The 134,453-nt window shown below is 40.3% G+C and overlaps 4 protein-coding genes and 1 long non-coding RNA gene across 10 annotated transcripts; all 5 read right to left on the bottom strand.

Moving 5' to 3' along the window:
- Positions 1-6,706: 6,706 nt before the first annotated feature.
- LOC128522556 (E3 ubiquitin-protein ligase TRIM17-like) lies at positions 6,707-33,272 on the bottom strand. Its single transcript, XM_053495615.1, has 9 exons — positions 32,661-33,272; positions 26,860-26,955; positions 26,538-26,771; positions 14,249-14,408; positions 13,667-13,759; positions 13,160-13,275; positions 9,709-9,979; positions 9,509-9,599; positions 6,707-7,329 (listed from the first exon to the last, which is right to left on the bottom strand). Exons 1-9 carry the CDS (start codon positions 33,135-33,137, stop codon positions 7,317-7,319), a joined length of 1,551 nt encoding a protein of 516 aa, XP_053351590.1. The 5' UTR covers positions 33,138-33,272; the 3' UTR covers positions 6,707-7,316.
- Positions 33,273-47,266: 13,994 nt separating this feature from the next.
- On the bottom strand, positions 47,267-63,386 carry LOC128515292 (peptidyl-prolyl cis-trans isomerase A-like). 6 transcript variants are annotated; one of them, XM_053489452.1, is made up of 11 exons: positions 62,608-63,386; positions 58,245-58,340; positions 57,865-58,098; positions 57,611-57,770; positions 57,141-57,337; positions 53,662-53,797; positions 52,941-53,033; positions 52,092-52,192; positions 48,674-48,947; positions 48,233-48,564; positions 47,267-47,922 (listed from the first exon to the last, which is right to left on the bottom strand). In XM_053489452.1, exons 1-11 carry the CDS (start codon positions 63,196-63,198, stop codon positions 47,617-47,619), a joined length of 2,520 nt encoding a protein of 839 aa, XP_053345427.1. In that variant the 5' UTR covers positions 63,199-63,386; the 3' UTR covers positions 47,267-47,616. The 6 variants fall into 6 exon arrangements, with proteins under 6 accessions (XP_053345427.1, XP_053345510.1, XP_053345549.1 ...); XM_053489535.1 differs by having other exon boundaries at positions 53,662-53,704; XM_053489574.1 differs by having other exon boundaries at positions 63,319-63,371.
- Positions 63,387-65,961: 2,575 nt separating this feature from the next.
- LOC128515707 (uncharacterized) lies at positions 65,962-81,728 on the bottom strand. The gene is made up of 4 exons (XR_008356698.1): positions 81,638-81,728; positions 81,214-81,329; positions 66,606-67,092; positions 65,962-66,036 (listed from the first exon to the last, which is right to left on the bottom strand). It is a non-coding gene; the product is annotated as an uncharacterized LOC128515707 (long non-coding RNA).
- Positions 81,729-87,692: 5,964 nt separating this feature from the next.
- On the bottom strand, positions 87,693-117,125 carry LOC128520151 (tripartite motif-containing protein 29-like). The gene is made up of 5 exons (XM_053494238.1): positions 116,519-117,125; positions 108,365-108,460; positions 108,018-108,251; positions 107,673-107,832; positions 87,693-87,884 (listed from the first exon to the last, which is right to left on the bottom strand). Exons 1-5 carry the CDS (start codon positions 117,014-117,016, stop codon positions 87,754-87,756), a joined length of 1,119 nt encoding a protein of 372 aa, XP_053350213.1. The 5' UTR covers positions 117,017-117,125; the 3' UTR covers positions 87,693-87,753.
- A 616-nt stretch (positions 117,126-117,741) lies between these two features.
- Positions 117,742-127,712, bottom strand: LOC128520146 (E3 ubiquitin/ISG15 ligase TRIM25-like). Its single transcript, XM_053494224.1, has 9 exons — positions 127,122-127,712; positions 126,257-126,349; positions 125,942-126,142; positions 125,604-125,763; positions 123,620-123,783; positions 122,515-122,647; positions 121,453-121,545; positions 120,128-120,178; positions 117,742-119,008 (listed from the first exon to the last, which is right to left on the bottom strand). Exons 1-9 carry the CDS (start codon positions 127,710-127,712, stop codon positions 119,004-119,006), a joined length of 1,491 nt encoding a protein of 496 aa, XP_053350199.1. The 3' UTR covers positions 117,742-119,003.
- Between the last annotated feature and the right edge of the window lie 6,741 nt (positions 127,713-134,453).

Here is a 134,453-nt window from a genome sequence, read left to right as displayed (position 1 = left end):
TGTGATAAAATACATTGTGGTGCAATGTAGATTTGTTTGTGAGTGACTTTTTTATTAATTATTTGAGTTACTTGGAAACCTGTAGATAAATTTTTAGCCAAGGCCATTCACATAACTAATTTGTTTACATTACAATAAATATACAGATGTCGCCATTAAGACTGCGTGTGTTTTCCTGCGAGATGCCGCAGTTTGGTGTGTGGCGTGCCGCGACTTGCTGCAAGCAACATTCGGGAATTTAAATAAAGGTGTTGTGCTTCACTAAATATTCGCCCGATGGCGCATGAAAAGACTTTATCCAAAAGCCAGACCAAGTACGAAGAATTGTGTATAAAGTTAGCCTAAAACAATATTGTTTCCAATGCTGAAGCAAACATGGATTTTATTTTGTTTTACAATAGATCTTTTTATGATGCATATGTGTATATGTGCTTTATATTATTTTCATATTGATGAAATTAGATGCCCGAAATACGTGCTTTGAAATTCATAGTAAGTTTCTTATATAGTTTTTGTAATGTCTTAACAGGGACAAAACAATGAAAGACATGGCAATGCCTTGGAGACAATATTGTTTTAGGCTAACTTTTACAGTAATGTGATAGTGTTAACTATGTGAATGTCCTGATTCGTGAATATGAAACACAACTGCCCCCTACAGGTAATGAAGTGCATTTTCACAGCATGCCACGCGCAGCCGTGGCAGGTTGCAGCATCCCTTTTCTCAAAACGTGCGTTTTTAATTGCGACATCTGTAAGTAAAGAAATGCAATATCTGCAGAACCTATTAGAACCTATTAGAACATTTTAGATGTACTAACTTATCTTTTAAGCAAAACTAAACTGTATTTACTCATAGGCTAAGCATGATGTGCTAACTGTAATCTGGGACAATCACTGAATGTTAAGAGACAATTGAGAGGAACAGAATACCTTGATTTAAGATCTTTTGTAACTCATTGTTGACGAATGTTTCTAGTTGCTCTCTCAGTTGAGACAGGGTCTTCAGTAAATCCTCAAAAGTTAATGAAGAGCTATATTTGATTGTGCGAAAATCTGCAAATCCATGAGCAACTGAGACAGACTGAAAAATCTATATACAGGTAGGAAACCAAAGTAATGAATGGAAAGGTAATGAACTAGAAGTCACATGGCACAGGACAATCACTAGATCTTATGAAAACTAGCAACAAACATTTTTTTAAACAAACGTTATAATCACTTTATGCTAAATGATGATGATTTTATTTATGTAATTATGTCTCAGTACTACTGTATTACCTGGAAAAAATGTGAAGAATTCTCTTTGTGTAAAGGCTGACTCATCTGAGTGTCTCTCCTCCTTAACTCTGCAATCTCCTGCTCCAGTTCCTTCATGATTTCGTCAGCTCGATTTATTGAAGCGTTTGCCTGAGCTTTTATTAGCCATGTCAGCTCATTACATTTTCTCTCCATGGATTTGATCAGCTCAGTAAAGATATTGTCACATTCCTGGATAGCTATGTGTACATCCTCCTGTTAAGAGATGAAGAGAGATGGGGTCTTCCGCATTCAGACCATTTCTGTTGAGACTGTTGTTTGTGGCTGTTCCAGAAACCACTCATTTATATACAAAACTTGCCTTGTAAGACTCCACAGAAGTTTTTAGCTTCTGAAGCTCATTTTCTCTGTTCTGGATACTTTCTTTGCATTTTTCCTGCACCTGCAAAAACTTCATCAGCACAGAAACACAACTTTATTCACCTTCAATCTATTAACGGTAGGATACAGAGCGATACGTTCCAGAACATTATTGTGTAGTTGTTTTTGTCTGTTGCCCTTTTTCTTTTATTTCAGGTCTCTCAGTGGTTCCATCCCGTGCTTGCTGTTCCTGATTGGCTGCTTTACATCTCAGTACTTCGACCAATCCCCATCTTCCAGCTGGCTTTTAGAAAGCCATTTCAGGAATAAGAGGCAGTCTTGAGACTCACTTTGTCCTGGCCACGCTTTGTTTGTTTCCATAGTCAATATGCTGGTGATCTTTGTGGTTGAGGGTGGGTGCCAACCTATGTATCCCTTTTAGATAGCGTAGCCAGTTAGGGTGTTTTTGCTCATCAGATTTTCTTGCCTCTTTTTATTTTTTAGTTAGACTGGGTTTTTGGTTTATTTTCAGCCGCACCCATTGCCAGTCTTTCGACTAGTGCCTGACATTAAACAATTCGTTTGATTTGTAAATATTTCACTTGGTACCGTTTCTCTTGTACCTTATGTAAATAAACACCATTTGCTAATAAAGTATTGAGCATGTCATCAATTTGGTTCCAACCCGTGCTGGGAATTCAACTTGCCAATGTCTAACAAATTTAAGTGTGCGACCCGTATACCCCTAGACCACCAAGGGTTGTAACACAGAGTTTGACGTTTTCACAGCTGACTTTCTGTGATTGGCCCTTTAACCATGGTGTAACCCTACACTCTTCTTGGAAAACATTTACTAGATTCTGGAGTGTGGGGATTTATGCCCATTCAGGCACAAGAGCATTAGTTATGCTGGTTTCCGATGTAGGTTGCAGTGCAGTTGGCATTTGAGTTTATCTTAAATTGTTAAGTGGCTGATCAAAAAAAAAAGTCAGAAATTTTTCGGTAACCTTCCCCAGATTTGGTCTACAGACAATTCCTTTGACTTCATGCTTGTTTTGTGCTCTGACATGAACTGTCACCTGTGGGACCTTACAAAGACAGGTGTGTGCCTTTCCAGATCATGTCCAATCAATTGAATTTACCACAGGTGAACTCCAAGTAAGCTACAGAAACATCTCAATATGATCAGGGGAAACAGGATGCGCCTAAACCCAATTTTTAGCTTCCTGGCAAAGGCTATGAATACTTATGTACAGTACATTTTTTTTATATAAATTTGCAAAAATCTTATTTCTTCTTAATCTATTATTATCATTATGGGGTGTTATGTGTAGAATTCTGAGGAAAAAAAAAAGAATTTAATCAATTTTAGAATAAGACTGTGACATAACAAAATGTGGAAAAAGTGATGCGCTGCGAATACTTTCCAGATGCACTGTACGGCACCTCATGTAAACCTACTCAAGTAATTTACAGATATATGAAATATGTAATTGAGTACAGTAACAGTGTCGTGAGTTACCTTCCACCACTGGTTACCTGTTTCTCAGCTTGTCTTGCAGCAGTTGATACTGTATCTTGTCCTTTATGTTGATTCATAGCTCGAGCTTCAGATAAAGCTGAAGGTGCAGCTTGGATTGTTGTTTTCATCAACGTCTCTACTACTTCATCCAGAGCAGTGCTACTCATAGCATGCCTTGGAGAGACAGCTTGGAGTTTACACTGAAAACAGCGATAGACTCTCTTCTGATCCTCCTGATGACAGCAGCACATTTTACAGATCTGGTGTCCACAGAGAAGAGCAACTGGATCTTTGAGTAGATCCAGGCAAAATGAACAGCTGAACTGATCTTTAGACACTGAATTATATACTGCTGCCATTTTACTTAGAAAGAAAATCTCTGGCACAAATCTCTGACTGCAGATCACACTTCCTGATTCAGTTTGTAAAAGCCGAGAGGAAAGCAGGTGTGTCTAAAAGAATAGCTCCCCTGTTTTAACTTGCAAAAATTAGGCAAACACATGACTGTTCTCAAAAATAAAAAACATAGAAACTGATCCACCCCCAGAAGGAACAGGAACAAATTTTAACTTTCATTTCTGTTAAAGTGAAATTTAAATCGTCAGGTGTGTGACAGAATTGACTTTAAATTTAAAATTCATTTAAAACTGATTGATATTGACTGCACTACTCAGAGACCACATGAGAGAAACCCAACAAAAAAAAAAAAGAGAGAAAATGAAAGAAAGATGTAACAGTAGGCAGTGTCACCCTATTGAATATATCATACTGTGAGAGTGTCACAGCAATGTGCATCGAGAATTCGTTCACAGGGGCCAGACTGTTGATAGTAACCCATAGCTAAGAAACTCTAAGATAAGATCTCACGTTAATCTCGTATTTGTCTCCTAGACAGAAAAGAGTTGAATTTGAGACTTAAATGAGATTTTGATATTTTTTTTTTCTTAAAGGTGTCTCAAATGTGGCTTTTTACCTCTTAATTAGAAACATAGTTTACATTTATTTTGTGTGCGACTCACATATGCAGAATTGAGCTGTCTTTGAGCCTTGAATGACATTTTTATTCTCAAATGTGCCTTAAATATGGCTCTAAATCTCAGAGATAGTTCTTATTTGTCTCACATATTTTTTGTTTTCCCAAAGCAATATTTCTCACACAAAGTTTACAGTACTTTTAAACTGTGCAGTTGGGTTTTCTTATATGTTCTGATATGATCTTTTTATTTTTATTTTTTGCTTAGTCATGTAGGTTGGATTTCTGAAATGAAGATATGTAGATATGTAGTGTAGGTTGGTAACTAAAGCCAATTACAAAATGTATTAATTTTTTTTTAAAAAAAGCTTCTTTTTTAAAAAACAAACAAACAGTTATTTTATTATACAGTACACCCAGGTCTCCCTAGTTGATTGGCTAACCTTTTACAAAGTACATTGTGTACAGTAGATGAAAATGCAAAGATGATAAAGAAAATTGTGATTCAGAGTAAACAAAACTTGTGCAGCTCTAGTATCACATTAGTGTTTCATGTTTCTATGCACAAAGAATATAATCAATATATCGATTAACCAGGTGGCAAGAAACTTAACCAGGCATGGGCAGGTAGTCACGCTAAGACCAGATGCCTCGAAGTAAACCTAAAAGCAAGGGTGGGGGATGGACCAAGTCACACTTTGACACTCTTGTTGACCACCAGGGCACATGCCTTTCAATGTAGAAATAAGCATATGAAATGGGTACACGCCACGCCCATTTTTATGTAACCAAAAAGAAAGTCACTCATACCTCATTTCCACTACACTGGTGCTGGTGCCAGGTGCCGCATTTACACTAGACAGGAGCTCAGCGGGAGCTGCATGATAATACGTCACAGTCCACGCCCATTAAACAGAAACGAACATGGAAGTTTCTGAAGTCAGTTTACTGGTTATTCTCCAAACTATGAAAATGTATTTTAGTATCCAAAGGCAGCTTATTCGACGTGTTATAATCGCTGAAAGAAAAAGAAAAGAAAAAAAATCAACATAGACAACTAGATCATTCACTATTTGGTCGGTTGTTCGTGTGAAGCCTGCGACTATTAGTTCTTCTCTTATTTCCTCATACACTTTTTATTTTCTTAAAGCAATTTCCAATTTCTGCTGAATCTCGGCGGATGTCCAAATAGCTAAAAGCGTTTTGTTTCGTCCGCGCTCCACATTAACGGACTTTGGGTCTCCGCCATTTTTTTTAACGCTCCTTATAACTCCACCCACCGCTCGTGACGTCACGGGTTCTCACGACTAGACCAGCAGAGTTTAGGGGCCGATCCGGTGCTTATTTTAGGGCACTGGCACCATTTTTTTTCTGTGGAAAAGCGCGGCACTGGTTCCAAAATTGGGATCCGGCATGGGACCGGCACGGGAACCAGAGCAGTGGAAAAGGGGTATCACTCTTACTCATCGTCTATACTGCTTTATCCTATATTTAGGGTCACGGGGGGCCTGGAGCCTATCCCAGGAGGCTTAGGGAACGAGGGCAGGGTAGACCCTAGACAGGTTGACAATCCATCGCAGTGCACTAGACAGTCATAATATTTAAATTAAATAATCATAAATATTGAGAATTTATTTATCACTTGTATACAGAATCACTAATCCACACTGTCCTACAGGTGACTCAGTGTGAGTACGTCTTACTCATCCCTTTAACACAACTTCGGCACCACTTCCAGGTAACTTCCTGTCCTGGAACTAATTGCCAGACTTTCATGCTCAGCTTTTATGGGATATAGTTCTGAAAGCTCCTGGCTATAGCATGTATGCAGTCATTGTACAGGATTAAAGTAGGATTAAACTATTTATGTAGTGAAATAGAAATTTTGGCGTGGGGATAACTGTATATACTTTATTGACTGAGTGTGTGACCCTTTTTAGTCTATTAGATTATAAACACTTCTTCAGTGGGCACTCTGCAAGACTGTACTAAGCCCTAGCACAATGTTACGGGCTGCTGGTTGTCAGAGTGGCTGTTCTTGAAGAAAATGGAAACAGTCGTGTTAGACTACCTCTGATGGTATATTATTGACTGCAACGTGTATTCGGCAGGTAACATTCTGGAATACTTTAAAAAAAATCTTCCTCAATGTCAAATGTCAAAGGCTTTGCAAATCTCATCATCACATCATAAACATCATCAAATCGAGAGTGTGTGTGAACCGTGCTGGTTCACACACACACTCTCTCTCTGTCCCTCTTTCTTTCTCCCTCTCGTTTTGTGTGTGTGTGTGTGTGGGGGGGGGGGGGGGGGGGGGGGGTTGTTTGCTGCTGCAGAAGCACATGGTAACTCAGGCCAATGCTCAGCTATATATAAAGCATTCACTGTCCATAAACTGTTCAAGTCTCATCGCCAAGGGCAATAACAGTTATAAAGTTTTCCAGGGTTTTAATGTATTGTGATTCGGATGTATCTACCTGGCTTTTAAAAAAAAAATACAATCAGACATTAAAGATTCTTTTTTTTTTACTTTTATTTTACCTTCATTGTAAAGTAAAGATAACAATGTCAATAAGCTTACAATGGCAGCATTCCATATGAGGTTTACCAGGATTTTACTCTCTCCCTATATGACAAATTGATGAAGGTATATTTTTTTTTTACATTTTTTTTTATTTATTTACAGAATTTGAATCTTTAAAAAGCTGTTTGCAACAACGCATATTGTTACATTACTAATATAATTAAATTAAATTGAATGGTAGAGTCTATTGTATAGTGGATATTATTAAAACAGGGTAAACATCACTTGTCTTGTTTGTTTTCTTAGGATAAAAAGATTAAACAAAATCATAAATGACATTTTAATGGCGTAACATCACTTGTATCGTCTTTAAAATAACTTAAATTTATTACACTTTTATACATTCATAATTTGTAATATACTTTTATACATTTCAAACATTTATATAGAGAAAACATCTGTATTTATCAGATCCCAGCCCTTTAATTTCCTTCACCATATTTTTGACTAACCCAAAGGTAACATATTAAATGTCCGAATGATGGGACTTCTTCAAGGTGTTTGTGTGTCTTCCACAAATGGCCATGAACAGTAGAGGTCCTGTTAGGCACACTTCAAAATTCTCATCCTACAACTTGTCCTTGTAGATACTCTTCCAACCAAGATATTCTTCTTAGTTACATCATCATCCTAAAATAAATGATTAAATAAATTGATTAAATGGAATGATATGAGAGCTTATTTAATTTATTTTAAATGACCATCAACTTAAATGAAAATGATTGAAACTGTTTCTCTTTTTATTACCTGATATTATTCATCAGAATATTTTGAATAAAGTCTTAAATAAGAGTTAAAACTAAATAATGTAAAGCAGATTTTTTATTATAAGAAATGGAACACAAATACTTGTTACCCTTGTTCAACATCACACAAACACACCAAAACTTAATGAACCAGCTCTATTAAGTTTGTAATCTGGCAACATGATGATGTTTAATGATGCCTTGCCAATGAATAATAAATGAGTTATTGTTGCAACAGTAAATTGTTAGCAAAGATAGAAACACAGTTGAAGGCAAAGCTGTCATTTTGAAATGGGGTGTTTTAAAATGGATGATGTGTGTAACCTGCCATTTGGAGATTTAAAAAGAAATAATCAGTTAGCAGCTTACAGAGGTATAAAATAAACAACTGTACTAGTCATTAATGGCAGTAAAAGTAAAGGGCAGGTTTACCCTCCTCACAAAGATTTTGATATAAAGCCATTAAGAAAACACTTCTTACGCAGAGCCCGGAAATCTGCCATAAAGCCACCTTAATGTGTCCTTTTATGATTCACATCAGTGTTGCAGTTTAGCATGGCATATATGCATGGCAAATAGTGTTCAAAATAAAACAAAGCAAAAAAAACACTTTTATGTTTGTGGCAAAATCTTTATGATTTTTTTTAGCAAACTACTTGGGGTCATCCTCAGCAGAAATGAGCTATAAGAGGGCTCCAAGGGTACACTCTAACATGAAGTAGGGCAAAACGATGGATCAGGCAGTTCCAGAGGGCACAAGTGGCCACCAACCTCATAGAGGATTGAATTATGCCTCCTATGTGCACTGTAAACTCTAATGCTCAAAGTAATTAAACATATTGAGTACTGTTAACTTAAATAATTAAAATTGGTATAAATTAATAGACCTTGATGAGTATTTAGAACCTTTTGGTATATATGAGTTTGTAGAAATTACACTTTTTAAGTTAGCCGAACAAATTTGATATTTTAAGTATCTTTTAAGTACTTAAGTAACAGTAACTGTCACCTTAAAGTTTTACCAACTTAAAATCTTTCAGACTAGCGATTTTGTATCTGACGTCATCAGGGCAATGGGGCACTGGTGGCTCAGTGGTAGGTATTTCGCCTGCCATGCGAAAGACCTGGGTTCGATTCCTAACAACTGGTTAAAGTGCCTGTCTCAAGCCCCTATACAATGGGAGGGTTGTGTCAGGAAGGGCATCTGGCGTAAAACCTTCGCCAAGCTTTTGTGCGCACTGGGTTGTCTGTTGTAGCGACCCATTTCCAAGAGCAGCCGAAAGACCAACAACAACTTATATGATTTGCAACAACTAAAAAAAATGTATAATTACTGTTAAATAGGATGAGTTAGGCTACTCAATAATGAAAGTAAAGAATGATTAATATGAATGAGTACAACAAACTCAAAAACTCATTGTTTCATTTACTTAAAACTGAAAAGATCATTACTTAAAAATTCGATGTAACGGATTACATCAAATTTTTTGAGTTTTGCCAACTAATTCGGGTTTACAGTGTGGTTGTGTGCAGCAATCCATATAGACTGCCTGAATACACACACACACACACACACACACACACACACACACACCAAAATGTGTGGTTTGTGATGACCTACTGTAAAGGCAATGTATGACATCAAGATACGAGCACATCATCAAATCTTATCCACACTGCATTGACTCCCTGTGAAATTTCGTGTTGATTTTAAAATACTACTTTTGACGCATTTTTGGAAATAGATTTTTCTTTCTTTCTTCCTATTATCATCGTATCATTTCAATTCATACACATTAACATTTCAAACAAAAAAGTTATTGTAATTGTGTAAAGCTGCTTTGAGACAATGTCAATTGTTTAAAGTGTTATACAAATAAAATTGAGTTGAACTGAATTTTATTTATTAATTCCAGTAAAACAGAAATATGTGTTGATGCGTATACTGTAGGTCTAATAAGTGATTTTTCTGGACATTAGATTTGTATAATGTATCACCATTATGAGTTAATACCCCTGACCTTATTGAATACCAGAACACTAAATTAAAGTGAGACATGCACCTCTGACAATCTGTAAAGATTTTCCTAAAGGATTCAGCAGATTCAGGTGTTGTGAATTTGGCAGCAAGCTGTTCCACCTTAGCGATGCTCTCTGTTTGGTTAAAAAGAACAAGGCAGATTTTTTTTTCAATTCTTGACAACAGAGTAAAGAACAATACTGGCTATTCAAATAATAATCTAATATCTTTTAATATTCTTACCTGCATAGTTGATAGCTGTCCAAAAAAGTGTGTGTGCCGATATGTTTAAAAACTTTATCTCAATGTCCTTGGTGATAAAGTGGTTAACATACATATTTAAGATCCTGTCACACATCATCAGGACCTGGTAGTGCTTTTTCACTGAAAGGATCTTTAGATCACCATCTCCATGATGCTTCCACTGGCCATCATCCTGATTCTGTTTGAACAGTGTTACCTTCTGATTGAAAAGAACCTTCTCCATATCTTCTTCATCAGACTTAAATGTCAACTGAGAAGGAAAAATCAGAAGGAAGTTATTGGTCTTAAGTGAACACCTCCACTGACTGGTTCATCACACGTAGTTGCTATTTCACATGAACTAAGATGAGATTTAAAAAGTTGTAATAAGCCACTTGGAATAGAATTAATAACTGATTTGTATTCTCTAAATGGAAGAGGAAAATCTAATTTGCTCATAAACTGTTCATATGCAAAAACAAAACCTGAATCGTCTGCAGATTTTCCAGGCTAACAGCGCTTGCTGGTGGAATTAAGACAGTTTAATAGGAAATCTGCATGGTGAAAAATCACAAGAGAGCAAAAGTTTTAACCCACTAATTTTACTAAAAATGTGAGATGGTATAAAAAAAAACATAAAGATGTTTAAAGGTTTATTAGACATTTTTTAACCAATTTATCTTAAACACATGGTTGAGATTATGTCTAATACTTCAAGTCATTCCCCTGTTTTCTTATTTGCAAGAATTGACTGTTTTATTTTTGTGATCTATTTTTCCAAATGAAATTAAAGATCATTTTATTTATCTCCCTGCAATTATTAATGTTAACATATAAAGATAGGGCCAGGTACACAAGGTGGGATGATCCTTCTGCTATAGAAAGGAGTATTCTTCGAAAAAATAGACAAATCTTCTTGTAACCAATTATAACATACAGTAGATATTATTTTCAGCCTGTGTGAAAAATTTAGTTGTTGTCTCTCAGCCACATCTTTTGAAAATTAAATGCCCAAATATTTAACAGTATTTTGAACAGGTATATTTGCAATTGTGGTGTCATTGCAAGAGTGAAGGGGCATAATTTCACGTTTACCAACATTAAGAGATAATCCAAAGGCTATAGAGAATTGGTTAATCACAGATAAGTCATATGATACTTGAGATTTATCCTTCAACAAATTGTTGTCATCTGCTAACTGTGAGATTTTCTCTATCTGTGAGATCTAGCTATCAAAAATCCTGATGCCTTAAAAAAATATGCTTTAAAAATAGTATTATTCTGAATATCACGAGACAGCATCACCACTAATGGAAAAAGGAAGGGAGATATTGTACAGCCCTGTCTGACTCCTCATTCTAAACTGAACCTCTTTAGGTACTAGACTGTACAGTAGTATAACAGAGCTGTTTGTCATTATAGAATAGGCTGACTATGTTAATAAATGCATCACCAAAACCAAAAAGTTTAAGAGACTGCAATGAAAAAAACAAAACAAAAAAAAAACTGTTCGATTGTGTTAAATGCTTTGAAAAAATCTAAAAAAGCAATAATGGAGTCAACATCAAATAAGTGTGCATAGTCCAGTAGATCTAAAACGAGCCTAATGTTATTACTGATGTTATTTCCTTTCATAAAGCCTGTCTGAGGTTCTCCAATCACAGAGTTAAGTATTTTTTAAGTCTTATGGTGAAAACTAAAGCTAGAATTTTATAGTCAATATTTAAAAGTGTCATTGGATGTCAATTTTCAATAAGTAAGAGATCCTTAGTAGTTTGGCTTAGGTATTAAACAAATGACTACCTGCTTCATAAATGCAATTATATATTTCTTATTTATACACTAATTAATCATTAAAAATTAGAAATAAGCAATTTAATCACATCCCAAAAGTGCTGATAGAATTCTAAAGATAGACCGCCATTACCAGGTGACTTAAGCTTTTTAATTGATAAGACAGCATCAGTTATTTCGAAAAGTGATAAGTCTGCCTTACAGTCTGATTTCTCCTTCTCAGTGATGACCAGGACGAACTTATTACCTTTTTTAAAAAATTCAGAACACCCATTTTGATTAAAATGAGACTTGTATAAATTCTCATCAAAGGCGGAGATGGAACATGAGATTTATACTGGGTCTGTGCAAGGTGCACCATTTATTAGGAGAGAGGGCAACAGTTTTCTTTTATAATTTTTCTTTTCTAGAGCAAAAAAAAATAGCTAATAGTTCTTCTCACCACTCACAAGTCATTTAACATAACCCTTAATAAAGGCACCTTTTGCCAATTCCAAATATCTTGAATCAAGTTCAATTCGTATACTAGTTAATTCTGTCTCTTCCTCAGGCATTAGAGTTTCTAAACTCATCAACAATTTCAGTTTGTTCAGTAAATTGGTTTCCTTTAAATTCTTAGAGTAATTCTTTAGATCATTTTATATCTTCCATTTAATTTTTATAATTTTTTGTCTCAATGACAAAACGTTCTTTAGCTATTTCCCGTATGGTAGTATTGAAAGTTTCATCTTCAAGAAGCTAATTGTTAAATTTCCAATATCCCCTTTCATCCTTAAAGTCCTGGAAAGATTTTACCTTTAACACAATGACTTTATGATCAGATAAAGGGGCATAGATGTGAGATAGTTTCGTGGCAAACTGTAAAACCATAAAAGAAATTAACAAAAAAAAAATGATTCTAGATCTAAGAGATTGTCCTTTATTTTGCCAAGTATAGTCTTTAATGTCTGGATTAAAGAAATGCCATGTGTCAGTCAATGATACATCAGAATCGAAATAATTTTGTGAGACTGTGAACTTGGTAGAAAACGATCTATAGATTCATCCAGACATACGTTGAAGTCACCACATAATGCAATATAAGCACTCTGGTATTTTGATTGTAAAATTTGGAACTTACTAGTAATGTCCATATTTATGTCTTTATTTAAAGGGTTAGAATTAAAGCCATACACATTGCATAATAAAAACAGAACTATCCAATTTAACCAGTAGAATTAACTACCTACCAATATAATAAGTTAGATTCTCTAGAATTATACCATTAAATGTATGCAGAAAGATGTGTGTACCGTATGTACCGTACTATGATGCCTTCTTGCCTTCTTCCCTCGCCTTTTTGAGAAAAGGCCACAGTTTGTCCCTAGCACCTTTGTCCTTTGGAGACAGAGCTTCAGTAAGGCGCAGATTATTGTCTATAAAGCACTTGGTATCTCTCCCCCTTAATCAAATCTCTGTAGTAACCCATGGAAAAGATCACTATGACTGACCGAGCATATGCGCCCTTTCTTCGTGGGCTGCAGAACATTTCTCAAAATGGAAACAAAAACAGGATTTGTGCTCCCATATGCCTATGTTTGTACCTTTTTTTTTACATGACCCTGGATACACACAAGTTGGGGGTTTAATTAATATAGTTATATAAATGTGAACATACATTAGATAGGGACATTTGTTGAACACTGCCATTATGGTCTTCCTTCTCATTTTGGAAAGCTGTTGATTTGGCACCAAAGACTGTTGTCCTATCATTAGCCCAGGAAAAAGATGAGTCTTGACAGACAGACAAAAACAAACAAACAATAAGAAAGAGTTTTTGGGGTTTTAATATGCTTTATCTATTCTAAATACTGTTGATTTCTTCTTTCTTTGTGTTAATTCAAATATTACAAACCCAGAACCAGCTAAATAAAAATTTGACTTTAAAAGGTAAATATGATTACAACAAATCTATGATGTTTTTTTTTTTTTAATACTTTAGGTTCAGTACTAAAATAACATCTCCAAAGTTATCAGTTAACATCTCCAGAGTTATTTTTAATATTTCTTGTTTTGTGTTGGCGGTAATTTTTAAGGCTATTGTCAAATAGTCAGAAAGATCAAAATTACTTGTGAAGTAGTTGTTTTTTTATTTAGAAAGATCAAAATTATTTGTAAAACTTACCATTCTTTTTGAATGCAAATCCACTAGAACTCCTTGCCAAGTCTGCAAATGTAAATGACCTTAGAGAATCAGATGCAAAAGAAAAAGGCGCATCTGTGGGATGTAGACATATATATGTATAAGTAGAAAGTAACTGTTTAATGAATATAGAACTTAATATCACCAAATTCATGAGGAAAACAGTATTTATATAGATGGTAGTAAATAGGATTTCATATGTCGCACATGGAAAGTACAGGCAGCAGCCTCGAAAGGCAGCACACAAAATAGCCTCCAAGATGATTCATATGATTTTTTTCCTGTGCATTGTATCCCCAGCCATTTAAACTGGTTGACGCCAACAGTGCCGACACTGAAAAATTTGTATTTGTTATATATATATTATAAGTGCCACTAACAAGATTAACGTGTTTACATGGCCCTAAATGTGAGTACCCGAGAACTTCTTTATCTTGTAAACAACACTACACTGTATTTACATTATACCTTATTTTGCTTAGTAACAGCCTTATTGCGCTAAATGTAATTTGCGACAATCACAGATAGTCCGAAGATAAAAGACAGTTGAGAAGTACAGGTTACCTTGATTTGCTACCTTCCCAAACTCAGTTGTGATGTATGTTTCTAGTTGCTCTTTCACTAAAGACAGGGTCTTCAGTAGTTGATCAAAAGCAGTGGGAGCACTGTATGTGATGGTGCGCAAACCTGCAAATCCAAGGGCAGCTGAGACAGACTGAAAATTCTATATAGAGGTAAGAAACCAAAACTTTGGATGAGCATGGATGACATGCACATGGAAGACACATGGAACAGGATAATTACTGGCCTTAAAAAAAAATAAAAAATAAAAATCAACAAACATATCTTATAAATTTTAATTCATTTCTGCTATTTTGATTAAATACACATTATTTGCTATTGCATTACAAATATAACTAATCTGTGGTTTGCTCTTTTTTTGGCAAAACATTAAAAAAATATATATATATATATAATTATAAACATATAAACATATTTTATTCATTATGTATAAGTCAGTTAAATATGAGTAGACCTGAATAGCTAGTAACTATTACAACAACATAAAATTGAGTAAATGTAATAAAAATCACAAGTTAATAGGATGGTAACCCTAAGTGAAAATGTATATGAACTATACTATTATTTAACAAACAAATGTGCTGCATTTAATTAAATCAGTGGAAACTTGGATTGCTACATTAGTAAAGTACAGTACATGCACGCATGGATGTTGACTATACGAGTGATGAGCAACAATGTTTAAATTAAATTTTAACTTGATAAATGAGCGAGGCCTTGACATATGAGTAGAACGCATGTGCTTTGTCTGATAAGCGTCATGAGATCGCAACTGCGCCAATGGTACTTCTTTCTGTGTGGGATTGTGGGTAAACTTCCTTTATGCTCAGTCTCAGTGTGAGTGCATCACTTGTATAGTCAACATGTCAACGATGTGTATGAGCGCGTATAAAGCATTTTTTTCTTTATTTCATTTTGTGTCCAAGTGTAGTGACTGTACTGCAACAATGGAACACATGAAGAAAAACTCTTAAAAATGCTGTAAAAAATTTGCTTTAATATAGAAAGGCACTAGATTAAAGGTGCACTTTCAGAACGACTTATGCTTGCAATCCAAGTTTTAACTGTATTTTAACAGAATTTAAATTATCTGGTCTATCACATAATTTATGTTACACTTAATTTTTTACCTGCATTTACCCTTTACTTAAGAAGTATTTTAATTGATGTAAGCCTAATGACACCAAATTATAGTCAAAGCAACAGCACACACACAAACATTAAAATTTGTATTATATATTTATTTACCAAATTTGACAGGACATGACATCTAATCCCAACCTGTTTTACTTTGCAAATGACAAACAAGATCATAAAAACAGTGAGCTAAATTGATCCTATGAGTAAACAGTCTCTTAAACAATACTTCTGCCACAGACATTATACAGTTAATATGTGAAAAGTAGACATTTGTATTAGAATCTAATAAGTCACACATTTTACATTTAAAAAGATTGCACACCTTCACACTCCTCAGTGTTCTGCATACAAATGTGTGCACAGACCTTCTGAGGTTTTAAAGAAGCAATGACAGTCTAAATATAGACAGGACCCTGAATATCCATGACCAAAGGTACCATGCTTCACTTAATAATGATTGTAATTTCTTGATGAGGCAAGAAATCCGCAGGGCTTACACTGCCATCCCATAAGCTGGCACCTAAAAATGGAATAATAGTATACAAGTAAGTACAAGTGTGACTTTTACTACTGTATAAAGGCTGCCAGCCTGGTAAAATAGTACTTCTGTTTGCATACTTTTTGGACTAATATATACAGGGCTTGATTTGGGGGAGTGGGAGGGGGGTGGCACCCCCTTGATGAAAAAAAAAGTACAAAAACCATCCCCTTTGTAAAATTACCATCCCTGTATCATCCCCTTCAGATTAATAAAGCTGTTTATTATGTAATATTTGTCATGAAAATAAAATATTAAAACTCTATGTATGATCACTTATAAAATAATAAAAGTATTTAGCCAATCAGCATTCAACATTGTAACATGCTGCTTATAAGCTAACGCAAGTTTCCGTAATTTTTTGTGCTCTTCGCATTTTCGCAATGGCTAAAAGAACAGTTCAAGCACAGCTTTTAAGGTTTTATTTTTTTTATTTCATTTGATGTCTTCACCTACATGCTACAGTCATACAAAACTACAGTACTATTAAATGAAATTATTTAATTATGAATAATTAATATTTATGTAGATTATTATTTTTATAATCCTCTTCAGTTGAAAGTCATGGAGAGGATCAAATTATAGTTTTGACAGTAGTATGTTTAAGTGCTTGTGTTTATGACTTTGAGTTGATTCAATTAAGTTGTTAATAAAACTGTTCTTAAAAAATTGACATATTTCACAATAATTTTGCATGGTTAGTCCGAGTTTGACTTAAACACCCCTTGTATAAAAATAATCACCCTATTTTATTGACATAGTAATGACAACTATAATTACTTTTAATGTCAGTTAATTGAAAATCTAGGAAAATATTTTGAAAAAGATAATTTTCTAAATTAATTACAGTATATGTAAAGAGAAATATTACAAGCCTTTTTTGTTTTAACTTTTATGATTACAGTTTACAGCAAAAATCTTAAAATATTAGAATATAAAATTTTGTATTTAAATAAATTAATATACATCAATTATAAATACTGCATAGCTCTTGGTCTGTACATGCATGGGGAAGACTTCCGACATGACACTTGCCCAGAGGATGATTAACACCACCCTTCACAAGGAAAGTAAAGCCACAGGTCTATGGACCTCTATAGAAGTATATTCACTTAAAGTTGACTGGAAGGGAAAAGTATGGTAGAAAAAGGTACACAGGGAACAGGGATGACCACAGGGTGAGAAAATTGTTAAGCAACACTGATTTAAGAACTTGGAAAATTTTCACAAGGAGTGGAGTGAACCTGGAGTCAGAGATCATCAAGATCCACCATGCACAGACATCTTCAAGAACTGGGATATATGTATTGCATCCCTAGTAGCAATTTAAGGATAAAAAAAAGGACTGGACCATTTCTCAGTGGTCCAAAATACATTTTTATTTCATTCGGAAATCAAGCTCCCTGAGTCTGGAGTAAGAATGGAGAAGCACATAAGTCCAGCGTGAAGTTTCCACAGTCTGTGATGTTTTGGGGTGCCATGATATCTGCTGATGTTGGTCCAATGTGTTTAATCCAAAACAAACATGTGTTTTAAGTATAAAGTCAACATAGGTGTACAAAGAGTACAGCAGGGGGCTCAGAACACAACCCTGGGGGGCTATAGTGCTGAGAGTGGTGGAGGCTGAGACATGTCCACCCATCCTTACTGCCTGTGGTCTGCCAGTCAGGAAATTAAAGATCCACTGGCACAGAAATGAGCTAAGTCCCAGGTGCTCCAGCTTGGTGGTGAGTGTGAAGGGAATTATGGTATTGAATGCTGAGCTGTAGTCGATGAAGAGCATTTTAACATAATTCCCCCTTCTAGTGTCCAAGTGAGTAAGTGATGTCAAGTCAAGTCAAGTCGCTTTTATTGTCACATCACGTTACTGGTACACTGGTACAGTACACGTGAGTGAAATTCTTATGTGCAAGCTACACAAGCAATAGTGGTGTACAATTATAAGAATAAATATACATATGGATAATACAGAAGTAAAATATTGTGCAAGTGTTATTAAAAAAAATATATATATATAATTTATAAAAAAAAAAAAAAGTGAGCATAAGTATACACATCTACACATACAGAATATACACACATATACACGTCTATGTATATATATATACACATACATATATATACATATATCTACATATGCACATACACACATATGCATACATGTATATACCCATACACACACGATTGTGGGAGTGTTTACCTGTGTATAATGTATAAGGAATGACCGCAATGATTGTTGTGCAAAAGGCAATTATGTGCAGTGTGGAGTGCATAAAGTGGCTTAGTGACTGTAAAATGACATTGTGAAAGTGACAAGTGGAGACCTATTGGTCAGTGTTCAGTAGTCTGATGGCCTGATGATAGAAGCTGTCCCTCAGCCTGCTGGTTCGGGACCGGATGCTTCCATACCTCCTGCCTGACGGGAGCAGTTTAAATAGGTGGTTACTGGGGTGACTGGAGTCTTTGATGATCCTCCTCGCTTTCCTTAGGCACCGCTTCCTGTAGATGTCCTGGAGGGAGGGAAGCTCACCTCCAATTATCCTTTCGGAACACCGCACCACTCTCTGCAGAGCTTTGCGGTTGTAGGCGGTGCTGTTGCCGTACCAGGTCGTGATGGATCCAGCGAGGATGCTCTCGATGGCACAGCGGTAGAAGGACCTAAGTATGCGGGGGCTCATGCCAAATCTTTTTAGTCTTTTTAGTCTAGAAAGAAGAGTCGCTGCTGCGCCTTCTTCACTGTTTTGTCAGTATGAACTGACCATGTGAGAGCCTCTTTGGACACCCAGGAAGCGGAAGCTGCTCACTCTCTCCACAGCAGCGCCGTTGATGATGATGGGGGAATGTGCGCCCCTACACCTCCGGAAGTCCACTATCAACTCTTTGGTCTTACCGACATTGAGGCAGAGATGATTCTCCTGGCACCAATGTGTCAGGGCACTGACCTCATCCCTGTATGCTGTCTCATCACCGTTGGTGATAAGACCCACCACTGTTGTGTCGTCTGCAAACTTCACAACGATGTTGGAGCTGCTAGTGGCCGTGCAGTCGTAAGTGTAGAGTGAGTACAGTAGAGGACTCAGTACACACCCTTGTGGAGCACCCGTGTTCATTGTGACGGGGGATGAGGTGATACTGCCCAGTCTGACCATCTGGCGTCTGTCGGACAGGAAGTTGAGAACCCAGCTGCAGAGAGAGCTGCTCAATCCTAGATCTTGTAGTTTCCTGTCCAGCTTTGAGGGAACGATGGTGTTGAATGCAGAGCTATAATCTACTAGCAGCATTCTCACATACGTATCTTTCTTCTCCAGGTGGATGAGGGCAGTATGTAGAGTCAGGGCTATGGCGTCATCAGTGGACCTGTTGTGGCGGTATGCAAATTGTAGAGGGTCCAGTGAGTCCGGCAGCGCAGAGCAGATGAAGTTCCTGACCAGCCTTTTGAAGCATTTGCTCACGATGGGGGTCAGGGCTACTGGTCGCCAGTCGTTCAGGGATGTGATGGTGGAGGATTTGGGTACAGGGACGATGGTGGCCATCTTGAAGCAGGCTGGGACTACAGACAGAGAGAGGGAGAGGTTGAAGATGTTCATGAACACTCCAGCCAGCTGAGCTGCGCATGATTTAAGGACACGGCCGGGGATTCCGTCAGGACCAGCGGCTTTGCGTGCGTTTACCTGTCTGAAGCACTTCCTTACATCCTCTTCAGACACCGTGTGCGCACTTACGTCATCCATGATGCGTTCGCTGGGCAGTCTCGTATTGTTTCCTGTGTCGAATCTAGCGTAAAATACGTTTAGATCCTCACACATAGAGGCCGTGGTCTGCGGTGTGCTGGTTTTCTCTCTGAAGTCCATAATTGTATTCAGTCCCTGCCACATTCTTCTAGGATCATCAAATTGTTGTTTCACTTTGTCCCTGTACTCACGTTTCGCAGACTTAATAGTCTTCTGAAGTTGATAGGTGGCGTGTTTATATTCCAATGTGTTAGCAGAGGCAAAGGCAGAGTTCCGTGCTGCCAGTGCCATGCGAACATCACTGTTTATCCATGGTTTCTGGTTTGGATAAATTTTTACTGTTTTGGATGGGACAACGTCATCTACACATTTCCTGATAAATCCACAGACTGAGTCTGCGTATTCATCAATGCTGTCTGCAGCCATTCGAAACATTTCCCAGTCCACGTTATCAAAACAGTCCTGTAACATCGAATCTGATTGGTCCGACCAACAGTGCACCGCCCTTAGGGTTGGAGCTTCCTGTTTCAGCTTCTGCCTATAGGCAGGCAGAAGCAGAATAGAGCGATGATCTGATTGGCCGAAAGGGGCGCGGGGGAGGGCTTTGTACGCATTCCGGAAGGAAGTGTAACAGTGGTCGAGCAGCCGCTCTCCTCGTGTGTTGAACTGAATGTGTTGATGGAGTTTTGGTAAAACTTTCCTTAAGTTGGCTTTGTTAAAGTCTCCAGTCGTAATAAACACTGCCTCTGGGTGTGCGGTTTCCTGACTGCTGATCGCGCTGTACAGTTCCCCGTGTGCTCGGTCAGTGTCGGCTTGTGGGGGAATATAAACAGCCGTAATAATGACTGCTGAAAATTCCCTCGGTAGCCAGAATGGACGGCACATAAGCATCAGAAACTTCAGGTCCGGTGAGCAAAAAGACTTTATCGGGTGCACGTTTGCATAATCACACCAGGAGTTGTTGATCATGAAGCACACGCCGCCGCCTTTGCTTTTCCCAGTTAGCTCCCGCGACCTGTCTGCGCGGTGCACGAAGAATCCTGGTAGCTGAATCGCGGAGACCGGTATCTTGTCCGACAACCAGGTTTCTGTAAGGCAGATCACGCAGCAGTCCCGTGTCTCCCGCTGGAAGGAGATTCGTGCCCGAAGTTCACAAAGCTTGTTCTCCAGAGACTGTACGTTTGCTAGTAATAAGCTGGGGAGCGGTGGTCTGTTACTGCGCCGTCTCAGTCGAACCAAAACGCCGGATCTTCTACCTCTATGCCGGCGTTTGCAGGTTCCAGGGATCCAGGACAAAGGCGTCTCGGACGAGATGAATGGGGGATTTGTGAATGGAGGATCTGTGTTCCAAAACTTGAACTCCGGAAAACGGTAAGAAAGTCCTGCTCTTATATCCAGTAATGTTTGGCGGTCGTAAACAAAAAGACATAACGTGTTACTAGTAATAAAATAAAATAAAAATAGAATTAGATACCAAAAACCACTATTGCTTGAGGGAGCTCGCGACGAGGCAGCCATACTCGGCGCCATCTTGAACTCAAATAGGAGAAGAGGAGGAGATGAAAGATAGCATCATCAGTAGAACAGTTTGGACGGTGAGTGAACTGTAGTGGGTCCAGTGTGTCTGGTAATAAAGAAACGATGAAGTCTCTGACCAGGCGTTCAAAGCACTTCACTACTGAGGTGAGGGCTACAGGGCGATAGTCATTGAGAGAAGCAGGATGAGGTCTCTTTGGGACAGGAACAATAATGGATTCTTTGAAGCATGTGGGGATCACCAACTGAGATAAAGAGAGGTTGAATATCTCAGTGAAAACAGGTGTTAGCTGGTCTGCACAGGCTCTGAGGATATGACCTGGAATGCCGTCTGGTCCTGCTGCTTTCCTGGGATTAACTCTCTTGAAGGCTCTCCTCACGTCATGCTCGGTGATGATGAACGCGCTTCCGGTGCTGGCAATGTCTTCCTGCCTGCAGCTGTTAGCGCTGCTAGCATTACCATCGCTAGCGTCTTTAGCTGCAGCCTTGAATTGAGCACTGAAAGTGTTCAGCTTGTCTGCCAGAGTCACGTTCGCGTTCGTCATACCGGATGTTGATGCTTTATAATCCGTTATTGTCTTCAGTCCCTGCCACAGGCTCCTAGAGTCACTCTGTTGGAGTTGTGACTCTAGTTTCCTCCCATAGCGCTGCTTCGCCTCCTTCACCGCCTTCCGGACGCTGTATGACGCAGCCTTGTATGGTTCCATGTCACCCAATGTAAGTCCCGTGTCGTAGGCAGCAGTGCGAGATCTCATCGAGGATGTTTTTATCCACCCACGGCTTCTGGTTAGGAAACGTTCAGATATTCTTTTTCTCCACAGTATCATCCACTAGTTTGCCAATGAATCCCACAACCGTTTCCAAAAACACACTGACGTCATCATCGGAGCTGTTACTGAACATGTCCCAGTCTGCGTCATCAAGTGCGTCCTGTAACGCAGCCACCGATTGGTCCATCCAGCGCGCGACCTCCCTCTGAACCGAAACTTCATGTTTCAGCCTTTGTTTGTATTTAGGCATGAGGAAGATGGCGGCATGGTCGGATTTACCAAACAGTGGACGAGATTGTGCCTTGTAGCCGTCCATGACTGTAGTGTAACGGTAGTCCAGTGTCCTTTCACCCCTGGTGGGGCAGGTTATATGTTGATAAAAGGTCGGCGCTGCGCGTTTGAGGTTGGCACTGTTAAGGTCCCCCGCTACTATTAGCGCAGCATCCCGGTGTTGTGTCTGGTGCTGTGTGAGTGCCTCATGCAGCTCGCATAAGGCAGTGTTTGTGTCCGCTTGTAGTGGAATATAGGCGGCACTGATTCTGACTGATGTAAACTCCCGAGGTAGATAAAAAAGGTGGCACATGATGGACAGTAGTTCCAGGTTGGGTGTGCAGGAGTGTCTAAGAGGAACAACGCTCGCGCTGTTGCACCAGCTGTTGTTCACCATTAAACACACGCCACCTCCCCTTGACTTCCCCGTGTCCTGTCCATGCGGTGAACCGAGAAGAACATGGCCGGCTGGATGGCGTGGTCCGGCATTGCTGGGTTCAGCCATGTCTCGGTGAAGCAAAGGAGATTGCAGTCCCGAATGTCTCTCTGAAACTTTATCCTGGCCCTGAGGTCATTGAGTTTGTTTTCCAGTGACTGGACGTTGGCGAGCAGGATGCTAGGCAGAAGTGTGCGGTGTGCACGGGCTCTCAGCCTGTTCCTGACGCCGGCTCGTTTCCCCTCATGGCCGCCGCTTCGCGTCGCGTCCTTTGTTCTCCCTCAGGATCTCGCTCGGCCAGCTCAGATCCGGAGTTAAAAGCGTTGAATTGTGAGAACATTGTATACCAATAGAAACAAGAGTGTCTTTATCATACCTAATGTACTCAATGATGATGAATTAGCCGGTTTAAAGTTAAGAAAGATAAGCTGAAAGATAGCTTAAAAGACGAAAACAAAGCAAGATAGGTCGGAGCAGTCGTGACGGCAGCTGACCTTACCGGCGCTATCTTGAAAACTACCACTACCTGTTTGCTGACCATGATGGTACTGTACTTGACTGGCCACACAACTCACCACACCTGGACCCTATGGAGAATCTATGGGATAATGTCAATAGAAAGATGAGGAACACCCGACCTCAACAATACAGACGAGCTGAGGGCAACTATCAATGAAACTTGGTCTTCAGTAATGCCTCAGCAGTGCCACAGACTGATTGCCTCCATGTCAAGCTTCACTGATTCAATATTTTGTGCTAAAGGTCCAGAACAAATATTGAGAGCATAAATTTAGATAATAGTTCAGATTTTCTGTATTGTAAATTATTCTTTAATTAATCTTATAAAATATTATAATATTTTAATATACCAGATTACTATTTTTTTATTTTTATGAGCTGTAACCTTCAAAAACAACAAAGGAAAAGCTTGAAGTATGTAATTTTACACTTAATCTAGAATATATGCAAACTTTACTTTTTAAACTAAATTCCGAAATAAAATGTACTTTTTCAACTATATTTTGTTTTGCACTGTACATAGCCCGTTTAAAAAAGATTTGCATCAGGATTATTGGTTTTGCTAAATTTACAAGTTCAGTAAGTGCTCCCTGGCCAATGCACTCAAACAGTCAAAATCAAGGTGCAACAAGGTGAAACTTGCGTTAGCCAAACTAATATGTTGGCATCTTTGATTTAATAGTTACACATTTAATACACTCCCGTAACATATAAAAAATGACTGATATTTACCTCCTCTGGTTTATCATCATTCAACTTCTTAATTGTGTCGGTGCTGTGAAAGACGTATTAAAATTTATAACATGTTTCACACACACGCAGAAAAAAATCTGTTTTAGTCTAATAAAGTCTGATGTATTAGTATAAATAAAGCAGGTATCCGTACACAAACTTGTTATACTCAGCTCCACCTTTTCACTTCACTAGCTATTGTTTCTATAATATAGCGTCTATAATAGCACTGACCTTTGTCCTTATTTTTTAAGCCTTCACATTTGAAGGTTTGTCAGGCAAACATGGACTAGCACATTTTATAAATAGCAAATTAAATTACTTAAAAATAATTTAAAAATTCAATAACTTTTGTACCTTAAATAAAATGTAAAGCATGTCCTTAAGACTTTAACTTGAGTAAAAAGCAGTGTTGGGTTCCTATTTTTTTAACAAAGCTACCATATGCAGCATTATCCTGGTAATTTAACATAGACTAGCTACTGTATATTGTCTTCTGCCTGTCTTTTATGCTGTAAAACATGACTGGAACAGTACTGGACTCAGAGCGAACTCTGAGCTCTGAACTCATGAACTAACTTGTGCTCACTTACCAGAATATGTAAGGAGTGTACTAGATGCTTCTTGTCCATTCTCACAGCAGTGTGTCCTTGCTTCTTTTCTCTGATGTTACAGATTTCCCATGAGCACTCCTACTTTGCACTGGACAGTTTACTCGATTTTTAAGTTATTGTTGTTAATCATAAAAAATACTATCTTGGAATGAGTGATGATTATAGTTCTTGACACTAATAAGTGTAATTACTTCATTCTCAAAACTTTTGATTGAAATGTATCAGAAATATTAAAGGGGTCATACAGCACTACATGCACTATTTTAAGCTGTTTGGACTAAACTGTGTGTTAGGAGAGTGCGTACACAACCACTCTACGATGATAAAGAGCCGCCCAGTGGTTTTCTTTTCGTTTATTACAGTAACATCCCCCTTCTGAAATCAGGCCAATCGCAAAAGCCTGTCGATGTGACGCCAAACTGACAGAGGACGCTCCTACACAAGTTGATTGACACTGGTGTTTTAGCAAAGACCCGCCCCGAGTGAGAAGACGCTGTCGGCCATTGTTTTTCGCCGCTGGAGCAAAATGACGCCTAAGCGAGTGTTGTGTACAGTTGTTGGGTGTAATAGCGAACACAGCAGTCGTCATTCGCTACCTAGGGTTAGTGACCTAGGGTACCTACCTAGGGTTAGGTATCTGAGCCACTGAGGACGCAGTGGCTGAATTTAGTTTTTAAAGCTAACGTCCCCGCCGATCTACCTAAATGCGTTCATGTTTGCACTACTCATTTTTCACCAGACTGCTTTATAAACGAGGGTCAATATAAAGCAGGTTTTACTAGGAAGCAGCTCCTAAAAATCGGATCTGTACTAACGCTTCGTGTTCCTGCTTCATCTTCACCAGGCTCGGTGAGTGTGATTTATTTTACTATGACTCTTTGCAGATCGCCTTTTCTAATAATCACGATGAATGCGCAGTGTAAGTTAACTTATACTCTCATAGAACATGGTTATGGCTTCTTCTCTGTGTACATCCGTCTCTATATAATTCCTAATCGCCCGTTTATAATAAACAATGCATTAAGGTGATTGTCTAGTTGCAAACTGTGTACGTAGTCGGAAAACTATATTATGCTTACCTTTGTAACGTTATATGGTTTATAATGATGTCTGTCGAAGATTAAGAAGTCATGTAAACACATCAGTAAACACATCGCGTCCGTATCTCTCTCAGTAAGTTTCTCCGCTTTTGTTGTTGTTGCTCGCGGCAGCGCAACAGCCCGTTAATTCATGCACATGCAGTGATGAGAAAGACAAACGGGTCGATGCATGTCCATTCTTTTAATTTCTGCGTTGTCAGGCGATATTACAATCTTCCGCGTAGGTTCCGTACTTAAATCAAACCAAAAACGACTGAAGAAAACAGGCTCGGGCTCTATAATCCATAGTTTTCCAGTTTGGCCTGCATTACCCACAAAGCACTGCGTTGTGGCAATGCTTTGTGGGTAATGCAGTCCAAAGCATTGCCCGCACTGGACTACACTTCCGTCGCTATACCCGACGTGTCACGCCCCACAGAACGGGGGGGGGGGGATGCGGGCTCAGCAGAGGCCATGAGCATTTAAATTAGCATGTACTGAAACAGGTTGCTGAGAACAGAGCTAGTTTTTACCAGGTAAAAGTAGTGTTTTTTTTACACAATCCTTTTGAATTTTTAATTAACGTATAATACAAACTTTTCATTAGGACCCTAAAGATCATATTAAAATTTAATGAAAAATATAATGTGTAGGACCTTTAAGAGTATATTAAACTTATAATCCATTAGTCCATATAATTCCTAGTTGTAAAATAAACTTCAATTATAGTGCAAATTTAAGACAATTTTAGACATTTAAGACCTTTTTAGGCATTTATTAGAGATATTTAAATTTCTCATTCTTTAGAGATCTTATTAAAGTACTGTAGCATAACCATTTTATTATTGTGATATTTACAAGGCTGTGAGTGATTGTATTTATGTAATCATAACACATTACAGTTACCTGAAGGAAATGCACAGGAGTCTCTGTGTGTAAGAGCTCCAGCATCTGAGCGTCTCTCCTCCTCAACTCTGCAATCTCCTGCTCCAGTTCCTTCATGATTTCCTCAGCCTGACTTACTGCAGCAGACTCTTGAGATTTTATCAGGCATGTCAGCTCATAGTGTCTTCTCTCCATGGATTTGATCAGCTCAGCAAAGAATCTGTCACCTTCCTGTATAGCTGCTTGTGAAGATTGCTGTTAGGAGACACAAAGACTTTCTCATTTGTTTCATTTTTTTTTTATGTGACTGATTCTAAAACCACCATTTCATATACAAACTAACCTTGTAAGACTCCACGGCACTTTTTACTTTCTGAAGCTCATTCTCTCTGTTCTGGATACACTGCTTGGATTTATCCTGCATCTGCAACAACTGCACCTACACAAAATGCAGAACGTTAATCACCCTCAGCCATCTCATTTGTCCATTAATGTTAAAGATGAGATACAGATATGATGTTTTTCAGTTCAGACCTTGTGGGACTGTGACAATGGCATAACCTCTATTCTACCAGAAAACATTCCACAAGATTTTGGAGCATGGGGAATTCATTAATGAGGTCAGGTACTGATGCACAGTAGGGTATGGAGGCCTGGATTCAGCTGCCCTTTAAGTTTATACCTAAAGTGTTTAGTGGAAACACTGGACTCGATTTCTTCTTATTTCTTAACACACCATGATCTTCATCAAATACTTCATGGAGCTCCCTTTCTGTAAAGCATTCCACTAAATAATACTGGAAAAGGTTTGGGCCTCCTACTTCCATTAAAAGGAAATTGTAATGCTACAGCATGCAACGACATACTATACAATAATGTGCATCAAACTTCATTATAACAATTTGGGAAGAAAACAATACAGCTGTGGTCAGATGTTTACATTTACTCATCATCAACATGTATGTTGTGGATTGTGATTAATTTTTAACAGTTTTATTTACTTATTTATTTTTTAATACCAGAATGATTTTACAACATACATCTTCCAAAATGCCTCTGGTGATTTTTGCTGCCTTCCAATGTGCTAAGAACAATTTATTCCTGATGGAAAACAATACAACCTGGTTTGGGAACAGCATCGTGCAGAACAAATAACCTCTACAGAGAGTTGTGCAAATGCAAGTGCATCATCCACACTGAGCTCCCTGACCTGCACATGTGAAGGACCTTAGTAAATTTTGGTAAAATTTGCATTTCTCAGCTTTAATGTAAGAATTATTTTCCAAGATGTCAGACATTGCAGAGGTCTAATTTAGCTTCTTGTCAACATTCAAAAGCAGTAGACAAGAGTGATAATGGATAACGCTGTTTAATTGTATTTTAAATGAGATCTTGATAATTGAGGGCATAAATATTTGTCTGTTTGTTGCACAAGACAATGGAAAGGGAGAAGACAATGGATAAATTATACCGGGTGCCAAAAACTCTGTAATATGTTAGTTCTCGGTTTCTCTTTCATGTAGTGCCGGGTAGTAATGGAACTGAACAATTATGGGATGAGTAAGGGGAAAGTCTTGCTATAAACAGTTTAAGGTCCACATTGTTGCTGGAAATTTTTTACAGTGGTGGAATGGATAAGGCTCTGGTCTGCTCCAGAGTCACTCAAGAGTTACATAATACACAAGGATAACCGGTATAGTTGTAAGCTGACTAAAGAATATGTCTTGTTTTTGAACCTTTAGAGCACCTAACTTCCATGTGACATGGGGCACTGGAAGTGTTAGGAGAAAATGGAGGGTTAATTTGCCTGTGAACTTTGTTGCTTTCTTTTTTCCTAGATCAGAACCAAGCATCAACTTGACTGGTCAAATCCATGAGGTCATGTAGGTCCGATGGTAGTTACAATACTGAGCAGTGAGCTCAATTCTTTGACAAGTTCTTGCAATCCATTTATGGAGGCACATATCCAGGGTACAGAATTCAGTAGCAAAACCATAATTTAATGACAAAATCATAAGTTATTTAATAACATTGGTGTAGCTAGCACAGTAAGGATTGTTGGCCTCATACAAATTCATGGTCTCAATAAGAAAGTAGAGTAATGACATGCGCTTCTTAGAGCATCTGGTGGGAATGTTACAAGGAAGTCAGAAAACATACCAGCGAACCAGGAAGTATAAAAGAGGTAAACAAACCATAGCACCTCGCTCAGTCATTGAGTCGCCGATGCCATGTCGGAATTCTCCAAACCGTGAGTACTCACCTTCTTGGTTTAATTTCCTAATCGAGTGTGTATTTATAGGACGCGGGTTAGATTGTGTCTTTCCCTTACTCCCCATTCGTGAGAGTCCTTAGACTAAATAGCGTGATTATCCTGCCTACTCGTGTTGTTCCGCGTTTGGGTTTACCATTCACGCAACAAAGGGCTAACCGCTAAAGCTACGTCTTCTGGTCACTCCAGGTTAGTTCTTGACAGAATGACTGAGCCTTCCGCGGTGAACCCAGCAGATTACGCGCACCTCTGCGATGTGGTAGATCAGCACGCCAAGCTCATCAACACGCTAACCGGGGAGATCGCTAATCTGCGCCGGGACCTCCAAGACGTCGCGGCCTTGCGCACCAACCCCCCCCCCCCCCCTTCTGATGTATTTCTGGCACTTCCGGATAAATGGGATGGCACGGACGGAAAGTGTAATGTGTTTTTAACAGCGAGTTTAATGCCACCAGGTACTCCACCGATTGGCTACGCATCGCGCTTCTGGTCTCGTTGCTATCCGGGCAGGCAGCTGAGTGGGCCACGGCAGTTCTCCGGGCGGATACAGACACCGCGCACTCATATAATGAGTTTACCCGCCAACTCAGACTCACTTTCGAACACCCAGCGGGCGAGGTGGAGACGGACACCAAACTCTACCATCTGCGGCAGGGAGGATCGTCCGTGAGCCGCTACGCAGCTGAATTCCAGACCCTCGCTGTGCAGACCGACTGGGGAGATGCCGCGCTCCGGACATCCGTCTACAAGGGACTGGCTCCACGCATAAAAGACGAGCTCGCCGGGCGAGAGCTTCCTGCCACCCTGGAGGGGATGATCCAGCTCGCCCTCCGTATCGATCAGATGAAGGGGATGAAGATCGAGGCGTTATCCCAGCCAGTTCAAATCACTTCAGTAGATGGTCGGCCCCTCTCATTCAGCCCTTATCACTCACCAGACCCAACCAATCACATTCATAATCGACCAACACCAGGAACAGCTCCAACTTCACCTCACCTCCATCTCATCGCCTCCCATCATCCTCGGCTACCCGTGGCTGCTGCAGTTCCTGGGTTTTGTCATCTCGCCCCAGGGTGTGGCCATGGACTCGCAGAAACTAGATGCTGTGCGTCATTGGCCTCTAACCAGGACGCTCAAACAGCTTTAACGGTTTCTCGGGTTTGCGAACTTCTACCGCCGCTTTATCCGGGGCTACAGGACAGTTGCAGCACCATTGACCAATCTGACCAGGCCCGCATCTCACCCCTTCCAACTCACTCCTGCTGCCATCACGGCCTTCAGAGAACTCTGCCACCGATTCACCACCGCCGCCCTATTCTCTATCATCCTAATGCCAACCAACCATTCGTTGTGGAGTTGGACGCGTCGGATGTGGGCGCTGGCGCTCTTCTCTCCCAACGAGGTCCAGACCAGAAGCTACACCCATGTGGCTTCTTCTCCAAAAAATTTTATCCCACTCAGCAGCGATACGAGGTAGGGGACCGCGAGCTGTTGGGCATAAAGTGGGCCTTGGAGAAATGGCGTCACTGGCTCCAGGGCGCCGGTGAGACATTCGTCGTCTGGACGGATCATCAGAACCTCATCACCTCCGGAACCTCAAACAGCTGAATCCACGACAGGCACGGTGGGCATTATTCTTCGAACAGTTTAACTTCCATCTGTCATACCGCCCGGGGTCCAAGAACACCAAGGCTGACGCCCTATCACGACAACAGGAGGAAGACGTCCCCCGGGCGGACCCCGTGCCTGTCCTGCCAACCTCACGTATCGTCGCACCCCTCCAGTGGGATCTTGAAACAAGGGTTCGCCAGGCTCAGGCTGCGGAGGCCGGGCCGGCAGGTGCGCCGCCTGAACGACTCTTCGTCCCCCAACCACCACGAGCTGAGGTCCTCCCATGGGGTCACTCTTCGCCCGTCGACGGACACCCGGGAAACAGAAGAACTTTACAGTTCGTGAGACGACCGTTCTGGTGGCCCTCCATGAAGAGAGACATTGAGGAGTTCGTTCAGGCGTGCCCGGTGTGCGCCAGGGCTAAGGACACCAATCGACCAACCCCCGGAGAGCTCCAACCTCTTTCCGTTCCTCGCCGGCCCTGGACGCACATCGCCTTGGATTTCATCACGGGCCTGCTGGTTTCCGAAGTGAAGAATACTATCCTCACGATGGTCGACCGATTCTCCAAAGCAGCTAACCTGGTGGCCCTCGCCGGACTCCCATCAGCTAAGGACACCGCTGAGCTGATACTGGAACACGTAGTCCGCCTGCATGGGTTCCCCAAAGACATCGTCTCGGACAGAGGGCCCCAGTTCACCGCCCGGTTCTGGAAGGCCTTCTGCCGTCTGATCAACTCCACCACTAGTCTGTCCTCCGGTTACCACCCCCAGACTAATGGTCAGACGGAACGGACCAACCAACAACTGGAGCATTATCTGCGATGCTTTGTGTCCGACCACCAGCGCTCCGCCGGGACCGCCGTCAATGCTACCTCACCTGGGCAGAACTGTCCCACAACCTTCACGTCTCCTCAGCTACCAACTTAAGCCCATTTGAGGTATGCTATGGTTTCCAGCCTCCGATGTTCGCCCATCAGGAACCGGAGGTTGACGTACCCTAGGCCCAACAGTTGGTCCGTAGGTGTCGACGGCTATGGGAGCAAGCCAACCGGAACATCCAGCGCACCAACGCCAGTTACATCACCCAACACCGCCGTCGACACCCTCCGGCACGGTTGTTTAAAGTAGGTGACAAGGTCTGGCTTTCAACCAAGAATCTCCATCTCCACACAGAATCCCGGAAACTTTCACCACGATTCATCGGACCATACCGCATTAATCTGCAGATCAACCCTGTCACCTACCGGCTCCAGCTGCCTGCGGCGCTCCAGATCCACCCGGTCTTCCAAATCTCGCAACTAAAACCCTTCACCACTTCACCTATGGTTCCACCCACCCCCCCTGCTCCTCCTCCCCGAATCATTGACGGCGGTCCCGCCTACACCGTGCGACGGATCCTTGATTCGCAGCCTCGGGGCAGAGGCACCCAGTACCTGGTCGATTGGAAAGGCTACGGCCCCGAGGAGCGATCTTGGGTTCCAGCACGGTTCATCCTCGACCCCAAGCTCATCCGGGACTACCGTCACAGGGTATCCTCCACCTCAGGACCGTCTGGAGCCGGTCCTGGACAGGGGGGTACTGTCATGCACATTCGGAACGCGACCAGCACTAGGACCCGGAAGGTAAGCGGTCGCGAACCAGGAAGTATAAAAGAGGTAAACAAACCATAGCACCTCGCTCAGTCATTGAGTCGCCGATGCCACGTCGGAATTCTCCAAACCGTGAGTACTCACCTTCTTGGATTAATTTCCTGATTGAGTGTGTATTTATAGGACGCGGGTTAGATTGTGTCTTTCCCTTACTCCCGATTCGTGAGAGTCCTTAGACTAAATAGCGTGATTATCCTGCCTACTCGTGTTCTTCCGCGTTTGGGTTTACCATTCACGCAACAAAGGGCTAACCGCTAAAGCTACGTCTTCTGGTCACTCCAGGTTAGTTCTTGACAGAATGAAAACAGGTGTGCGACAGCTAACATAAAAAAAAAGGAAAAGAGAAAATGTAAATCTGCATGACATGACAGAAGTGAGAATGGAGACAGGAGAATAACAAGGTCCTAGGCTGTCTTTCTCTCTCGCTGATAATGCGTTTCACAAAGGAAAGACAAATGACACAATTACACATACAGTAATAGACAGCAGGTGGAAATATTACCATTGCAAAAACATCCACTAATAAAACTGCTTAAGTAAACTACAGATATGTAAAATATGCATTTAAGTACTGTAACAATGAAATTAATTACTTTCCAGCACTGGTTACCTGTATCTCAGCTTGTGCTTCTGCAGCTGATACTGTATCGTGTCCTTTATGTTGATCCATGGTACACGACATGCAGATACTCTGCTGGTCAGTGCGACAGTAAACATCCAGCAGTTTGTTATGCTGAAAGCAGATCTGCTCTTGTTGTCGTCTGGAGACTCCGAATGGATTGTGCTTGTTAAACAAATTGTGAGTTTTACAGAAAACAGGAGAAGAAAATTGAAAAGTTGTTTTAAGTAGATTCTCTGTTACTTCATCCAGAGCAGTGTTACTCATAACGTTCCTTGGAGTGAAAGCTTGGAGTTTACATTGAGGGCAGCTATAGACTCCCTTCTGATTCTCCTGATCTAAACAGCGAATACTACAGATCCTACAGACCCTGTGTCCACAGGGAAGAGTAACTGGATCTTTGAGTAGATGCAGACAGACCGAACAACTGACCTGAAGCGGTGCCACTGGAATATTTGCTTCTGCCATTTTACTGAGAAAGAAACGCACACACAGCTTACATACTGTAGAAGGCTTACACTTCTTTGTTCAGTCCACAAAGGCTGTGTGAAAAACAGGTGTGTCTGAAAAAGTGACTCACCTGTTTTAACTTGCAAACCAGAAAGAAACACATGACTGTTCTCAAAACTAAAACCAGAAATGAAACTAATCCACACAGAGTGAACAGGAACAGAGTTTAACTTTCGTTTCTGTTATAGTAAGATTTAAATTGATAGGTATGTGACAGAATTGACTTTACCCCCCCCCCCCCCACAATAAAAAAACTGCAATCTGCATGTTCACAAAGAGAACACATGATAAATGCTAAAGTATATTTTAAATGCATTTTAATGTCAGTGAGTTGTACATTAACACATTAACATGACATGACAGGTCCTGTGTGACGTGAATACAGAGGTTTTAGAAGCTGACCACTCTCTGGGGTCTGGTATTTCCTTTGCTGCTTTGTACTAAAGTCCACTATAAACTCCTTTGTCTTGCTGCTGTTTAGAAGGAGATTTTTCCTCTGGCACGAGTTTTCCAGATTCCTAATCACCTCCAGGTAGGCTGGCTTATTGTTGTAAGAGATTAGAGAGAAAAAAAAGTTGTACTGTAAGTTTCTAGAATACCTGTAAAATATTAAACTTACAAAAACACAATCTAGTCATCTGTACATCATGGAAGAAGCAGCCAGTTCAACATTACAATGTCACCTGTTTGCGATTGAGCAGTCTGAGGTTTCAGGCGTGTAACATATTCAGATGCCTGTGACATGCTGGTCAGATTTACTGATTAAAGTTTTTGAAGACAGACTTAATAGAGATAATCCAAGGTAAGAGTTTCTAATTTTAATAATGAACCACCTAAAAGGTTAGATTAGATTAGATTCAACTTTATTGCCATTGCACATAGTTACAAGGCAACTAAATGCAGTTAGCATCTAACCAGAAATATAAGTTAGCAGTGGGGTATAAACATATATACAGATCTATATATACTATACATAAATAAATAAAAATAAAGGCTATGTATGAATTGGATTTACAGAAGAATATTCAGGATGTATATATTTAAATGAATATACAGTGTAAAGTGAGCGGAGATGGATGAATTAATTGACTGAATAAGTGTAGATATACAGATATGTCTAAATATAAGTATATGGGATGAAGATATACAGAAACTATATATGGTTGAATTTACAGGATGTGCAATAGTATGAAAATATATACAAATAAATATGAATAACTTAACTTAACATCTGGAAGGGAATGCAGAGAGTACATCTATACACACATATATACATATATCAATATACATATATTAGTGTACTGTCTATGTGCAGATTATACAAGTGAATGTACAGGGAATATTTACAGAAATATTATACAGGGATGTTGGGTTATCCGTGATGATGATGCCGTGCTTGTAAAGGGGTTAGGTGGTTGGTGAAGTGTTCAATAAGGTAACCACTGTGGGGTAAAAACTGTTTCTCATCCTGCTGCTCTTGGCTTTTAGGCATCTGAACCTTTTTCCAGAGGGAAGGAGAGAAGGTGAGAGGTGTCCTTCACGATGCTACGGGCCCTACGCAGATGCCTTTTCTTGTACACCTCCTCAATGCCATGAAGAGGGGTACCAATGATGCGCTGGGCGGTTTTCACCACCCTTTGGATGGATTTACGGTCCGAACAGAGCAGTTACCGTACCAGACTGTGATGCAGCTGGTTAGGATGCTCTCTACTGCACAACGATAGAAATTGTTTATTATGTCCTTAGAAAGGTGATTTTTCCTCAGCAAGGACTTCTGCGGTGGAAAGTGAGAGGAAGAAGAGACGCTGGGAAGCTTTCTTGAGGAGACTGGAGGTATTAGTGAACCAGGTTAAGTCCTCAGAAATGTGTATCCCCAGGAACTTGAAGGTAGTAACACGTTCGACCATTGTCCCATTGATGTAGACAGGGGTGTGTGTATTACCTCTTCTCCTTCTTAAGTCCACAATGAGCTCCTTGGTCTTACTGGTGTTCAGGAGCGGGTGATTGTCAGCACACCACTCGGCCAAGTGCATTTTCACGGTAGGCGAACTGATGAGGGTCCAGTGTGGGTGGAAGGCTTTTCTTGAGGTGAACTAGAACTAATCGCTCGAAGCACTTCATGAGTATGGGTGTGAGTGCAATTGGTCTGTAATCATTAAGGCGCATGGGTTTGGAGTGTTTAGGCACAGGCACAATGGAGGTGGATTTAAGGCAAGTCGGCACTGTTGCTTGGGATAAGGACAGATTAAAGATGTCCGTCATGACCTCAGACAGCTGTTCAGCACACGTTCTGAGCACACGTCCAGGTATTCCATCAGGGCCAGCAGCTTTACGTTTATTTATCCTGCTGAAGGCAGCAAAGACTTCTGCGATGGAAAGTGAGAGAGGCTGAAAGTTCACAGGTGGTATCAACATAGTGATTGTCTCTTAGTGACTCCGATCAAAACGAGCATAGAAATTATTAAGTTCGATAAGGAAGGAGACTTCAGTGGATATGAGTGCAGAGTGGGTGGGTTTGTAGTCACTGATGGACTGTATGCCCTGCCACATACGCCGAAGATCATAGTTTTTAAAATGATCTTCGATCCTCAACTTGTAGCTCCACTTGGCCTTATCAATACCCCTTTTCAGGTCAGCTTTAGATGCACTATAGGCTTGAGCATCTCCTGATCTAAAGGCAGCATTCCGGGCCTTGAGCAGGTGCCGAACTTTCCTGTTTATCCATGGCTTCTGATTAGGGTATGTTGTAATCTGCTTCACAGTTGTTACACTGTCAATGGTGGCTTTGATGTGATTCAAAACAGAAGAAGTGTACAGATTAATGTCCGTGTGAGAGTCAGAAGTAGCTTGAAAGGCAAACCTACTCCAGTCTGTGTGATGGAATCGGTCCTGAAGTATAGTGTCAGTCTCTTCAGTCCACACTCTGATGGATGTAACTGAGGGCTTCACACGTTTAATGAGCGAAGTGTATTTGGGGAGCAAGAACAATGAAAGGTCATCAGACTGTCCCAGGTGGGGGAGGGTTAAAGCTTTGTATGCCTCAGCTATGTTTGTATTGACATGATCTAGAGTTTTGCTTCCTCTTGTATGACAGTCTACATTTTGAAAAAATTTGGGGAGTACTGTTCTCAAGTTAGAGTGATTAAAATCCCCCGCAACAATGAAAGCAGCCTCAGGATAAGCAGTCAATTGTTTGCTAATAGCATCATGCAGTTCTTTCATAGCAGTCTTAGCATTAGCATCCGGTGGTATGTATGCAGCAGTTATAACTGTAGTTGTAAACTCCCTCGGTAGATAGAAGGGTCTGCATTTAATCGTTAAAAATTCCACATCAGCAGAACAGTGACTTCCAATGACCGTGCAGGTAGTACACCAGGCTTTGTTTACATAAATACATAAACCTCCACCTTTGGTTTTCCTGGAGCCCTCAGTTGTCCTGTCCGCTCGTAGGATGAAGCGTCCAGTTAGTTCGGTTGCGCTGTCGGGAATGTCGCTGCTTAGCCATGTTTCCGTAAATATTAGAATGTTGCAGTCCGTTAATTTTTTGCTGTTGGCAATACGGAGTCGCAGTTCGTCCATTTTATTTACCAGAGACCTCACATTACCAAGGGAAATGCTGGGTAAGGAAAGCCGGTGTGGTGTTAGCCTTAGCTTAGCACGTAGCCCTCCGCGCCTCCCCCACCTTTGTTTACAGTCTCTTCGTCGCCTGCGAGCACTTCCGCCTGGCCCGGGGATAGCCCGTAACCTCTGATGGCTTGTAGATCTCAAGAGGAATGAGACGAAAGTCTACTATGCCACTGTTTGTTTCTTGTAACTGATGTCTAAAAGTTCCTGTCTACTATATGAGGTTAGACAGAAAGCATTTTGCATAAATAAACTGAATATGATCAAGTAAATAACTACTAAACTGCAGTTTCTGGAGAGACGCCGAGCCTCGCGTTGCGCACGCGCCGCCATCTTGGTCTTTTTTGGTTAATAAATGTTTATAGAACCAGCAAGACGGCGTTTCTTGCTTTACAATGCAAATGGTGTGAACAGTGTCAGAGGTGTAACTTGGCCAGATATTTATCAACAATTTGCAATGGAGGAAAAACGTTATTTAATATTTTCTGCAATACTTTGTGAAAACATTCCTCCATCAATTACATAGAGATCAATAGCAGCAATTGTACATCATACTCACAGTCAGGTTGAGTCTAATATTTTGACAGAGACGTTTTTTATGACTGTACACCACACAATGAATTTGAAATTAAGCAATCAATATTTAAATACATTTTACAATGTCTACTTTAACTCACATTTTCATGGCACCAAAATAATTGGACAGTCACAATATTCAAATAAATAATCATTAATATTTGGAATTTGTTCATCACACATATGCAGAATCACTGATCATATCCACACTGTCCTTAGTGTGAGTACCCTTGCTCGTCCCACTAACACCACTTCAGCACCACTTCCAGGTGACTTCCTATCCAGGTACTAGTTGCCAGACTTTCATGCTCAGCTTTCATGGATTATTATTCTGACTATTACTTCTCGCTATAGCTTGTATGTAGTCATTGTACAGGATTAGGGTCAGGGGTAGCTCAGTGGTTAAGGCATTGGACTACGGTTCGAAAGATCCCAGGTTCAAACCCCACAACCACCAAGTTGCCACTGTTGGGTCCTTGAGCAAGGCCCTTAACCCTCAACTGCTCAGATGTGTAATGAGATAAAAATGTAAGTCGCTCTGGATAAGAGCGTCTGCCAAATGACTAAATGTAAATGTAAAGTGGAAATAGACTGTTTATGTAGTGAAATAGAAATTTAGGCCTGAGGATAACCGTATATACTTTATTGACTGAGTGTGTGACCCTTTTTTTGTCTATTAGATTGTAAGCACTTATTCAGTGGGCGCTCTGCAAGACTGTACTAAGATCTAGCACAATGTTACAGACTGCTGGTTGTCAGAGTGGCTGCTCTTGAAAAAAATCGAAACAGTTGTGTTAGACTACCTCTGATGGTAATATTGACTGCACCTTGTGTAATCGGCAGGTAACATATCTTAAAGTGGTTTTATTTATTTTTTTGTTCATTAAATTGCCATGTTCGAAGCAAACATAATGTCTCATTTCAACAGCAGTACCTGGTGCCCATGGCCTTCAGATTATTCAAACTAAGTGGAACAAAACCAAAAAAGGCTCGAAGAGCATTACCCATAGACTCCTGTAAACAGTTAAAACAAAAACGTTTCCCGATGATTTCATTTATTAAGGAAAAAAAAGCTACCCAAACCTACCTGGCACTATGTGACAAAGTTATTTGTCCCAAAATCTACCTCCCAGAACACAATGACGACTCATTCATGAGATGGTAAAAAAACTTGAGACAACATCTAAAAAACTGCAGTTTACGACCTCAGTTAAACAGGCAGTTCATGCTTGAAAACCCTTTATTGTGGCTGAATTAAAACTAGTGTGCGTCTCTCTCTCCTGTCACTAGTGTGCGTCTCCCTCTCTAGTGTGCGTCTCTCTCTCTAGTGTGCGTCTCACGTCTCTCTCTCTAGTGTGCGTCTCACGTCTCTCTCTCTAGTGTGCGTCTCACGTCTCTCTCTCTAGTGTGCGTATCACGTCTAGTTGTGTCCAGTCTCAGCTCCACTCATAGTTTGTGTTCTTTCCCGTGTTTTGTCCTCCTGCCTGTGTTACGTCACAGGACGTGTGGTATTTGTCCTTCTGCCTGTGTCCTGCCAGAGAGCCCCTGTTAGCACAAAGTTATTTAGTATTGTTTGAGTTTGGTTGTTCCTTTTGTTTGTTGAGTCTTTATTTGTACTTTTGTGTTTACTGTCATTAAAAGTTTTTTTTTTTGGTTACACAACCCCTCTGCCTCTATGCCTCCTCTTTTCGCCCACGGCAATCAACACCAGCCATTACACCCCGTTCGTGACATCAATGTAGAAATGCTTATTATAAATGTTGTCTACAGGCTCTCCAATCTGTGAAAGAGTGTGTGAAATAATTATAGAATACTTTAAAAACAATGTTCCTCAATGTCACATATCAAACACTTTGCAAATCTCATTTCATCATAACATCAAAAGTTTCAGAGAAACTGGAGAAATCTGTGTACAAGGGACATGGCAGAAAACCTCTGTTTGATGCCCTCAGATGACACTCATTGACGTGATTGTGTCATTGACATCATTAAATAGGCCCGGCAATAATTCCAGAAATCACTGTCGGCAAACAAAATCCGCCATGCCATCTGCAGATACAAACTACACCTCTATCATGCAAATGGGAAGCCATATGTAAACATGAGCCAGAATTGTCATTGTGTCGTGTGGGATAAAGCTCATTTAAAATGAACTCTTTCAAAATGGGTACATGTTCAGATGATTCAAAATCTTGTTATATTTTTATCAGGCAAGAATGGAACCAAATTCCAACACCAAAACTCATAAGCTCGATGCCCAGATGTCTTTAAACTGTGTTGAAAAGAAGAGCAAATGCTACACCATGGGAAACATGCCCCCGTCTCAACTTTTTTGAGACGTGTAGCGGGCATTAAATTAAAAAAAAAATCGCATTTAGTGGATAAAAGTCTTAAATTTCTCAGTTGAAACATTCCTGTTCTATTGTGAATAAAATATTGGCTCATGTAATTTAAAAGTCTTTTAGTTTAAAAGATCTGAGACACAGGTCTATTCTATATACCTTCTTTTAAAAAAGTGATTATACTGAATGACCAGGTTTTTCCATGAATTAATTTTTTTCTTCCCTGATGGCATGCACATATTCCAACATTTATCTGTCTCATTCTCCCATCATCAACACAAGACCTTGGAGAGAGATTGATCCGAGTCTGAACAGAAATAAGTGTTGGGACATTGCATAAGCTTATCAAAACGATGCCATGGTAAATGTGTAGCATAATCAAAGCAAAAGACTGCCAATGAAATGTCAGAGGGTGTGACTTGTCCTATTGTCTTATCAGTCCTTATAATTTTTATAAAACAATGTGTTTTCGATGATGATTTAAGGAAATTAACATCTGTAAAAGCCATATGTAAAGTGACTTCCACTTACAGTAAAAGCCAACGCTCACATATATAGTCCACCCTTGCCCTGAATAACACACGCCATTTCTTAGGAAGTGTGTTGTAAAGATTAACCCCACCCATTTTAACTATTATAAATAAGCATGTCTAGCTTCTGTCCTTACACCGGCATCTTCCAGAAGACTTGTTTTAAAGGCACTTCTACTTCTAGCTACCTGCTTCTGACGACTTCCTTGTAAGTGTTCCTGCTATTCTTGATCCGATGATTGTCATGATGTCTGTTATTCAACGTCTATGTAGATTATTTCAATTTACATGAATCTTGCTGTTACTGTATGTAGTAATGCTTCATTTTAAGGTTCCCTTAAGTAAAATTATTTTACTACACACTACTTCTGAATGTTAAATTTTGAAAAAATTTTGTAGCATTTTCTATAACCATGCATCCATATTTAATTGAGTAAATAAATAAATAATGGCACCAGTAATGTAAATTGTTGCAGCATAAGTGAAATAAAACGCTGCTCCATTTAACCATAGTGAGTGAGTTACTTCTGAGGTCTGAATATGGACATGATAAATGCTAAATTTCAGTATTAAATATTTGCTAGGCATGAATAGTTAATCTCTAAACACAGCCCTATTACAGTAACTTAAGCAACATAACATAGATTGACTGTTTTATATATTCATTTATTTTGTTGTCTTATTGTGTCATTGAAATTTAAAATTGTTTTGTCACTTGTAATCACTAATGTTAATTTTATACATGACCTAAAATAAACCTAAACTAGTGGGAAAAAGTCCCTGAAAGACGAGTGTAATCACATGTCAAGAAAACCCAGGTTATCAAAGCCAATCAAGGTGAAAAATCACAGGACTAGCTAGTTAGGCTAAGGGTTCTGTCACTCGCTCAGATCAGTTCAAGTAAAAAGGTTCTTTGGCGTAACCATAGCAAGAAACAGTATTGCCAAAGCATGTTGGCCAATTTTGACAATTAAAGAAGAAAAGTAACAGTTAAGTTAAGAATGTAGGGATGAAAAAGAGAAAGGCAAGATTCAGATGTTAGCCATGCTCATATTGAAGTGCATAAACTGTCATCTTGTATAAGCAGGGATAGTGCAATCTCTCTCTCTCTTTCTGTCATTTTTCTGTACATTTGGATGTAGTAGTGTATGTAAATGCTAATAAATGTACCGTTGCTAATACTTTTTCACCCCCCAGGGCCAACAAGAGTCATAAGCAGACAGAGACTGAGGTAAACTGCAAGAATTCTAAAAAGACAAAAGGTGAGCAGTGGATAAACCATTAATAAAGATAAGAAGCATAGTAATTGTTGTGTGTGTGAGAGAGACAGAGGGAGAGAGAGTATGATCTACCTTTTTTATTTAATTTTGTGAAGGCCTTTCTGTGGCCCTTATTCTTTACAAGTAAAAAATATTTAGCTAGAAATAAAGTGACCGCGAGTTCACATAACATAATGGTCTTTAATCATTGGTCCATTAATGACATAATGGAATTGTATTTGACAGGACACCAGAGGTAGACAGTCAGTCACTCACTAACACACTCACTCACTCTGCACGGACATGTTATTCCACAAGTTCTGATGCGTATCTTTCTTATTGAATTGATTTACTCACGACTCGGACGTCCATGAATTCTTTGTCTCTTCGTTTATTTTTTAACGTCAAACGTTCAACACTTCTTACAGTTTCCTTGCATGAATCCACTATGGTTACAACAACTTATTTGCTGTATCTTATTACGGTTTTTTGATTACGGTCAAAAGCTTGTGTTCTCCACAACTTCCGTATCTTAACAACTTCTACCGTGCGTAATAGACATGTAACTATGCTATTATGGAATGACGTCACAAAACAACTTACGATTAACACAAATGAATGCTTAACTAATAAACTTTAAATAAACACAACAACAAAATCGTAAAAATGAAATATGGCTCTTACAACTTACATATTAGAACATACATAACATTTTACTTCAATATGTTAATTTCATATTTCTTTCTCCCAATTCTAATTCTAAGAGAAATGTTGTATTTTCACTAAATCTTTATATTTCATAGCTTTAGTTACTAGTACAGTACTTAGCACGTTTATTTTATAACATCTGCTGCTGCGTGGTCAGTTTTTAATCAAGTTTAATCAAGTTTAAAAGAATAAGTTAAAAATACTCATATACAGACACTGCACCTCATTTCTGCTGTTTAAACCTGCTTTGGTCTGTGTTTCCTCCTTCAAGTGTCGGAGTGACCGAGCAGACTCGCGGTTCAGTGTGTGAGGTGGACCGTTACAAATGCGGGAATTACTGTATTTGAACATGCTAGTTTTATATCCTCGCCACAGTGGCGGTAGGCTGCGCAAAATCACCGCATTTGGCGGGAGAAATTCAAATATTGCGGCACAACCGCCGCCGTTTACACCGAGAAACCCGGAGGAAACCGGGACATGCACGCGCTGCTGCTCGGTGTTAAATCTCTCCTTTTACACCAGAGTTTAAGTGTCTGTATTAAACGCGCTTTAGCAGAGCAGTTTGGTGGTTGGAACAAACAAGCTAAATCGCAATGAACCCCAGGACTAGCCTGTTGCTAGCTATCGTTAGCTCTGCAGCTCGGCTGTGACAGGATTCAGAACAGTAACTCACACCCTATAAAGTTGTGTGTGCAGGCAGACAGAGTCATTATTACAGTAACTTGTGTTAGCGGTTTACTCACCAGGATTTGTAAGGAATGTTCCAGAATGTTCCAGATGCTTCATGTCCATTCTCACATCTTCACAGCCTTCTTGTCTCTGATGTTACACCAGACTTCCCATGAGCACTTGCACAGGGCAATTTACTCAATTATTTAAGTTTTTGATGTTAAACATAAAAAATATTGAGTTGGAATAATTTATAAGTGTTGTTCTTGAAACTAATCAGTACAATTACTTCATTAACAGATATTTTGATTGGAATGTATAAAAAAATATTAAGTGCATGTTAAAAATATAATTCAGTTAGTCAAATGCTGATTTTTACTAGTGAAGTAAACTTAAATTATAGTGTAAATTTAAGACAAAATGAATAATTGTTTTTTTAGGCATTTATTTTGATTTGTCTAACTCAAACAATCATGTATGTGACTTTTAGAGATTTTATTAAGGTAACATAACCTTTTTATAACTGTGAAATTTACAAGGCCACAGAATAATTTTTTAGAGTGTACGTTTTGACCTCACTCCCATAATCCTTTGCGCATTAGCATTTAGCTCGCAAAATACAGGAGAAAGAGAGTTCTTACAGGGAAAAAAGTAGTTGCGCACAAACGGGAAAAAGCACACATTTACAAAAAAAAAAAGCACACATTTTCAAGGGGAAAAAAACGGGAAAGATTTGCCCTTTTGGGCCACCGTAAGTGCTCGATGTTGGTTTACTTAAAGTTTGTTTTTAAGCATCTGTACTTTTGGTGAAAGTCTGGTAGCATCCATCTGGAGGAAAATCTTCTGCAGGACCTCAAAGAATGTTTTCATTTAGTGAGGATAACTGAAGTTCATTGCATATAGTACACCCATTAAGACCTCACATGGAGTAACAAATGTTAGTGATTAAATAAATAGCCAAATCAATTATAAAGACCTTTCTCCCCAAACCTTTCGACACGCCCATTACTCCGATCTGCAGCTACCCCTGTCTCAATTATTTAAGGTTTTGTTGTTAAACATAAAGAATATTGAGTTGGAATGAGTGATGATTGTAGTTTTGGAAATTATAATTACTCCATTGCCAAATATTTAGATTGAAATGCATAAAAAATATTAAGTGCATGTTAAAAATATAATTCAGTTTGTCAAATGCTAATTTCTACTAGTGAAGTAAGCTTAAATCATAGTGTAAATTTTTAAGACAAAATTAATAGTTGTTTTTTAGGCATTTTTTTGTCTAACTCAAAAAATCATGAATGTGATTTTTAAAGATTGTATTAAGGTGACATAAAAGGCCACAGAGTGTAGTCTGACTGCCTATGAAGCTCTATATTACCTGCGGGTGTTATCTAAATCCTGCAGCTCCAGGGCATGCGCCTTTGATATGCTTTGCAACGAATTCTTTTTGTGAAATTTTATAGAAGTGTCAAAGCCAGTTAGAAGGTGCATTACTGCCACCTAGTAGAATGGAGTGTAGCCTGGTGGATTTGTTGGTTTGATTCCCACCCAAAGCCCAAACTCCACCCATTGTGCCGGTGATGCAGTGCCGGTTCCAAGCCTGGATAAAATGGAAGAGTTGCATCAGGAAGGGCATGTGGGATGAAACCTGTGTAAGGTGTGTGGATTGGATGGTCTATTGTGGCGGCCCCTGGATGGGAGCAGGTAAAAGACTAAAAAAAATCAATCTGGTCTATTTTTCATTATATAATAATCCAAGAAATCTTACTGTCTCTGCATGTTCTATGTTTTTAATATATACTTACTTATTCACTCACTCATTCAATAACTACAGTATACCACTTTATCCTGTATACAGAGTCATGAGGGACTGGAGCATATCCTAGAAGACTTAGAGCATGAGACAGGGTACACCCTGGACAGGTGCTAATCCATTGCAGTGCTTTCACTATACAGTTTTAAGGATATGCGCATTTGTGTACTGTATGTTTTTTTTTTGTTTTGCTTACTAAAATTTTACATTCAGACACGTTTAAAGCATATCTGATCATTTGTATTGCAGAAGTTTATTAATGCCATATATTTTTGTTTAGCAAATTTAGAAATTCATGCAATCAACAACTACCTTCAGTTTTATCAAAAAGGGGATTACTTACCTCATTTCAGCACCAGAATGAATGTGGACATTGACCCAGAAGTGTTACAGGCTGCAGAAAGCTGGCTGCAGGCTGTTCATCCTCTCAAACAGATGAAGTGATCATTAGATGTCCAGCTTACTTTTCACTCCTCTACATTAATATATTAATAGGACGTTCCTTCACAGTACAGATAGGCAATGGACTAAAAGGTATCACAAAAGAAATCCAAGAGATTCTTAAGGCAAAGAAAGTTGTATGTTCTTAAGGTTTTCTGTATGTGTAAAACTCTCTCACTCTCACTTATTGTCTTTACTGTTATATCCTGTATACAAAAAAAAAAAAAGAAAAAAAAGCTTTATTCTTACAATTAATTTCCCAACTATAAGCATTACCAAGGTATAATATTTGTGCAAAACAGCAGTGTTCAAAGCTGATTCAGTGTTTGGCAGTTCTGCCATACATTTGCCTGTTTTACACAATTGTGTCATTTATTATTCACAGCCTTCTTGTTGTTTTTTAACATTTACACTAGATGGAGCTATTTGGTTGCAATGCGAGAATGCATTTTGTCCAATATAATAAATTTGGCTAAATACATACATATTGCAAATAAAGCTAGTTGTTTGTATTATAGCAAAGATGATTTAGTTATTCTGTAACATTTTATCAGTTTAACCTTAACACCTGCTGCATAATGTTATTCCCTAGTCCTCTAAACTCCTCGCATAAACTAGCAGCAGTAGAACATTGAGCTGGCTCTTGTTTTTACCAGGTTGTGAAGTCCATATTGTTGGTTCAAGTCAAAAGAAACACAAACTCAATTCTAGAAAATATGTTATTGCATCTCCCAGCAAGGGATTCACTTTTTTTAATGTAAACCTAGGATATTAATAATAATAATAATATTAATAATAATAATAATAATAATAATAATACATCAAAATGTTATAATAAAGCCATCTTCAACTATTGAGGCTTGTCCTCAATAGTTGAAGATGAAAGGGAGAGAGAGAGAGAGAGAGAGAGAGAGAGAGAGAAGCAAGCTTCACTTTTCAACAGCAATTTATAGTACAGTGGAACCTCAGATTACGAGCATGATTCGTTCCGGAAGCAGGCTCGTATTCCAAAAGACTCGTAAACCAAATTTAATTTTCCCATAAGAAATAATGGAAACTCAAATTATTCGTTCTACAGCCTAAAAAAATAAATACACAAAAATAATTAACACAAAATATAAAGTAAAAATAAAACAAATTAACCTGCACTTTAACTTAAAAAATAAATAAAAATCCCAACAGGTAAGTGTTTCCGTTTGTGTGTACAGGCGCTGTGTGTGTGTCATGTGCGTGCACACACACACACACACACACACACACACCACATTAACGGAGAGACTAACGGAATCCCTCTGTAAAGTAAAAAAACAACAAATGAACCTGCACACTTTACATTTAAAAAGAATTGCGACAGAGCAGAGTTTGTGTTTAAGGCAGAGAGTGTGCGTTTGTATCGGCCTCCCACACAAACACACACGCATACTCTCTGCCTTTCACAGAAACCCTGCAAGCACTAAGACCCAGCAGGGGAGATGATGACCTATCAGAATTTCTGTTTAACACAGTGTTCGTATGTGTTTGTGTGCATGAGTGTGTGTGTGTGTGTGTGTGTGTATTCGCCCAGCAGAGAAGACGACACAACAAATTTACCCTGGCATTAATATTAACAACAAATATGGTTCTTGTAAAAATGTGTACATTTAATGTAAATTATTATTTATTATTATTAATAATATTATTATATTTTAAAAATAAACACTCAAAATATATTAATCGGAATGTAACTAATTTATATAATTTAAGTTTTATTTTTTTAAATTAATACTAAAAAAAACAAATTTTCCATTATATTCTAATTTACTGAGATGCACCTGTAAGGGAAGTGCTGAACCGGCAGTCGAAAGAAATTATGAAGGGAAATCACTTAAACACAAGAAGGTAAATAATAATAAAAATAAATAAAAAAAACAGTAAAAACAGGGGCCAATATTCTGTAAACAAGACCACATCATGACAAACACATGTTTGCATGATATATATCATGCAAACATGTGTTTGTCATGATGTGGTCTTGTTTACGGAATAATGCCTAATATTAGCCTGGATCTTAAACACTGTTACTAGCAAGGTAACTAAGTACATTTGTACTTAAGTAAAGTTTTCACTTATCTTTACTCAAGTGATTTTTATTACTGGTTACAGTTTACAGTTGCTCTACTACAAACAAATCCTAAACAAATATCTGTACTTTTTACTTTACTGCATGTGTTACATTATGATAAAACAACCACTTTATGCTTGTATATCCAAGCTTGTTTGGTTAGGAAAGAAATCTATTTTTCTTGACATCACCTCAGTGAACAGGTACAGTAATTATTTCTGTATGTCCATGTCTGACCGCAATTTACACAGTTTTAAGAAGGTTTATTAGTGGCACTGTGGGAAACAAAATAATAATAATAATAAGGAAAACAGCAGAGCATAAACACACACTTACTTATTGTAAAAAAATAAAAATAAATAAATAAATAAATACTACAGCTGTCCACAGTCTACAACTGTTATCTTTTTGCTCGGTTTGCCCTTCCTAGAGCCCAGGTTTCCCATTTCTTTCACCACATCCATGCCATGTTTGACAGTGCCAAAAGCCACATGTTTGAAGTCCAAATGCTCAGTTTTGTTCAATGTGATGAAAAACTGAGAGTTGTTTGTATCTCTTCCACGATTGGCCATGGACACTATACCTGGTCCTGTGTGGCGCACTTCAAAGTTTTCGTCCTCAAACTGGTCCCCGTAGATACTCTTTCCACCTGAGCCATCATAGTTAGTTATATCACCACCCTTAATATATAAATAAAATAATTTATTTAATAAATAAATAAGACACTTAAATGACTTAAAAGCTTAAATGACGAACTGCAATGCTATTTAATGTCATATAAAGTTTACTTTACTTATAAGAAACTTAACAATAATTAAACTGTCCATATTTTCACTTTCCAGTTATTATTCATCTGAATATAGGAAATGTATTTTACATTTATCATTTATATGCATTTAATTTCTGCTGCACTACTAGAAAGATCTTTTACTTTTTTTTTTCTTTTTGACACTAGACTTGTAAAATGTGAAATACCAAATAAAAGTTTACCTGACACATGAATTTAGGTATGATCCTGTGAAAAATGGAATTCCTGAAACCAAAGCCTTTCTCTCCAGTGCACAGGGCTCTGAAGTTTTCTGCAGTTTTAGGTACAATGTTGACAAAAAGCTCTATCGTGAACATGCCAATTGGCTCATGGGCAGCAGCTATAGTGAAAAAAACCACTGGATTGCTTGCTTTAGAAAAGTTCATGACTTTAGACAGGGCTGAGTCTACTTGAGTGTTGTACTTCTGACAATCCGTAAAGGTCTTTGTAAAGGACTCAGTGAGTTCTGGTGTCTTAAACCTGACAGCAAGCTGCTCCACCTTGAGGTCACCATCTGTTTGATAAATAGAGTTTTTGTACAACCAAGGTAAAGAAATTAACCTTTACACCCGACAATTACACATCAAACTAAAATATAATGTAACAATAGTACAGCATCCAACCTGCATAGTCGTTAGCTGTCCAGGCCAGTGCAGTCACAGGATTGTTCATGGGTGTCAGCTTGATGTGCTTGGTGATGAGGTGGTTGGTACACACAATTAAGACACTGTAACGTCTCATTATGACACGAAAGAACTTTTTCACTGGGTGGAAGAGGATCTTCAAATCACCCATTCCACGCTCTTTCCACTGGCACATGTCACAGTCCCATCTAAACAGTTTTGCCCTCTGCTTGAAAAGAATCTCTTCGTCTTCTTCACCGGACTTGATTTTGACCTAAGAATGGGGAACCAGGAGAAAGTTACTGATACACACACACACACACACACACACACACACACACACACACAAAGACATGCAAACATGCATAAATACACTACTTCTTTTAATTTTGATGATCATGGCTTACAGCTAAGGAAAACCCAGAATTGAGTATCTCAGACAATGTAAATATTGTGACAGAGTTGACTATTGGAGACACACTTTAATGGTGTAACACACTAATCAGCTAATTAACTCAAAACACCTGCAAAGGTTTTCTGAGTCTTTAAATGTTCTCTAAGTTTGGTTTAGTAGGCTGAACAATTATGGGAAGGATTGCTGACTTGACAGTTGTCCAGAAGATGATCATTGACATCCTGCACCTGTAAGGTAAACACAAAAGGTCATTGCTAACCACAGCCTTAAGAGGATTGTGAAACAAAGCCCATTCAAGAATTTGGGAAAGATTCACAAGGAGTGGACTGCAGCTGGAGTCAGTGCTTCAAGAGATGGAATCAGTGTCAGAGCCACCACACATAGACATACAGTATCTGGGTATGCAACTGTCACATTCTTTGTGTCAATCCACTCTTGAACCAGAGACAATGTCAGCGTTGTCATTCAGATTGGACTGTTGCTCAGTGGGCCAAAGTCCTCTTTTTAGATGAAAGTAAATTTTGCATTTCATTTGAAAATCAAGGTTCCAGAGTCTGGAGGAAGAGAGGCGGGGCACAGCATCCAAGTTGCTTGAGGTCCAGTGTACTGTTTGCACAGTTAGTGGTGGTTTTGGAAACTATGTAATCTGCTGGTGTTTTATCAGGTCCAAGGTCTACCAGGAAGTTTTACAGCACTTCATGCTTCCCGCTGCTGACCAGCTCAATGGAGTTGTTGATTTAATTTTTTCAGCAGAACTTGGCACCTGTCCACACTACCAAAAGTACTCATACCTGGTTTAAGCACCATGGTGCTTGATTGGCCAGAAAACTTGCCCGACATAAACCCCACAGAGAATCTGTGGGAATTGCAAAGAGAAAGAAGTGACACACTAGACCCAACATAGCAGAAGAGCTAAAGGCCACTATCAGAGCAATCTGGCCTTCCATAACATCTCAGCAGTGCCACGGACTGATCGTCTCCATGCCACGCCTTATTCCTGCAGTAATGCATGCAAAGGGATCTCTGACCAAGTACTGAGTGCTGTACATGTTCATACTTTTTAGTAGCCCAACATTTCTTTGTTAAAAATCTCTTTTTTTTTAATTGGTCTTAGGTAATATTTTCATTTTCTGAGATATAAATTTTTGGGTTTTTATCAGCTATGAGCCATAATAATCAAAAAATAAATAAATAAACACTCAAAATATATCAATCTGAATGTAACTAATTTATATAATTTGAGTTTTATTATTTTAAATTCAATTACTGTAATAAATCAACTTTTCCATTATATTCTAATTTACTGAGATGCACCTGTAAGGGTAGTGCTGAACCGGCAGTTGAAAAAAAAAATCATGAAGGGAAATCTCTTAAACACATAAAATTTTATAATAAATAAATAAATAAATAAATAAACAAACAGTAAAAACCCGGGGCCAATATTTAGTAAGCATCTCGGAATAGCTGCTAAGAGTGATGCAACTTTGGTAATACGTATAGTAGAAGGAGTAAGAGCAATTTATCAATATCCTTAAAATAGGTAATCCCTCCTACAGTATCTTCACCAAAACTAGTAAACAAACGAATAATGTTTAAGCAAAAATGCACATGGAGGATAATAAAAAAAAAAAAAAAAAAAAAAAAAAAACTTGAACAAAAACGGATTACATTTTGTGACAGGTCTTGTGCAGTACGCAACTGGTCCATCAATGAAACATGGACAGAAACTAAGGTCATTACATTTAATTACAGTAACACTGATTAGAATACTAAGGTTAAATTTAAATTTAAAGCAACAGTGAACATGCATGTTTGAAACAGTGATGATTTATAATAAGTCAATAATAAATAACATAAATAAATAAATAAAACTTTCAAATTAATTTTTTGTATAAAATAATTGTACAGTGTATTTCAAAATACACTTTTTCCAAAAGTTATTTTTAAGATTCTCTGGTAAAACTGGAATTTTCTTGTCCACTGTTTTTCACACTCCTTAGGGGTACGTGCGAAAAAAAAAAAAATACTGTCCACTCACTCTTCCCTATGTTTAGAGGCAAGAGTAGGGCAGAATTTTCTTAACATTTTACTACCTCCTCCGCAGGCAAAACAGTCTTATCCTTTCAGTTTCACTTTCTTTTCTTTCCTACACAGCTCTATGGAAGGAGACTGAAACAGTTGTAACTGAAGCAGTCTGAGTAGGATAACTTTATGCGGCAATTCAGACATGTATAGGTTTGTCTATGGTCATAAAGCTTTTACAGAACTGCTGCTGGTTTTACCATTTTGCTTTGCCATCATTTAAACTACAAAAATCTGTAAGAAACTACAACACCCACTGTAATGTGAAGCCTACTTTGCAGCTCTGTTTGGCACAGTTTAAAAAAAAAAAAAAAAAAAAAAAGAGTAGGAACTTTCATAAATAACTTTTATGTCCTACTCTAAAAAAAAGGAGTATTTTTACTGTGCTTAATTATATAATATATGTTCTTAATGAACTTTAAGCTTGATTCCTAAGAGTGATTCTGAGATGCCTATTTAATATGGGCCCAGAGCTACTGTTTGTTGAATACTGGAAGTGAAAGTATTTCCACACACAAAATGTGATGTGACAGGTTTGGAACTAAACAGCTCCATTGACATAGGAAAACCACTTGTTAGTGAAACTCATAAAAAAAAATGGCATCAATTGCTATAGAGAAAAAAAACATTGGACTTTGGAGCAATGTCACTTGTTCTGATAAGTCCCTATTCCAAAGCTGTGGGCTTTGGATGAAATTTTAAGTGTGTGTCACTTGTATTAGAACATCTAGTGCAACACAGCCTGCCAGGCACTTGGTCTATCAGGCAAACAGCCCATGGATGACTACCCCTCCAAACTCCCCAGATCCCAATCCAATTTATAGTCACACCCATAGAGAATCTGTTTAAATTTAATTTCAGCTAATCCACACTATAAATAATTTTGAAACAATGGGATTTAATGATGGAATAAAAGTAAACCTCATCTTTGCAGAACTCCCCATCTTCATTCTCCTTTAGGGAAGCTCTTGAATTGGTGCTAAAGACTGCTGCCCCAGCATTGGGCCAGGAGAAGTTTTTGACTAAAAGTAAGTAAGGGAATGAAGTAAAGTAAATAAACAAATCAATAAACAAAACAAGAACAAATAGACAGATTAACAAATGAATAAGATATAAATGTCTTTGATTTTCTCTTGCTAAATGTGGATTTCCTAGTTATTTAAATGTATCAAAATGTTTCAATCACCAGGACCAGCAAATGAAAATTTCACTAAAGTTAAAAAGGACATGAGTCAAGTCAAAATTGTGCCTCACTTAAATCTGTATATAGAAGATGACTTAGAGTGTTGTCTAATCTTGTTCCACAAAAATCCTCTCTACCTTCTTTCAACTTCTGTTTAACTTATTTGTGTACATTATTTGTGTACCTTGTGTCTTAAAATTAATAAATTAATGAAGAGATGAGTACTTTTCACGTAGAGGGCATGCTTATGAATAATTTACCTTATAGGAAATAAAAATAATAATAATCAGTGTTTCAACAAATATATGCATGTGTCTATGTGTCTCAGTCAGGTGTCTGATGTGTATGCACGCACAACCTAATGAATTATTTTGGGTTCTGCCAGTCTGGACTTTATAAGGTTGACTGTGACTACATTCTCATTTGTGTGCCTCTTGTAATTTAAACCACACAAACAATTTCAATAATTGTATTGTAATACGTTATATTGTTTTATTTTACCATTTAAAAAACAAATGGTAAATTGGGCAAATCTCTGAACACATCTAATCATTTCATGCTAAATTAAGAAAACCAAAAAAGCTTACCTTTTTTTCCAAAGCAAAATTCCCCAGACTTCTTTGCCAAGTCTTCAAAGGTTGACATACCTCGAGAATCAAATACGAAAGCAAAAGGGTCATCTGTGGAAGAAGGATAAGAGAGATTTCTTTTGTCCAAGTTACTTTTCCTGCCCTCTCTCTTCGCCAGATGACAAATGCATTATTTGCTTAAAAAAATGTGTGTGTTTAATGGTACTAAACATTACTTAAATAAAAATAATTACTATACAAATACAAAAAAAATGAAGCTGTGGAGCAATATAACTGGCCACAAAACTAAAAATTTACATTTTGATTTAATGTGGCACAGGCAAGGAAGGCAGATGGGACAAATATGTATATTCATGATAAAAAAAGCCTGGATGGTTTCAACAACATATACCATATTTTATAATGGTATAATAATGATTTTGTTTTTAAATGCAGATAGCTTTACTGGTTCTATCGAAAAATATACTGGGATTTCACAAAACTGACAACATTTTCTGGTGAGATTATTTTAACTAATGGTGGTTGATTTGGATTTGAAAATGAACTTGAACAAAGGGTAGATGGAAAAGAAATAAGAAGTAAATGGTACTTCATGAATTGGTTGCTTTGAAGTTTATGTTATAGAAATAAATTCCTAATAAAGCATGATGTGGTAATGAAAAAGAAATCTCTTTTTAAACTTAATGAACATAATTGCTCAGTGCATAGTATACAGTACCTTGAGTAGTATTTGTCTTAGTTGGTGTTTCAGCTTCATGGATCTTTAAAAGGAGGTCAATAGGACAGTCATTATCAGCTGTAGCAGGATGTAAAGAGCAGCTCTTGCTTGTTACTTCTTGCCTGTTTACTTTACTCTGAAACAGAAGACTTTTATAAAGCCTACTCAGAAAATATAATGCTGTAACAATAAAGAGCAATTACAGTACTGGCATAGAAACACAGCAAATGCAACTGTTGATTGTAATACTTTTTAGGATAGATTATTGTGGGATAAATTAAAAAAAGCATACTTTAACAATATAATATAAACACCTAACCCATATATGGCTCTTCCCCAAACTGTTACCAAAGGTTGGCAGCACAGAATTATCTAGAGTTAGGTAAAGCTGTTGCTTTACAATTTTGCTGGAAGTAAAAGGTCTAAACCTGTTTTAGCATGACAGTGACCTTCTGTACAATGTGAGCTCTGAACCATGTGACATGGTTTACCAAAATTATATTAAAAGGATTCAAAATCCCGGCACAGAACTCTGGCCTTAAGCCCACTAAACTCATTTGGAATTAACTGGAACACTGACTGCACCTTATTCCTTTTCATTAAATCATAGGTGTAATGGTCAAGTGTCCACAAATTACACAAAAAGTGCATCTTTTAATATGTAGTTTTTCAAATATTATTAATAAACAAACAGTACAGATATGCACTAACCAGGGATAACATTAAAAGAACTGTTAAGGGGTGGGATATATTAGGCAACAAGTGAGCAGTCATTTCTCAACATTGATGTGCTAAAACCAAGAAAATAGTCAAATATAAAAATCTGAGAGACTTTAACAGGGGTATGCAGCACCTAACAAAAGTAGTCCAACAAGGACACCCATGACTCCAATCCACTGGTTGTCCAAGACTCATTCATTTGTATGGGAAGCAAAGGTTAGCCTACAGTAGCTCTCATGTGGGGCCAATCCCACATGAGAGCTACTGTAGCACAATTTGTAGAAAAAAAGGTATTTCTGGATATGATAAGAAGATCCCAAAACCCACAGTGCATTGCTGATTGTTGTGTATGGAACTGCATAGCCACAGAATGGTCATCCTGTTTCCTCACTCAGCATTGGGTATGTTCCAAAATCTTTTAAATTAGCAGTTATTAAACCGATTATTAAGAAACCTGACCTCGACCCCTGTCAGCTGTCCAATTACAGGCCAATATCAAACCTCCCGTTCATCTCCAAGATTCTCAAAAAGATAGTAGTGGAGCAGCTATGCTCATATCTACATAGAAATAGCATACATGAACTGTATCAGTCAGGATTTAGGCCTCATCACAGCACAGAAAAAGCACTCGTTAAAGTGGTAAATGACCTCCTATTGGCCTCTGATCAGGGTTGTGTAACTATGCTTGTTTTACTCGACCTTAGTGCAGCGTTTGACACCATTGATCATGAGATTGTTCTTCACAGATTAGAAAATGTAGTAGGAATTAAGGGTACAGCCCTCTCCTGGCTCAGATCCTATTTGATCGATCGTTATCAGTATGTAAACTTACATGGTAATTATTTTGCATGCTCTCTAGTTGAGTTTGGTGTTCCACAAGGTTCAGTTTTAGGCCCACTGCTTTTTTCCCTATACATGCTTCCTCTAGACAACATAATCCGTAAACATGGTATTAGTTTTCATTGTTATGCTGACGAGACACAGTTATATGTCTCAGCAAAACCAGATGAGAAAAAACAGCTTACTAAAGTTGAGCAATGTGTGCAGGACATAAGAGATTGGATGCTAACTAACTTCCTTCTGCTTAATCCTGATAAGACAGAAGTTCTAGTCATAGGACCGCATTCAGCTAGAAGTAAGATTTTAGATCACACTGTAACTTTAGATGGCCTTTCAGTTCCATCAAGTGCAACAGTAAAAGATCTCGGTGTGATTATAGATTTCAGCCTTTCATTTGAAGCATGTGTATATAATATTACCAGGATAGCATTCTTTTACCTCAGAAATATTGCCAAGATAAGAAATATACTGTCGCTAAACGATGCAGAAAAACTAGTTCATGGTTTTATCACCTCTAGGTTGGACTATTGTAATGCCTTACTGTCTGGTTGTTCAACTAGATGCATAAACAAGCTTCAGCTAGTACAGCATTCAGCAGCAAGAGTCCTTACTACTGTAGAACCAGAAGACATGAACACATCACACCAACCTTATCTTCACTTCATTGGCTTCTTGTGAAATATCGCATTGATTTTAAAATACTACTTTTGACATATTAAGCATTAAATGGTCTCGTGCCGCGGTATCTGAGATAGCAGATTGCAGGCTGTTTGTCAGTACCGCATATTATGAAAACTACAGCTGGGGGCAGAGCTTTTTCTTACAAAGCCCCAAAATTATGGAATAGTCTTCCAAATAATGTTCGGGACTTAGACACAGTCTTAGTGTTTAAGTTCAGGCTAAAAACCTATTTATTAAATCAAGCATTTTTATAAATACATTTGTCTTGGGCAAAGGGGCAGATCTAGGGGACTCATGGATCTACAGTATTATGGTGCTGGTGTGTTTAGATGTTTAGATGCTGTCTTCCCCACTCTCATTGATCACTCATTGATCACTGACGGTGAGGTGACTGCTTTACATCTCAGGGAGCCCTCATGTCTGTGTTTTCTTCTGGCTCTCCCCTTTTAGTTATGCTGTTATAGTTAGTCCTGCCGGAGTCTCTGCTTGCACTCTATACTAAATATACATTCACATTATACATTATGTGACTGCGACCATACCTAACTATTAACTCTCCTCTTCTGTTCTTTCTCCCCCTCTCTCTCTTCCCTCTCTCAGTCGAGCTACACATGTCATTCCTGAGCTGCCAATGATCCAGACTCCCTCTGCCCTCCGGACCTGTCTGACCCATCCTGGTGCCCCGCTTCTGGTTGGAGATCTCGTCGCATGGATGCCCCGTGTGTCTCTTTGGAATGCGTCTGGTGTCTGGGGATGGTTTCACTTTACCATAAAGACGGTTCTGGCCTCAACTGTTGTTGACAGCTGTTTCTCTGAGGACTTGACTTGGCTGCGGTTGCTTGATAGTTCAAGATTGCAATTGTCTCCAATAACTACCTGGACTCCATATTTACATCAATTAACATCAACTGTTATAGCTGAACTGCCTGCCATCTAACACACTGTATGAATGCAAATCAATTCCTGCTTTCTGTTTCACCCAAATGAGAATGGGTTCCCTGTTGAGTTTGGTTCCTCTCAAGGTTTCTTCCTTTTACCATCTCAGGGAGGTTTTCCTTGCCACTGTCGCATGCGGCTTGCTCACTAGGAACAATCTGCTCATCTTGATTCACGCACATTTACATTCCATACAGACTTAAATAATTCTTTTGATTGTGTAAAGCTGCTTTGCGACAATGACAACTGTTAAAAGCGCTATACAAATAAAATTGAATTAAATTTAATTTTAGAATACTCACCAGAACTTGCTGGACATTTTGTAGCTCTGTTTCAAAGTCTTCTGGTCTGCCAGGCTCAGTGTCTAAATCACTATTAGTACTACAGAAGAAGTTAATTGGCAGCTGCAGGCTCTTGGCCTTTCTCTCCTCTTCCAATGTTGGCTTTTTCTCCAAGAAAATTATACACTCAGATTCCTCTGCATCTCCGCTGGTTTGAACTGTAAGACATTAGATATTCCATTTAGTATTAAATGTACTTATTTTTAAATATTCAGAATGCTCATTAATCACTTGAAAGGCAGGAAAATCATTTTATAAATCATAAACATGATGCATGAAACAGTCTGTCAAATGTAGTTAATTAAATAAAATTCTTTTGATACTTTAAAATACTTTTAAAATAAGAGTTTACCACAAGCAAACAGATAGTCGTCTAGTCAACAACTTAATCATTTAAAAACAGGATTTGGCAATTGACAAGTGCAGTTCACCTCCAGTTGATATCTTCTTGAACTCATGATTGAAAAATGTTTCTATTTTCTCATTAAGTTGAGACACAGACTTTAGTAGTTTCTCAAAAGTTAAAGAAGAGCTGTATTTGATGGTGGGGGAATCTGCATATGAAGGAGCAGCTGGAACAGACTGAAAACTCTGCATAGAGATAGAATACAAAGACTGTTAATTAATTTGGATAAAATAAAATGCATATGATACAGAATCATTACTGGCCTCTCAAGGCTGTTACCTGGAGGAACTGGATGGGATCCCCCGTGTGTGAAAGCTCCACCAGCACAGAATCTCTCTTCTTCAGCTCTCCAATCTCATGTTGCAATTGCTTAATGATGTCTTCAACTCGACTCACAGCTGCTTTCTCTTGATCTTTGATCAGCTGTGTCACCTCAAGTTGTCTTTTTTCAATTGCTTTGATCAGCCCATTATACATTTTTACACTTTCCTGCATAGCTGTTTCTGCAGAATGCTGTTAGGGCACAATATATATGGGATAATAATAGGGCACAGATATATGGGATCTTCCTCATTCCACTTTTTAAGTGTCCATGACACAGTGACTAGATGACAATAGACTGTGTGATCCTCAAACAGCTCTTCCAGATATAAACTTACCTTGTGAGTCTCCATAGCCTTCCTCAACTTCTGAAGCTCCTTCTCTCTGTCCTGGATAGCCTGCTTAGATTTTTCCTGCATCTCCAACAACTGCTTCTGAACAGAAACATACAGTAGCAAATAATTTACTTTTAGTGGGTCAAAAAAAAAAAAAAAAAAGGCTGCCATTCTGGATGGGTCAAAGTATTAGACGGGTCAAAGTATTAGACTGCATTAATTAAACAAAGAAAACAACTAAGAACATTTGAAATTACTAGAACTGGGTGAAGAACTCTTTAAAACATTATGAAAATATTTCAACATATTCTAATTTTCTGAGATTACTGAATTTTGGGTTTCCATTAGCATTAAGCCATAATCATCAAAATTAAAATAAATAAACACTCTCCCCCTAACTTGCGCCAACACCTCCTGACTTGTCTCTGGATGGAAACCTATCTAACTTCCACTCTTTTGTTCTTCAGGTTCTTACCAGGACATTTTACAATAGTTTATGGTTTTTTGTAGTAACAGATGTCGATGGTACAGGCATTTGGTTAAACATATCTAACCCACTGAAAAATGAAGGGGTAAAAATTCGATTTGAGTACAACAGTGTAATGTAAATGTCATGTATTTATAAATACTGTCTGACATGTAAGTGTTGTTTGTAAAGTTTGTTATTCTGTTATACAGGTTATGTTATTTTTGTTTAAAATGTATGATCATATCTAGCAGTGAAATTAAGAGAGTGTTGTGCATGTGCTTGGAATTGGCCAGTCAGAGCAGAGCAACGGAAAAGACTGAGTAAGACAGCACACAAACCGGAAGCGGCTGACTTCTCTCTCTCTCTCGCTGGAAGAGAGAGAGACTTCTTCCGGCGCTAATGGAGTGACAAAGAACTTTGCTGAGAAGAAAGCTTAACGCGTGTTTTCTGTAAGATTGATAGTGACTGGTCGTCAGAACGATACCCAAAAGTTTACTGTGTAAAAGCGCTGATATCCAGAAATGGAGTCGCGGGTTTTTTTTCCTTTTCACCCCACAAACTAAATTAGTTGGCGGCGTGTTTGACTACATCACGGCGAGTGCCACGCTAATCCGAACAGATTGTCCCAGAAAGATGTACATTTAGGCATTTGGCAGACGCCCTTTTTTTCCAGAGCAACTTACAAAAAGTGCTTTAATGTTTACATCATTGGATACATACTTACACTGGGTTAACTAGGTTAATAACTAAGTGCCATTAGTCCAACACAACTGGGAATAGGTTGTGGGTTTTTTTTTTTCTTTTTTTTTTTTGGGGGGGGGGGGGGGGTTAGTCCAAGTACTGTAGAAACGTCTTGCGTCTTGAGTCGTCGTTTAAAGATAGTCCAAGTCTCTGCTGTACGGACATCTAGAGGAAGTTCATTCCACCACCTAGGTGCCAGAACAGAAAAGAGCCTGGATGAATGCCGCCCTCGATCCTGAGAGATAGTGGGATGAGGCGAGCAGTGCTGGAGGATCGGAGGGAACGTGGTGCAGTGCGTGGTGTGATTAGCGCAGAGAGGTAAGTGGGTGCTGGGCCATTTTTAGCTTTGTAGGCAAGCATCAGTGTTTTGAATTTGATGCGGGCAGCTACGGGAAGCCAGTGTCCGATAAGCGGAGGAGTGGCGTGGTGTGGGAGAACTTGGGGCGGTTAAAAACGAGACGTGCTGCTACATTCTGGATCAGTTGCAGAGGACGAATCGTGGACAGAGGCAGGCCTGCCAGGAGTAAGTTGCAGTAGTCCAGTCTTAAAATAACAAGGGACTGAACAAGCACCTGAGTAGCCTGTGAAGAAAGAAATGGGCGAATTCTTCTGATATTGTAAAGAAGAAATCGACAAGAGCGAGATTGAGCTTCAGCTGATGAGTAGTCATCCAGAATGAGATGTCTGCCAGACATGCTGAGATCCGGGTGGAAACCTGAGTGTCAGAGGGAGGAAAGGAGAGAACAAGTTGGGTGTCATCTGCATAACAATGGTATGAAAATCCATGCGATGATATGACCTTACCAAGAGACCGGGTATAGAGGGAATATTACCATATATTATTATAATATATTTTAGTTAAGAAGGCCTCACCGCTCACGAGCAACGATTCAGGTCTGCAACTAGAACTTTCTTTAAGTTCAAGTAAAATGGAATGCCGTCTTAGTTTAAGCTTAAAGAAGAGCCCATAAGTTTGACAGAGAAACTATTGGGTGTTTTTTTTTTATTTATATTGAATTAAGTTGAATTGAATTGAATTGGGTAATATTAAAAAATAAGCCAAATTGACATTTCTTTTCTGTGGAGATAAGAAATGGGAATGCTTCTATATATACATTTTATTTGTTTTCATTGAATTAATTTATGTTTCATAAGCACTTATCTGACTGTTTATATTTTTGTTTAGAATACAATTATTCAGAAGATCACTACTGAGTGGCAAACGTTTGTGATGTGTGTGTTTGATATTTTGTGAGTGTTACATTGAAGGTTAATTGTATGTTGAAGTAGCTAGATAGCAGTCACCCAAGAACGCAAAAGTAGTGTAACTTTTTACGTTGGTATTTTGGGTAAGAGAACCTAGGATGCCCATTTATAGGGTCGAATACTAGGTTAAGGGGGCGTTACACATATAAAAACTCTTTTGCTTTTAATAAACAGAGACCTTTCTGACAGACAATGTATTTTTGCTTTTGACTGAGTCTCTCCTGGTGCCAGAAAAGCTTATTGAAGCACAGCGGACAGACCGAGCAACTCGCTACTTTTACTACGCAACATTAAAACTTAATATACACGTATAGAAAAAAACTAATTTTCAAACTCTAGCAGAAAAACTGTTAAAATGGAGAATAAACAAACCTCACAGATTGTTTTGAACACAGAACTGAGTTAATGAAAGTGTTGTATGTGTACCCAAAGCAAACAACTAAATTATAACACTCAAAAACCTTTTATTAGGGGTAAAGTGACTGAAATGCCTAACTTTTTTTCAGCAGAACCTCTGTTTCACTAAACAATCCATGACTTTTCATAAATATGTAAGACCTATTGACACATGGCTCAGGTGACATCAGGTTTCCCCAGGATTTGATGTCTCAGCTGTTCACATCTATACACTCAGATTCCTCACACAAAACAAAGTTCATTGAGGTCAGAGAGAGAAACAAAAATAAAACATGGTTTATTAAACATTTTTTGAAATGCAATGCTCACACACAAAAAAAACCTTAAAAAAAAACAACACAGCAAAAATGTTATAGTATTATGACTGGAATGAAGCTGCGCACATCGTGCACCCTTCCCCCAAACAGTGCAGCAATGAGCATTTACTTACATCTGAACAGATTTGTTTACATAAATCAATGATCAATAGCTTATGATACATTTAAACAATTTATTCATATAGATGAACCTGTTTTACATGGAAATTTACAGGGTTGTCACTGAACGATTTGTCCTGACAAAGAGCCGTATAAGAACAGTGGCAGCTGGCACACCTAAAAATAGATGCAGGATTACTTTTTACAGTTTAAATAAAAATGTTTTTCTAAACTTTAATTAATCTTTTTCTAAACTGTAATTTAAATAAGGTTTGGGCTCCTGGATGTTAAGCCGACATTGTGATCTTCTTTTTTAATTCTCTACGTAGTCTAATCAGTGCTCAACCGCACGCATAAAGTTTTTCAGCGCGCACCGGCAGAAGTAGACTGGCTATGAATGCATCAGGAGGGAAAAAAAAAACAAGGAGACTGACGCTGACTATTTTAATAATTCATTGATAAATTAATGATTTCTTTGTTTTTGGCTGTAGTTATGAAGGTGATCATGTCATCTCATCATGACTGTAGCAGTGGATGCGCATTATATTTAAATTTGTACTGTAATTGAAGTAGTTATTATGAATTCGTTTAATGTTTTACTTGAATGTATTTGCTACCATGTGAGCTGTGGCTCATTAATCTTCAAGAGAACCAACAAAGTCTATAGTTATAGACTTATAGCTATAGCGCCACTTAGCAGTAAAGCTGGGAGATACTATATTGAGGGACACTGCATTAAAACTATTATTCTGGTTGAGTATCATCTGTATGTTATTCATGTTTATTTCATACCATGTACTAAATTGTATGTCCTGACATTTAAATTGAAAATCATGAGGGAAATATAATCAAATCAAATAAATCATCTACATCTGAAAATTGTACATATACGTAAATAAACATATACAAATAAATAAAATATTAAACAAAATGTGCATTAATAAAAACACGTGCTACGGTACATGTCATGTAAAGATTGTGTTATGTTTTGTATGGGTAAACTAATTAATTTATTCAACTTGTGTAGTCGTAGACAAAAGCTGTAAAATATTTTTACCTGTTTCTCAGCTCGTCCTGCTGCAGCTGATACTGTATCATGTCCTTTATGCTCATCTAACATACACAACATGCAAATACACTTCTGGTCAGTGCGACAGTAAACCTCCAGCAGTTTGTCATGCTGAGAGCAGATCTGCTCCTGGAGTCGTCTGGAGGCTTCCACCAGCTTGTACTTCTTAAAGGCAGGAGATTTATAGTGAGGCTGGAGGTGAGTCTCACAGAAAGAGGCCAGACACACCAGACAGGACTTGATGGCTTTGTTTTTTCTTTCAGTGCAGGAATCACACTCTACATCTTCAGGTCCAGCTAAACACTGAGCAGGAGGTGTAGATTGTAGTCCTGTCTTCTTCAGAGTCTCCACTACTTCAGCCAGCATGGTGTTTTTACTCACAGCAGGTCTTGAAGTGAAGGTTTCTTTACACTGAGGACAGCTGTAGACTCCCTTCTGATCCTCCTGATCCCAGCAGGCATTAATACACTTCATACAGAAACTGTGTCCACAGAGAAGAGCTACTGGATCCTTTAGTAGATCCAGGCAGATTTGACAGCTGAACTGATCCTGAAATCCTGAAATATTTGCTTCTGCCATTTTTACTGATAAACACAGTCACTGACAGCTGATCACACTTCCTGATTCCATGATTGCACTTCCTGTTTGGTGGTTATAAAAGCTGTGTGGAAAACAGATGTGTGTGAAAGAATGACTTACCTGATTTAAAAAGCAAATAATCGTATGCTTATACATGGAGACCTGTATTACCAGCAAAACCTCAAACACAGAAATGAAACTGATCCACATGGAGACTGAACAGGAACACAAGTGTATTACTTTCATTTTTGCTGAAAATAAGAGTAACCCAGTAAGAGCTGGGTTGCCATGTGTGTAACAAAAGTGACTTTACCTACATTTAAATGCTATACCATAAAAACCGGTCCAATAATAAACCTTAAGACATTTAATTCTAAAACCTTAGACAGCAATATTAATGCATATTTGGCTAGTAACATCTGTCAAAATCATCTCAGTGACTTTGGGAAATTACATGGCACTGGGGGCGAGGGGGAGAGAGAGAGAGAGGTTATCATAATTATATTTAAATAGCATGATTTTTTTTTGCATTTAGAGGTAATTTTATTAATGTAATGTGATAATGTAGAGTCTCTGACATTTTCATTAGAACAAATGAATACATTTTACAAAATAAGCAACTTATTAAAATATTATAATATAATAATATAAACTTAAAAATATATACTGAACATTTTATTTAATGTAATTTTAGTATCATGATTCCTGGTAACCAAATTTTCCCTATTAATTTTCATAATTTATATCACAGTAAATATCAATACTCCTGTAGCGTCAAAGTGGTGAGATGTGGTATTGTATTACAATATGCTGCCTTCCGCTGGACACTGACATATATTTAAGTCAACTCATTCTCAAAGCAAAGTTTTATTCTAGAAAATCTTTTAAGTATCAATATGAGATCCTATATGAGTCAAGGATAATGTAGCTGGTTTGGAGGTAGGTGTATCCTGCCTTGTTCTCAATGTCTCCTGGGATAGGCTCCAGGTCCCTTGCCACCTTGTACAGAATAAGTGGTATAAAAAACGAATTAATAAATAATGTTGTTTAATGCGGCACGATGGATTAGTGGTTAGCCAAGTACTGGTTGTATGTGTATGTGTGTGTGAAGCCAAGAGGAGGAGGGGGTGGGAGGGGGCTGTAAAGGTGAGAAAGTGTGTGTGTGTGTGTGTGTGTGTGTGTGTGTGGTGTGACTAAAGGAGCATGGTGTCAAATACACACACACACACACACACACACACATTACCTAGAAGCCAATTACCTACAATTCTGTAAAGTGAGAGAAAAACCTGTTGGCTCAGTTGTGGATCATGTGATGCTCAGTGTCAAAACAATAAGCCCATGTGTGATACATGATAAAAACCAAGACAATGCTCATTTTTTCAAGTCAAAATTTATTTAAAATCTTTGCTTGTCTTGCAAACCACTCATAAACTACATTACTCGTAATCCAAGGTTCCACTGTATAACTTTTTTTCAGTGACATTATTAACAAAAAGAAAAAAAGGCAAAAAGAAAAACATAAGGGCCTACTAGGTATGGGCATACTACAGTAAGTATTCCCATGAATTGATAGCTTGTAGATCCACCTTTAGCAACAATAACTTGAGGTAATAATTTTCTGTATGATTTTTATCCTCTTACATCATTTTGGTCCATTCTTCTTGACAACATTGCTCTTTGAAGCACTTAAAAGGTCCTGCTACAGAATTTCAATTGGACTGAGGTCTGGACTTTGACTATACCATGCCACAACCTTGATTCTTTTATTTTTCAGCAATAGTGTTTGGTTTTTATTAAAAAATGTGCTGGGCATTTAGGCCAAACAACTCCACTTTGGTCTCATCTGTCCATAAATTCAAGATTCAGATTCAAGCCTTGTGGTTTGTTCTGATGCAGTTTTGTAGACATTTCTCCTGACAACCCTTCCAAACAAGCTTAATTATTAATACTTACTATCAAACATAACAAACATACTTGTTAAATCCTCTTCTAATTGTGCTGTCATGGACTTTGATACTTAAAATGCTCAGTAAGGTCTGTAGGGTCTGAGATGTAGCTCTTGTCTTTTTTATTTTATTTTATTTTTGTATTTCTCAGTGCATGCCACAGTCTGAACTGTGGTGAAGGTCTGCACACTTGTTGATGATCAGCTGCAACTTATTCTCTTAAATCCCGTGGAAACAGTAAGGGGGTACTTAGTATTGCCTGCAGGGGTAAAGCATCATGGCTGACCCTACAGACTGACTCCAGCTCCCTAATTGGAATATATGAAAAAATCTATCCATTGTGCTGTAAGGTACATGTGACAAATAAATTACGGTAATCTTAATATTAATAGAGAATATTTATTTTTTAAAAACTTTCTTTATTGTAAATATGTGCTTGTCATGATGGTGAATGTTCCAAAGTTACATTCTTTACTGATCAATAGCTGATATTGCAAAAATCTGTTGCTGTTTAATTCAGCTGTGTATACCTAAAACATTAAATTTTAACCATACAGCCAAATAAACTCCTTGCAATTGTATTGGGAAAGAAAGTTATTTTGTGTCATTGTCACAATAGCTTGTTTAAACAAATACATAGATGTTTTGACAGATATCTCCATTTTGGCAGTTTTAAGAAAAAAAAAAGAAACAAATTTGTCTGTTAAATAAGCACGAATTATGATTTTACATTCAAAAATATTTTGGTTATATCAGTTTGAATTGTGTATTATTTTAGTATTTTATGTTTATAAAAAAAAATATATATATATAACTCCACCTCCCAAAGTTTTCCTAAACTTATCCCTGTAGATACACTTTTCACCTGAGCCATCCTGGTAATATCATCCTAAAAAAAAGAGAGAGAATATGATACATTTAAATTATAATGCCTTATTTATTTAATTTTTTTTAAAGGATCAGCAACTTACAGTAAATAAAATTAAGTAAACTGTCCATTACTTTATATTCCATTATTATCTATTAGAATAGTTGAATAAGTCTTAAATATGTGTGGCAAAACAGAATAATTTTAGAACTCAGAGCCAATGCATAAATCTCTCTGTATGTCTGCATGTGGTGTGTGTGTGTGTGCGTGCGTGCGTGCGTGTGTGTGTGTGTGTGTGTGTTGGAAAATAAAGCACCCACTGGAAAAAGATTATAGGATTATAAAATGTGCCATAACCGCCTCTGATTCTTCACTGATCAAACCTGTTACACACCTCTTGCAAACCCTTAATTTATTTAATTAACACATTAAAAGCAAAATAATATCTGTTGATTTGTATTAGTCTATTAAGTAATCTTTTTGGTCCGGGACCACAGGACACTAGACTTGTATAATATGGCCCCATAATTGAGTTTAACATCCCTGACCTTACTGAATACCAGAATACTAAATTAAAGTGAGACATGCACCTCTGACAATCTGTAAAGATTTTTCTGAAGGATTCAGCAAATTCGGGTGTTGTGAATCTGGCAGCAATTTGCTCCATCTTAGAGTTGCCCTCTGTTTGGTAAAAAAAGAAAAAAACAATCCAACCAAGTCAAAGGTTTAGAATTCTAACTTGACAACACACTGAAGAATGTTACTGTATATTTAAATAAAACCACAATATGTTTAAATGTTCTTACCTGTACAGTTGTAAGCTGTCCAAACAAGTGTGTGTACCGATATGTTCAAGAATTCTACCGTGGTGTCCTTGGAAATGATGTGGTTAACAAGCAGCTTTAAAAACCTGTCACACCACATGAGGACCTGGTGGTACTTTTTCACTGGGTCGAAAATGATCTTCAGATCACCATATCCACATTCTTTCCACTGGCCAAATTCATGATCCAATTTGAACAATTTTACATTCTGCTTAAAAAGAACCATCTCAACTTCATCAGACTTCAACGCCAACTGAAAATGGAGAAGCAGAAAGAAATAACACACACACACACACACACACAATGCTGTAAAAATTACTGATCTTACTGATTTATTTTATTTCTAATGCTTATATAACACCAATTCAGATCAAACTAATTTTTATATTAAGCAAAGTGCGGGTTTTAAAATATTATTTCATTTAATAAGGGACAAGCGATATCAATCGGTTTAAGTCTGTACTTTGACGAGGCAAACTTGGACTTAATGTTGTGTTCTGGATCATTGTCCAGCTGCATAACTCAAATGGGCTTAAGGCTGAGGTCGCAAACTAATGGCTGTACATTATCCTTCAGGATGTTCTGGTAGTGTGCAGAATTTATGGTTGCAGCGATTATGGCAAGTTGTCGAGATCCTGAAGCTGAAAACCCCAGCCCCAGACCATGACACTACCACCACAATGTTTGGTTTCATGATAGAATAAACCTTGTACTTTATTTGCATGTCATTAAACCTGAACTGCTCAACTAGCTGACACAAGAGATGATGTCATTTATCACAGTAGACAGACATGGAACAATAAATCCAAGATAAATATCGCAATATTAATTGCGTTAAGAGGCCATTCTTGGGGGACTTCCGGTTCGGCAATGTGAGGTGAAGACGCGTGTTGACAGAGCTCCCCATATTTTCTAATACATAAGCTGACAATTCAACTTAAGTACTCTAAAACGTTTTATAATTGTAAAATAAGTGCTTAGTACAAAGTTACTGATTCAGCAAGATAAGCAAACACAAAGCACCAGTAAATACCTCGGCAACAACGAGAAACAGCCTAGCTAGCAAATTAGCTAAGATGACCTGAAGAAACCCCAGCGGATAACGACGGTGCCTCAATGAGCCTGATAAACAAATTAACAAAGCAATGAGCTTCGATAAAAGAAGACATTTCAGCCTGATTCAAGAGACCAGATGCTAAGTTGACAACTGCGATGCCTTATTTGCATAATTCTTTGGTTATGTTACTCATCAAAGATTCTTAAATTAAGGTCTAATTTCAACCAATAGATGTGCAATTTCTGTTTTAAAGTGTTTTTTTTTTTTGTGTGTGTGTGTGTGTGTGTGTGTGTGTGTGTTATTGATTTTATATTGGATAACTGTTAAAACAATGCACTTTATTTAGTTGAACTAAATTACAGATTCTTTGATGGTGTTCATAATGAATTACTGTGGGTTGGTTAAAAATATATAGGCTTTGCATTCATATTAAGGCTATTATGCAAAACTGTACAATAGACCTGTTTGTATGCTTAATTTTACAATTAATAAAACATTTGACTACTTCGGAAGCTCTGGGAAAGAAAAGGATAAAAGAAGAAGGGAGATGGACGTGAATTACCGGGAGTTGAGAGATTGTTGTGAGCTGCGGTTTGTCTTTGTTCAACAGACAAATCTAGAATGTAATATAGTTGTGTGTTTGTTGTTTTTTTCTTTCTTTCTTTCTTTCTTTCTTTATTTATTTATTTATTTATTTATTTATTTTTGCCCCCTCCTCATTACCATCACCTTTTCCAGTTACAGACAGAGGATACGCATGGAAAATTGTCGGATAAAAGATGTCAGATATTAATAACAAAATTTAAAATACTAGAGGGTCAGCAGTATGCTTTGTTAGCTGGAATGTTAAATGGTTAAATTGACCTGTAAAAAGAACTCGTATATTTGCGCATATGCGGAAACTAAATACAGAAATAGCCTTTATACAGGAAACACACCTACGTATCAAAGATCATAACCGACTTAAAAAAACTTGGGTTGGTCAGATCTACCACTCCAGCTTTACCCATAGGTCTAGGAGCGCAGCCATTTTAATCAATAAAAAGGTACAGTTTACTGCATCTGGAACAATTTCGGATCCCCTAGGGCGGTATATTATTGTATCTGGTCTTCTTTTTAACACACCTGTTGTTCTGGTTAGTGTCTATGCACCTAACTGGGATGACGTTAACTTTGTGAAAAAAAACACCTTCTTTTTGTACCAGATTTAAACATTTATCATCTTATACTTGGTGATTTGAATTGTGTAATGAATACAGTTATGGATCGCTATAACCCTAAAACTGTACCTCCTTTAAAAATTTCTTAAATCTTTGCTGGATATATGACTCAAATTGGCTGTGTGCACCCACAGAGGTGATAAAAAAAAGAATTCTCTTGCTTTCCACATGTTCATCAGACATACTCAAGGATTGATTATTTCTTTACAAATAAAAGGCTTATTTCGGCAATAGAAAAAGTGAAATATTCTGCTATTTTGGAATCAGACCATGCCCCTATAATTCTGGATATCCGTTTTTCTTATAATTATTCAACGCGACCAGTATGGAGACTGAACACAACTTTACTTTTAGATGCAAACTTCTGCCAATTCATATTGGGTGCGATAAACAATTTTATACTAACTAACAAAACAGACTCTATATCACCATCATTATTATGGGAGACATTTAAGGTTGTAATAAGGGGAGAAATAATATCGTACCCTGCCTCACGTAATAAAGAAAAAAAGGCAAACACTGGAGAAACTTATTAAATCTACTGTATACAGAAAATTGATCGTCAGTACGCTATGAACCCAACAGAAGAACTATTTAGAAAAAAACTTAGTCTTAAAGGGATCATACAGAAACAATTTTCATTAAATGTTAATATGATCTTTAGGGTCCTAATGAAAAGTTTGTAATATATTTAATTAAAAATTCTCAATGGTTGTGTAAAAAAAACACTACTTTTAACTGGTAAAAACTAGCTCTGTTCTCAGCAACCTATTTCAGTGCATGTTCCTTTAAATGCTTATGATCTCTGCTAAGCCCGTCCCCCAGTTCTGTGGGGCGTGTCTTCACAACACACGTAGGGTATAGCCATGGAAGTGTAGTCCAGAGTGTAGACTAGACAATCACCTTAATGCATTGTTTATTATAAACGGGCGATTAGGGATTATATAGAGACGGATGTACATAGAGAAGACTACATAACCATGCTCTATGAGAGTATAAGTTAACTTACACTCTGCATTCATCATGATTATTAGAAAAGGCGATCTGCAAAGATTCATAGAAAAAGAAATTACTCACTGAGCCTGGTGAAGATGAAGCAGGAACACGAAGCGTTAGTACAGATCCATTTTTAGGAGCAGCTTCCTAGTAAAACCTGCTTTATATTGACCCTCGTTTATAAAGCAGTCTGGTAAAAAATGATTAGTGCATTTAGGTAGATCGGCGGGGACGTTAGCTTTAAAAACTAAATTCAGCCACTGCGTCCTCAGCGGCTCAGATGTCGGTAGTGAATGACGACTGCTGTGTTCGCTATTACACCCAACAACTGTACACCACACTCGCTTAGGCGGCATTTTGCTCCAGCGGCGAAAAAACAATGGCCGACAGCTTCTTCTCACTCGGGGCGGGTCTTTGCTAAAACATCAGTGTCAATCAACTAGTGTAGGAGCGGCCTCTTGTGGTGTGGCGTCACAGTGACAGACATTTGCGAATGGCCTGTTTTCAGAAGGGGCATGTTATTGTAATAAATGAAAAGAAAACCACTGGGCGGCTCTTTATCATCGTAGAGTGGTTGTGTACGCACTCTCCTAACACACAGTTCAGTCCAAACAGCCTAAAAAAGTGCATGTAGGCCTGTATGACCCTGTCGATTTACTATCGACAGAAAAAACAGAGCGTGACTTAGTTTTCACCCGTGCCAAATTTTTTATGAACATTGAGAAAAGGCAGGTCGTCTCCTTGCCCAACAGCTAAAGAGTAAAAGAGTAAAGTATTATTTAAATCTGTATACTTCAGAATTCCCACAGAATAACTCTTCCATGGCGACATTCAAGTTGACCTACCCACAGTTAATTAAGACCAAAAGAATAATTTGGATAAACCTCTACAACTTCAGGAGATAGAAGACTCAATCAGAACTATGCAGAGTGGTAAGGCCCCAGGACCGGACGGATTTCCCGTTGAATTTTATAAAAAATTCTCCCCACAACTGTCACCTCTGCTTCGAAATATGTTTAATCATTCTCTTGATCAATCAAAACTACCGCAATCTCTTACACAGGCCCATATCACAGTTTTCTTGAAACCAGATGAGAATGCCCTTGATTATAGTTCTTATAGAACTATTTCCTTACTAAATGTAGATGTTAAATCTTATCTAAAATACTGGCTTCTAGAATAGAATATATTATACCAGATATTATATTACAAGACCAAACAGGCTTTATTAAGGGGCGCCACTCTTTCATTAATATTCGCAAACTTCTTAATGTTGTGTACTCTTCCACGTCAGCGAGTAGTCCTGAAGTGATAGTTTCTCTAGACGCAGAGAAGGCATTTGATAGGGTGGAATGGAATTATCTATTTGCGGGATTAGATAAATTCGGATTCTGATCAAAATTTACTTCATGGACTCACCTGCTTTATCATCAGCCAAAGGCAGCAGTAGTCACAAATAGGATAATATCAGAAATTTTTTCCTTGTCTAGAGGTATGCGACAAGGATGCCCTCTTAGCCCCTTGATATTTATTTTGGCTATAAAACCATTATCATCAGTACTTAAGTCATCACAGTCTATTAGTGGTCTTAACAGAATGGATGTCGAATATAAAGTCTCGCTTTATGCAGACGATTTATTATTGTATACTGTATAACTGACCCACTATCATGTGTCTCTGAAGTTGTAAAAATATTAAAAGAGTATGGGAATTTTTCAGGTTACAAATTAAACTTAAAGTATATGTTTCCCCATAAATCATGTGGCAGATCAGATTACAGATAGAAACTTGCCCTTTTGCATATCAAAATCAGGATTCAAATACTTGGGAATAAATATTACTTGCACATACACTGGTCTGTTTAAAGCAAATTATAGTGCCATAATTTAAAAACTTGAATCAAATTTTTAACGGTGGAGTGTTATATATTTGTCTTAAGCTGGTAAAATTAATTGTGTTAAAATTAACGTGTTACCGAGATTATTATATTTGTTTCAGAGTCTTCCAATTTTCTTGCCAAAATGCTTTTTTCAGTCAACCAATAGGCTGCTGTCTTCCTTTCTGTGGGGCAGGGGGAAGGGGGAAGAGGGCAAAAAGCCAAGGATACGTAGAGAGTTTTTTGAAAGACCCAAGAAGGACGGTTGACTGGCTCTCCCAAATTTGGTAAATTATTACTGGGCAGCAAACTTGCAAAAAGTTATTTATTGGTTTTAATCTCTACATACAGAATGGTGTGAAGTGGAGGCAAAATCTTGCAAATCAACATCACTGGCAGTGTTGATTACAATTAAGTCACCATTCTCACCCTTGCAGTTTTCTTTAAATCCATTTGTTATTTCAACCCTCAAAATATATAATCAAGTTAGACAAACAATTTAACTAACAGACTTTGCCCTGGAAACCCCTATATGTAATAATCACCTTTTTCCAGCTGCCAAGCTAGATGCTATTTATGAGCAATGGCAGCACCTTGGTTTAGCTAAATGTAGTGACTTTTTTATTGATAATATTTTCACTAATTACAATGATTTAACATGAAAATTTAACCTCAAAAAGTCTGACTTTTCTAGATTTCTTCAGGTTCGTCACTTTATTCAGGCCCATTGGCTAAACTGGCTAAAATATACTCAAATACAGATGAAACATGTGATCGTTGCAATGCTGATTTGACCCATACTGTATGTTCTGATCATGTTCTAAACTGAGACAATTTTGGCTTTCAATATTTGATATCTTAAACTCTGCATTTAATTTAAGAATTCGCCCTAACCCAATAACTGCTCTATTCGGTATAACTAAAGAGAAAGGGAATGCCCTGGCATTTGCAACATCAATAGCTAGAAGAAGAATTCTTTTAGAATGGAAATCACCAATGACACCTTAACTGTCAATATGGCTTAATGATATAATGACATTTCTAAAAACCAAAAAAAATTAATATTTTCTCAAAGGATCAACTAGAACATTTTACAAAACATGTGATCCTTTAATAATTTATATCAAGAAGAATGTGGCCCCCCAACCTTGAGTCCTCATCCTTGTCCCCAAAATAGTTTTATTTCCCCCCTGTTTTTATTATTATTTATTTATTATTATTATTATTTATGTATTTTCTTTTTCTTGTTCAGTTTTATGTTGGTTTTGATTTTGTGGGTAAAAAACGAAAAATGAATGCCTTTGACAGTGTTTCTAATACTGAATGTTTTCAATGTACTTTGTTCTGATAAAAATATAATAAAAAAGAGGCCATTCTTGGAATAATTTTAGAAAAAATTTAAAGCTGTAGTACATCATGATAAAGTTTATTTTAAAATATAAATTTTTATATAGTCGTGATTCATTACATGTAAAGTGAAATATTTCACCTTTTTGGTTTTTATTTTAATCATTACTGCTTAGAGGTCAAATAAAAAAAGTTTCTCAAAAATGCCATTTAAGTGAATCAAAAATCACTTAAATAGCATGGTATGACTCTTTTCATAAATAGCAGAATTTGTTTTTTGGAAATTTTTATAAAATTTTACTGCAGGTTTTATGTAGTTTGAAAGTTAAAAATCATTCCTTAAAATCCAAACAAACAGCATTCATTCACTTTGTTTTATACATAATCTTCCACTGTGATTAGAAACACTTTTAAAAGCGTATGCCTACTATAAGAGCCATATTTCATTCTTGTGATTTCTTGTTGTATGTCTATTTCTATTTCATTAGTTAAGCATTAAGCATTAAGTTTATTAGTTTAGCATTTAGAATTATACTCGTAAGTTGTTCTGTGACATCATCCCACAGTTGTGTAGCTGCATGTCTATCACACACATTAGTTGTTAGTATTGTTTAAGATACGGAAGTGTGGAGAACACAAGCTTTTAACCATAATCTGCTGTAATCTGCTATAGTACCGTAAACTGAAAGATATAGCAAATACGTTGTTGTAATGATAGTTCAAGACCATAAGCTACAGCAAACGACTTGTCATGACTTCAGTGGATTTATGCAAGAAACCGTAACAACTGTTGTACTTTGATGTTGAAATTAAAACAAGAGACAAACAAATCAACAGACGTCTGGAGTCGTGAGTAACCATGTGTAACAAGAAAGATACGCGTCAGAACTTGTAAATAAAATGCCCGTACATGTAAAGTCAAAAGCTTTCTCCGCTTATCACAAGATAAGTGATTTAAGAGTGCGAACGTGGAGTGAAGAGCACGCGTGCAATCTAAAAAAAAACGTGCATCGACTGTCGACAAGCAACTGAAACCGAAAGCGAAAAGAAGACTTGCCTGCTTTAAATTTCACTATGTCAGTCAGTGAGGACAACGCTGCTATCACCGAATCTAAGCATGTGATAGTGCTTGACGACAACGATCCTGCAGACAAGCTTCACGAACTGAAAAACGCTAAAAAAGACAAGTGGAGTCAATTGACTGCATTAACCGGTGAATTAAAGTTGCTCATGTACGATGCCTACAATCTATATGATATTGAAACTAAGTACTATACGGACTACAAAGGGCTGCTACACGACTTTGTTAAAAGCAATAGGGACGTGCGACTGCACTTAACCGAAGACGAACGCAAACATGATCTGCAAAACTGGTATTAGTCTAAATTGCTGTGCGTCACAGAATTCAGAAAAAGGGTAGAGATGTGGATTGCGGAAACTAAGAACCGCTTTAAGCCGCCTCAAACATTCAACGATGGAGTTTTGCCAGACAACAGTGTGACAATGGTGGAATCAAGGACGCTCGCGCCTAACAAGCACGGAAGCGTAGTGACGGCAGCATCCAAAAGGTCCTCAACATCTACAGCATCCTTAGTTCAGCTAAAACAGGCAGAAGCTGACAGAGCATCCTTGCTGGCTAAAGCAGCAACCTTAGAGCAATGGCAGGCGTTAGAAATGGAGGAAGCACAATTCCAAGCACAATTAAAGGCTAAAAAAGAAAAGCTGGAATTCGAAACGAAGCTTGTAAGGGTTAATGCAAGAATAAAAGTGTATCAGGGTTGTAAAGAACGACAAAGTCCCGCAAGACAGAGTGTGACCATCGAACCGAGTGGTGCACATGAATATGATGAACTTTACAAGCACGTGCGTCAACGGAATATCTCGGACTGCCATCACATCTCCAGGCAACCCACTTAAGCGTGACCGTAAGTGCCAAACCCATAACGACAAGCACTTTAAGGGAATGGCATACCCAAGGTAAAAAACACTCACTTTACGATACTGATAGAGTAGAGTTTCAGAGTATGATGCAACGTCAGGCAGATATTACGGACATGCTTGCGAAGAGTCAAAGGCAATTTTCCTTACCTCAGCGCGATGTTCCTTTGTTTAATGGAGACCCCCTTGAGTTCACGACCTTTGAGAAGGATTTTAAACCAGATCTGATAGAGATGCGGATAGGCTGTACTTTCTCGAGCAGTATACTAGGGGAGAGCCTAGAAATCTCGTAAAAAGCTGTCAGCACATCTCAGATCATGTTGGCTATGCAGAAGCAATGAGACTGTTACATGATAAGATTGGAAATAAAGAAATAATCGCAACAACGCTGATGCAAAAGGCACTCAAGTGGCCGGAAATAAAGTCAGAGGACGGAAAGTCGTTAACCACTTTTTCCCTGTTTCTAGTAAACTGTTACAATACTATGTCAAACATTGACTACATGAATGAGTTAAATATCGCCACCAACTTGAGGATTATTGCCCCAAAACTGCCCTACAAATTGCGTGACAAATGAAGAAGCCACGTATACGAGTACGAGGAGCTCAATCAAAAAAAAGCTAAGTTTGTGCAGCTGATGAAATTCGTAAATCAAGCGGCAAAGGTAATGTCCAACCCACTTTTTGGAGACCTGGACGTTTCGACTAGTAATAAAAAACACTGCAACAAATCTCCTCAAGGATTCAAGCAAAAAAGGGAAGGAAAAAGAGGTAGCAGCTTTGCAACTGGCGTAAAACAAGTTGGTGAAAATCATAAAGACTCGACTACAGTAAAGAGCAGTAGTGCATTAGTTATCAGTGTTATTACTAAACCTTGTGCATTCTGTGTGAAAGGTCATACATTAGATGAATGCCACCAGAGACAAATTGGACTTTTTGAGAAAGAATGGATTTTGCTTTGGATGTCTAGTGAAAGGACACTTAAGCAAAGACTGAACAAAGAAAATCACATGTCAGCTGTGCCCAAAGAAACATCCTCGCATGTTACACATTGCAGCACAAGACACAGCTCAAGTAATCGTAAAGGCCGACAAAACTGAACCAGTTAAAACACTGCCTGTTACAGTGAGTCATGAAACAAGCGCCTGCACTGGGGCTGGAGACGATTGTATTTTTTCCATTGTACCTGTTAAAATAAAGTCCAAGAAAAGTAATAAGACAGTAGAAGTGTATGCCTTTATGGACCCAGGTAGTTCTGCTACTTTTTGTACAGAGTCGCTAGCAAGGCGGTTAAACGTATAAGGTAAATGAATTAACATTATGTCAAGCACCATGAACTCGAGGAAACAAGTAGAAAGTTATGTGCTTACTGACTTAGAGGTTAGTGGTCTGGATAAAAACACCTTTGTTGGACTCTCCAAAGTGTTTACACAAAAGAGCATCCCAGTCTCAGTGGAAAAAATTCCACAACAGCACGACATTGATAAGTGGTCATACCTCAGTGAAGTAAAATTGCCTCAGATTATTGCTGGAGTCGAAATTATCATCAGTAATAAAAAGCATAAGCTCCTTGAACCATGGCAAGTAATTAACAGCAGGCACAATGGGCCATATGCAGTAAAGACCGCTCTTGGATGGACCATAAATGGACCTCTTCGAGAGTCGGTCGAGGAAGGCACGTGTGACAATGAGCAAGTAAGAAAGCAGCTATTCAAATGCCCAACAACCAAAGTGCAGCTAGCAGCACGCACTGAACCTCAAAACGAAGTTAATTGCTCCTTTCATGAAGAATATTCAAATCAAATTCAAATTTTATTTGTCACAAACACAGTCATACACAATATGATATGCAGTAAAATGCTTATACGACTGCCAGTGACCTTAAAACAAAAGAATAGTAAAAGCTTATACATAAGAAATAATAGGAATGAAAGAAATACTTTAAAAAATAAAATTAACTAGTAAAATATTCTGTACAAAGTAAAATAAGAAATGAAAGAAATACTTAAAAAATTAAATTAATTAGTAGAATATGGTGTACAAAGAAAAATATCCTGTAATAAGAGAACTATGTTAGAAAATAAGATTAACTAGTGCAAATGTACTGTACAAAGTAATAGTAAAATAAACTTTACAAATAAAAACAAGATATCTATAAAAAAGCAAAATATCAATATATCAAATATAAAAATATAGAAAAAAAATAGAAATTTGTCAAACAGATTTATAATTTTTAAATGGCTGTGGTGTGCAAGTATGCATAAAAAGTGACTTTGTAAAGTGTCTTATTTAAAGTGATTTGTGCCATGGAGTTACAAAAAGATGGTAGTTAGTTCTGTGTTTTGTGGTTGAGAGACCTTATTGCCTGCAGAAAGAAGCTCCTCCTCAGTTTCTCTGTGTTGGCCTTCAGGGAGCGTAATCGCTTCCCAGACCGCAACAGAGAGAACAGTCTGAGAGAATTGTTGGGATGGCTGAGGTCCTTTACTATCTTCCTGGCTTTGATCCAGCACCGCTTGCTGTAGATTGAGTGCAGGTCAGGGAGCTCGGTACGGATGGTGCGCTCAGCTGATCGCACCACCCTCTGTAGAGCGCGTTTTCAAACCAGGTAGTGATGTTTCCCATCAGGATGCTCTCTATGGTGCAGGAGTAGAAACTCCTGAGCACCTTGGAGGGCAGTCTGAAGTCTCTCAAGCGTCTGAGGTGGAAAAGACGCTGCCGGGCCTTTTTTACCACAGTGTTGATGTGACAGGACCATGGTCCTGCGTGATGTGAACACCGAGGTATCGAAAGCTGTCCACTCTCTCCACTGGGCTCCTGTTGATGACGGGGGTCTGGTAGTTCCTCTCCTGCTTTGTACAAAAGTCCACTATCAGCTCCTTTGTCTTGCTGACGTTCAGGAGGAGATTGTTACTTTGGCACCAGTTCTCCAGATTTCCAATCTCCTCTAGGTAGGGCGACTCATCGTTGTTCGTGATCAGGCCCACCACAACAGTGTCGTCAGCAAACTTGATGACCGTGGTGGAGTTGGTAGTGGCCACACAGTCATAGGTGTACAGGGAGTACAGCAGGGGGCTCAGAACACAACCCTGGGGGGCTCCAGTGCTGAGAGTAATGGAGGCTGAGACGTGTCCGCCCATCCTTACTGCCTGTGGTCTGCCAGTCAGAAAATTGAAGATCCACTGACACATTGATGAGCTGAGTCCCAGGTGCTCCAGCTTGGTGGTGAGTGTGGAGGGAATTATGGTATTAAATGCAGAGCTGTAGTCAATGAAGAGCATTTTCACATAATTTCCCCTCCAAGGGGCCAGGTGAGTTAGAGATGTATGAAGGAGATAAGAGATTGCGTCATCCGTAGAGCGGTTTGGGCGGTAAGCGAACTGTAGTGGGTCCAGTGTGTCTGGTAGTGATGAAATGATTAAGTCTCTGACCAGGCGTTCAAAGCACTCATCACTACTGAGGTGAGGGCTACAGGGCGATCATCGTTGAGGGAAGCAGGATGAGGTTTCTTCGGAACAGGAACAATGATGGACTCTTTGAAGCATGTGGGGATCACCGACTGAGATAAAGAGAGGTTGAATATCTCAGTGAACACAGGTGCTAGCTGGTCTGCGCAGGCTCTAAGGATACAGCATGAGATCCTGTCTGGTCCTGCTGCTTTTCTGGTGTTCACTCTCTTGAAGGCTCTCCTCACGTCATCCTCGGTGATGATGAATGCACTTCCGGTGCTGGCAGTGTCTTCCTGTCTGCAGCCATTAGCGCCGCTAGCATTAGCATTGCTAGTGTCTTTAGCTGCAGCATCGAAGCGAGCATAGAAAGTGTTCAGCTCGTCTGCCAGAGTCACGTCCGCGTTCGTCATACTGTACCAGTTGTTGGTGCTTTATAGTCCGTAATTGTCCTTAGTCCCTGCCACAGGCTCCTAGAGTCACTCTGTTGGAGTTGTGACTCTAGTTTCCTCCCGTAGCGCTGCTTTGCCTTTTTCACCACCTTCCGGATGTTATATGACGCAGCCTTCCATGTCACCAGATGTAAGTCCCGTGTTGTAGGCAGCGGTGTGAGATCTCAGAGCATCGTGGATGGTTTTATCCACCCACGGCTTCTGGTTGGGAAATGTTCTAATAGTCTTTTTTTCCACGGTATCATCTGCGAGTTTCCCAATGAATCCCACAACCGCTTCTGTAAACACGCTGACGTCATCATTGGAGCTGTTTCTGAACATGTCCCAGTCTGCGTCATCAAGTGCGTCTTGTAAAGCGGCCACCGATTGGTCCGTCCAGTACGCAACCTCCCTCTGAACCGGAACTTCCTGTTTCAGCCTTTGTTTGTAGATGGCGGCATGGTCGGATTTACCAAACGGAGGACAAGATTGTGCCTTGTAGCCGTCCTTGACCATTGTATAGCAATGATCTAGTGTCCTTTCACCCCTGGTGGGGCAGGTGATATGCTGATAAAAGTTCGGCGCTGCGCGTTTGAGGTTGGCACTATTAAAGTCTCCTGCCACAATGAGCGCAGCGTCCCGGTGTTGTGTCTGGTGCTGTGTGAGTGCCTTATGCAGCTCGCATAAGGCAGTGTCCATGTCCGCTTGTGGTGGAATATAAACGGCACTGATTATGTGAACTCCAGAGGTAGATAAAAAGGACGACACATGATGGACAGTAGTTCCAGGTTTGGTGTGCAGGAGCGTGTGAGAGGAACAACGCTCGAGCTGTTGCACCAGCTGAGGTTCACCATTAAACACACGCCGCCTCCCCTTGACTTCCTCGAGTCCCATCTCCTGTCCATGCGGTGAACCGAGAAGAACTCGGCCGGCTGGATGGTATGGTCCGGTACCGCTGGGTTTAGCCATGTCTCGGTGAAGCAGAGGAGATTGCAGTCCCAAATGTCTCTCTGGAACTTTATCCTGGGCCTTAGGTCATCGAGCTTGTTCTCCAGTGACTGGATGTTGGCGAGCAGGATGCTAGGCAGAGGTGTGCGGTGTGCACAGGCTCTCAGCCTGTTCCTGATGCCGGCTCGTTTCCCTCGGGGCCGCCGCTTCGCATCGCGTCCTCGGATTCGGAGTTAAAAACGTCGAGTTGTGAGTACATTGTATACCAATAGAAACAAGGGTGTCTCTATCATAATTAATGTACTCCATGGTTGTAATTTGACTGGTTTCATAACGCTAAAAACTAACTTAAAAAAACAAAAACAAAGAAAAGGTGGTCGGAGCAGTCGTGACGGCAGCCGAACTCACCGGCGCCATCCTGGCCAGTTCAGTTATTCAAACTTCCTGAACGACATGTTGAAAAAAGGTCACGCAGTCAAGATCCCTACATCTCACCTAAGTCGACAAGATGGTCAAGTGTGGTATATACCTTATCATGGTGTGTATCATCCTCAAAAGAAAAAGCTAAGGGTAGTTTTCGACTGTCCTGCTAGCTATCAGGGAGTATCATTAAATAGCGAGCTCCTACAGGGACCCGACCTGACAAACCCACTCATTGGAGTGCTTACATGCTTTAGACAAGAGGAAGTTGCCATGATGGCAGATGTGAAAGCCATGTGCTATCAGGTTAGAGTTCAGGAAAAGAACACAGACTTGTTGCGTTTCCTATGCAAAAAGTAGCTCTAGTAGTATCAAAGTAGCTCACGCCTCCAAACTCCAACATTTTCTTAACAAGACTCCAGGTATGCTAAGACCTGAATCCATTTTTTTTTAGGTCATTAACCCAAGTATTCACATATCTTTTCCACTAACACTTTAAGGCTTTAAAGTTTGTTCTCAATAAAGACATAAAAGATCAGTTGTTGTTTTAGGCACATTATAGTTCTCTAAATCCATCCATATAAGATTCATATACTTTTTGCCACTGTATATATTTTAATTTTGGTGATCAACATTTTAAGTTGGGGGGTTAATTGATAAAGTGAACATATGCTATTAATTAATTAAATGTGAACATACGTTAGATAAGGAAAAATCTTGATTTTGACCCTCAGGGTCTTCCTTCTGATTTTGGGAAGCTGTTCCTTTGGTACTAAAAACTGCTGTTCCAGCATGAATCCAGGGAAAAGATGGGTCTGGACAGAAATATAGACAGGCAGAAACAAACAAACAGGGAGGTTTTAAAGGGTGTTTGCATTTAAAGTGGTTTAATTTTGTTCTGAAGATTATGGACTTCATAGTTACTTAATATAATTCAAATGTTATAAACCCAAAATCAACGAAAATTATGAATTAAATTTTATTAATTTAGAAAAGAAACAAACCCCTGTACTAAATTTCTGTGTCAAAGTAATACATCAGTACTGTACCTCATATCTGTATCTTAATAGGAAAATTATTTAAAGTATTGTCCAACCCATGGTTAAACCAATAAAAAGTCTACCTTTATTTCTGAATGACAATCCTCCAGATTTCTTTGCCATGTCTGCAAATGAACTTGGAGAATCAAGTGCAAAAGAAAAAGGGGCATCTGTGGAAAAAAAGCCAAAAACAAACAAACATCAGAGTTAGAATCTGTCTAGTCATAAAGATGTAAAGCAATGTTGATAGAGTTTCACATACCTCAAACCCTAAAGCTATTCCATCCAAAAATTTTGGGAACGTTTGAACCACAATGTGACGTTGTTGAGTGAAGTTAAAAAGTACAAAAATGTTGGTGGAGTTTTATCTAGTGTGAATGTGGACTACGTGATCAAGATTGGATAAACATGGAATATAGATTGGATGATAGCTGTATGCATGCATGTATGTATTTAAGCATGTACACCAATCAGCCAACACATTATGCCTAATATTGGGTAGGTCCCTCTTTTTGCTACCATAACAGTCATCCAATTCGTGTTCTGACACGAATATCACACCCAGCATTAACCTTTTCAGCAATTTGATCTACAGTAGCACTTCTATTCACTTTGACCAGCCTTCACTTCCTATGTGCATCAGTTCCCTGGTTTTCCTTTCTTGGGGTATTTTTGGTAGGTCTTGACTGCTGCAGACCAGGGACATTCAAAAGTGCTACAGTTTTGAAGTTGTTCTGACCCAGTCAAGTTCAAGTAGTTCAAGTAGGCTTTATTGTCACTTCAACCATATACAGTTAGTACACAGTGAAACGAAACAACGTTCCTCCAGGACCAAGGTGCTACATGCAACATAAACTTACAACATAAATTAACAGAGAAGCTAAACTAGCTAGCTAGGAGGCCTAGTTAGCTGGCTAGCAGAGACAAGACAGATATTTCTAACATAAATTACAACATAAATTAACAAAAAAACTAACTAAAAAGACTAACTAACTAAAAGACTATCTACAGGTTTTTTGTTTTTTTTTCCCAGACAACAGACAACAACATAAAGTGCACGTGTAAATGTGCAAAATGTCTTCTAGCTATTACAAATTGACCCTTGTCAACGTCACTCAAATCCTTATGCTTGCCCATTTTTGTCTGCTTCCAACACATCTATTTCAGGGGAAAAAAGGTTCACTTGCTGTCCTATATATCCCACACTTCCAGTCACCATTGTAACAAGATATTGAAACTGTAGCTACTGTGAGAGACCAGAAGTGACTTCCTACTCTTCTTTGCAAATCTGCTCAAGGTAAATTAAATTTAATAGTGTCCATTTGTGGACTGCAGCCTTTAAGATATTCCACAGATTTTTAGAGAGATTTAAGTTTGGGCTCTGACAAGGCCATGCAAGAACTTTCACCTTTTCTCCTTCAACCACTGTGTGGTCAGTTTTGCAATGTGCTTTGGGTCATTGTTATTTTGGAAAGTGAACCTTCTTCACATTAATAACTTTCTGGCAGAATAAGTGCTCCAATCCCTGTTCAAAGAAACTCCCTAATAACAGGATATTACCTCTATTATTTACCATAGGATTGGTGTTATTTGGATGGTGGGACATACTGTATTGTTTGGTGTTGTGGAAATAATTCAATTTGACCACTTTTTTGCAAAGCTTAGTAAAACTGCTTCATATTTGCTGGAGGCCTCTTGGTAGCCTCTGACCAGTTTCCCCCTGGTTCTTTCATCCAGTTTGGAGCAACATCATGATCCAGGAAGGATCTGTATTGCACCAAATACCTTCCACTTATTAATTAGATACTTCACTGTGTTTCTAGACAGTAATAAAGCCTTTAAATCTTTTTTGGATCCATCTCCCGACTTTGCCTATGCACAAATTTATCCCTGAGATCTATTGACAGTGCCTTGCCTCACATAGATGATTGTTTTCAATTTCACTACCATCAATATGATCAAGGCTGATCATGATTGAAAATCAAATAGCTTTATGTGCCATTGTGAATGTGATTAGCTTCATCTGATTTAGGCAATGTCCACACGTACCCGGGTATTTTTAATAACTGAGATTTTTCTTCTTCATTTTTAAAAATAATTCCGTCCACATGACCTACGTTTTAAAAATATCCTTGTCCACATGAAAACACCCTATTAAGTGCTGTTAGGAGCCCCCTTAATCAACAGGGGACTAATCAGAAGCCTAGACAAAATGTTATTACCTGTTGCGCTTTGTAGAAGTCTGATGGGTCCGAAACAGCAGTCTCTATCTGAGGGGTCTGTATCATCTGAGTTTTGTACAGTATATAGCAGCAGTGAGCTTAAAAGTTCATTCAGGCACCTTTGTTCATTAACATAATGTTTGGGAAACTGTACGTGTACACGCATGTAAAACGTCCAGTATGCAACGTTAACAGAGTCACTAGTTTACTGTACGTACTGTAAGGAACCACCACTAGAGGTCGCTGTTTGTCATTTGTAGTTTTTGTTGGCTGACTCGGTTTCCCAGAAGGCACCTCGGTCAGGTGATGCGAGTGCACACCTGAGCCGAGGTAGCCATTAATCCAACTATAAATAGCTGTTTAGTCTGGGAAACTGGGTCGAGCATTATCATTTATGCATCTGTCATTATGTTTGAGTTGGGCTCTCATATTGTCTATGTTTGTGGAGCTGATTCAGTCATGTCATGTGTGGTGAAGTTTATGTGTATGTGAGTATTGTGTTTCTTGCCTGGTGTGTGTTTGGCTAGGGGCGTGTTTAGCTAAAATTTATGTTGAGCTAACTGTGATGCTTCTAGCCATAGCCCCTTTGTGTTTCTAGCCTTTTTGTGTTTGCTGCCTTCCTAGTTTCCCAGTGAGCCTAGCCTTTGAGTGTCCCCTAGCCTAGCCTTTGAGTGTCCCCTAGCATAGCCACTGGGTATCCCTCGTCTCTGTGTTTCTGTGCCCCGGTTCCCTTGTGTTGTGTCAAGCTATTAGGTAAGTGTAGCTTAGTACATGTCGGGCTAAAGACATGCTTAGCTAGATGTTTGTGTAGCTGACTGCCATGGTCAAGTGCTCTTAACCATGTCTAGCTGATTGCCATGTCTTTAGCCCTAGTCTCTTGTCCCTTGTCTCTCCTTGTATACCCTTGTCTCTCCTCTCTCCCATCTCGTCAGGTGCCAAGTCTTGTTGCGTCCTGTTTCAGCTCCACGCGTAGTTTTTGTGTCCCGTCACGTGTTTCGTCCTTCGGCCTGTGTGTCCCGTCACGTGTTTCGTCCTTCGGCCTGTGTGTCCCGTCACGTGTTTCGTCCTTCGGCCTGTGTGTCCCGTCACGTGTTTCGTCCTTCGGCCTGTGTGTCCCGTCACGTGTTTCGTCCTTCGGCCTGTGTGTCCCGTCACGTGTTTCGTCCTTCGGCCTGTGTGTCCCGTCACGTGTTTCGTCCTTCGGCCTGTGTGTCCCGTCACGTGTTTCGTCCTTCGGCCTGTGTGTCCCGTCACGTGTTTCGTCCTTCGGCCCGTGTGTTTCGTCCTTCGGCCCGTGTGTTTCGTCCTTCGGCCCGTGTGTTTCGTCCTTCGGCCCGTGTGTTTCGTCCTTCGGCCCGTGTGTTTCGTCCTTCGGCCCGTGTGTTTCGTCCTTCGGCCCGTGTGACCCGTCACGTGTTTCGTCCTTCGGCCCGTGTGACCCGTCACGTGTTTCGTCCTTCGGCCCGTGTGACCCGTCACGTGTTTCGTCCTTCGGCCCGTGTGACCCGTCACGTGTTTCGTCCTTCGGCCCCTGTGTGACCCGTCACGTGTTTCGTCCTTCGGCCCCTGTGTGTCCCGTCACGTGTTTCGTCCTTCGGCCCCTGTGTGTCCTGTCACGTGTTTCGTCCTTCGGCCCCTGTGTGTCCTGTCACGTGTTTCGTCCTTCGGCCCCTGTGTTCCGTCACGTGTTTCGTCCTTCGGCCTGTGTGTTTCGTCCTTCGGACTGTGTGGTTTCGTCCTTCGGCCTGTGTGTTTTCGTCCTTCGGACTGTGTGTTTTCGTCCTTCGGACTGTGTGTTTTCGTCCTTCGGCCTGTGTGTTTTCGTCCTTCGGCCTGTGTGTTTTCGTCCTTCGGCCTGTGTGTTTTCGTCCTTCGGCCTGTGTGTTTTCGTCCTTCGGCCTGTGTGTTTTCGTCCTTCGGCCTGTGTGTCCCGTCCTTCGGCCTGTGTGTCCCGTCCTTCGGCCGTGTGTCCCGTCCTTCGGCCTGTGTGTCCCGTCACGTGTGTCCCGTCCTTCGGCCTGTGTGTCCCGTCCTTCGGCCTGTGTGTCCCGTCCTTCGGCCTGTGTGTCCCGTCCTTCGGCCTGTGTGTCCCGTCACGTGTTTCGTCCTTCGGCCTGTGTGTTTCGTCCTTCGGCCTGTGTGTCCCGTCCTTCGGCCGTGTGTCCCGTCACGTGTTTCGTCCTTCGGCCTGTGTGTTTCGTCCTTCGGCCTGTGTGTTTCGTCCTTCGGCCTGTGTGTTTCGTCCTTCGGCCTGTGTGTCCCGTCACGTGTTTCGTCCTTCGGCCTGTGTGTTTCGTCCTTCGGCCTGTGTGTTTCGTCCTTCGGCCTGTGTGTTTCGTCCTTCGGCCTGTGTGTCCCGTCACGTGTTTCGTCCTTCGGCCTGTGTGTCCCGTCACGTGTTTCGTCCTTCGGCCTGTGTGTTTCGTCCTTCGGCCCGTGTGTCCTGTCAGATGTGGCAATTAAGACTGCGCATGTTTTCCCGTGGGATGCCTCAATTTAGCGCGCGGGGCGCCGCGACTTGCCGTAAGCAACATTCGGGAATTTAAATAAATGTGGTGTGCTTCACTGAATATCCGCCAGATGGCGCATGGAAGGACTTTATTTAAACGCCGGACCAAGTACTGTACAACGAAGAATTGTGTATAATTACTTAGTCTAAAACAATATTGTTCCCAATGCTGAAGCAAACATAAATTTCATCTTGCTTTACAACAGATCTTTCATGATAAATGTGTGTATATGTGCTTCATATTTTTTTCATAATGATGAAATGAGATGCCCAAATTCGTGCTTTAAAATTCTTAATAAGTTTCTTATATATTTTTTGTAATGTTTTAACAGGGACAAAACAGTGAAAGACATGGCAATGTCTCGGTTTACATAGTGTTGAAATTAATTTAATTTCCTGATAGTAGGCTATCTGATAGACTTAACTATGCGAATGTCCTGATTCGTGAATATGCCAACATATCTTATTTAAAACGTAAAAAATGTGTCGACATCATCAGAAGACATGAATGAACTATATATATTATATTATTAAGTAAATATTATTTTATGACCACGAACTTCTTCTGGCTTTTTATAATAATCATCATATTTGCTGTTTGTGTCCAGCATTTAATAATTATTTTATACTGTAGCGTTTTTATCGCCGGAAAGGATGGTGTAGAGATGAGTGAGCTTATTTACTGCCCAATGCAATGGCTGGGAGAACTTTATTTAGCACACACACAGTCTAACAAACAGCATGGACAGCACATTCACCCGAGAACCTATCTCCCATTCAGCCCAAGCATGAACCGGAGCACTTTTCACACGTCACACACCCCCACACACAAACAGGGCCGAAGCCACTAACCCAAACACCCTTCCCCATCATGGTGAACACACTGACATCCCCGCAAGGCATGCTGGTCGTCAGCCGCCGCCCCGCCCACGCCACAATACATTATTTAACCACGGCTGGAAATAATAGCTGGAATGTGATGAGCAAAATAATAATAATTTCCATGATAGCACCGGCATTTTGAGCACTGGCTGGGAATCGAACCCGGGTCTCCCGCATGGCGAGCGAATCACCTACCACTGAGCCACCAGTACCCATCTGCGTTTAAAGCGCATAAATATGCACTATGCAATTTGCACACATGCGGGTGCGTTACAATAATAATAATAAGTTTGGAGAACTACTACTACTAATAATAACTATTCTGAATGAAAATAAAGAATAAATACATATCAGTTTGAGCTTGACACGTTTATGAGCTCTGTCGCTTGCCGTCAATGGGCGCCTAAGAGACATAACATTTTTCGGCTTAAGTAGACACACAATACTTTAGACTGAAACATGATTGCCCCCTACAGGTATTGAAGGGCATTTTCACAGCTTGCCGCGCGCAGCTGCGGCAAGACGTGGGATCCCTTTTCCGAAAACGTGCGTTTTTAAAGGCCAGATCTGTTAATAGGAAAATTATTTAAAGTATTGTCCAACCCATGGTTAAACCAATAAAAAGTCTACCTTTATTTCTGAATGACGATCCTCCAGATTTCTTTGCCATGTCTGCAAATGAACTTGGAGAATCAAGTGCAAAAGAAAAAGGGGCATCTGTGGAAAAAAAGCCAAAAACAAACAAACATCAGAGTTAGAATCTGTATAGTCATAAAGATGTATAGCAATGTTGATAAAGTTTCACATACCTCAAACCCTAAAGCTATTCCATCCAAAAATTTTGGGAACGTTTGAACCACAATGTGACGTTGCTGAGTGAAGTTAAAAAGTACAAAAATGTTGGTGGAGTTTTATCTAGTGTGAATGTGGACTACGTGATCAAGATTGGATAAACATGGAATATAGATTGGATGATAGCTGTATGCATGCATGTATGTATTTAAGCATGTACACCAATCAGCCAACACATTATGCCTAATATTGGGTAGGTCCCTCTTTTTGCTACCATAACAGTCATCCAATTCGTGTTCTGACACGAATATCACACCCAGCATTAACCTTTTCAGCAATTTGATCTACAGTAGCACTTCTATTCACTTTGACCAGCCTTCACTTCCTATGTGCATCAGTTCCCTGGTTTTCCTTTCTTGGGGTATTTTTGGTAGGTCTTGACTGCTGCAGACCAGGGACATTCAAAAGTGCTACAGTTTTGAAGTTGTTCTGACCCAGTCTTCTAGCTATTACAAATCGACCCTTGTCAACGTCACTCAAATCCTTATGCTTGCCCATTTTTGTCTGCTTCCAACACATCTATTTCAGGGGAAAAAAGGTTCACTTGCTGTCCTATATATCCCACACTTCCAGTCACCATTGTAACAAGATATTGAAACTGTAGCTACTGTGAGAGACCAGAAGTGACTTCCTACTCTTCTTTGCAAATCTGCTCAAGGTAAATTAAATTTAATAGTGTCCATTTGTGTACTGCAGCCTTTAAGATATTCCACAGATTTTTAGAGAGATTTAAGTTTGGGCTCTGACAAGGCCATGCAAGAACTTTCACCTTTTCTCCTTCAACCACTGTGTGGTCAGTTTTGCAATGTGCTTTGGGTCATTGTTATTTTGGAAAGTGAACCTTCTTCACATTAATAACTTTCTGGCAGAATAAGTGCTCCAATCCCTGTTCAAAGAAACTCCCTAATAACAGGATATTACCTCTATTATTTACCATAGGATTGGTGTTATTTGGATGGTGGGACATACTGTATTGTTTGGTGTTGTGGAAATAATTCAATTTGACCACTTTTTTTTGCAAAGCTTAGTAACTCAAGCTTTTTTTCTTAAAACATTCCAACACATGTCACATTTGTGTGGAATTTGTGATTTTGTTGTCACATGTACACAATGACCACTCTGTCATAAACTCCTGAAACTGCTTCATAGTTGCTGGAGGCCTCTTGGTAGCCTCTGACCAGTTTCCCCCTGGTTCTTTCATCCAGTTTGGAGCAACATCATGATCCAGGAAGGATCTGTATTGCACCAAATACCTTCCACTTATTAATTAGATACTTCACTGTGTTTCTAGACAGTGATAAAGCCTTTAAATCTTTTTTGGATCCATCTCCCGACTTTGCCTATGCACAAATTTATCCCTGAGATCTATTGACAGTGCCTTGCCTCACATAGATGATTGTTTTCAATTTCACTACCATCAATATGATCAAGGCTGATCATGATTGAAAGTCAAATAGCTTTATGTGCCATTGTAAATGTCATTAGCTTCACCTGATTTAGGCAATGTCCACACGTACCCGGGTATTTTTAAAAACTGAGATTTTTTTTCTTCATTTTTAAATATAATTCCGTCCACATGACCTACGTTTTAAAAATATCCTTGTCCACATAAAAAAGCAAAACACCCTATTAAGTGCTGCTAGGAGCCCCCTTAATCAATAGGGGACTAATCAGAAGCCTAGACAAAATGTTATTACCTGTTGCGCTTTGTAGAAGTCTGACGGGTCCGAAACAGCAGTCTCTGTCTGCGGGGTCTGTGTCATCTGAGTTTTGTACAGTATATAGCAGCAGTGAGCTTAAAAGTACATTCAGACACCTTTGTTCATTAACATTGTTTGGGAAACTGTACGTGTACACGCATGTAAAACGTCCAGTATGCAACGTTAACACAGTCACTAGTTTACTGTACGTACTGTAAGGGACCACCACTAGAGGTCGCTGTTTGTCATTTGTAGTTTTTGTTGGCTGACTCGGTTTCCCCTGAGCGAGGTAGCCATTAATCCAACTATAAATAGCTGTTTAGTCTGGGAAACTGGGTCGAGCATTATCATTTACGCATCTCTCATTATGTTTGAGTTGGGCTCTCATATTGGCAATGTTTTCTGTATATGTTCTGTGTGTCTATGTTTGTGGAGCTCCCTTATCTCTCCCCGCTTGTCTCTCTTGTCTGTCTCGTGAATACTATTCAGAGACTCTCTTCGTCTTGCTCTTGAAAATATAAAGGAATATGGATTTGATCAAGTGGTCTCTGAATGCAATTGACATGATCTTCTCGACGAGAAATGTGGGTTCTGGGGAACCTACTTGTCCTGCTGGGACGTTTGCTGCTGGATACACGATGGACGGTTGGGAGAAGTGGCGCATTGTGTGCCTGGCCGCACTGTCTCTGGAGGATGTTGAAGATATCTACCTATTCGGAACTCTGATAACAGGGATTCTGCTGATTGGATTAGGTGGGATACTTGGATATCGGAAAATTTTAAAAGCAGTCAGTCTCAACCCCAAGAGACTGGCTGGCTGGGAAATAGTGGTGACGAGAGCTGTCAGTAATCAGACTGTGGTTCTGGACCGCAAATTGGATAACATCTTGGTGAGACTAGCAGCTATGCAACGTGATTTGGACAGACCTGGAGACCAGTGATGGACATTAAATATCTGTGAAATTGGCAGATATTGATCGAAACCTGGAAAATATGTTTTTCTTTTTCGGCTGTCCCTTTTCTTTCCAGCTACTGCATTTCAAGGCCGTGGCTGGAGACATAACTAACTCCCCGAAGACCAAGATAACGAGACGCTCTGGAATCCTACCCCCCTTCAAGGACACCTGGCGCAGACTATTACGGGATGTTACAGGCTTACAACTGACACGCACGCACTCACGCACTCACAGAACAGCTACAGATAGACACTCTACCTTCCCCATATCCAACGCCTTCGTGTGCTTATTCCCTTCAGTGTGGGAAGGCGGAATCGGGACCAGCGCTCTTTAGCTGCAGGGACTGGAGCTGTTTGCCTACATTGGACATTTTCTATCCCCTGTACCCTCATCGTTGCAATGTTTATGTCTTGTGATTACATGTTTTTTCTGTGCTTGTTGCTGAGGTATTTTTTATACCCCTGATCGCACACTGCCCTTTTCGAAGGACAGTCTGGGAGGGGAGTTTTTACCCTCGTTATCCTAATGTATCTTATTCCTTATTTTCTATGATGGCCCTGGTTAGGTGGCTGCCGTCGCGACTCTGTGGTCGCAAAAATCATTTCGCTGCATATTGTACTCTGTATGATTGTGCATGTGACAAATAAACTTAAACTTCAACTTTTTCAAATTTCATGTGTGGTGAAGTTTATGTGTATGTGAGTATTGTGGTTCTTGCCTGGTGTGTGTTTGGCTAGGAGCGTGTTTAGCTAAAATCTATGTTGAGCTAACTGTCATGCTTCTAGCCATAGCCCCTTTGTGTCTCTAGCCTTTCTGTGTTTGCTGCCTCCCTAGTTTCCCAGTGAGCCTAGCCTTTGAGTGTCCCCTAGTCTAGCCACTGGGTATCCCTCGTCTCTGTGTTTCTGTGCCCTGGTTCCCTTGTGTTGTGTCAAGCTATTAGGTAAGTGTAGCTTAGTACATGTCGGGCTAAAGACATTCTTAGCTAGATGTATGTGTAGCTGACTGCCATGGTCAAGTGCTCTTAACCATGTCTAGCTGATTGCCATGTCTTTAGCCCTAGTCTCTTGTCCCTTGTCTCTTCTTGTATCCCGTTGTCTCTCGTCTCTCTCCTCTCCCATCTCGTCGGGTGTCAAGTCTTGTCATGTTGCATCCTGTTTCAGCTCCACGCGTAGTTTGTGTGTCCCGTCACGTGTTTCGTCCTTCGGCCTGTGTGTCCCGTCACGTGTTTCGTCCTTCGGCCTGTGTGTCCCGTCACGTGTTTCGTCCTTCGGCCTGTGTGTCCCGTCACGTGTTTCGTCCTTCGGCCTGTGTGTCGCCACAGGGCGTTTGCTAGGAGTCCTTCGGCCTGTGTGGCGCCACAGAGCTTATCCGTAGTGTAACGGGTATTAGAGCCTGTTGGTGTCCCTTAGTCTGTGTCCTGCCTGAGAGCCCATGTTGAACCCCATGTTATTAGGTATTGTTTGAGTTTATTTGTTCCTTTTGTTTTTGTGTCTTTATTATTTTTGTGACTGTCACTATTAAAAAGACTCTTTTGACACAAACCCTCTGCATTTATGCCTGCTCTATCCACCCACGGCGATCAACATCCGCCATTACACCCAGTTTGTGATGCGTACGTCCACCATTGCACAAAATATCCTCATTAACAAAGCTGAAGGTAAATCAAGGAGAGGAGCACACAGATAATTACATCATCGGCACAAGGTGATGTTACAACAAGCCAAAATTTGTTTCCCCTGTCCACATAACACTACTGAAAACAAAGTTTTTAAAAATCTTCATTTTGGACGGAGTTTTCCAAAAGCTCAGTTTTCAATGACCAAAACTGCATTTGCATGTGGACGAAAGGCGAAAACCACAGAGAAAAATAATAAAAAAAAAAAAAAATACCCGGCTACGTGTGGACATGGTGTAGCGTCTGGTTAGAATCACAGATGATCGTTTGGACTCTATGAATGCAAGAGACCCTTTTAGCCTTTGACATCTGCCTATAAATTACAGGCCTGGGCCCATGTTTTACATTTATATGGGTGTTTATTGCCAGTGAGTTCCCTACCCTTTTCACAAGGAGGCTAAACAGATCAGTTCCCAAGTCTCTACATCAAACTTCAAACACATTCCAAACACTAGCAGGGGACCTCTGAGCCAGCCACCAACAGTCTAACCAGACCAGGGGTCTGGCTCCACACTTGCAATACACATCACGCACACACATAAGGACATTTACTCTATTTTATACCATGATTATGCTATTATAAAGGTATCCTGTATATGCAGGCATTGTATGTATGCTCCCTTATCTGATTACACTAGTTACAACTTTTTATTTGCCTTATTTAGACTCTAATTGCCTATATTCAAGTGTATAAATGTATCTCCCTTTTCCTATATCCTAAAGGTGCCTTTCTTGGTATCAAAATGATCTAATCCTTATTTCTCAAACAATGATGTATTCCATGTGATTACAAACGACGTTATGTATTTTCTACAATATTTTGAAATAAACTGCAACAACCCTCTGGACCAGCAGTAAAAATTCCAATGGGCCATAAAGGGAGACAAAGAAAGTTTCTCCCGCTAAAAATTCATGCCTTTGATTGGCCATTCCACCCAAACAGTGGGTGTGTCAGGGCACTATCAAAAGTCCCTAACCCAGGCTATTCGGTGCTCAAAAACCCTCTTCTTTTGAGACGAACACTTCTTCTACTCTCTGCAAAACTCATCTCTTGAGTTTAACCTTCGGCAGTTTTACCTTCAAGAAACTTTGTCAACTCGCTGTGGACTATTCCTCCCTCTCGAGGAACCAGAGGAAAATCTCCAGCGCACACCTTGAGATCGACCATCTACACCCTCGTGTCTACTGAATCAGGACTCTTTTTCATAAACAAAGACCAATGCAAGTATCCTTTAAAACTCTTTAGATGCGTGTATAAGTTTTAGCCCCTTTTAAGGTGAACCTTGAGTCTTTGATGATTCTCATTAGGTTGTGGTTAATCGATGTGAAGTACTGCCATTCTTTTGTTCTTTTCTTTCTTCCTCACTGTTCTTTTACCCTGTATGTACTGTATGTGTTTGTTTAACGTTGTTATATGTTAGCTATAGCCCCCTTTATTAAATTCATTGTTTTCACTATAGATTGTCTCTGTGTGCTGCTCACAATCCAAAGTCACTGAATTGTTGATCCGTCAGTTACATGCTAAATTACTGCTAGCACTGCAAAGTAGGGAAGCTATCCTTCCTTGGCCAGGAAATAACCTTTCCTAGAATTGATAAATAATTATAGTACCTGCTCGGTGGACGGACAGATCAGATAATTGTACATTAATTCTGCTACAGTTAATTCTAATCTAAATATTTATTATTAGTTATAACCAGTTATAATTAGTTGTAAATATTCCCTTTTAAGCTAATTTGCTACATATTAATGGTGGAGAATGCGGGCACATTTCAAACTTGTTTTGTGAGCAAACTCAGTATCAATCTATTTGTGTGGTATTACGCGCGCTAAAGTGAGGCAAGTCGCAACGCGAACTCACTCTCTTGATTGGGTGGTTCAAAACCACCTTTAGTACTGTACTTGTAAAGACGAAGAAATCTCTTTACATTTTAATATTATCAAGATCGCCTGTTGGAACGAAGAAATCTTCCTTCACCGCGATAAAGATTGATTTGAGCGATGCTCCTCTTATCATCTTTTAAAGGCCTTATACTATCATAAAAACAGCGAAGAAACCCTGTTTTTAATTGTAAGTGGGTGGGCAGCGAAGAAACCCTGCCACACACATCTTTGTGCAGCTAATTGGCACAAACCTTAAAGCCAAATTGGTGTATAACAAACAGCGAAGGAACCCTGTTTGTAGTTATCAGTGTGTTACAGGCAGCGAAGAAACCCTGCCACACACATCTTTGTGCAGCTAATTGGCACAAACCTTAAAGCCAAATTAGTGTATAACAAACAGCGAAGAAACCCTGTTTGTAGTTATCTGTGTGTTACAGGCAGCGAAGAAACCCTGCCACACACATCTTTGTACAGCTAATTTGCACAAACATTAAAGTTAAATTAATGCGTAACAAACAGCGAAGAAACCCTGTTTGTAATCGTTAGTGTGTAACAGGCAGCGAAGAAACCCTGCCACACACACATCTGTGTGCAGCTAATTTGCACAAACCTTAACAGTCAAATTACAGTGTACTTGTGACCTCGCAGTAGATCGGCCGCTAGGGCAATCGCTCGGATTTAATCAAAGTACCTTTGACTAACACTAGAGGGCAGACTAGCTAGGTGGCTAACACTTCCCAGTTTCAACTTTACCCTCTCTCTTCTGACCTATAGTAGCTCACCCACTCCACCTTGTGGTCATTCTCTGTAGGTGGGTTTCCTGAGTAACCCTGTCAGTTTATTTGAAAAGCTTATTCGGACACTTCCTGTGCTACAGAACTTTGAGTAACATGATTATTGTGTCCTATTTAAGGGTCTTTCTCTTTTGTTAAGCCTCAGTAAAATTTGGTTCAAACAGTGTTTGAACTCAAGTTAAGAGTCAACCTCTGTATTCTAGGCCTTTGTGGTACTTCTAGGTAGCAGTCACCCTAGTGCTTAGTCGGCAAAGCGACTAAAAGGCTTAAATCTGCTCGCTCCTATATCTTTCCTTTGTGCTTTGTGTATTTGTTTGCCTGTTTTCATTTTGTTTCTGTCTTCTTTGATTAAGAAACCAAGCCTTTGAGAATCATCAGGGAAGGCTGAGCAATAGATTGACGACCCAAACTGCACAAGCCGTTAGGCGGTCACGCTGTCAACAATCCGGAGTTAGATCCTTTCCGGTGCCCCCACAACAATTAGGCACTCCCTACCATTCACGGCTGAGGTAACAGGCGCTTGGACTATTCGCCATTAATTATTATAGTCACCAAACCAATTATACCGTCCAACCTAAGTACTATTGTCACACTATTGCCGTTAACACTGGTAGGACTTGCATTGGACTTTTGTGCTGTCCCTCCCCTTTTCTCTCTCCCTCTCTCTCTTCACCAGTAAGCCAACATGTCTCGATCATCCAGCCCTGAGGCCCACTGGGATCGTCTAGAGGTCTGGATGAATGCCTTGACTAGTAACCTTCTCCCTGAACCCACCGGGGACCTGCAGAACCTGAGCCGAGAACAGCTCGATGACAACCTGAGTGCATTGATGGCCCGCGATCCGACACAGGACTACAGCCACAAAGAGCTGGCCAAGATCATCGGGTCGCTGGCTCATAATCTCCTCGGCCACGCAAAGCTGAGTGAAGCAACAATCCACCACAAGGAACAGGAGGCTGCAGTGCTAAAGCTCCAAGCTGGGGAAGCTCAGAAGAACTTGGTGCTCTGTCAAAGGCAACTGGAGCAACTAAAGTCGGAGACTCAGGACAGGACAGCGGACGAGAAGGACCCAGAGCTACAGGAAGAATTGGAGAGACTACAAAACGCCTTGACTGATCTCCGCGCCGATACAGCACACAGAGAAAAGCAGGAAAAGGATGCCAGAGAGAAGCTGAGCGAAAAACTTGAGCAGGCTGAGGCACTCCTGATGAGAGCAGAGACAGAACTAAAGGAAAGAGAAGCCAGGGCCAGGGCCTATGAAGGCCACCTGCGAAGTACCCGAACTGAGGTCTGTACTCTGGCCCAACAAAGAGACTATTTGAAAGAAGAACTTGACACAGTTCACAGAGAGCTTAAACACGCATATAGACTGCAAGGGGATCCTGAAAGAGAGATGCACACCACCGAGTTTCCCTTAACCAGTGGACTAGTGCCTCCTAGTCAAAATATACTGATTGGAAAGGGGGGTGAGAGCCCAGTGCTCAAGACATCAGCTGCCAGCATCCCAGAACCCCTGGCAGCAGGAAGGGGGTTGGAACCCTTCCCAAGATTATCCTCTGATCATGGCGTGTCAACCAAGGAACTGGATAAGCTAGCTAGAAACATTCCCGTTTTTACTCCCAACCCTGCAGGAGGCCATGACGTCCACTCATACCTCAACGACGTGGACTTCCACCTGCAAACGGTGACTAATGCTACCACACGAGACAGACTTTATCTGCTCAGAATCACTGCTAGCCGTGAGGTGCGCAGTTTTCTAGACCGGCAGACAGAGACAGTTAAAAGGGATTACCAGCAACTGCAGCAAGCCTTAATCAGGGAGTTCTCTGACCCAGAGTCAGAGCAGGGACTGATCACGGCCATGGATCTTAAACAGGGCAGACAGGAAACCACGCAAGCGTATTACAACAGACTCCGACAGGCCTACTTCGGAGCACGAAACGAGCCGGGAATGGAGGACGATATTAATTTTAGGTCCCTGTTCCTCCGGAACCTGCACCCCACAGTGAGTCACCATCTGGGGGTTTTGGCATGCCCACGGACTATGTCCACCCAACAGCTGAGAGAGTTGGCCCACAAGGCCTATGCAAAACAAAGAGCTGCTTCTGAAAAGACAGGGAAAACCCCCACCATCTATCCTGTGTCTAATCAAAGTGTAGAGCTCGCTCTAGAGGGAGCCGAGCAAAGCCCCAATGACAACAGAATGGCAGGACCCTTCCCAGCCAACGGGGGGCAGCGCGGACATGGTGATGCACCGCCCAAGCACCAAACGGGGCACTCCGAAAGACCCTGGGACAGGTCGCAAACACCTCCCAACCCACAGGGTGGCGCCACATGGGAAGGAAAGAGGCGGCCTAAAAGGAACCGGTTTTCAGCAAAACAAGCGCCCAACTCCGGCAACCAGCAGCAGAACCCCTCTCAACATGCTCGGGACCAGTCCAGATTTAAACCATCGACAGACCCGAACCGGGAAGCCACATTCGAGTCAGCAGAGATTATGAGAGTGTTAAAGGAACTCCTCCAGAAAAAGCACCACAAGAGAGACAAAAAGGATGAATCAGACCAGTTATGACTAACCGTGATGTCGGACCCTAACGCCCAATCAGAGTTTCCCCAAAGTGAACTTTCCAAACCACTCAATGCTAATCCTCTGTTGACAACACAACAAGAGATCCCATCACTAAGTGATGACATCACACAACCACTGCGGATGACTACCGAAACACCAGAACCAGTCGACGTCCAGTTTCACACCCTCAGCAAGGACCTCAATGTACCCGAGAGTGCGGTTTTGGTGGTCTGTCTCCCGGAAGAGCCACATGAAATCGGTCCTGACTGCCTGCCAATCACCACACAGGCCCCAATGCCAAGGTTGTTAGGGAACCTAATTGAAAGGGGGGTGGCCAAGAAACTCTACCTGGCCGTCACATTGGAAAATGAAGTGAGGCTAGAGGCTCTGGTGGACACAGGAGCCGACCTGACGTTAATGTCAGCGCAGCTTTTTGACAGGCTGCAGATTGCCGTCAAGAGACAGAATCGAACCCTTAAATATCAGAGCTGTGTGCTAAACGTGCAATCATACAGCCAAAATGATGTAAAACTGGAACAACTAGCTCCCATTCACCTAGCCATCGGCCCTATGAGCCTAGTGCACCCTGTGTACATTTCCCCATTGGACACATACCCTCTCCTTATTGGCAAGGACCTGCTAGACCGCTTTGAGCCCCTATTGGATTTCAAACAGCTTAAATTTTGGGCCCAAGTGCGAGAACCCCTGCCCCCTCAGCCACCAAGATCCCACCAGACAGATTGCCAGGTCACAAAGGTCACAGGAAGCCTTGCAAACAGCCCCGGGAATGCTTCGACCCAAGAGCAAAGTTCAAGGTCACGGCTATGCACTTTCCAACTAGCCAAAGACTCTGACTCATATGACCTTCAAGTTATGGGGGCCTTACAGCTGAATGATGTTACAACAACTGACTCCATGCTAGCACTATGGGCAGACAATTCAGCCATCAGTGCCTCACTGTTCAGTGCTCTCACTCAGCAAGCCGTGGACATCCCCACTGCTAACAAGCGCACCCGCTTCCCTTTAAACCCCTGCCTGTCAACCATGGTAACTGCCAAGCGCATCTGCGCTCTGAACTTAAAGTGGAATGACAGGTGTTTAACTCATTACTTCCTGGTCCTTCCAGACCTACCGCATGATGTGTACATTGGAGCAGACATTTTGATTCGACTCAGGGCTCACGTGGACACAATCAATGAAGTGATATGGGCACCCATGACCTCACAGGCCTCCACTGTTCCTGTCAACCTCGAGAACCTCCAGTCAGGTCAAACCATCCCAGAGATCTGCACGTTGGTCAACGAACAAGAGACTGTAATACCCGCCTACACCAAAGGAGTCGCTGTTCGACTCAACCTGCGGCTTGGCCAGACCTGCAGCCACACATTGGGCTTCTTCCAGCCCTCACCCGAGTGTGGGGAACTGGGCCTCACTCTGGAAGCCACACCCCTCGTTGAGGTACTATCTCGGGCAGTGTACATCCTGTTCAATAACTGCACAGCAACGGATGCCAAAGTACCAAAGGCCTACCGCCTGGGTTGGCTAGTAAGTTATGACTTCCACGACTTTGAACTGATTCTTCCAGTAATTGGACCCATCCCAGAGTCAATGATTCCAGAAGAAAATGCTGGCAAACCCGTGTCAACAGCACCCTTCAATACCATCACCATAGCTTCGGTCATGCCAGTGGTCAAGGAGCAGGTGTGTAGGACAGAGCTGACAGAAGACCAACATCTCTCAGTGTATACCGTCTCCAACGGCGCCACCAGTGAGACCGACCATGTTGCTGCACCCCTGATAGCCCACGAGACCAACGAATTGATGGCAGAAGAGCCATACCCAGGCTTTGAGAAACAAGTCCAGCAAATTCTGAAAGACGCTGATGCTATACAGGAGGATGCGGACCGCCACAAGCTCCGCCAAGTCCTGTACAAATACAAAGAGTCATTTGCCAAGGACTCTTTAGACTGCGGCCTCACTAACCTCCACGTAGTGCGGATACCGACACACCCAAAAGCGCCTCCCACTTTTGTCAAGCAATACAAGATACCCCTAGAATCATATGAACCTGTACAAGAGATCATCAATTCTATGCTTGAAAAGGGTGTTATTCGGCCATGCAACAGCACCTATTCTGCCCCCATCTGGCCTGTCCTCAAACCAAACGGCAAGTGGCGACCGACGATCGACTATAGGAAGCTGAACCAGCAGGTGCCGCTATCACGGTGGCCCATGACCCAACTTGAACAAGAGATCCCGAGAATCAAAGGTGCCACCATCTTCTCCACGCTCGATGTGGCCTCAGGATTCTGGACTATACCGGTGCATCCAGATGACCAACATAAGCTGGCTTTCACCTTCAGCAACCGGCAATACACCTTCACAAGGTGCCCATTCGGCTATGCCAACTCACCTGCCGAATTTAATATTTTTCTTAACAAAGCGTGTCCAGATGCCAGAGTAAGAGGGAATCTAATCTACGTTGATGATGTTCTTATGAAAAGCATGACTGTGGCTGATCACCTCAAAGAGATTGACCATGTTTTGCACCAACTGACTGCTGCTGGTGCCAAGATTGCCCTCCACAAGGGACAATGGGGAAAATCCAAAGTCAACTATGTGGGTCTACTTATTGGACCACAAGGTATTGAGCCTCAATCCAGCCGCATTCAAGCCATCCAAACCATCAAGCCACCTGCCAATGTCTCAGAACTCAGAAGTTTTCTAGGTGTATGCAACTATTCGCGGCAGTTCATTGAAAACTACTCGGACATTGCACGGCCTCTTACTACACTGCTGAAAAAGGACTGCCCATTTGCCTGGACAGATACTCAGCGAAATGCTATGGAGGAACTGAAACGACATCTGTGCACTGCACCATGTCTGGCTTACCCCGATCCACAAAAGGAGTTCCATTTGGAGGCTGGGTTCTCCAGCCACTGTCTCAGTGCCGGCCTATACCAGCGCCAGGACCAGGACAAAAGGGTGGTTGCATATGCCAGCAAGATGCTTCTTCCTCCAGAGTGCAAATACTCAGACTGTGAGAAAGCCCTGCTCTGTACTGTATGGGCTCTACAGAGATTCTCCAACTACATTGGAGCACAGAAAGTCATCATTGAAACCTGCCACCAGCCTGTCACATTTCTCAACAGCCAGCGCATCCGCGACGGTGTGGTCACAAACTCACGCATAGCCACATGGCTAATGGCTCTCCAGGGGCGCAATGTGGAAGCACGATATGCCCAGAACCACAAGTCGGCGCTGGGTAATGGCCTGGCAGCCTGCCAAAGTTGCTCTGATGATGCACCCACAGAGAACATAGAAGCAGAACGGACCCAGGTACAGCTGTCAACCTGCCACAGGTATTTTGACGAAAACGTGTGCCAAGGCATGCCCACTGCCTACGTTGATGGATGTTCCTATCACCAAGAAGGCAAACTACAAGCAGGCGCTGGGGTCCTCTGGCTAGACGATCGACCTTGTCCACCACAACACTTCAAACTGGGTCCACAATCGTCACAATATGCAGAGATAGCAGCTATTCTAATAACTCTGCAAGTAGCCTCGACTCACAACATCAGAGAACTGCTCATCTGCACAGACTCTAACTATGCCAGACTCAGCTTCCTGTGCCATCTTCCAAACTGGAAACTAAATGGTTTTAAGACAGCGAACAACAAAGAAGTAAAACATCAACACCTGTTTCAGGTTTGTGACGACATCACGAGAAAACATGATATGATCGTCTACTGGAAGAAAGTGAAAGGACACTCTAAGCAACCTGGAGTAGACAAGGACCTTAACGACCAAACAGATGCCCTAGCCAAAGCAGGTGCACTCCATGGCGAGGTATGGTCCCCACCTAACCGCCCACCCACCCTTAACGTGGTAGCCATAACCCGCAGTAAACAAACTCAGCCTGCCACAATGAACGCCTCACAGCCACTTACACTGGCTCCTCAAATCACCGCTAGCGACATTGCTGACATGCAAGCCTCAGACCCCGCTATACAGACTATCCTTCACCACCTTTCCGACCCCTCCAACCACCCTATCACAGCCGCACACCTGGCGAATACACCAAAACTCAAAGCACTCCTAAACGTGAAATCTATGCTGCGTGTGTCGGACAACATCCTAGCGTATTGCCCTGATGACCTCACTGCGCCAAGGCTTGTGGTGCCACAGTGCCTAAAGGGGGGTATGCTGATGTATGCTCACGACACACCATGTGCGGGACACCACGGCACAAGAGCCACTTACGAGACACTAAAACAAGTGGCATACTGGCCTGGCATGCAGCAAGATGTGGCAGAGTATGTGAAAGGATGCCTTGTGTGTTGCCAATTCCAACCAGCAAACCCAAACCACAGAGCCCCACTACAGCGCAGAGGAGTCACATTTCCTTGGTCAGACCTTCAAATTGACTGGGTTGGACCCCTGCCTAGATCAACCAGAGGCAACAAGTATTTCCTCACAGTCGTATGCCAGTTCACGAAGTGGGTAGAATGCCTCCCGGCACCCAATGACACTGCACAAACTACAGCATACCTCCTGATGAATCACATATTCTCCAGGTTCGGGCTGCCGCTGAGAGTCAACTCAGACAGGGGCACCCACTTCACAGCCGAGATCATGCAGCAGACTTGGAAAATTCTGGGAATACAAGCACACCTGCACATAAGCCACCATCCAATCGCGTCCGGACAAGTGGAACGTACAAACCGGACCGTAGTCAGCATGCTAAGAAAATTTGTGGCTCTCAACCAAAAGGACTGGGATGTGAAACTTCCGCTGGTACTCATGGCCATCAGAGCAACTCCAAATGAAGCAACAAGTGTGTCTCCCTTCGAACTGATGACAGGCCGGCAAATGACATTGCCATTACACCTGCTATACCAGCCAGGAGACACCAACCTTGTCACCGCCTACACCACCCACCAGTATCTCGAGGAACTACACCGGCATCTGAGAACCGCATTTGCCTTTGCCCAACAACGACTCCAAAAGAGCGCAGAAGGTCAAAAAGCATATTACGACCGGAAGGCATCACACCAAGAACTGGACGTGGGTGACAAGGTCTGGTATTACTGCTACACTCAGCCGCCTCAGACATCCTCTCATCGCCTGTCAAAGAAGTTTCTGCCACACTGGACGGGACCGTTTGAGATCGTGGATAAACTCTCCCCCGTCGCATACCGGATCAAGATAAGCCGGGGACAGAAAGAACCGGTTTTTAAATGGGTCCATCGCAACCAGATCAAGAGACATGTGGCTGCTGGCAGGCAAAAACAAGGCGATGGGGGGGACGGGACGGCTAGTTCCAGCTAGACCTTACCTAGACCTTACTGTAGTTCCCAAAACAAAAGACTGCTCTAAACCGATAAGAACTTCCCTTACTGACCCAATGCCTTTCTCCCTCCCCTCTGCACCAGGATGCTGCTGTGGCTCCCCATTCTATGCCTCCAGCTAACCAGAGGACACCCACAACCTGACATCATCTCCCCAGGTCCAGAAGCCGGCATCGCACTAAGGGACCAACCTGGACTTCTCATCACTAACTGCAGGACCCACACCCAAAAGGTGTATGTCCGACTGGACCCCCGAAATGTCTACCGGACACATTATCCCCAGGCAACGGCACACTACAGTTGGGCAGGTGCCCGATGGACTGAGAATGCCCTAGCTCACGCAGAGGCTGATATTCAACATATGCTTACTCAGCTGCAGAAAATGACTGCCACACAAGCGGAGCTAAATGGATACAATCGGCGTAACAAACGCTTCCTGGGGGCCTTGCTCGGCGCTGCTGCTGCTGTTGGAACCCTGTTCAACCTGGGAATGACCAGCGTCAACTCCGTACGGCTGTCTACCCTGAAGCAACATGTAAGGGAGGTCCAGGCTGAGATTCCCCAGCTGAGAGAACAACTCACACTACAGGGACAAACCCTGCAGACTATAGGCAAATCACTAAAGGGCACCCTGGTGGTTCTGAACACTCACAGTGTCTTGTTAAACAAAACAGTGAGCTCCGTGAAACAGTTATTCTCTGTTATACAGGATGATGTTGCCCAAACTCAGCTGGTCACCACACTGATGTCTGACATGCTCCGTGAGGTGAGCTCTTCCATCGATAGCTTAGCCATGGGTAGAATCCCCCCATACCTGGTACCCCTGAGCCTTGTACAAACAGTTTTAACCTCTGCTACCACTCATCCACCTGACTTGCTCCAAGCCCATCTTGCCTACTCCCTGGGAGGTTCCATCCTGCTACACGTTGACCCTGAGCAGAGTGAGATGGCATTTCTTCTGAACCTACCCATCATTGAATCTGACAACATTTACAGACTCAAAGACATCGTCAATGTTGGATTTTGGCAGGGAAACACAAGCATCAGGATACACACGCCAGATGTGGTAGCCTACCACGACAGCAACCCACAGTTATACCTGGCCCCAAACCTTCGCATGTGCACGCTGACCAAAGACATTCACTATCTCTGCCCCAGCAAGCCCTTCCTCCGCGACAATACTGAAGGAATCTGCGGGTTGCAGCCCATGCCGAAAGGGACACGCTGCCCCGCCGAGGCCAAACCTCGTGCCCAAGTTACGGAAACACAAGCAGAGATTGTGGGAAGTCAGTGGCTGGTTAACACACCCCTCCATACCGCCACACTGACCTATGATCAGCATGACACTGCCACCCGTGTCAACCTGCCCAACCGGAGTATGTGGATTCAGGTGCCCAAAGGTGCCATCCTCCACGTCGGAGACCTGGCGCTGTACCACCTTCCAAGTGAAGAGTACCAGGCCGAGGTGGAAATCCCATCTTTCTTCAAGGATCACAGTCTCACCCTGGAGCCTGAATTGGAACAGAGCCTGGAGGAAGGGGGGTCCCAGATGATCGATATTACCCCAATCGACACAGCCCTCCAAGCACTGTCTCGGCGGCCTGCCCAGACCAACTTTCCCGTGGCCCGTTCCTGGACTCCGGCAGACACAGCGCTTTGCCTTGCCACAGCAGTCGGGTATACCCTAACACTCGGCCTTGCCTTTGCCCTGTTTAACCGAGTGAACGTGGTGCGAAGGTCCATAAACAGGTGCACGGCTGCACTTCCTCGGACGTTCAAACAAAACCACCGTAGGAGAGGAACCCAGGCAGAGACAATGCTGAACAAGGAGAACACCCAGGCTGAAGATCCGAGGACTTGATGATCCACCTGCCATCCGACCATCGTGGTTCAATGTTGTCTGATGACGTTCCTAGTTGAACATCTTCAGCCAAAGGGGGGAGTTGTAGCGTCTGGTTAGAATCACAGATGATCGTTTGGACTCTATGAATGCAAGAGACCCTTTTAGCCTTTGACATCTGCCTATAAATTACAGGCCTGGGCCCATGTTTTACATTTATATGGGTGTTTATTGCCAGTGAGTTCCCTACCCTTTTCACAAGGAGGCTAAACAGATCAGTTCCCAAGTCTCTACATCAAACTTCAAACACATTCCAAACACTAGCAGGGGACCTCTGAGCCAGCCACCAACAGTCTAACCAGACCAGGGGTCTGGCTCCACACTTGCAATACACATCACGCACACACATAAGGACATTTACTCTATTTTATACCATGATTATGCTATTATAAAGGTATCCTGTATATGCAGGCATTGTATGTATGCTCCCTTATCTGATTACACTAGTTACAACTTTTTATTTGCCTTATTTAGACTCTAATTGCCTATATTCAAGTGTATAAATGTATCTCCCTTTTCCTATATCCTAAAGGTGCCTTTCTTGGTATCAAAATGATCTAATCCTTATTTCTCAAACAATGATGTATTCCATGTGATTACAAACGACGTTATGTATTTTCTACAATATTTTGAAATAAACTGCAACAACCCTCTGGACCAGCAGTAAAAATTCCAATGGGCCATAAAGGGAGACAAAGAAAGTTTCTCCCGCTAAAAATTCATGCCTTTGATTGGCCATTCCACCCAAACAGTGGGTGTGTCAGGGCACTATCAAAAGTCCCTAACCCAGGCTATTCGGTGCTCAAAAACCCTCTTCTTTTGAGACGAACACTTCTTCTACTCTCTGCAAAACTCATCTCTTGAGTTTAACCTTCGGCAGTTTTACCTTCAAGAAACTTTGTCAACTCGCTGTGGACTATTCCTCCCTCTCGAGGAACCAGAGGAAAATCTCCAGCGCACACCTTGAGATCGACCATCTACACCCTCGTGTCTACTGAATCAGGACTCTTTTTCATAAACAAAGACCAATGCAAGTATCCTTTAAAACTCTTTAGATGCGTGTATAAGTTTTAGCCCCTTTTAAGGTGAACCTTGAGTCTTTGATGATTCTCATTAGGTTGTGGTTAATCGATGTGAAGTACTGCCATTCTTTTGTTCTTTTCTTTCTTCCTCACTGTTCTTTTACCCTGTATGTACTGTATGTGTTTGTTTAACGTTGTTATATGTTAGCTATAGCCCCCTTTATTAAATTCATTGTTTTCACTATAGATTGTCTCTGTGTGCTGCTCACAATCCAAAGTCACTGAATTGTTGATCCGTCAGTTACATGCTAAATTACTGCTAGCACTGCAAAGTAGGGAAGCTATCCTTCCTTGGCCAGGAAATAACCTTTCCTAGAATTGATAAATAATTATAGTACCTGCTCGGTGGACGGACAGATCAGATAATTGTACATTAATTCTGCTACAGTTAATTCTAATCTAAATATTTATTATTAGTTATAACCAGTTATAATTAGTTGTAAATATTCCCTTTTAAGCTAATTTGCTACAATGGCCTTAGATTGAAGTCTAAAGAAGTCACTTTATGTTATTTTAGGAGAGGCCAAGCTGTTTTGAAATGGTGGTTTTGTAGTGCTGGCCACCAAGTTGAATACAGTGCATATGAGGATAGATTATCATGTTGAGAGATAGTGCTTATGTGAGAGAGGTTAGAAATGACTAAAAAGTGTACTGGTATGAGGTGGGGAAACAACAATTGAGGTGGGCCTTTTCCTATGCAAAAATCTGATTAGTGTTGCACTGTTCTTTCATATGGTACAGATATATCCCTGCACATTCAGTGATGCATTTGGGGGGGCTTATAATGGGACATGACCAGGTGCAGCATATTTAGCCTAATTATCTGCACAAAGCCATCACCTACTGTAGCAACTGTTGACATATCTGAGATACAGTTTATCTGGAATGTATTCATAACACTTTACTTTTTCCACATTTTGTTCTTTCAGTCCTTCAGGTGCCTTTTGGTAAACTGTAGGCAGGATGTGCCTTTGGACTAAGGACTGGCTTCCATCTGGCCATTCTACCATACAGGTCTGAATCGGAGAGTGCAGATGGTTGTTTCTCTGAAAGGTTCTTCTCTCTTCAAAGAAAAATGCTGGATTTCTTTCAGTGACGATAGAGGTTCTTGGTCACCTTCCTGACTAAGGCCCTTCTCTCCCGATTTCTCAATTTGGCCAGGTAGGGTCATGGTGTTTTCAAACTTCTTCCATTTATGGATGAGGCCACTTAGCTCATTGGGGCTTTCAAAAATTCTGTACCCTTCCCTAGATCTGTGCCTCGATACAATCCTGTCTCAGAGGTCTACAGACAATTCGGTTGACTTTATGTTGTCATTATGGGATATTGTTTGTAGAATTTTGAGGATAATAATACACTTTATCTATTTTGAAATAAGACTGTAACAAAGAACATGTGGACAAAGTGAATGTATATTTGTTTTTAAAATATATTTTTTTAACTATTTTAGTTACTTGGGATTTGCAGATATATCTTTTTTTTAAAACTTATTTTAATGAGGGCCATTAACGCAATTAATATGTTAAAAACACTGCATGGCCCTAAATGTGAGTAAATATATTACTCATAAAATACTCACAATATATGCATGAGCTGAGAACTTATTTAACTTGTAAGCCAAACTATATTGTATTTAAATAGCATTTTATTTTACTTATCAACAGCCTTATGTTGTGCTGAATGTAATTTTGGACAATAGCATACAGTTAGAAAAGAAAGAAAAATTGAGACATACAGGTTACCTTGATTTGATATCTTTCTAAACTCATTTGTGAAGAATGCTTCTAGTTCATCTCTCAGTTGAGACATGGTCTTCAGTAGTTGATCAAAAGCAACAGGAGAGCTATATGTGATGGGGTGAAAACTTGCAAATCCAGGAGCAGCTGAGACAGATGGAAAACTCTGCATAGAGATAAGAAACCAAAACTGTGGATGAGCAGGGATGACATTTAGTAAAAGGCACAAGTAAAAGTATAATAACTGACCCTAAGGAAAACTAACAACAAACAAATCTAATGAATTTTAATTACTTTCTGCAAAATTTTGATCTTTATCATATTTATGTAATTATGTCTCAGTACTGCTACCTGGAGAAAATGCACAGGATTATCTTTGTGTAAAAGCTCCTGTATCTGAGTGTCTTTTCTTCTTAATTCTGCAATCTCCTGCTCCAATTCCTTTATAATTTCCTCAGCTTGACTAACTGCAGCAGTCTCTTTAGATTTTATTAGCCATGTCAGCTCATAGTGCCTCTTCTCTAAGGATTTGATCAGCTCAGTGAAGATCCTGTCACCTTCACGCATAGCTGCTTGTGTAGATTGCTGTAAGGAAACACAGAAAGATTGAATCTTCCACTTCAAGGCCCTTTTTAAGTTGTTAATAAGACTGTTAATTGCGACTGATGCTGAAAACACTCTTTCACATACAAACTCACCTTGTAAGACTCCAGAGCTGTTTTAAGCTTTTGAAGCTCATTCTCTCTGTTCTGGATACCATGCTTCGCCTTATCCTGCATTTGCATTAACTGGATCTACACAGAAATGCACAACATTATTCAACCTAAATCCATTAAAGGCGAAATAAAGAGTATGATGTTTTCATAGCAGACATTGTGGAATTGTTGCTTTAATCATTGCATAACCTCCACTCTTCTAGAAAAACATTCCACTAAAATTTTGAGTGTCGGGCTTTATGATAAGATAAGATAATGTAACAGGTTTGACACTTTTTTGCACGGGCGGCACCATAAAGCACGGACACAAGGCGAGGGTAATTTATTTTGGAAAAATGGGGTAGGAAAGGGTTAAAAAGAGGAAGAAAGGAAAAAAAAGGGAAGGAAAGAGTGGATGTGTGATGTGCAGGTCGGTGAGCAGTGCCTAACTGGCGCCCCCCTCGCATGCCACTCTCTCATGCTCTACCGCATCACGTACTTTCTGGACCCTGGACTAAACTCCGCACCTTGCTTTTATAATGCGGAGCGAGCCCGAGATCCTATTAACGTTAATTATCACCAGCCGGCCTGAATAAGCAGCCCTGTCCTTTAGATTTGGGCGATCTTTATTAATCCCGAAGGAAATTGTCTCTCCAGTGGCTGCATACTTAAACGATACAAATACAATAGAATAAGAAGTAGATAAAAAAACAATATAAACAGATATAAATTGAATAATATATATATATATATATATATATATATATATATATATATATATATATTAAAAACCACAGACTGAACAGAAAGGTGCAGAATTGTTTCTTTTGTTTCAATTTAGATGTATGTTATTGCACTCAGGATTTATATTGCACATAATATTTGATATTGCATACAGAGTAGTAATGATATTGCACACCGGATATATATATATATATATATATATATATATATATATATATATATATATAGTAGCGTATTACCACCGGAAAGGATGTTGGAGAAACGAGTAACCTTAATTGCTGCCCAATGCAATGGCTGGGAGTACTTTATTTAACACACAGCATTTATAGCATGAGCAAGCCATTCACACAAGAACCATATCCAATTTAGCCTTGGCATAAACCGGAGCATATTTAACAGGTCACACACACCTAACACACACAATATGGCCGAAGCCATTAACCCAAACACATTTCCTCAACAGGGTAAACACACAGCAATGCATGATGATCGCCAGCCAAAACCCTGCCTACGCCACACTGCCCCCACCCGAGCTGTGACCATCCCGGGTCACAATGACGAACTCAGTCTCTGAGGCGTGACAGGTGGTTGGGGCTGGCATTGTAAACGCCGCAGTCCTTTTGCGGGGGAGCTCCTTTTGTGAAGCACGACCACCTGCGCCTGCCCATTCGACCGCACCCGGTAGACAACATCAGAGAGCTGAGCAATTACCGTACAGGGGCCGACCCAGTGAGACATAATCTTAGGCGAGAGCCCCCTTTTTCTTCCGGGGGAATACACCCAAACCTGCTCTCCAATAGCAAAATCTCGCCCTCGGCTGTGAGTGTCATAAACACGGCGCTGCTTTACACCGGTGTCTGCCAAGTGTTTACGTGCCAACTCGTGAACACAGAACAGTTTGTCTTTTAACGAACAAAAATAATCCAACCCAGGCTCGTGGGTAAGTCCAATTGGGGAGGTGGTCCGAACACCAGGTCCACAGGGGTGCGCAGCTCGCGGCCGAACATTAAAGCAGCTGGCATCAGCTGTGAGGACTCCTGCACCGCTGTGCGATATGCACAGAGCACGAGAGGCAAATGTTCGTCCCAATCTTTCTGCTGATCGCTGGTAAGCATGGCGAGTTGCGTTGTGAGCGTCCGATTGAACCGTTCCATGAGGCCGTCACTTTGCGGATGAAGGGGCGTGGGTGTCTTTTTCACCCTGAGGCGCTCGCACACCGCCGCAAACACCTCCGCCTCGAAGTTGCGCCCCTGATCACTGTGTAACTGCTTCGGGGGCGCCGAATCGGCTGAACACCTCATCCACCATCACTCGAGCTGTGGTGGAAGCGCTCTTGGCAGGAACAGCAAAAACCTCCGGCCATTTTGTGAAATAATCCATGGCCACTAGCACATAACGGTTCCCGCAATCGGAAATGGGAAACGGCCCAAGAATGTCCACGCCCATACGCTCCATAGATGCCCCCACCCGAAAGTCCTGCAGCGGTGCCCACGAGCGCTGGGTGGGGCCCTTCTTTGCCGTACAGGTGACAGAGTTCACTGTCCGTATGACAGCCCGGCCAGTAGAACCGAGCGCGCAACTGCCGCAGCGTTTCAGTCACCCTGAAGTGTCCCGAACCAGAATGCCCATGCACCAAACCCAGTACACACGTCCGCAAAGCCCGCGGCACTAGCAGCTGAAAGCATTCGCCCGTGCCGCATGGCCGTTAGTACAGTAAACCTTCATGCAACGCCAGGTGCGTAAACTGGGAGTGGAGAGCTTTTCCTTCTTTTTTGTTTTTTTTTCCAATTTTCTCCCCTAATTTTTTGTCGTGGCCAATTCCTCCCTGTCACTAGGGGACTCCCACAGTAAGGCTACTACTACCACTCAGTCGGGAGGGCGAAGACTATCCCGTGTTTCCTCTGAACCGCGTGATGTCAGCCAACCGCATCTTTTCGAACTGCTTGCTCACGCACCTGGGCGGAGTAGCACACTCATCGAAAAGCGCTAGCCACTCCTTCTGCGTGCGCGAGCTCACAGACGCCCCTGATTGGCTGTAGAGCCATGATTAATGTGGGAGCGCAAGTACCTCTCATCCCTCCCCCCTGAGAGCTCTCTCTGTGCGTAAGAGGAAAACAGCATCACCTGGGGTTCGAACCAGCGATCTCCAGATGATAGGGCAAGCACTTTACCACTGCGCCACTCGGAGGCCTGGAGAGCTTTTACTTCTAGCCCTAGATGAGCAATTGCAGTGTAATCCAGTCTCAGGCCCACTTTAACCCAACCCATTACCTTATGCAGGACCGGATCCTTTTCCTGCTCAAAAATAAGCTGATCCCGGTCCAGTTGTGGCAGAGGCGAAGGATGGACGTGCGAGATATGTCAGGATAATCGAGGATGGGTGACGTGACCAAGGCTTTACGCAACTGAGCGAAAGCACGCACATGCACACTGTCCCAGCGAAATGTCAGGTTCTTCCTCGTTAGCCTGTGCAGTGGGCTTGCGATCGTGGCGAAATCTTTCACAAACCGACGGTAATAAGAGGGTAACCCGAGGAAGGTGCATAGCTGCGACACATTTAGCGGTTCGGGCCAATCCTTTACCGCAACGATTTTGCCTGGATCGGTAGCAATCCCTTGGGCACTAATTATGTGACCCAGAAAAACGGTCTCTTTCAGCAACAGCTGGCACTTTCTGGGATTAAGCCGCAGGTTCGCACGCCTGATAGCCAGAAACACCTCGCATAGGTTAGCTAGCGCACCCTCAAACTCCCTTCCCGTGCACCAACAAATCATCCAGATAGACCACACAACGGTTGCGAGGAATATCTGCCAGCACTTTCTCCATCAACCGTTCAAAAGTAGCTGGAGCGTTACGTAGGCCGAAAGGCATGCGCCAAAGTTGCCATAGCCCTTGCCCGATCGAAAATGCGGTTTTAGGTCGTGCTTCAGGGGCGAGCTCTACTTGCCAGTACCCGCTACGCAGGTCCAACAAGCTAAACCAAGCCGAGCCCACAACATGTTCGAACGCATCATCTATCCGCGGCAACAGATAATCCTTGAGCTATACCTCGTTTAACCGCCGGTAATCAGAACTAAACCGCCAAGAATCGTCCTTTTTACACACGAGCACAACCGGTAAAGACCACGGTCCAGATGCTGGCTCAATGATACCTGAGTCGGCCATCTCACGCAGCTTCTGTTTGGCAAAGAAGCTGCGTTTCCCGTATGAGTGCACTCGCGCTCATCTACCGCGAAAATATTTGAGAATTCGTGTAGAAAGGACTTTAAAGTGTCGGTCTGTGTCTGACTCAACCCCGCACTGCTACGCTGCATAAGCTCGCCCAGTATACTCGCTCGGTCTGGCACCAGATGTTTACATGGTGCGACCACTGGAAGTTCCGCCCCCCGAGTGTGTGCTACCAACATGTGCGGCTGTGGTTTGGGTATTAAAAACCTAGCTAACCCGAAGTTACCACGCAGAGTTCCGTCATTTAAATTCAGCACCACACCCCACTTTTTTTAAATGTGCAACCCCAAAATGCACTCATCCTCTATGTCTCCCACAAAGATTTCATACGAATGAACACGCTCACCTACTTTCATTCGCGCTGTGCGACAAGCCCATATCTTCATGTAGCTCATAGAGATCGGTGGGAATGTTAAAGGCTGGGTACCGACCAAAAGTTAAATGCACTAGTTGGGAGAACAAAGATGGTTGTGGGAGGCGGCTTTCCCTCGGCGCCCCCCGGAACTAGTTTAAACGGCTGCTAGGGTACGCTGTCCTCTGTCCCGGGCCTTGAGATATGTTAGGTTCACTTACCGAGTGGCCCCGAGCTGCAGTAGGTTGCTCGGCTCTTTCGCCAGGATGGTCCGCCCTTATGGGTCCAGTGCGCTCGGCCTCGCGCAGCGCCTCAGAAAGGGAGGCTAGTGCCTCTAACCGAAAGTGGAGCGACTCCTGCATTTTTTTTTCTTAGCTGCTCTGCTACTTTGCCGGCCTACTTGGATCTTCTGTAGGTCCTCTATAGTGCGCTCTAACTCAATATCCTACATCCCACTTCTGACATTAATGTAGCATTTTACCGCCAGAAAGGATGTTGGAGAGACGAGTGAGCTTAATTGCTGCCCAATGCAATGGCTGGGAGTACTTTATTTAACACACAGTATGTATAGCATGAGCAGCACTATATTGCACATGATTTTCACAATATTGCATAATTAGTGGTTTTGCATTTGAAGTTTTATTGCTTATTCTGTCATGACAGTTCCCGAATGAATAGTCATAGAGTTTAATTGACACTGGTATAAATGATGGCCTGTGGCCATCAGTTTTAGGCTTTGGTAGTCTCAGTTTGTGGCTGAATGTGCTCCTGTATGACATCAGTGACTTGTGTAGGGGATGTAATGTATTGTCCATGATACTGAGAAGTTTCATTAGCATCCTCCTCTCAGATACCTCAACTAGAGACTCCAGCTCCACTCCAATGACAGAGCCCACTTTTCTGATGATCTTGTTAAGTCTGTTGGTATCAGCTGATTTTAATCCGCTACCCATCAGACTACAGCAGAGAAGATAATGCTAGAGACCACAGAATGGTAGAACATCTAAAGCATGGTTCTGCATACATTAAAAGATCTAAATCTCCTGAGAAAGTACAGGTGAAAGACCAGAAAGATAATGAAAGGACTTCAGACACCCTAACAACTGACCGTTTTCTCTGTTGCAGTCAGAAAAGGAGACTGTAGCCTGGACATGCTTACCTTATCAAGCGTGTTCTTGACTTGTCTAGATGTGGTGAAAAGTTTTACTTTACAATGAACAACGGTCAACAACTTTAGTTGCCTTCTATGGTTTTCTAGGAGTTTTGCTGTTGCTGAGTTTGGTGGTTAAATCTTTCATTTTAAGAATTTAGTTGTTGTACAAGCCATTGCAAAGGTTTTTGCTATCTCTTTGATTGATTATTTATATATATATATATATATATATATTTTTTTTTTTTTTTTTTTTTTTTTTTTTGCAACCTTATGACATCTTTCTTCAATTGCATAGACACCTCTTTGGACCTCATGTTGGGAGTTTGGGTGAACAGCTACCAAATGCAAATATAACACTTAGTCTCCTCCAGGCCTTTTATGTGGTTCATTAATTACCTGACCATGCATCTGCTTTTTATCCATTTATTGGCTGTTATTGCTGAATGGTTAACACCACACTTTTGTCAAACCCCTTGCATTAAAGCTGAAAGTCTTGACCTCTTTACATCAAACTTATATATGATGGTCTACAAAGGCTAAATCCCCCCCAAAAATTATTTGTTCCTACTGACCTGAATATAATGAATGCTAACAACATGCTAAAATAGTAGTTGTCTTAACTTCTGTAGATTGAGACTCTTAATGTACAGTAAAAGAGAGCTTTAAAGAAGAAGGCCACAACTGTCATAACACAGTCAATACTTTCTAAACTGGAAAGCCCTGTTATATAAGCTGGTCTTATTCTGGGAGCAAATATCTCAATTGCCTCTGACATTTTTAATGTTTTCCTTTATAGATGAATGGTACAGTTTGGTGAGTCATCTGTTGTAACTGGCTTCCATTAAGTGTGTGGACAGACAATAGATTATCAAAAGACTAAGGAGGGATTCCCAAAATTTTACCAGTGAAAAAATAGATAAGGCTCCAATCTGCTCCAAAGACATTTAGAGCATAAAGAATCTGTGTTTTGTGTTTACTTGTCTGACAACAAGAGCCATGCACATTGAAGTTGCGTAGTCATTAGATACAGACTCCAGCTTAAATGCTATTAGACGCTTTATGTGCAGAAGAGGCCAGGTGTCAGTCATGAGAAGTGATAATGGAACAAACTTTATAGGTGCTAAGATTGAATTGCATAAAGCTATCCAACAGTGAAATCAGTCAGAAATTGGAGGCGTCCTCATGCAAAAGGGGATACAATGAATATTCAATCCTCTTGCTGGGTCTCATTTCAGTGAAATATGGGAAAGGCAGATACTGTAAGATCAGTCAGAAAAATCTTGAGGTCCGTACTAAAAGAACAAACACTAAACGAATAAATTCCTGTGTGAGGTGAAAGCTATAATGAATGTCTATCATGCACGTTAGTTGTTCAGTTGTTGTTAAGACACGGAAGGATACAGAAAGTTGTGGAGAACACAAGTTTTTGACCGTGATACTGTAAGCTAAAGGATACAGTAAAATAGGTTGTTGTAACTGTAATTTACCAAAGCTACAGAACACAGCAAACGACTTGTCGTGACTACAGTGGATTTATGCAAGAAACTAACAACCGTTGTACTTTGATGTTAAAAATAAAACAAGAGACAAGATGAAAAGACATTTGGTTATAAACTTTCCTTTCAATGATTTTTGGAAGAAAAGAGAAAAATGATACAAGAAGATAGTTGCAGATGTCTGCTGGATCCGGGTAGGGAATGTCCTGCTGTAGGGGTTGGGTTCGGAGCAAAGGTCTGGTGGATTGCTGCTATTTTACCCTCATAGAATATTCTATTAAATTCCATGAAATTTTATTTAAATAGCGCTTTTAACAATCGTCATTGTCTTAAAAAAGTTTCACTTAATAAAAAGAAAAATTTATGGAAGTGTGTATAAGTGAAAAAAAAAATGTGTTTAGATAATAATGAGATTGTCCCTGATAAGCAAGCCAAGGGGGTTGGCAATGGTGGCAAACAAAAAAACTTCCTGAGATGACATTAAGAGTACATAATAACATCATGTGTGTTAGGCAGCTGGAAGTTCAGTATAACAGAAGTTAGGTAGGTAGTTCTTCTCTGGATGCCTCAAGATCTTTGTAGAGTTGGCCTCTGCCTACTGCAGCGGGCACAATCTCCAGGTGCATTGAGGTGGGTAGATAAAGAAAGATCAGATGGAAAAGGATCAGATGGAAAACAAACGTAGATGCTGTTCAGGATATTAGCAGCACTAGATAGAAGTGTGAATTTAGATGTACTGAAGTACGAGATTATGGGATGAATGTGGCAAAGTCCGAGAGGATAAAGCAGAAGAAGCCAGTGGGTTAAGTAAAAGAGGATATTGTGGAGTTTGCCAGAATTACAAGTTGCTGGGCGAGCTGTGGCGAGTGATGACATATAGTTATTCATTTGTGCTGTTCCAAATCTTTCTTTTTCTCTCTCTCTGTATACTTATTTTGAAATAGACTTATTAAAAATAACCTTTAAGTCAGTGTAAAATCTCTGTCTCTCTCTCTCTCTCTCTCTCACTCTCTCAATGATAATGTGTTTCACAGAGGGAAGGCAAATCATGCAATTAAACATAATAGCAGGTGGAAATATTATAACTGCAAACACATCCACTAATAAAACTTCTCAAGTAAACTGGATATATGTGAAATATGTACTTAAATACTGTAACACTGTACTAAGTTACCACTAGTTACCTGATTCTCAGCTTGTGCTGCTGCAGCTGATACTGTATCATGTCCTTTATGAAGATCCATGGTACACGACATGCAGATACACTGCTGGTCAGTGCGACAGTAAACATCCAGCAGTTTGTAATGCTGATAGCAGATCTGCTCCTGGTGTCGTCTGGAGACTTCGAATGGATTATATCTCTTAAATGCAGGAGATATATACTGAGGCTGGGCTTGAGGTTCACAGAAAGTAGAAGAAGTAACTTGAAAAGTTGTTTTAAATAGATTCTTCGTTACTTTATTCACATCAGTGTTACTCATACCATGCCTTGGAGTAAAGGCTTGGAGTTTACATTGAGGGCAGCTATAGACTCCCTTCTGATTCTCCTGATCCCAACAGCAAATACTACAGATCCTACAGGCCCTGTGTCCACAGGGAAGAGTTACTGGATCTTTGAGTAGATGCAGACAGACCGAACAACTGACCTGAAGCGGAGCCACTGGAATATTTGCTTCTGCCATTTTAACGAGAAAGAAACTCACACACAGCTTACATACTGTAGGAGGCTTACACTTCTTTGTTCAGTCCACAAAGGCTGTGTGAAAAACAGGTGTGTCTGAAAAAGTGACTCACCTGTTTTAACTTGCAAACCATAAAGAAACACATGACTGTTCTCGAAACTAAAACCAGAAATGAAACTAATCCACACAGAGTGAACAGGAACAGAGTTTAACTTTCGTTTCTGTTAAAGTGAGATTTAAATTGATAGGTATGTGACAGAATTGACTTTAACTACTATTATTTAAATCTAAACTTGCGGTCAGTACAATTAGTGCACTATGTGGACCAGTAAAACCCAACCAAATCACTAAAAACAAACAAATAAAAAACAGCAATAATAAATCTAATTTGACTTTAATTTTAATTTACCACATTTTATTTTCATTTTTAAGAAAATCTGTTTTGTACTCCAAAAAGCAGCAGCAAAGTGATAACACTACTTAAATAGTGAGACAACCCAAAAAGAAGAAAAAATGTGAGAGAAAGAGTTTGTGGGTTTAAAAACAGTAACCCTAAGGTAACCCCAACCCCTACCCCCCCCCCAATAAAAAACTGCAAACTGCATGTTCACAAAGAAAACACATGATAAATGTTAAAGTATATTTAAATGCATTTTAATGTCAGTCAGTTGTACATTAACACAGATGCAGCTTAGACGCCGTGTTTTGTTTTTTTTTCATTATACTGGGCATCCTCCTCATAAAAAAAAAGCATTAAGCAAATAAGTAAGCAAAGAAAGAGTAGCATTTAGTAATGTGCAAGAGATGCTTGTAAAAAAAGAATATTAAAAGTTTTACTTACATGTATATAAATTTAAAGGTTCAGCACAGTCATTACAGGTTTTTTTATAATGTGTTGAAAAGTTTTTAATCCGGTTCCAGTAATTTCAGATTTTCTTAGTTGTTATTGATGCTTGATGCAGGCCAATAATTTGACCTTTCTGAAATGGTAACTTCTGGAAGCAGTGTACTTCAGGGGTATAATGTCCCTCATAGTGTCTTGAAAACAACCAATTTGTTGCTGCTTAATCCACTTGAATCAAAGCTATAACTTTGTAAATGAATCAAAGCTATAACACCATATTTTTTTCATTAATTTTTTTTTCATAATTTTAAATTTTTTACATTTTTTTGTCAACTTCATAACAGCTTGTTTAATTCATCTTAATATCAGCTCAATAAACACATCAGTACAATGGTAATTCTTTGTATGTCCATGTCTGCCTGTCATTAACACAGTTTTTAGTTTGTCAGGGTCATAATCTTTGACACTTTTATAAATCTTTCTGGATAACAAAAATATTTAGATTTAGTTGCAGGAAAAAAACATAGTTTATTATGTGCATTTTAAGACAGCCTGGGTGACTAGTTCAAACACATTGGAATACGATATTCCAGTACATAATCCAGTCTTTTGTGGAGGTACTTGACCACAAAAAAAGAAAAAGACAAAAAAAAACAAGAAAAACACAACCAAGCACATGCATATAAGTAAACGCATGAATTATATAATTATAAAGAATATGTTGATTACATCATATAATTTATTATTTATAGTACTTATAGGAAAATAAATTAAAACACACAAAACACACACACGCGCACACAAAAAAAGAAAAAAAAAGGGTTAGACCCTTAAACTTTGTTTTTTCCTGAATTAATAACGACAAAGTCAGGACCAAAAACAAAAATACCAGAACATAGAAAACTTTCACATGTATACTTATCAGAGGCCAGTTTGCTTAACCAGATCCATGTCATCTTTCACCGTACCAAATTTGAAATTCAAATGCTCACTTTTCTTCAAGGTGATCAAAACTGAGTGATGTTTGTCTCTCTTCCACAAATGGATATGGACAGTATTCCTGATCCTGTGAGGCACACTTCAAAATTCTCTCCCTTAAACTTGTCCCCGTAGATACACTTTCCACCGAGCTATCCTGTATTATTACCCTAAAAAAAAACACACAATACTGATGAAATGAAATAAAATTATTAACAGTTTATTTAGAGGACTTGAAAGGATCATCAACATAAATAAAAATGAATTAAATTGTTTCTCCTTTTATTTCCTGTTATTAATAATCAGAATAAAAATGTGTACATTAAAAAAAAAAATCAAATAAAAGTTGGAAAAAATAATGTAAAGCTAATTTTTTTATAGAAATATTGGAACACACATACAAAGGATTCTCGCACCTTACACACACACACACACACATGCATCAAAACTCATGGAAACCAGCTCAATTAAGACTCGCGATTAAGGCTCCAACAAAACATTTAGAGCGTCTGGACTAATTCTTAATTTTCAGAAATTTACTGGAAAAATTAAAAATAATAAAAACTTAGACGATACAGGTAGCCTCCTTTACAATACTCTTTTCAAGATGTGCAATTAATATGCCTTGCCGTTCAAATAGAAGAGACAGAATGTAGATGTCACTGGTGTTGCACCACTAAGTAGGTACAGTAGGAGAGGTAGGGAGATATGCTAAACATGATCTAGCAAACAGAGAAAGCCACCATTGTGCAATGTAGGTGTAATGTTTTAAAAGGTATGTGACTTGCCCCTGGGGTATATATTTTAAAAAATAATGAAAAATAAAATACACAGTAAGTTATCGAACACCGCTTATAATTCAATCTGCTTCAGGGCTGCTTCATCATAACTGACCCTGTCCCCTGATCTCAGCTATCCTACTTTAATATACAAAATAACTAAACAAAAAAAAAACAACAACAAAAAAAAATCTTACTACGGTACTATAGAGTGATAAAAAGTGGACAGGTCATAAATGCTGCCTAATTGGACAGTAAGGCTGGTGCCAGGACAGAATAAACCAGTTGGTTTGAAAAGGGGTGTACAAAATGTGCAGGACAGTACAAATTTGACTAAATCAATAAAAACATTGGCTACTGTAAAGCACAACATTATACCAAAGGACAAAGTTATAATGTTTATTTAATTGCAATAGAAGATAGTTATTATATAACAATGTGCAGTGTGTGTGTGTGTGTGTGAGAGAGAGAGAGAGAGAGAGAGAGAGAGAGAGAGAGAGAGAGACTTACACTGAAAATCTCTCTTTTGTTGTTCAGGGATGGGGACTGGAGGTGGGGTAACTACAGAAACAAACAATGCAGTAACAAAGTTATGTAAAAAAAAAAATCAACAACAAGGTTTTACAAGAATGTAACTATACTGACTCTATACCAAAACTATTTTACAAATAGCCCTGTACATAATAAAATAACTACAGTCTATCAAATCAGTGATTAGAATGGCTTATTCTTTATATATATATATATATATATATATATATATATATATATATTATTTATATATATCTTTATATATATATATTTTTTTTATATATATATATATATATATATATACTTCCTTTTTGACAGTTGTCTTATTTAATGTCTTTTCTATTTAATGCCTTGTGTATAGTTTAACATGTGCGCTATATTAGGAAATTTGACTTGACTTAGCATGGAATATATACCTAAATCTTTTAAAGCACTCATGCATAGATAAAAATAACAATCATTAAAGGACTGTATTTTATGACTGAATCAGTCAAGATTTAGGTTAAATCATAGCACAGAGACAGCGCTAGTTAAAGTGGCAAATGACCAAATATACTATAGCATACTAAAGTGATGTTTGGTGTTCAGCATGTACAGTAAAAACATGTACACATATTCCACTTTAACACCCCGAGACCCTGCCTCTACCGTTGTCATGTACACATGTACATTGCAGTTTCTTTATTAGGATCTTAACCTAATTAATATCTTCAAACAGGAATACGTTTGGCACAAAAGTTATACATAATAATAAGAATCATACAAGTATATAGACGATGTAGCTGGAAGATGTCACATCCTTATATTGAAAGCTTGTAATAATTCAGTGGTTCAGTAAAATAACAAAAAACTTTTTTTTAATATGCAAAAAAATTAATATTAAAATTATTATAAAACCTAAAGTTATGCCATATATGAAGTCACATTTAAGTGCTTGGCTTTTGGGCTTTTGTGTAGTTAGCAATGTCGACGTGCACCTCGAGGGTCGGGTTTGTTTTTCTTGCTGGGTTTAATACCCGTCTCTGTGTGCATGTTCTGTCCGTGCTTGATAGGTTTCCTACAGGTACTCCGATTTCCTCCCACAGTCCAAAGACATGCAGGTTAGGCTAATTGGCATTCCCAAACAGCCCGTAGTTTGTGAATGAGTTGGTGAGTGTGTGTACTTTATAACCCAAGTCTCATGACTTGTGCAACCCTGAATGCAGGATAAAGCGGTATAGATGAGTGACTGAGTGAGTGAGCATTAGTGTAAGGTTTTTCCTATGTATATAAATGTAAAACTAAGATAATTAAAAAATGCTTACCCATTTTTCTGAAGGAGAATCCCCCAAAATTATTTGCCAAATCTGCGAATGTAAATGCACTTGTTGAATCAAATGAAAAATGAAAAGGTGCATCTGTGATGGAGAGAAAAGAGACATAAAACAAAAGTCACAATCATAAAATGCCAGGTCATAAAGACTTGCAGTAGTAGTAGTAATAGGATTAATTTATTTCATTCTTTTCGTAACTTGACTTTTCTTAATGAGACACATTTTTGAGAAATGTTTATTAGTTTGGATTTGATCTGGTTGTGAAACATTATTCTTCCAAAGCACAAACATGAACTACATCAAATTCAAAATTCAAATTCAAATTCAAATTTTATTTGTCACATACACAGTCATACACAGTACGATATGCAGTGAAATGCTTATACGACCGCCGGTGACCTTAAAAAGAAAATAAAAAAACTATATATAAGGAATAAATATTAATAAAAGAAATAAAATACAAAAGAAAATAAATGTAACTAGTAAAATAAACAAACTGTACAAATAAGGGCATGTAAAAATATCACAAAATATAGAATATAGGAATATGGGGGGGAAAATATATATATAAAAATTTTAAAATGTTTTAAAGTGGCATTAAAATGTCTTAAAGTGTCAGAGTGGCAAAGTGTCAAAGTGTCATGTGCAATGGCAGGTAAACATGTATTGTATACATAGTGTAATGTAAAGTTCAACTACTATACAGTACATAGAAGAAGCCTATGTTTACACAAATCTGTTTACACATCACATGCTTTCTACACAACATACCTTTAAACTATTATCCACAAGTGCCCCTCTTCATCCCCTCTTTCTGCTCTGTCCTCTCTGACTGCTGATATGATGATATATTTTATAATGGTAAAATATCAGCAATTCCCCAGACCTTTACAGCCTCTACAAACCCTTCCTCTAGATGCATACCGCTGAGTATCTGCCAATTTTTAAACAACCACTACAGACCTACTGTAGCAGTTTCTATAATATTTGGATGAATCTTTAACCCCTTCCAAAAAACTGAAATAAATGAATAAATAAATAAAAAAGCTACACCTTGAGTTGTAGTTGAGTTAGCTGGTGTTTGAACTTTGTGGGTCTTTGTATGGAGGTCAAATTGACAGTCATAACCAGATGTAACAGGCCTAGAGCAGCTCTCCTTGGTTTTATTATGCCTGTTGCCTTCAATCTGAAACAAAAAAAAACCTTTCTGAGAAATATAAAATAGTGTAGCATAACTATGAAGGACAATTACTAACAACAATACATCATTTGCAACTTTAAGCCTGTATTTGGAGTCTGTTGAGCATGGTGCTTTTTGGTATTTATTAATGCTGAATAACATTTTTAAAAGCATTGAACCTTAAAACCGAGATAAATTTTTTTTTTTTTTTTTAGTAAATAAAACTTAATGTGAATACATCTTAAAATGTCCACTTATTATTAACATTTGAAAACCTTGTAGTATACATTTTATGGCCATTAACTATTATATTTATTTGTGATTCTTCCCCAAATTGTTACCAAAAAGTTGGAAGCACACAAATGTATAGAATGCCTTTGTACTGTACTGTATGCTGTAGCATTATCATGGGTGTCACTAGACCCCTTCTACTGGGGAACATGCTCTAACAGTGATATGCTGACCCCAGTACACTCTTTGTTTTAACAAGCTTCTGTGTTTGCCCGTAGATTAATTTGAAATTATAATAACAGGAAAGAAGGATTTTTTTTCCAATTTGAAATGCCAAAGCAACACAGTTTAATAAAAAAATAAACAAGGGAGTCTATATATTATTAGAACTTAATGGCTCTAAGCATTATAATTTTACTTCATTCAGAGACCAAAAACCGCTCCAACATGACACACCTCTGTGTGTAAAATGAGCTCGATGGAAAAATTCAAGTGGTCAGACCTGACCTCAATCCTACTAAACATAATTTATATAAACTGAAACGCAGACTGTATATAAACACCAAACATCAGCTAATGTCACTAATGCTGACGGATGCTGAATCTGGTAACAAATTCTAAAAATGTGTTTATTTATATTTATTTATTATTTTTCATTTGTTATTTTATTTATTTGTTTAATGTTTTTTATTATATTACTTTTTTACATTAACCTGCTTGTATTTAAAATTCTTTTGTGACACTCACCACTGCTTGCTGGACGTCTGAACTGGGCTCAGCCTTTACATCACTACTATCACCACAAAAAGGCTTCAGAATGCTCTCGGCCTTTCTCTCCTCCTTCAATATTATCTTTTTCTCCCAGGCATGACTGCCAGACTTTATTTCCTTAGTATCACCACTGGATTTAACTGAGAGACATTAGACATTTACTTTACAATTAAATCAATACTGCACGTCTTAAAATACTCAGGATGCGCACAAATTACTTGAGTGGGAGGGATAATTAGATGGAATCATTCTCACAAGTGATAAATAATATACATTGCTTATCTCTAATAGATACAATGAATTAAAAAACTTTGTTCACAGATACAATTATAATACAATATTTTAGCCTGTATCAAAAGGATTTAACATACACAGTATGAGCTGTTATGTTGGATGTTATTGCTGCTTCTTGGACGACACACATTTCAATTTCTTCAGAAGTTATATAGGTTTTTGCACACTTTATAAAATTATACCTATACCTTAAATAAAGATTAAAGTGGGACTTCAGGTGGCTAACCAAAAAAAAAAAAAAAAGAATTTGCCCTACCATTTAGAGATTGCAGGTTCAAATGCCCATTATACCACAGCACCCCATAGCCAAGAGTCCTAGGGAGCAAAATTGCCTGTGCTCTCAGAGGTTAAGGGGTGGTACTTGTAATTCCACACCCATCATAGGAATTTTAATCAATCATGGACATCTGTGGGATCACACAAATGGAGAAGGAAGATAGCATTCTCCATCCAGTGTTATGATACCCACTAAGTGTGTAAATAACCAGTTGGTTATCTGCTTTTACTTCTAAGCAGCTCTACCTTCATGTCTGCTCTACTTAGTCCACAGCCACAGTTTACGCATTGCTAAGTTAGGGTCCGGGTTCGATTCCCGGCCAGGCTCTGTGTGCATGGAGTTTACATGTTCTCCCCATGCCTGGTGGGTTTCCTCCAGGTACTCCAGTTTTCTCCCACAGTCCAAAGACATGTAGGTTAGGCTAATTGGTGGTCCCAAATTGCCCGTAATGTGTGAATGAGAGTGTAAATGTGTGTGTGTGTGCCCTGTGATGGATTGGCACCCTGTCCATGGTGTACCCTGCCTCGTGCCCTAATCCTCTGGGATAGCCTCCAGGTCCCAGCGACCCTGAATACAGGATAAAGCGGTATAGAAAATGAATGGGTGTGAGTGAGATTTGCCTGAAAATCTTAACCTGCTTTCAGTCTGCTCCTGTTAGGTAACTCAAGCTGCAAGGCAATCAGCGTGAATGCGCCATACCTGGCAGCAAGTTTATTTAAAGATCCTGATACCTCTGCACTTCATGCAATCATTTAGGTAGCACCGGTAAGGTATTAAGGCTAAATGAAAAAAAAAAGGAAAAGAAAGAATGCCAGATAGAAGTCGAGAGACAGAGGCAAAGAGCCAGCCTCCCTAAACACCGGTGAGAGAGAAAGTGAGAGAGAGAGAGCCTTATTAGTTTTCAGAGCCCCGTCTGTTCTCGCGTAGATAGCGAAGCTCTGTTCATTTGGTGTTTTCAGTTTTCTTTTGTTTCCTTTTAAGTTCCTAATTAATAATCTCACGCTATCTCCAAACAGAAAGGTCATCCCATGCGTATCATAAGCACTCACCCAAACTCACCCTATTTGATTGACCCCCTCTAAACCTCTGCATTAGGGTTCTTATAAACGTTATAACATCTCGTGGTGCGGCTCTTCATATCACACCACGCAACAGCCTAAGTTTCCCTTAGGTCCATTTTTTACCTTGTGCCATATGTTCAACCAATATCTGATCATTTGGCTTGCTTATTAACCTTGTACTCTGGTTTTGTCTGTTTGCTTATGCTCCTGTCTCAATTTATATAAAAAAAAACATGCAATTTTGCAGCAATGTATGGAAAAATATGAATTTATTAGTATTAATGGTTTACATTTTCAAATTCTAAAAACAAAGTTTTGAGAAGTTTACCTTCAGGTGATATCTTCTTTAACTCGCTGTTAAAGAATGTTTCTAGTTTCTCTCTCAGCTGAGACACAGATTTCAAGACTTCATCAAAAGCAAGAGAAAAGCTGTATGTGATGGTGGAGGAATCTGCAGATCCAGGAGCAGTTGAGACAGACTGAAAACTCTATATAGAGAAAAACAATAGAGACCAATGTCTATGGATGACCTTTGACAACACTTATGTATGACACGCATATGCAACAGGAAAACTGGCAACATACAAAACCTATGAGTTTGAATTATGTTCTCCAAAATTGACAAATTAGTATCTCCTTTATGGGATTATCCCTCAGGGCTGTTACCTGGAGAAACTGGACAGGATTTTTTCTGGATGAAAGCTCCTGAAGCTGATCATCTCTCCTCCTCAGTTCTGCAATTTCCTGCTCCAGTTGCTTCATAACTTCTTCAGCTCGACTCACTTCAGCTTTTTCTTGAGCTCTGATTAGCGCCGTCAGCCGAGTAAAAAACTTCATACTTTCTTTAACAGCTGTTTGTGCAGAGGACTGTTAGAAGACGAACAATGGGCGTGTGGGTAAATAAATAGTAATAAGAAAGTAAAGAAGTTGGTGAGAAGAGTCTAATTGATCCTGGACCAGCACCTTCAGCTCCAAACTTACTGTGTAAGACGTCATAGCCGTCCTCAGCTTCTGAAGCTCCTTCTCTCTGTCAAGGATTTTCTGCTTGGATTGTCTCCGCAGCTCAAATAGTTGCTGCTATACAGAAACACAGCACATTATTTAAAAATAAATGTAACAAATAAACTGCTTGACTCCAAAATGAGATTTTGAAAGTTTTGAGAAGAATGTTAAAAAATAAAGAAGTTTTACGAGCTGCTAGATTTCTTATTTCATTTTTATTTGTCACAATGATGTTTAACAGCATACAGTAAATGGCAAAATCAATTTTCCTTGTTATATCAGTGTGACTTTTGTATGATTTTGCAAGATAAAATGATTCCATCTTCTATAGTTTTATTTATATTTTCTTCCTCACAGTGGACAAATCTGCCTTTAGTTATGTTTGTGGCAATGCAAACGTGCAATATAATATGAATAATGTTAAAAGAATGCAGCAAACTCTTATCTTATTAGGGCACAAGCACGAAAAGGGCCCTATTGTTTTCCTATGGAGTATTTTTTTTTTCCTACCATTTTGGGATTTTTGTAGGTCTTAAGATGCTCAAAAACTCATGAAAATTGGCAGACAGGTTAGAATCTGCTGCCATGTTGCTCTTTGCCCTTACACAAGATTTTGCTGTGTAGCTCATACACACTTGTATAAAGTATATGCATGCAAAACTTGAGCTCATTGAGCTGAACTAATTTACCATTGCATGTCAGGGGATCAATTTAACAGGAAGTCGATTATTTTGTGTCGTTTGCCAAAATGCACTTAAAGGGATTTGATTTACTCTCCCTAGGGTTAGGAATTTAATATTAATTCAGTCTTAAGTAGTTGTTGATAAAAATTGTAACACATTACCTGTTTCTCAGCTCGTCCTGCTGCAGCTGATACTGTATCGTGTCCTTTATGTTGATCCATGGCACACAACATGCAGATACACTGCTGGTCAGTGCGACAGTAAACCTCTAGCAGTTTGTCATGCTGAGAGCAGATCTGCTCCTGGAGTCGTCTGGAGGCTTCCACCAGCTTGTGCTTCTTAAAGGCAGGAGATTTATAGTGAGGCTGGAGGTGAGTCTCACAGAAAGAGGCCAGACACACCAGACAGGACTTGATGGCTTTGTGTTTTCTCTCAGTGCAGAAATCACAATCCACAACTTCTGGTCCAGCTAAAGACTGAGCAGGAGGTGTAGTTTGTAGTCTTGCCTTCTTCAGTGTCTCCACTACTTCAGCCAGAACAGTGTTTTTGCTCACAGCAGGTCTTGAAGTGAAGGTTTCTTTACATTGAGGACATCTATAGACTTTCTTCTGATCCTCCTGATCCCAGCAGATATTAATACACTCCATACAGAAACTGTGTCCACAGAGAAGAGCTACTGGATCCTTGAGTAGATCAAGACAGATTAAACAGCTGAACTGATCTGGAGCCACTAAAATATTTGCCTCTTCCATTTTCTTGTAAAAAAAAAACTCTCAGTCAGAAACAGTAGCTTGCACTTCTCGAATCAAATTATAAAAGCTGTGTAAAAAACAGGCGTGTCTGAAAACATGATTCATTTGTTTTAAATTACAACACACTTGTTTTTTAGAAAGAGCTAATGATGTAATCCTGTACCTGCAACACCTCACATAATGAAACACCTTACAGAAATGAAACTGATCCACAGCCAGACTGAAACTCGTGACAGAGTTGTTTAACTTTCATTTCTGTGAAGGTAAGATTAAATTGCTACTGTAGGTGTGTAAAAAAACTGAGTTGACTCATTGTATTTACTGTAAAACTAACGCAATAAGCAATTAACCCAAAGTTTTTAAAAGGTGGCCTTCTAAAGTATTGTGGCGTGGGCGGGGCGGCGGCTGACGACCAGCATGCCTTGCGGGGATGTCGGTGTGTTTACCATATTGGGGAAAGGTGTTTTGGTTAGTGGCTTCGGCCCTGTTTGTGTGTGTGGGGGTGTGACGTGTGAAATGTGCTCTGGCTCAGGCTGAAGCTGAATTGGATATAGGTTCCTGAGTGAAGGTGCTGCTCATGCCATACCTGCTGTGTGCCTAATAAAGTACTCCCAGCCATTGCATTGGGCAGCAAATAAGCTCACTCGTCTCTCCAGCATTCTTTCCGGCGTAAAAACGCTACATTGGTGTCAGAAGTGGGATGGAGAGTAACGGGTTCGAGCGCACAACGGAGGACCTTCTGAAAATCCAAGCGGGCCGCCGAGTAGCGGAGCGACTTCTCGCAAAGAAGCGCTTTCCCGACGGCGCTAAAGCGAGCACACCACGGCAACCAACGCGGAGCGGCGAGGTGAAAATCCCGGCACTGGAGCTCGGGGCAGAGGCAAACGTTGCGCCGGCGCCAGCTACAGCTCCGTGCGCCATCAGCCGGCGAGGCGACAGCGCGGGTGACCGTAAGGAGGCTGAGCGCGCTGAGCTCATAATGGCGGCACATCACGGCGAAAGAGCCGAGCGACCGCCCGCAGCTCAGTGGCGCTCGGTAGGTGAACCTAGTCGGGGACAGGGCTACCCGTCGCGGCTAGGCCTCGACACCGCTTTCGGAGATTACGTGCCGAAGCCAGGGACCGCCGGACTACCGCTGCAACGTTCTCAGGCCTGAGGGACAGCGTACACCAGCAGCCGCTAAACTAGCGCCGGGAGGACGCTTGGTAAGCCGCGCTGGGCTTTACATCGACTGTGTGCTGGACGGCGTTTTACTGCGGGCGCTCGTGGACACCGGCTCCACTGTTTCGATGCTGCGCTCTGGATTACTGGGGCAAAGCAAGCGTGTTTGCGGACGGCCTGATCCTGCCTTCAACATCCGCACCGTTGCTGGGGGCTACGTGAAGGTACGGGCGTGTCGCACAGCGCGAGTCCAGGTGGGTGGACGAACTTATTCCCACGGGTTCGTTGTGGGGAATGTCGAGGAGGACTGCGTTTTGGGGTTGGACATTTTGGATAGATGGGGTGCGGTGCTGAACTTGTCCAGCGGAACTCTGCGTGGTAACTTCGGGGTAGCCAGATTGCTTGGACCCAAACCACAGCCGGACAGGTTAGCAGCACACACCCGGGGGGCGGAACTTCCGGTAGCAGACAGAGCGGGAAATCTACACGCTAACACCGGCGCTTTACCTCGCCGGCCGGGCAGCAAAGTGCGTGGCCGGTACTGCGAGCGAGTGGAGCGCCGTGTCGACGAACCCTCGACGCAGAACGTTCCCCCCGTGCAGTCCTCCAGGCCCTCCGGTGGTGATCAGCCGTCCGGGCCAGCGTGCAGCTGTGTTACTGCATCACCCAGAGCGTCACCCGCAGTCGCTCCGCCGGTCTCACAGCTGAACTGTGAACCGCTCATCGCCAGGCAGAAGGGCCCCACCCAGCGCTCGCGGGCACCGCTGCAAGACTTTCGGGTGGGGGCACCTATGGGGCGAATGGGCGTGGACACTCACAGCCAGGGGCGAGATTTTGCTGCTGGCGAGCAGGTGTGGGTGTGTTCCTCCGGAAGGAGGAGAAAGGGGGCTCTCGGCCGGGCGTGTGTCTCACTGGGTGGGCCCCTGTACGGTGATAGCTCGGCTCTCCGATGTCATCTACCGGGTGCGGTTGGCAGGGCGGGCACGAGTTTTGCTCCACCGGGACCGTCTTGCGCCTTGCCAGCCGCACGCCGGGGAAACATCGAACTCTGTGGAGGCCGGACCGCCTCAGGACTATGTTCGCGTTCATCCCTCACCTGCCAAAGGACGCCGGCGTTCCCACCGCCAGCGCCGACCGCCTCCACGCCTCCGAAACAAAGTTCGTCATGGTGACCAGGGACGGTCACAGCTTGGGTGGGGGCAGTGTGGCGTGGGCGGGGCGGCGGCTGACGACCAGCATGCCTTGCGGGGATGTCGGTGTGTTCACCATGATGGGGAAAGGTGTTTGGGTTAGTGGCTTCGGCCCTGTTTGTGTGTGTGGGGGTGTGTGACGTGTGAAATGTGCTCTAGTTCAGGCTGAAGCTGAATTGGATGTAGGTTATGTAGGTTCCTGAGTGAAGGTACTGCTCATGCTATTCACGCTGTGTGCCTAATAAAGTACTCCCAGCCATTGCATTGGGCAGCAAATAAGCTCACTCGTTTCTCCACCATCCTTTACGACGTAAAAACGTTACAGTATTAATTATACAGCAATATTAAAATGAATCTGTATTGTATGCATGTGTGGCATTTTGAATAAGGTAAATAAATTCAGGTGGCATGGTGACTTAGTTGTTAGCTCCGTCATATCACTTTTTTAAAATCTGGCTTTTGGATTGTGTGCGTGGTTGTGAAGATTTAATCTACTTTCGATGTTTGTTGGTTTTACTCTGAGTACTTTGGTTACCTCCCACATTCCAAAGACGTGCAGTGTAGGCTGACTGGTGTTTCAAAATTGCCCATAGTGGATGATGAGTGTGTGTGTGCTTGTGCCCAACCAAGATGTATCCTACTTATGAATAGGTAGCAGTTTAACAAATAAACCCTATTGTTTTAATACAAGAAAAAAATACTGATTTTGATTAGATTTAACTTTGTCACCAGTGTTGGGTGTAACGTGTTGCAAAGTAACATGTAAGAGTACTTACTTACTTACTTTTTTGATGTTACGAGTAATCTAAAGCATTATGTCCACCATAGTTACTCAAAGGTTTTTAGTTACTTTTTCAAAAATGTAATCCGTTATTCAGACAATTTATGCAATCCATGAGCCAGACAGCAGTTATTTCCAATCCGTTCTTGTGTGTATAAAAGTCGTCCTACAAGCCCCGCCCCCAATAACCCGCCCTCCTCTGTTATGACCGTGTTGAAAGATGAAAACCTAATCACTGTGCCAAAACTCGCAGTTAACGGATTATGGGCCAAACTTTACTGAGTGATAATGGTAGAGTAATTATAAAGGTCTTGACTAAAACAACATGCATGAGGAATCACAAAGGAGTTTTCAATTTCTGCAATAGAAAAGTACTCGAACTAGTTACTTTTATCAGAAAGCAATGCTGTAATGTAACTCATTCATTTTTAATGGCATTAGTTCTGTAATGTAATTAGTTACTTTAAAAAGTAACATCACTCAACACGTTTTGTCACTGTGCAACTGCATGTACAAAACTAATCCAAAACAAAAATTTGCAAATTTGCAGTTAACTGGAAGTGGTAAATTTACAATTGATAACAAAAAAGTATGTTGGGGCCATGCATGTGTATGGGTGTGGATGTTTAATGCAGAGGAGGTGTAGCAGATATCATTAAATAATATACATGGTGTATATTTAAATATACACAAAATATATGGTGCTAATTTAATTGTTCAAACACTGTGCAAGGTTAAGAAATATTTATTTATTTAGAGAACGGTATACATGTAACATGCTGAATAAAATATGCAGAGACTGCAGAGTGTGGAGCACTGTAGAGTGTGAGAGGTGAAGGTCTCATTAGTTGGTGATCTGCAGGTTTCTTACTTTGGCTCGGTCCTAAATCAGGGACAAAAGAAAAGAGTCGGTATAATGGAGTTGTATAAAGGAGAAAAATCTAAAAACATTTAGAAAAATTCTAAACATACTATTATATATTAAAATTGAAGAAAAATCTTTATGTTTGTCATAATGAGGATGTAAATGTAAAAAAAAAAAAAAACTTTCATAATGATTTATCAAAATGCCTTGATCATTATCAGAATGAGTCCAAGAAAGAGGGAGAGATGCTTACACTGAAACATTTTCTTTAGTGGATCAGAACTAGAAGATTTCGAAAAACCAAAGGGAACTACAGAAACACAAACAATTATAGCTACAATCAGTTACAAGGTTAATACAGTTACTTCACAAAAAAAAAAAACTTTTACATTATTTGAAATGGAATTAATCAGCTGAAATGCCTGTGTGTATGTATGTGCATGTATGTGAGAGTAAGCAATTTATTTTAATAAATAAATAAATGCTTCTTATTTTAAGGCCCATGAGTTTGCTGCCAGTTCAGCTTTTTTTGCTGACCACTTTCGGTATGTCCTGACAACTGACATGTCATTGAAGCTGCAGTTTTGCTGCTGTTAGGCCCTTGAGCAAGGCCCTTAACCCTCAACTGCTCAGATGTGTAATGAGATAAAAATGTAAGTCGCTCTGGATAAGTTCCTCCTTTAACTCTTCTCCTTCCCCGTTTTTTTCTAAATAAAATTACCCATTTTCCGGTAAGACTTCACCTCATGTTTGTGGTGCTGCCCGTGCACAAAGAGCGAACCCATTACAACATCAAATGTAATGTTTTAAACTGATTCATTTTGATAAATTTTTAAACAACACCTTTGTAACGCTAGTAGTGTAATGTTATTGACATTGGTAACTGTAATTAAATTACATGCATTTAAAATGTAATGCTTTACATTACTGCGTAATCAGGAAAAGTAATTAGATTACAGTAGTGCCTTATACCCAACTCTGTTTACAAGGTTAATGCAGTTACTTTAAACAACAGAAAACATCTGACCTATATTTCAAATGCAGTTAATCAGCTGGAGTATATGTGTGTGTGTGTGTGTGTGTGTGTGTGTGTGTGTGTGTGTGTGCGTGTGTGTGTGTGTGTGTGTGAGAGAGAGAAAGAGTGAGAGAGAGTGAATGAGAGATAGAGAGAGATCAAAAATCCTCTGTGGTGCGGGGATGGAAAATAGCATAATGCAATAAACTTATGAACTTTTATATATACCACTGCAAAAAAATCTGTATCTTATGTTTTGTTTTTGTTTTTTTTGTTTTTTTGTATTGGTAAGATAACCAGATTGGTTTATTTTTTTGTGAACTGCTGACAAAATTTCTCCTATAAATATTGTTATATTATCATAAGGTCATGGAATATTTGCAGAGCTTTAATAACTCAAATAAAACAAAATGCAAATAATTTGTAAACAAATTGTGTTAAAGCTTTGGCTAAATAATATTAAGGAAGCAGTGTCTCTGGAATATCCCCGATTTGCAATTACAGCTTTTATGTGTTTTGGCTCTCTACCAGTTTTTCACATTGCTGTTGGGTACCTTTATACCACTATTTTTCCAAAAAAAACAAACAGCTCAGCTTTGCTTGATGGTTTGTGACCCTCCATCTTCTTCTGAAAGACTATATACAGTCTTATGCAAAGGTTTGGGCATGCCTTGTTAAATAAAAGATTTTGGTAAAATTTTTATTTTTAATTGAAAAGATGTTAACACAGTCTCTCTTGGAATTGAAAAAATGCCAATATTTTCAGCAAACACCAGTTCCGACTGGTTAAAAAGGGACACATAAAGCCAGCTAAATATGAGAGGAAATTTTGTAAGTTCTGTGCTAAAATACCCCAAGGCGCTCGGACGAAAAAGGAAGAAAAGGTGAAGAGTTTGGACCAGATCGACCTGATCTTCAAATTGAGCAGCAGTCAAGTGATCGCGGCCGAGCTTACACTCTGTGCTTTTCCAGAACTTCTTATGGCAAGTGGAGCTGACTGACTGGATGCGATGTGAGTCATGCTGTTATTTCATACTGCTAGTAATGATGCTTAATCAGCCGATAAATGGCTATTTACATGCGATTATTAAAAGTTTTATTTTAATTTTGTTTGCGCCCCCCCCCCCCCAGAAAAAAAAAAATAATGCACCAACATTGATGCATAGTTACTTCTTATGCCATAAATTGAACAAAAATAATAAATAAAAAGATTATTATAGTAGTGTGCAAAAGTTTTGGGCACCTTAAGAGTTCCAGAGCCTCAGTTTCTTTTACAAGCTTTCAGACCTTCAGACCTAATCAGCTTGTTAGATCTGTGCATGGCAACAGCTGTCATTAGTAAAGGCCAATTTCAAAGCATTACAAATATTTTGACTCTTCAAACCTTATGCACACACTTGCGGACACTCAACAACCATGGGTTTCTCTAAGCAGCTGTTTAAGATTCTAAAAATGAAAGTTATTGATGCCCACAATGCAGGAGAAGGCTACAAGAAGATAGGAAAGAATTGTCAGCTTGCAGCTTCCACAGTGAGAAATGTAATTAAGAGATGGCAGTTCAGGGGAACTATGGAGGTTAGGATGAGATCTGGAAGACCAAGAAAACTCTCAGTGAGAACTGCTCATATGCTGGTCAGAAAAACAAATCAAACCCCCCATTTGACTGCAAAAAACCTGCAGGAAGATTTAGCAGACTCAGGAGTGGTGGTGCACCTTTCCACAAGACCTT

The sequence above is a fragment of the Clarias gariepinus genome, chromosome 1, assembly GCF_024256425.1.
Source record: "Clarias gariepinus isolate MV-2021 ecotype Netherlands chromosome 1, CGAR_prim_01v2, whole genome shotgun sequence".
NCBI lineage: Eukaryota > Metazoa > Chordata > Actinopteri > Siluriformes > Clariidae > Clarias > Clarias gariepinus.
The sequence above is the reverse complement of the archived record's forward strand: the minus strand, read 5'-3'. Positions and strand labels throughout refer to the sequence as shown.

What these genes read in the sequence shown, in the direction of transcription:
- LOC128520151 (XM_053494238.1), bottom strand. Translation starts at nt 117,016, where the DNA reads ATGGCAGAAGCAAATATTCCAGTGGCTCCGCTTCAGGTCAGTTGTTCG. An exon ending in ATCCTGTGCATTTTCTCCAG is followed by an intron (nt 107,833 to 108,017) that starts GTAGCAGTACTG and finishes ATCTCTATGCAG; the next exon opens with AGTTTTCCATCTGTCTCAGC. An exon ending in TAGAAAGATATCAAATCAAG is followed by an intron (nt 87,885 to 107,672) that starts GTAACCTGTATG and finishes TTTTTTCCACAG; the next exon opens with ATGCCCCTTTTTCTTTTGCA.
- LOC128520146 (XM_053494224.1), bottom strand. Translation starts at nt 127,712, where the DNA reads ATGGAAGAGGCAAATATTTTAGTGGCTCCAGATCAGTTCAGCTGTTTA. An exon ending in AAAGAAGATATCACCTGAAG is followed by an intron (nt 123,784 to 125,603) that starts GTAAACTTCTCA and finishes AATGTCTCTCAG; the next exon opens with TTAAATCCAGTGGTGATACT. An exon ending in TAACTCAACTACAACTCAAG is followed by an intron (nt 121,546 to 122,514) that starts GTGTAGCTTTTT and finishes TCTCCATCACAG; the next exon opens with ATGCACCTTTTCATTTTTCA.
- LOC128522556 (XM_053495615.1), bottom strand. Translation starts at nt 33,137, where the DNA reads ATGGCAGAAGCAAATATTCCAGTGGCACCGCTTCAGGTCAGTTGTTCG. An exon ending in ATTTGCATTCAAAAAGAATG is followed by an intron (nt 13,276 to 13,666) that starts GTAAGTTTTACA and finishes CTGTCTGTCAAG; the next exon opens with ACTCATCTTTTTCCTGGGCT. An exon ending in GACAGCTATCAACTATGCAG is followed by an intron (nt 9,600 to 9,708) that starts GTAAGAATATTA and finishes TTAACCAAACAG; the next exon opens with AGAGCATCGCTAAGGTGGAA.
- LOC128515292 (XM_053489452.1), bottom strand. Translation starts at nt 63,198, where the DNA reads ATGGCAGAAGCAAATATTTCAGGATTTCAGGATCAGTTCAGCTGTCAA. An exon ending in AGGCTATGGAGACTCACAAG is followed by an intron (nt 58,099 to 58,244) that starts GTAAGTTTATAT and finishes GTGCCCTAACAG; the next exon opens with CATTCTGCAGAAACAGCTAT. An exon ending in CAAGAAGATATCAACTGGAG is followed by an intron (nt 57,338 to 57,610) that starts GTGAACTGCACT and finishes AATGTCTTACAG; the next exon opens with TTCAAACCAGCGGAGATGCA.